At 46.0% G+C, this 136,658-nt stretch overlaps 37 protein-coding genes across 37 annotated transcripts in view; 17 read left to right on the top strand and 20 right to left on the bottom strand.

The window, feature by feature from the left end:
- Nucleotides 1-1,116: 1,116 nt before the first annotated feature.
- On the bottom strand, nucleotides 1,117-3,915 carry CCM_08914 (WW/Rsp5/WWP; the record flags this gene model as incomplete). The annotated part of the gene is made up of 7 exons (XM_006674050.1): nucleotides 1,117-1,178; nucleotides 1,253-1,475; nucleotides 1,525-2,014; nucleotides 2,099-2,282; nucleotides 2,735-2,876; nucleotides 2,943-3,752; nucleotides 3,817-3,915. 7 exons carry the CDS (start codon nucleotides 3,913-3,915, stop codon nucleotides 1,117-1,119), a joined length of 2,010 nt encoding a protein of 669 aa, XP_006674113.1.
- Nucleotides 3,916-5,944: 2,029 nt separating this feature from the next.
- Nucleotides 5,945-8,367, top strand: CCM_08913 (Cyclin-like F-box; the record flags this gene model as incomplete). The annotated part of the gene is made up of 5 exons (XM_006674049.1): nucleotides 5,945-8,017; nucleotides 8,056-8,114; nucleotides 8,140-8,154; nucleotides 8,182-8,201; nucleotides 8,282-8,367. 5 exons carry the CDS (start codon nucleotides 5,945-5,947, stop codon nucleotides 8,365-8,367), a joined length of 2,253 nt encoding a protein of 750 aa, XP_006674112.1.
- A 715-nt stretch (nucleotides 8,368-9,082) lies between these two features.
- On the bottom strand, nucleotides 9,083-11,455 carry CCM_08912 (ctl transporter, putative; the record flags this gene model as incomplete). Its single annotated transcript, XM_006674048.1, has 2 exons — nucleotides 9,083-11,379; nucleotides 11,443-11,455. 2 exons carry the CDS (start codon nucleotides 11,453-11,455, stop codon nucleotides 9,083-9,085), a joined length of 2,310 nt encoding a protein of 769 aa, XP_006674111.1.
- A 974-nt stretch (nucleotides 11,456-12,429) lies between these two features.
- Nucleotides 12,430-16,372, bottom strand: CCM_08911 (GARP complex component (Vps54), putative; the record flags this gene model as incomplete). The annotated part of the gene is made up of 7 exons (XM_006674047.1): nucleotides 12,430-12,461; nucleotides 12,509-12,804; nucleotides 12,900-12,967; nucleotides 13,043-13,142; nucleotides 13,191-15,981; nucleotides 16,103-16,183; nucleotides 16,234-16,372. The coding sequence occupies 7 exons, from the start codon at nucleotides 16,370-16,372 to the stop codon at nucleotides 12,430-12,432; spliced, it is 3,507 nt and encodes a 1,168-aa protein (XP_006674110.1).
- Nucleotides 16,373-19,485: 3,113 nt separating this feature from the next.
- CCM_08910 (Protein kinase-like domain) lies at nucleotides 19,486-21,084 on the top strand (the record flags this gene model as incomplete). Its single annotated transcript, XM_006674046.1, has 1 exon — nucleotides 19,486-21,084. The coding sequence occupies one exon, from the start codon at nucleotides 19,486-19,488 to the stop codon at nucleotides 21,082-21,084; it is 1,599 nt and encodes a 532-aa protein (XP_006674109.1).
- Nucleotides 21,085-22,205: 1,121 nt separating this feature from the next.
- On the bottom strand, nucleotides 22,206-23,546 carry CCM_08909 (Protein phosphatase 2C; the record flags this gene model as incomplete). The annotated part of the gene is made up of 1 exon (XM_006674045.1): nucleotides 22,206-23,546. The coding sequence occupies one exon, from the start codon at nucleotides 23,544-23,546 to the stop codon at nucleotides 22,206-22,208; it is 1,341 nt and encodes a 446-aa protein (XP_006674108.1).
- A 648-nt stretch (nucleotides 23,547-24,194) lies between these two features.
- CCM_08908 (uncharacterized protein) lies at nucleotides 24,195-24,751 on the top strand (the record flags this gene model as incomplete). Its single annotated transcript, XM_006674044.1, has 2 exons — nucleotides 24,195-24,302; nucleotides 24,368-24,751. The coding sequence occupies 2 exons, from the start codon at nucleotides 24,195-24,197 to the stop codon at nucleotides 24,749-24,751; spliced, it is 492 nt and encodes a 163-aa protein (XP_006674107.1).
- Nucleotides 24,752-24,991: 240 nt separating this feature from the next.
- CCM_08907 (uncharacterized protein) lies at nucleotides 24,992-25,450 on the bottom strand (the record flags this gene model as incomplete). The annotated part of the gene is made up of 1 exon (XM_006674043.1): nucleotides 24,992-25,450. One exon carries the CDS (start codon nucleotides 25,448-25,450, stop codon nucleotides 24,992-24,994), a length of 459 nt encoding a protein of 152 aa, XP_006674106.1.
- A 3,205-nt stretch (nucleotides 25,451-28,655) lies between these two features.
- CCM_08906 (Basic helix-loop-helix dimerization region bHLH) lies at nucleotides 28,656-29,535 on the top strand (the record flags this gene model as incomplete). Its single annotated transcript, XM_006674042.1, has 2 exons — nucleotides 28,656-28,793; nucleotides 28,873-29,535. The coding sequence occupies 2 exons, from the start codon at nucleotides 28,656-28,658 to the stop codon at nucleotides 29,533-29,535; spliced, it is 801 nt and encodes a 266-aa protein (XP_006674105.1).
- A 37-nt stretch (nucleotides 29,536-29,572) lies between these two features.
- On the bottom strand, nucleotides 29,573-30,818 carry CCM_08905 (transaldolase; the record flags this gene model as incomplete). Its single annotated transcript, XM_006674041.1, has 4 exons — nucleotides 29,573-30,093; nucleotides 30,149-30,458; nucleotides 30,538-30,725; nucleotides 30,779-30,818. 4 exons carry the CDS (start codon nucleotides 30,816-30,818, stop codon nucleotides 29,573-29,575), a joined length of 1,059 nt encoding a protein of 352 aa, XP_006674104.1.
- An 843-nt stretch (nucleotides 30,819-31,661) lies between these two features.
- On the top strand, nucleotides 31,662-32,441 carry CCM_08904 (secretion related GTPase SrgD; the record flags this gene model as incomplete). The annotated part of the gene is made up of 1 exon (XM_006674040.1): nucleotides 31,662-32,441. The coding sequence occupies one exon, from the start codon at nucleotides 31,662-31,664 to the stop codon at nucleotides 32,439-32,441; it is 780 nt and encodes a 259-aa protein (XP_006674103.1).
- A 1,277-nt stretch (nucleotides 32,442-33,718) lies between these two features.
- On the bottom strand, nucleotides 33,719-36,047 carry CCM_08903 (dolichyl-phosphate-mannose-protein mannosyltransferase 2; the record flags this gene model as incomplete). Its single annotated transcript, XM_006674039.1, has 3 exons — nucleotides 33,719-35,678; nucleotides 35,734-35,872; nucleotides 35,915-36,047. The coding sequence occupies 3 exons, from the start codon at nucleotides 36,045-36,047 to the stop codon at nucleotides 33,719-33,721; spliced, it is 2,232 nt and encodes a 743-aa protein (XP_006674102.1).
- A 1,969-nt stretch (nucleotides 36,048-38,016) lies between these two features.
- Nucleotides 38,017-39,894, top strand: CCM_08902 (CHY zinc finger domain protein; the record flags this gene model as incomplete). Its single annotated transcript, XM_006674038.1, has 1 exon — nucleotides 38,017-39,894. The coding sequence occupies one exon, from the start codon at nucleotides 38,017-38,019 to the stop codon at nucleotides 39,892-39,894; it is 1,878 nt and encodes a 625-aa protein (XP_006674101.1).
- A 417-nt stretch (nucleotides 39,895-40,311) lies between these two features.
- CCM_08901 (uncharacterized protein) lies at nucleotides 40,312-40,663 on the bottom strand (the record flags this gene model as incomplete). Its single annotated transcript, XM_006674037.1, has 3 exons — nucleotides 40,312-40,374; nucleotides 40,460-40,549; nucleotides 40,592-40,663. The coding sequence occupies 3 exons, from the start codon at nucleotides 40,661-40,663 to the stop codon at nucleotides 40,312-40,314; spliced, it is 225 nt and encodes a 74-aa protein (XP_006674100.1).
- Nucleotides 40,664-41,186: 523 nt separating this feature from the next.
- CCM_08900 (kinetochore protein spc25) lies at nucleotides 41,187-42,027 on the bottom strand (the record flags this gene model as incomplete). Its single annotated transcript, XM_006674036.1, has 2 exons — nucleotides 41,187-41,734; nucleotides 41,793-42,027. 2 exons carry the CDS (start codon nucleotides 42,025-42,027, stop codon nucleotides 41,187-41,189), a joined length of 783 nt encoding a protein of 260 aa, XP_006674099.1.
- A 32,551-nt stretch (nucleotides 42,028-74,578) lies between these two features.
- On the top strand, nucleotides 74,579-77,677 carry CCM_08899 (RNA polymerase I-specific transcription initiation factor RRN6-like protein; the record flags this gene model as incomplete). The annotated part of the gene is made up of 3 exons (XM_006674035.1): nucleotides 74,579-74,705; nucleotides 74,757-76,725; nucleotides 76,774-77,677. The coding sequence occupies 3 exons, from the start codon at nucleotides 74,579-74,581 to the stop codon at nucleotides 77,675-77,677; spliced, it is 3,000 nt and encodes a 999-aa protein (XP_006674098.1).
- Nucleotides 77,678-77,967: 290 nt separating this feature from the next.
- CCM_08898 (DUF1000 domain protein) lies at nucleotides 77,968-78,774 on the top strand (the record flags this gene model as incomplete). Its single annotated transcript, XM_006674034.1, has 2 exons — nucleotides 77,968-78,215; nucleotides 78,351-78,774. The coding sequence occupies 2 exons, from the start codon at nucleotides 77,968-77,970 to the stop codon at nucleotides 78,772-78,774; spliced, it is 672 nt and encodes a 223-aa protein (XP_006674097.1).
- A 660-nt stretch (nucleotides 78,775-79,434) lies between these two features.
- CCM_08897 (60S ribosomal protein L3) lies at nucleotides 79,435-80,442 on the top strand (the record flags this gene model as incomplete). The annotated part of the gene is made up of 1 exon (XM_006674033.1): nucleotides 79,435-80,442. One exon carries the CDS (start codon nucleotides 79,435-79,437, stop codon nucleotides 80,440-80,442), a length of 1,008 nt encoding a protein of 335 aa, XP_006674096.1.
- Nucleotides 80,443-80,675: 233 nt separating this feature from the next.
- On the bottom strand, nucleotides 80,676-81,398 carry CCM_08896 (uncharacterized protein; the record flags this gene model as incomplete). Its single annotated transcript, XM_006674032.1, has 2 exons — nucleotides 80,676-81,169; nucleotides 81,230-81,398. The coding sequence occupies 2 exons, from the start codon at nucleotides 81,396-81,398 to the stop codon at nucleotides 80,676-80,678; spliced, it is 663 nt and encodes a 220-aa protein (XP_006674095.1).
- A 1,040-nt stretch (nucleotides 81,399-82,438) lies between these two features.
- CCM_08895 (3-beta-hydroxysteroid-Delta(8),Delta(7)-isomerase) lies at nucleotides 82,439-83,333 on the bottom strand (the record flags this gene model as incomplete). Its single annotated transcript, XM_006674031.1, has 2 exons — nucleotides 82,439-82,917; nucleotides 82,994-83,333. The coding sequence occupies 2 exons, from the start codon at nucleotides 83,331-83,333 to the stop codon at nucleotides 82,439-82,441; spliced, it is 819 nt and encodes a 272-aa protein (XP_006674094.1).
- A 2,409-nt stretch (nucleotides 83,334-85,742) lies between these two features.
- Nucleotides 85,743-86,153, top strand: CCM_08894 (uncharacterized protein; the record flags this gene model as incomplete). The annotated part of the gene is made up of 1 exon (XM_006674030.1): nucleotides 85,743-86,153. One exon carries the CDS (start codon nucleotides 85,743-85,745, stop codon nucleotides 86,151-86,153), a length of 411 nt encoding a protein of 136 aa, XP_006674093.1.
- A 635-nt stretch (nucleotides 86,154-86,788) lies between these two features.
- CCM_08893 (Cystathionine gamma-synthase, converts cysteine into cystathionine) lies at nucleotides 86,789-88,734 on the bottom strand (the record flags this gene model as incomplete). The annotated part of the gene is made up of 3 exons (XM_006674029.1): nucleotides 86,789-88,246; nucleotides 88,314-88,553; nucleotides 88,666-88,734. 3 exons carry the CDS (start codon nucleotides 88,732-88,734, stop codon nucleotides 86,789-86,791), a joined length of 1,767 nt encoding a protein of 588 aa, XP_006674092.1.
- A 6,186-nt stretch (nucleotides 88,735-94,920) lies between these two features.
- CCM_08892 (uncharacterized protein) lies at nucleotides 94,921-96,222 on the bottom strand (the record flags this gene model as incomplete). The annotated part of the gene is made up of 1 exon (XM_006674028.1): nucleotides 94,921-96,222. The coding sequence occupies one exon, from the start codon at nucleotides 96,220-96,222 to the stop codon at nucleotides 94,921-94,923; it is 1,302 nt and encodes a 433-aa protein (XP_006674091.1).
- A 2,893-nt stretch (nucleotides 96,223-99,115) lies between these two features.
- CCM_08891 (O-acetylhomoserine-lyase) lies at nucleotides 99,116-100,849 on the bottom strand (the record flags this gene model as incomplete). The annotated part of the gene is made up of 6 exons (XM_006674027.1): nucleotides 99,116-99,202; nucleotides 99,262-99,325; nucleotides 99,399-99,997; nucleotides 100,091-100,450; nucleotides 100,527-100,610; nucleotides 100,667-100,849. 6 exons carry the CDS (start codon nucleotides 100,847-100,849, stop codon nucleotides 99,116-99,118), a joined length of 1,377 nt encoding a protein of 458 aa, XP_006674090.1.
- Nucleotides 100,850-101,947: 1,098 nt separating this feature from the next.
- Nucleotides 101,948-102,530, bottom strand: CCM_08890 (uncharacterized protein; the record flags this gene model as incomplete). The annotated part of the gene is made up of 2 exons (XM_006674026.1): nucleotides 101,948-102,390; nucleotides 102,452-102,530. The coding sequence occupies 2 exons, from the start codon at nucleotides 102,528-102,530 to the stop codon at nucleotides 101,948-101,950; spliced, it is 522 nt and encodes a 173-aa protein (XP_006674089.1).
- A 1,760-nt stretch (nucleotides 102,531-104,290) lies between these two features.
- CCM_08889 (long-chain-fatty-acid-CoA ligase 1) lies at nucleotides 104,291-106,889 on the top strand (the record flags this gene model as incomplete). The annotated part of the gene is made up of 4 exons (XM_006674025.1): nucleotides 104,291-104,407; nucleotides 104,622-105,078; nucleotides 105,137-106,724; nucleotides 106,784-106,889. 4 exons carry the CDS (start codon nucleotides 104,291-104,293, stop codon nucleotides 106,887-106,889), a joined length of 2,268 nt encoding a protein of 755 aa, XP_006674088.1.
- A 1,351-nt stretch (nucleotides 106,890-108,240) lies between these two features.
- On the top strand, nucleotides 108,241-109,796 carry CCM_08888 (Soluble quinoprotein glucose/sorbosone dehydrogenase; the record flags this gene model as incomplete). The annotated part of the gene is made up of 4 exons (XM_006674024.1): nucleotides 108,241-108,534; nucleotides 108,605-108,997; nucleotides 109,050-109,417; nucleotides 109,472-109,796. The coding sequence occupies 4 exons, from the start codon at nucleotides 108,241-108,243 to the stop codon at nucleotides 109,794-109,796; spliced, it is 1,380 nt and encodes a 459-aa protein (XP_006674087.1).
- Nucleotides 109,797-110,947: 1,151 nt separating this feature from the next.
- CCM_08887 (Rik1-associated factor 1) lies at nucleotides 110,948-114,307 on the top strand (the record flags this gene model as incomplete). Its single annotated transcript, XM_006674023.1, has 3 exons — nucleotides 110,948-111,256; nucleotides 111,325-111,438; nucleotides 111,497-114,307. The coding sequence occupies 3 exons, from the start codon at nucleotides 110,948-110,950 to the stop codon at nucleotides 114,305-114,307; spliced, it is 3,234 nt and encodes a 1,077-aa protein (XP_006674086.1).
- Nucleotides 114,308-114,884: 577 nt separating this feature from the next.
- Nucleotides 114,885-117,061, bottom strand: CCM_08886 (mitochondrial DNA replication protein; the record flags this gene model as incomplete). The annotated part of the gene is made up of 6 exons (XM_006674022.1): nucleotides 114,885-114,939; nucleotides 115,006-115,678; nucleotides 115,746-116,121; nucleotides 116,165-116,250; nucleotides 116,573-116,781; nucleotides 116,889-117,061. 6 exons carry the CDS (start codon nucleotides 117,059-117,061, stop codon nucleotides 114,885-114,887), a joined length of 1,572 nt encoding a protein of 523 aa, XP_006674085.1.
- Nucleotides 117,062-117,562: 501 nt separating this feature from the next.
- CCM_08885 (uncharacterized protein) lies at nucleotides 117,563-118,675 on the bottom strand (the record flags this gene model as incomplete). Its single annotated transcript, XM_006674021.1, has 4 exons — nucleotides 117,563-117,924; nucleotides 118,026-118,328; nucleotides 118,425-118,595; nucleotides 118,666-118,675. The coding sequence occupies 4 exons, from the start codon at nucleotides 118,673-118,675 to the stop codon at nucleotides 117,563-117,565; spliced, it is 846 nt and encodes a 281-aa protein (XP_006674084.1).
- A 347-nt stretch (nucleotides 118,676-119,022) lies between these two features.
- On the top strand, nucleotides 119,023-121,135 carry CCM_08884 (uncharacterized protein; the record flags this gene model as incomplete). Its single annotated transcript, XM_006674020.1, has 5 exons — nucleotides 119,023-119,487; nucleotides 119,613-119,897; nucleotides 119,939-119,998; nucleotides 120,073-120,311; nucleotides 120,412-121,135. 5 exons carry the CDS (start codon nucleotides 119,023-119,025, stop codon nucleotides 121,133-121,135), a joined length of 1,773 nt encoding a protein of 590 aa, XP_006674083.1.
- Nucleotides 121,136-122,307: 1,172 nt separating this feature from the next.
- CCM_08883 (cysteinyl-tRNA synthetase) lies at nucleotides 122,308-124,809 on the bottom strand (the record flags this gene model as incomplete). The annotated part of the gene is made up of 2 exons (XM_006674019.1): nucleotides 122,308-123,451; nucleotides 123,512-124,809. 2 exons carry the CDS (start codon nucleotides 124,807-124,809, stop codon nucleotides 122,308-122,310), a joined length of 2,442 nt encoding a protein of 813 aa, XP_006674082.1.
- Nucleotides 124,810-125,935: 1,126 nt separating this feature from the next.
- Nucleotides 125,936-128,735, bottom strand: CCM_08882 (subtilisin, putative; the record flags this gene model as incomplete). The annotated part of the gene is made up of 5 exons (XM_006674018.1): nucleotides 125,936-126,568; nucleotides 126,651-127,014; nucleotides 127,080-127,994; nucleotides 128,144-128,636; nucleotides 128,708-128,735. 5 exons carry the CDS (start codon nucleotides 128,733-128,735, stop codon nucleotides 125,936-125,938), a joined length of 2,433 nt encoding a protein of 810 aa, XP_006674081.1.
- A 347-nt stretch (nucleotides 128,736-129,082) lies between these two features.
- CCM_08881 (uncharacterized protein) lies at nucleotides 129,083-130,097 on the top strand (the record flags this gene model as incomplete). The annotated part of the gene is made up of 2 exons (XM_006674017.1): nucleotides 129,083-129,114; nucleotides 129,152-130,097. The coding sequence occupies 2 exons, from the start codon at nucleotides 129,083-129,085 to the stop codon at nucleotides 130,095-130,097; spliced, it is 978 nt and encodes a 325-aa protein (XP_006674080.1).
- Nucleotides 130,098-130,959: 862 nt separating this feature from the next.
- CCM_08880 (uncharacterized protein) lies at nucleotides 130,960-132,710 on the top strand (the record flags this gene model as incomplete). Its single annotated transcript, XM_006674016.1, has 3 exons — nucleotides 130,960-131,233; nucleotides 131,290-131,854; nucleotides 131,903-132,710. The coding sequence occupies 3 exons, from the start codon at nucleotides 130,960-130,962 to the stop codon at nucleotides 132,708-132,710; spliced, it is 1,647 nt and encodes a 548-aa protein (XP_006674079.1).
- Nucleotides 132,711-135,042: 2,332 nt separating this feature from the next.
- Nucleotides 135,043-135,712, top strand: CCM_08879 (uncharacterized protein; the record flags this gene model as incomplete). The annotated part of the gene is made up of 2 exons (XM_006674015.1): nucleotides 135,043-135,141; nucleotides 135,245-135,712. The coding sequence occupies 2 exons, from the start codon at nucleotides 135,043-135,045 to the stop codon at nucleotides 135,710-135,712; spliced, it is 567 nt and encodes a 188-aa protein (XP_006674078.1).
- A 542-nt stretch (nucleotides 135,713-136,254) lies between these two features.
- The window catches only part of CCM_08878 (uncharacterized protein), a gene marked incomplete at both ends in the record, with an annotated part of 1,823 nt that continues 1,419 nt past the window's right edge, over nucleotides 136,255-136,658 (bottom strand). Inside the window, one exon of the mRNA XM_006674014.1 lies at nucleotides 136,255-136,647. Within this exon, the coding sequence (XP_006674077.1) occupies nucleotides 136,255-136,647 (393 nt within the window). The remainder of the gene's footprint in view (nucleotides 136,648-136,658) is intronic.

The following is a 136,658-nucleotide window of genomic DNA, read 5'->3' as shown; positions in this document are numbered from 1 at the left end:
CGGCGCCCGGCCGGCGGCTGTCGGCGGCGCTCTCGGACGCGCACACGTTCGTCTTCCACAACGTCAGCGCGGGCTCCTACCTGGCCGACGTGCACTGCCCGAGCGACGGCTTCGCGCCGCTGCGGGTGGACGTCGGGGCGGCCGCCACGGCGCAGGCCTGGGAGACGTTTCGCGGCAACGACTGGGGGAACAAGGGCGAGGCGCTGGCGCTGCGCCCGGCGAGCGACGGGAGCCCGGGCTTCGAGGTCCGCGCGCTGGGACGCAAGGCGTATTTCATGGAGCGGCCTGCGTGTAAGTTTTTTTTTTGTTCCCTTCGCAGTTTGAGGGGAAACTTGTGTGCTAACGGCGGCGGGGTTTGGTTAGTCTCGGTCATGAGCATCCTCATGAACCCCATGATCCTGATGGGTCTCGTATCCATGGTCATCTTCATCGGCCTGCCCAAGCTCGTCGAGAACAGTACGTCCCTTTGATCACCACCCCAGTACAACCCTTGCGCCGGTTTTTGCGCAACGAAAAACATGAAAACTGACCGAAAACGCCAGTGGACCCTGAAACACGCGCCGAGTGGGAAGCCTCGCAAAAGGAAAACCCCATGAACTCGATCCTCGGCGGCGGCGGCGGCCAGCAGCAGGCCAACTCGCTCGGCAACTTTGACATGGCCGCGTACCTCGCCGGCTCGAACAAGAAGGAGGGCGGTGGTGGCGCGCCGGCGACGGCGAGCGGTGGGGAAAGCAAGACCAAGAATAAGGGCGTGAGACGATGAATAAAAGGAATAGAGGCCGGAGGAATGAGGTAGACATGGGTGCAGATTAGAGAGGTTGGGTAGAAGGGAGCTTCTGTATGTGGGTGTGACGGGAATAGACGGCATAATATAATTACATTGCGGTTCTTTTCGCATACACTATGCAAATTCCTTTTCTACATTTGAGTCACGCGGTCAAAGTATTCGTCGAGGGGTAATTGGCATAGAAATCGTTCGAGCATCTGAAAGAGCAACATGATAATACAAGGCTCATGTTCGGCGGTACATGGACTATCAAAAAGGCAAAGACGACCCCAACCCTCAGCCTCGCAAAAATTGAGAAACATTAGCCCATTATAAACCCCCTTGTAAGGTTAAAAGTCACCGCCGCCGCCGTCGTCAAAGTCGCCGCCGCCGCCATCATCACGACCGTCCTCTGCAAACGTGTTAGTTCACCATCCCGCGCTTTTGTCACGAATGGGCAAAAAAAGAAAGAAAAAAGTCACATACCGTAGCCGTCTCTGTACTCGTCCTCGTCATGGTGCGAAATAGCCTGGCTGATCAGGACACCACCGAGCAGACCGGCGCCCGCGCCCATGGCCATACCGCCCATGCCACCCATCATGCCGCCGCCGGTCCGTCTCTGCGGCTGCTGCTGCTGCTGCTGGTAGCCCCCTCCGTAGCCACCGCCGTACTGCTGCTGAGGATAGCCGCCCTGCTGGGGGTAACCACCCTGTTGGGGGTAGCCGCCGTACTGGGGTCCCTGGTTGTATCCGCCATACTGCTGCGGGTAGCCGCCCTGCTGAGGGTAGCCACCCTGCTGGGGGTAGCCGGCCTTGTTGGGGGTAACCGCCGCCGTATTGGCCGCCGCCATTGTTGTTGTAGCTGCCGCCGTATCCACCGACAGGAGTGCTGCTGCTGCTGCTGTTGTTGTTGTTCTTGCGGCCCAGAAGCTTGCCCAGAAGGCCGCGCTCGCCGGAAGCGCCCTCGCGCGCGGGCAGCTCTGACGGAAACGCGCCGCTGCCGCCAGGACGGCCGTTGCGGGCGTCTTCTTCGGCTTGCAGCCGGCGGGCCAGGGCCGCGTCGTCCTCACCGGAGGAGCCGCCGTAGGGCGCGGGCGGGTTGCTGCTGCTGTTATTGTCATCCCGCTTGGTGTCGCTGTTGTTGTGCTTGGCGTCCTGCGGGCCAGCGTCATACGGAGGAGGGCCGTCCTCGCCGCCAGCGGTTGGGCGCTCCCACTGCGATTGTTTTGTGGCGAGGTTGACGTAGAACCTGAAGGGTGTGGTTAGTTCTGTGATGGTCGAGATGGATCGGCGTGCGGGAGTTGCGGGGGGCCCGGGGGGGGGCAGGTCTTACCATTCCTTGTATTCGGCGTTCCAGCGAGCTAACCAGCCAGGAGGCACGTCGGGTGCCTTGGGCGGCGGAGGACCGGAAGGAGGAGTGAAATCGGCCATGGTGAGTGTGTTGGAGGACGCGGGGGAGGGGAGCTCGAGGTCGAGGAGATGCAATGCAGGCAAGGTCGATGCCAAGAAAGCCAACCCTGCACGTAATCACTCCCCCTCTTGGTTGGTGGGGAGGAGTTGACGATGTGGGGGTAGGTTAGCGATGGATAGACAGGAGGTAGCGAGCAAACTTGACAGGGTCAATGGTGATGGATGGAGAAAAAGGAACGAGAGAGAGAGTGAGATGGCAGTTTGAGAGAGAAAATAAATTCTCGTGCGATTCGCGTCGGGATTAAATTATAAATGGGCTGGCCTTTGCAGATAGGACGTCATAAAACACGCATACGTAGGCGGGCCTCTCGGTGTCAAATCGCCCCCGCCGGGAGGGAACCTGTTGTAGGCTGTATCCGTACCTATCCGTACAAAGTACTGGTCATATGTAAGCACAGCTTGCTTTGCACCTAGCTAGGAAATCATTACGCTGGCCAGGGTTCAGTTCAGACGGGGGGCGTAATGTTCTTTCAGCAGCTCTCGGGTCCGGTTTGCTTGCACAGCCTCGCTATGTGGCTTGTGTCCCGGATGCCGCGCTTCCGATCAGGTGTGACAAAGTGAGGCTGTACGAGCAGACGAGCAGGGCAGGTGCCTATCTGCACTGTCACGCCGTTTGATTTGAACCACGTTGCATTTGGGGGCTGTACACACTACACAACCTCCATTTCCAGACGATTCCATAAGTGTCGATTCCTACTTTACAATGCCGCCGTCCCATGCTCGTCTTTTTTTGTCGACTGCACATTTCCCATGCCCGTCCACAGACCCGTCCTCTGATCCACCGCAGCAGCCATGTCGACGGGCTCGTAAAAATGCGCCGCCGCGTAGAAGCGCGGCATCAGCGCCCCAACCGCCACCTTGAACCAGCCTGGATACCGCAGATCCCGATTCGTCGCCAGCCGGGCGTCGACGGCCTTGACAAACGGCACCGTCCCCTCGTCCTCATGCACCATCGACCGCAGACACTCTTCGTCCACCATCAGACACATGGGCATGCGCAGGCCGGGGTCCAGACTCGCCAAATGACCGCCCTCGTCTTCCTCTTCCGCCCCCTCCTCGTCATCGCTGTCGTCGCTGTCCAGGTTGCTCACGCTGTCCCGGTAAATCTGCGCGATGCCTCCCGGGCCTAGATCGACGAGCGCATAGTCGGACACCAGCGGCAGCTTGACGCGGCTGCTGATGCGCGCGAGGTCGGTTCCGGGCGCCGCGGCGAGGATGCCGCCGTCGACAAAGGTGCTGAAAAGCTGCTGGAACGACGCCCAGAGCGGCTCGTCGGCGTAGAAGGTGCGGAAGACGAGGAAGCCCATCTCGGCCCACTGCGCCGCCTCGACGCGGCGCACGAGACGCTGCGTCAGGTCCGTGTCCGCTGGACCAGGGGCGGCAGACGGCCCGGCGGCCCCGTCGACGGCGAGAGCCGCGATGCCGTGCGCGGCTCGCCAAGTCCTGGCCTCGTACAGGATCAGGGCGGCTTCCTGCCGCGCTTCCTGCACCTTGCGCTCCATGAGACTTTCTAGTTGCTATGTCCGGGGGTGACTTTGTCAGTGGGCTGTTCTAGGCGGCCCGGGTATATGGCGCCGTTACCTCTTCCGGCAGAGCATTGTACTCTGCGGTGGTTGCATTCTGGTACGTCGCTTCCGTCCATCCGGGCGGTAGGTAGGTGAGCAAAGGTAGGCCGGCCATAAATTTCTTTTTTCTCCAAATCCGATTGAATAAGGGATGATGAAGCGTCGAGGTCGGCGCCGCGTGGCTACGTCTCCTGAGGGTTGCAGCGAACCCTGGCCAGGGAGATTAGCAGCCGCCGGGCAATTTATCAAATTCCACCAAACTATGAGCAGACTAAAAGAGTGGCTATGCTACTTCTTGATTAATGAAGGGCTGCGGATAAGTTCATCCGAGTACTGAATCGGTCATGTACTAGGCACAGCACCTAGGTACCTACCTACGCGCGTGAGGCCTGTTTTCTGACAGGGCACTGGACACGTTTTCCGCTTAACATATAATTTTCCCCTGTCACAACGCTGTTGACGTCTCTGACACGGCTTATATAAAATATAAATGTTTTTTAATACGTAGTGGCAACCTGACAGCGTTGTGACAGGGGAAAATTATCTGTCAAAAAAGCGACCTGTCTAGTACCCTGTCTAAAAACAGGCCTCACTCGCGTATGTAGGTAACTAACTACCTAGGTAGGTACCAAGGTAAATCGATGTGCAGTGGCAATTTGAAGCTCACTGTGTAACAAAGCCGTAGCGCTTGTGATTGCACCACCATGCTATGCTGTAAGTCGAGCGCCAAGGCAAAATCAGGATGTGTCAAACTCTCGTGATGAACAGATGCCGATGAAAGTATTTTTCTCTAAACCAGATATTTCTCTACGTTCTTTTTTATCAATTTGAATATTGAGATTGTACTAATTCCCTGCCCATTTGTGACTTGTTCCAGGCTCTGGCTGCACCCAACGTGTGTACACCTTTGGTTGGCCAAAACCAATATAGACCCACTTTTATACAATCCTTGACCTCCTTGACAGTAAGCAGCCAGAGATAACCTCAAAACTTGCAACCATACCCCCTCCTCATATACGGAAACCAGAGCCTTTGTGCGTACCAGCATTACCCTTGTCATCGGCACGGCACTTGATAACCCGACACTGTGACTATTCATGCCTGGGTACAACTGCGAAAGGGCCCTTGCACTGAGCAATACTGCATGTACTCTTAACTTGACCATGGTCGCGGTTGCGGATATATCCCCCCCCCCCCTCTTCACCAACGCATGTGCCCTTTTATCGAAGTCATTGCCTTGAAGCTCACACCACTGAGCCTCTTTACTCGGAACAATCATGCAAGAGGTTGCGCACGGCCCAGGCGCTCTGTGCTTCTGCGGCGACCAAGACTCTCCGTCACGGCTTATGGCAATGCTTACGTTGGGATCATCAGCTCCACAAGTGTCAGTCTTGTTGATCAAGTACACTTGTAGTGCTAGCCCTTTCTTTTTGACGGCCTGGAGGGAATACAGGCCAAGAAAACCCTGTACGGATGTCAGGTGGCAACCTAGACGGACCACCCAAGGCGCTCTTTGTTGACCTTGATGCGCTGGGGGCCTAACGTCCTCGCGTCACACCTTTGGGGCCGCCGTCATTGGGTCGCATCTTGTGGTCGGGGAGGAAACGGTAGCCTTTTCTCTGCGTTCCTGTCGATTTCTATTGGCAGTTTAGGCATCCGGTCCTCGCCCGTGGAGCCGTTGTCTTTTGTCGCCGCGTTGTTGTACGACCATGGCCATAAGACGCACTCAACACCAACAACATGTAGCAAGGGGCGATTGACTGCCTAAAAATCTCGGCTCCTGGTCCGTTTGAGGCAGCTTTCTCGTCGTGCAACTCGACGCGGAGCTGTCACCTGGAGCGGAGATTTCCCTTCCTTTTGACTGGTCATTTGCAACAATACAGAACAGTACTTTGACTACTTGCAGCACCTGAAAGCAGTGAGGCTATGCCTATACTATCGGAAAGGACCGGTCGTGCACCAGTTGAAGGCTGCCTAGGTAGCTGCCTACCATGCCTGTTGGCCTTTGTGAGGAAACACAGGGCGACTGTGAAAATAGACCGTCAAAAAGTATAAAGGATCATGGTTCCTGACCAACAGCTTTTGCCATACAGTCTTCCAATCAAACCCCCGCCTGCTCCATTGCACGAAAGAGTGCAACAAAAATGCCAACAAGCAAGAAATTGAAACGGGACTTGTCCGCCTCACCGGAGACAAATGGGACCGATGCATCTCAGAACCCTTTGTCAAAACATCCTCCAGAATTATTGAATCTCAAATGCGCACCAAAAAGCAAGAAGTTGAAAACCCAGGACTCCTCCGCCTCACCGGAGACGAATGGGTCCGATCTACTTCTGCAACTTCCTCGAGAATTACGGGATCCCATCTTTGCAGAACTTCCCTTAAAAGACATCAAGAATCTCCGACAATCAAGCAAAACGGCGAACGAGATGACGAGCTTTCGGATATTCCGGCGCGTGTTTCTTTCTCGAAATCCACGCAACATCGAGGTCTTCCTCCAAATCGCCAATCATAAGCACTACAGGTTACAAGTTGAGGAGATTGTATTGGACGAGGCATTTCTCACTGAATACTCTGACCAGACGCGAGACCGCTTTCAACGAGGAAGAGAGGTCAATATCAGGGCAAGACGCCGCCGCGCAGACGAAATCCCCCCCACTCGAGATTCAGGCAAAGAAGCCACTGCCGTGTGTGAGGCACAGCGTCTTTTGATTCAGGATAAAAAACAGGACACGGAGAAAAACAAGGGAAACGAAGAAAAGGAAGAAGGCCAGAAAAGCGCGGCTGAAAAGCAAAGGGCTTGGGTGGCTCTGGTCAAAGAAGCCACTGCCGTGTGTGAGGCACAGCGTCTTTTGTTTCAGGATAAAAAACAGGACACGGAGAAAAACAAGGGAAACGAAGAAGGCCAGGAAAGCGCGGCTGATATAGAGCAAAGGGATTGGGCGTTCTATCAAGGTCTGCTCAAAGAGCAGACTTCGATCTATTACGAGCATGGTGAAGAGTTTGACCAAGATTATGTCGCGCTACGTCATGGCTTGGCTCATTTCACAAATCTCAAAGCAATTATCATCACGTCAAACGCCCATGGTCAGCTCTTCATGCCAGAGTACCAGACACCCATCATGCGGAAATTCCCACCCGACTTCAACTACCCTTTGCCAGCATCCAACATGTGCGGGAAGGCGCACAAGAAGAACCAGCATTGGCCCACGGCCGCACGAGTCGATGCATCGCCGGGCGAGGTCGCGCCCCTGCCATTCGCATACCCCCCCAAGTCGCAGTGGAATGGGCTTTGCAAGGTCATAGAAGCGCTGGACGCATTACCCGAAAACCACAAACTGACGAAACTTGTGGTGGGGATATCTCAGGTGGAAATGGGAGTGGAGCCCAAATGGATTGCCCGCAGATCCCCATTCTACGAAAAGTTTATCAAGCTGATATCTAGACCCCAATTCCGGGAGTTAGGTCTCATGCTTGAGATAACCCAAACCGAGTATGAAAGGCTGCAGCAGCTTTTGACAAGGTATGAAGAAGCTACACAGATGGGGGAGGTACCGCGCGAGCTCATGGCTTGGGAAGTCATAGCAGCAGTGCCGCATATCGAGTCATTGAGCCTGCGGCAGATGCCATGCACAGCAGAAGCTTCAAGCTTGTGCCTCCCGTTACAGCTCATTTTCCCTCGCTTTACTCATCTAAAGTACTTGAGGCTATGGTCTTTCACGGCCACAACGCTCGATCTTATTGACTTCTTGTCCGGGATGCCGAAATCGTTGAAGCGCGTCGACCTTGTGGACACGCTTCCGGCCTACGCCCACTCCGCGTCGGAGAACCTTGACCCCCAGGAGCTACTCAGAGGCATGCTTGAAGTAATGAAGGCCAAATCCTTGTGGAAAACTTGGCCGGCAAACGCACGCCCCAACCTGCGCATTGCTCGGTGCTTGGGCTTCGCCCCGTACTACCAGCATTGTTTCAAAACCGAGGTCGACGCCTTCTTACACGGCGACGGCCCAAATCCTTTCAGGGGATCGGAAGATGGCGACCCTTTGTCTCCTCGCACCGATGAAGTGAAAGGCGTGATAAGGGGGACTCGTTATCCTTCGTTTGAGATACTAGCATCCTGTATCCGCCCCGAGTGGCTGGCCCGGCTTTGGGCCGGTCAAGATTTGAGAGGTCTGAACGGATCATCGGATGATGATTTGAGCGAAACAACGGATGCGGTTTGACTGTGGATAGAATTCGCTGACGATTAAGCCAGACGGTGAGCAAGTCGGTCAAGTATCCGGTCACAGACGGACAAGGAAACGGGGAGCGATGGTGAGATGATGCATGAGGCCTGCAGCGTCGGCGCGCCGAGGTAAGTGCATGTCACGAATTTCGGCAGGTGGTCGAGGGCAGGGAGCCGTGCGTATTTATTTTTTGCTGACTAGCAATGAAGAATAATCTTGAATCGAAAAATAGAATATGACTGTCAAATCCTTGAGCGCGTGCTGACTCCGACCGTGAGGCGCCGTCGAAAAGCCTCGTTGCCACCAGCAGATTCCAAATGCCCGTGACCGCGAGTTCCTGATGGACCAGTAGCGACTGTCTAGAAGGACCAGAAGAAAATAAAAATACAGAAAAGTGTAATTCTTTCAAACATCTTTGAAAGCGATATACTAACCATGTACTGTCCTGCGGGTGCAGTGCTTCTAGGGTACTGGCACTTGCGGAAACCAACAAGCAGCCCCAGCAAGCCTCAAACTCTCGAACCAACTCCATCACTGACATTCCAAGCACAGGAAAACACAGAAAAGGGCAACTATTTTAAATGCCTTTGATTGCGATACACGAATCATGTACAAGCACTGCTGCAGTGCTTGTAGTGTACCGGTAGCCACCACCTCAACAGGCTTGCCTCACAGCACTTGGGCATATACAATGCACGGTGACCAACCAACAGCCCGGACAAGCCTCGAACCTCGAGCTAACTCCATTCCATCACTGACATCCCAGGCATAGGAACCAAGTTACTGGTCTTCTCACGGACCACCATCGTAGCATCAATAATGCGCCTTTCAGTCGCACTCTCTTTGCCTTCTGGCCCACTACTGCGGTGCAATACACCAGAAAATGAATCCGATGTTGGTGCACGCTCGCTCTAATAACCGTAATTGAATGAAGATGACGCTAGGGTATTCCTGAATCTAATCTACTCCCTACTTGCAATCTCGTTTTCCCACACGGGCACACGTCCCAACCCTCCTCTTTCAGCTATACATTACATGACTGTAGACACGGGGCTCTTACACCCGATCATCCCCCAAGCCGCCGGCGCGCCTCTCGCCAAATAGGTACGCCGCCTCGAGGCAGAAGCGGCCGTGGCCCATTTCCATGCGGCGCTCGCTGCCGTAGCAGATGAGGACGGCGTCGACAATGCCGCTGAGCACGCCCTCCATGGCGCCCATGACGGAATAGCCGATGAAGCTGGCCATGAGGCCGACGACGTAAGCGTACGCGGAGCCGCGCACGCCCATGCCGTCGGGCAGCGTGAGCCGCAGCTGCTTGGCAGTAATCACCCAGCCGGCAAAGCCGAGCGCCGTGGCCATGAGCAGCCGCGTAGCGACGAGTAGTAGCTTGGCGAGGCGGTAGGGCAGGAGACCATGCTGCTGGCCACGCACGCGCAGGGCGCGAGGCGTGAGTGTGGTGGTGGGCATGGCTGGCGTGACAAACTCCATCTGGTCGAGGCCGCGCGCCGCTGTGGCGAGGCTCTGCGAGTGGATGGCGGCGTAGGTCACGGTTAGGGGGTTGGTGAGGGCGACGACGGGAGTGGGGATCCAAAACGAGGCAATGTTGGTGACGATGCCACCGAGACGCCGCGGCAGGAAGAGCAGCGGCGCGCGCACGAGCAGCGAGAGGAGCGTCGACTGGCAGATGCTTCCAAAGAGGGTGGTGGCGGCATGACCGAGGGCGGCGAGCACAATATCGCGCGACGGAGCGGCGGGACCAGCGTTGCGGTGAAAGTACCACTGGGAGACGGTGGCGGCCGTCGTGGCGCGGTGCACGGCGTTGACGACGGCCATGGTCCACATGTACATGAAGACAAAGGCGGCGCCGAGCCACCAGCTCGAGAGCTGAATGACGAAGCGCACGAGCGACTTGGAAAAGTAGCCGCCCATGAAGACGCGTGTAAACATGACGAGCCACGCCCACGTCCAGACGACGATGAGCGCGAGGCAGCCAAAGCCCATGACGAGCAGCGCCGGGTTCTGCGCGAGGATGCGTGAGGAAAACTGCAGAATCTCGATAGCCTGCTGGATCGCACGGCGGCTTTTCACCACCATCCAGAGCCAAAGCATACAGGCGGCGCCGGGGATGACCGCCGCCCAGCGCATCACCGTGTCTTGCAGGCTGGCGCCGTGTGTGCGGCCCTGAAAGGAGGAGATGAAGGCGTAGAGGGAAAAGGAAAAGAGGACGACGGGCACGGCGACGAGGATGACGCTGACAAGCGGCCGGACAAAGGAACGCAGTGCGGCCAGCCAGATGAAGGAGACGACGATGGCGACGAGGGTGTCGACGGCGAGCATGTGAAAGGACCGCTGAAGGGTGGTGTAGATGGTGTCGCCGACGGGGCTGCTGCGAGGCGCCGTGTGCAGCCAGACCAGCACAAAGGTGGACAGCATGGCGGCAAAGCTGATGAGGAAGATCCAAGCGAAAAACGGATCATGTCGAAAGATTTCGCCTTCGATGTAGATGGGGGCGGCTTCCGTCGGCTCCTCTTGGGCGGGATCTTGTCGTTGTAGACTGCTCACGTCGGACTGGTCTGTCGATGACCGTCGTAATAAAAAGGGCGTCCGTTCGGCGGATTGCTGCTTGAAGCGCTGAAACGGTGGGGGACTCGAATCGGTATGGGTGTCGCCGAGGAGCGACTCGGGCGGCTCGTCGTCGTCTTCTTCCTGCGACTCGAGCCCTACGTCCACCATGGCGGCCTTGCCACTGCGATCGTGCCCCGCGGCGGTTGACGACGGCACCTCTTCAGCCTCTTCGTGCAGGGTGTCGCGTGCTATATTACGCTGGAAGCCGCTCCGCGTGCCGCCGTTCCAGCTGCTCTTGATGCCGCCGCGGCCGCGGTACGGGCCTTCATCGTCGTCCGGGTCGGCGCTCTCCTCGAGCGACGCCCTGCTGTGGTAGTCGGACTCGGTGCTCTCCGCGAGCTTGCTGGCAGCGGCCACGCGGCGGGAGCGCTGCAGCGCAAACAGGTCGGCGGCCTCGCGGTCGCGCTCCGCCTCGTCGTCTTCCTCGCGGAACTCATCCAGCGTGTTGTGGAAGAGGGGGGCGTCTTGGGCGGCCGAGATGCGGGACGCAAAGGCGAGGTTGCCGAAGCGGGAGCCGGTGCCGCCATTTTGTTGGTATGGGTTGCTGCCGCCGTAGCCGCGGGAGAGAAAGGATCGCGTGCCTGGGGCGGCTCGGTTTCGTCCGGGGCGGGATGAGGGCCAGTCCGAAGGGTGGTGCCGGTGATGGACGGCGGCGTCATCGGGGTCGGCGGCCTGGCCGGCAAAGTTGGAGAGGCGAGATTGTGACTGGGCGAGGAATCGGGAGGCGTCTGCATCATAGGTTACGGTTAGAGTTGTCATCGAGGTAGGGCAAGCTGGGGGGGGGAACGCACATTCGGAAAACATGATGGGCGGGAGTCGTCAAGGCACCAGACCGCCACCTCGCCTGGAGCATGGGGTGGTTTGTGTTTATCGACGGCGGAAACGTTGGCGGGAAACTGATCGAGCAGAGCAAGAAGAGAGGTTGTTGGGGGGGAGGCCGGATCCGGGGCCGTCGTTGGCTGGGATTACGTGAATGGCGGTTCCGATTACGCACTAGAGGATAGGTGCCTGGGGGACGTTTGTATCGGTCGCACAGGCGATGCTGGGCGCGGTTGTTTCGTGGGACGCGAATGTTGGGGGGCAACGCAGAGGAAGACGATGCAGGGCTGTGTTTTGGAAAATGCAGATGAACGGAAACGGATCGAGTCGGGATGAAGAAAATATGGTCGATGGCATGGAGGCGGTCATGGGACGTTGGACTTGGGGAGCGTGGGGTTTCGAGGTGACTCTGCTAGCAGCTGACTGGCCGCGGGTAGATGGGCGGCGATAAGGCAAATAAATGCCTGCGTGCTAATACTACTTGGGCTAGGCGAACAATACCTATTAATACTCGGATTATTTGAACATTATTCCACTGCATGTGACAAGCTCGAATAACTAGTGTGTATTCTGTATTTTCTTTTCCAACATCGCTGTGTCGTCACTGCGTCACTAGCAAGCTCCGCTCCTCATTGGCCTTCACGCTCTACCTTATCGAGCAGGTGGTCACGCCTTAGTCATGACCACAGCCATGAGGCACGATATCTGCGTCAACTCTCTAATTCAAGCCATCTGCTTGTCTTCCAGATTGCCGTAACAAAAAAATATACTCGATCGGATATCTTGCAAAATGCATCAAAAATGAATATACAGGCGTCATCCAAGGTCACAAACATCGGCCAAAATAACCCGCCGGTTAGGAACAACTAACCTCTTCCTTATTCTTACTATTTTCTTCCTATTTATTCTTTCTCGTTCTAATTTTCCTCATTATTACTATCCCTCTTATTTTACTTATCTTACTTTTGCTTATACTTATTATGTGTGCGGCCTTTTTTTTGTCACCCGCATGGTAAGTGAATGCCGTCAAACAATAACTAGAAATCTCGACATTCTTCATCGTCACATTCTTCTCCGCGTCCGCGATGCTGCCCGATGCGCGACGACCAGCATCCTTCACCCCCGGAAATAGCTCCTCAACATGCTGCACAGTCTCATCACACCATCGATCTACGCTGCCCGTCGCCTCGTACACCAACACCTTTCTGCCACCGTGCACGCATCGACGGACGAGGGCACGGGCAATGCACAGCAGCTGCATCGCGCTGCGCGAGAAGCTCGCCCCGTCCAGGCGCTGCCTGTCGAGGGGAAATCTGGTGGTCCAGCGACGGGCGCTGCTCCAGGGTGTCGCGCAGGATCGTATCGTGAGCGGATCGCGTATCCTTTTCGCGGAACAGGTCTTGTCTTCAGCCAACAACCAGGCTGCCACGTATCAGCTGCCACGCGCTTCAGGATGCCATAGTTCACCGTCTGCTCCTTCACTGCCCCAAAGCTTCTCTTGGAAATTATTAGCTTTTAACGAGTTCTGCGCCAACGCTTCGCCATGTCAAGTCAATCTTTTGCGCTCTAGACTTGTTTGGAGTTTATAATCGAAGTGAGATACTCTCCAGTATCGCCGTAGCCATCGATACTGCCGAGCTTGGACTCAAAATACTCAATGTCATGTAGCATGCTGCACCAGATTAGCACATGTCTGTTGCTTGGGATTCCGTGAACATACCTGGCCCGACCCAATTCGGATTTGGGATGTAGCTCTTCAAAGACTTGGCCCAAGCGGTCTTTATAATTTATAAAGACTAGTCTCATGACCATATGGACAGTTGCTTCTGGTAAATTCTTCGTCAAGATGCGGGACAGCGACGTTGTGTCTTTTGTCAGTGTACCCATGTAGGAATGTACATTCGCCTGACTATTGTCCCAGTCGATATTCCTCATGGTTTTTACGTGTGAGTTGACCAGGCCACTCATGATGTCCACTAGTTTGTTGTAAATCTTGTGTTGTTGCTCTCGGTAGAGGTGTTTGACAAGGTCAAGCTCTTCAACACTCGGATCCGCAGCACCACCTCCTGCAGAGTATCTGACAAACTCGCAGACACGGCTGATAATGGTTGCGACGAATGCGAGGGCCTGCGATGCGAGAACCAGGTGCTTTGAGGTGATGTTCCTCAAGCCTGCAGATTGTCTAGCCCCTGCACCGAGAATGAGCTGTTCGCAGCTTGAGCTAAACAGCCGGAGATATGACACTAGTGAAGCCCCGATATCTGAGGTCATTGATGGGATGCCAGTCATGAGTCGCAAGAAGTCGGATAAACCGTACATGCAAACAATCGCGGAGTAGGGAAGGACAAATATTTCCTCGTCAATGGACGCATTCCTGACCCTAGCTTTGCCATCACCGCTGGGTTGCGTTTCATCATGGCCAATAGATCCAGGATCGTCAACTGAATGCGGAATCCAAATTTGCAAACCATCTGGCCCTTCAGCAGGTCCGCTCGCACTGCAGGATAGAATCCTATTGAGCTCGGATGTGTCTTTCTCCGCGAAATCCTTTGCATCCCATTTGTCAGATTCCATGACCCGAGTAAGCCACTGCTTTGCTGCGTTGGCATGCTGCTGTATGAAGTCTTTAATTTGCCCATTAACGACTGTCTTGAGGATGGCACCACTTCGCCCAGAGATAAGCTCGCACTCATGAGCGAAGTCGAGGTTTAAAGCAAAGTAGCGGAGGAACCGTGTTGCCGATAGGTGTGCATTCTGCTCTGAACGAACCAGGAGGAGTTTCACAACGTTATCCTGCGCGAGGTCCACGGCTTCACCTAGGAGGTTGGGTTGGTCTATCACTTTGTGGATTTCCTGCAGCTCGATTGCGGTAATGAAAGATCTCGTAGCCGTAGGGCTAGCTAGGGGCGGCTCCATCTGCAGAGATCCTGGCCCAGAAGGACCATAGTCATCACGTAACGAAGTAGCAACATCTAGCAGCAGCTTGACTTGCGTTTTTAATCTTCTGAGCATCTCGATGACACTGATATATATCTTGACTAGTATTTCTTCAGCATCTTGTGGCTGAAGACCTCGCAGGTTACGAGCAAGGATAGATGATTTCTGTTGCCGGGACAACTGTCTGCTTCCTGTCGTGGATGAAGACATCGCTGAATCATCATCGTCATCATTTGAACTAGGCAAAGGCTGCCGAACTAGACTGCGGATTGCTTTTAGTGAGGCCTCTCTATATGCAGCGGCAGCAGCAGTGAGGTGCTTTGCTCGGTGCAAGCCTGTCAAGATCGCTAGGAGCGTGGACCGAAGGTCGCTGGTCGAGTTCATGTTGGATGGAAAAAGCGAAGAGTCCGGTACATGACCACCTCGAGACCTTGCTGCAGCAGTGCTCCAACGTGTGAGTACCTCGTGCGCAGAGAAACCGTCAGAATGGCACCGAAGGTCGCCTAGAAGAAGGTCAAGAAATCTTGTTTCGTAAACTCTGCCGGTTCGGAATCGTAGAGTTGTCACACTGTCACTGAAGCCTTGTAGCGCTGTTAAATCTCTGAGATCCCTTAGCTGGAGGTCTCGGCCGTGTATCCTTATTGATGAATTTGAAGGATCTGGCTTGCCAGCAATGAGCCTCTCGAGAGCTTCAATGCTCTCCAAAGCCTTCTCGACTTCTCCATTACCAACGAAGGATTCGCAGGTAGCAGTGCCCTCAATAATATGTTCTAGCTGCAGCACTGCGTCGTGTAGTTGTTGGATATTCTGCCGCCGTTGGCGCTTCCGGATGATGTCTAGCCCAGCGCTTGCGAACGTCTCATCCAGAGTCTGGAGCTCTTTCCTAAGACCTTTCATTCTCTCCACGGAGTCAATGGTTTCTGCATGGAGCTCCAGTAGCGAACTCAGCGCGGTAAAAAAGGTTATGGAAGCTTCTGAAATAAAAGCCGCGAGGCCCAGCTCGATTGTATCCATATACCAGGATATCTTTTCTTGTAATACCGCATTTGTTGCGAGGGCTTTTCGTGGTGGTCCTGCATTGCCGTCCGCAGCAGCCGTTGTATCTAATTTCGAGCGCAGCGGTCGGACAACCTCTGACCTTTCACTGACCACGTCAAAAGTTCGAGGATTCTCCAAGTGGAAGTTGTCTTCGAAATAAACGGGCGGTATTGTTGACAACCGCGACGACCGTTGCGCAGCTCTGCTTCCGCCACCTGAACTGGGTCTTCTGGCCGATGCAGATGTTCCTACCTGCGATAATGTAAAGACGGACGAGGTAGAGTATTCCCTTGACGTTGATGACTGCTGTTCCGGCCGCAGGTAGCCGTTGTGGGAGCTGGCGCCAAATTCCTCCGTTTCACCACTCCTTCTGTGGAGAATATCTGCCGCCTCCTCCCTTCTTCTTCGCAATTCTTCGAGTAGTGTGCCAACCCGAGTTAGGTAGGGGTTGAATTCGGCAACTTCAATGTTCGCGATGTTTGCCAGTGCCACCGGAGGGATCGTACCTGCCGTTGGAGGCTTATGGGCGTTCAATGCTGGAGCGGAAGCCAGTGGTAGCCGTTGCGGCTGCAATATCGGCGGTTCTAGTAATGTGGATATTGCTATTCAAAATATTAGCTAAAGACTTCAGGACAACTAGAGAGGAGTCCAATGTACCATTCTGTCCGGGTTCCCACGTCCAACCTGCCGAGCTGCTTGACGGCGTATGCAACGCTCGTCCGACTGAGCGTATGGAGCCTACCGTCGAGCCTTCTTCTCTAGGAGAATACGCCCTTGTAGTACCATACCTGAGAAGGGGTTATCCTCTGTATTCTGTGAAACGTCTCGGTCGCAATACTTTTGAATGGGGAACCCCGTCCTGTGTGCATTTCGAGATGCAGCTGGCGATGTGGTATCGGATTTGCCTGCCACGGAATTCCAAATCATTTTGGCAAATGCAGGTTGTCAAGCCAAGTATAACCTTTACCGAGCATGAGGCCGCAGGATAGAATAGGGAGGCCAGGTGGGATGTTGAAAAGAGGACAGAAGCAGGTCTAGCAAGATCGCCGCTTCGATCTATGGTTTTGAGTGGTATAGGGTGAGATAGACAAGTCAGTTGCAACGACGAGTTAGAAAATTAGATGCTTTAATCGATGCGCTTTACGTTTGTCAGGACGATTGGTCTTGCTGATAGGTACGTTGCAATAGGAGGGTACAGATAAAGCTAGGTTAATAAGGAGGTTACCTCATCCGAGTACGAGTTCACCACAGTTGGACCCACACTCAGGACGGTTTTTCCAGCCCTTATAAATTTATAGAGGTACTATAGACTAATAGGCTTAATTAGTATAAATAAATGATAACATATAAAGATAATAATACATAATATAATACTAACGCTCATTTATTAAGTGATTTTAACTATAAGAATAGCCTTGCTCTGGTGAATCTCTGTGTTTTTGTTTGAAACGATTCTCTGTAACTAACACGCCTGTGGGCAGGCATGGTACAAGCAGGCTGTAGGCCCCTGTTGGCAACAGATTCAGCTTCACCTCGTCATTTCGAAAGACGTCTGCCATGTGAGCTCAAAAAACCAGTTACTGCCGCTATCATCTGTGCGGCGTGTTCAACACTTGACAGCTGAAATACACAATCAAGGGCGTCCCAAGAACACGTTACCAGCATTGTTGCTCGTCTCCGCCAGACAGACGACGTTATCAACCAAATCCGCGTCATAGCTGGTAACGCGGGGATAGCACTTGGCGTGTTACATCATGACCAAGTCATCTACCAGGCGAACTACGGGTACAGTACAGGACGTGGCAGGAGTACAGGACGTGGCAGGCGGCGTCCCACCCGACTCTGACACTGTCTTCCCCGTTGGGTCCTTGACAAAAGCCATGATCTCGGTCAGGTCAACTCCGCGGAGTTGGAACAGGTTATGCCTGCCCTCGATCGGGGCGGTCTCAGACTTGTCGACAAGGACTTGCTGCCCCTTTTGAGACCAAAAATTATTACCTGCTGTAAGGCCGAGACGGTGTGCCAAGAGGTCAGCGAGGTTGGCTTCAGTCGCAAGCTCCTTGAGCTTCAGACTGTTGTTTTCAGGGTGGTACTCGGGTACGAGTTCGGATAGCTTCGTCTCCATGCTGACTTTGCCGTCTTCGACCAGGCTCGCAAGCTGCACCGAGTTGAGGTTCTACCGGTATTTTCCCAAGTAGGGCTTGTACCGTGACATGGTTAGGTTAGCGGTTAGGTTAGTGGTTAGGTTAGTGGTTAGGTTAGCGGTTAGGTCTTTAGGTTAGTGGTTACTTAGGGTTAATGGTATATGATTATGGTTAGTTGTTAGGTTTAGATTAGTGGTTTGCTTGTTTTGTGGTTGTTCTGGTTATTCTGGTTAGTGGTGGTGGCATGTACTGGTACAAGCCTTATCCGGGAAAAGCGCGGTAAAACCTCAACTCGGTCAGGTCAACTCCGTGGAGTTGGAACAGGTTATGTGTAACCACCCCATACATCATTACTAGTTAGGCTGAAATGTCGAAAGATGACCCCCCCGATCGCCTCTCCCAGGAGCTAAGGAGTGAAGATATATCCTTTGCCGCAGCGGAAGTAAGCGTCGAGCGCCGTCGAAAAGCGAAAGCAGCGAAGCTACTGACTGTCGAACCGAAATTACCACAAGCCTATCAGGTATGTTTTGACGACGGGCCACAAGACGCCCATTCTAATGATGCTAGCAATCTATCGGGTCAGATAACCATGGGCTAGTTAGCCCGGAGCAAGAGTTGACGACTCGAGACCTATCTTTCGCCGCTGCTGTGGCTAGCAACGAGCGACATCGAAAAGCGAAAGAAGCGAAGCTACACGCTGTCGATCCGGCATTACCACAAGCCGATCAGGTAGGCTCTAACTGCGGAAAATAATTTTCCATGCTAATGTTACTACCAGTCTATCGGGTCAGATGAGCATGGGCTGGTCGGCCGGGAGCAAGATTTGACGAGTCGAGACCTATCTTTCGCCGCCGCTGTGGCTAGCACCGAGCGACGTCGAAAGGCGAAAGAAGCAAAGGATGCAGAAGCAAAGGCGGAAATTGAGAAGAGGCGGTACGAATTGGGCGTGGCATCTTTCAACGCAGGGCATAGTAGTCGGGAAAGGCGTAAGAGAAAGTAAACACGATGATCTTCTGGCAAGGTTCTACCTATTTAACTCCCTACCCGCAATAATACCTTGGTTCCCTACGTAGGTACCTAGAGGCAGCATGGTTAACTCGTAGCACTCTACGGATACTTCCGGAGTGCCTATGCCGTGAGGCCTACCTACAAGGGTGGGGGGTGTTTTCAGACATAGGCTAAGTCCATATGATAAAATCAAAATCTTAGGTATGTAGATGCCATTTTAGAATCACCATATGTTAGGGGAAAATACTTTAAAAATAACAACCGAGGCAGGAAGACCAGCCAACGAGGCAGCACGAGTAGAGGCGGCACTAATAATAAGACTAGTTAGCGAGATCAATCCCATGTCTCTCACTGCTACCTACCACCTACCTGCCAAGCTATTTAACTACCTAGGTAGGTAGCTAATTAACGACCCAGCGTACCTATCTAGGCATCTATCTATTAGGCTAGGTAGTTTGCTACCGAGGTAGCTACTAGTCTTATTATTTAGGAAGGGAGGAGTATGTAGAAAGAGAGAGATGTTTCCTATGACTCTAGAAGTAGATTTTCTAGAATATTATTAAAGATCCTCAACATATGCTGGTGCAGCCTGACAGCGTCGCCACAGGGGAAACTAACATGGAATTCAGCCACAATACCCACTTTTATTGCAAACCCCTCGATAATGAAGCTTCGGCGTACCCCTTCCCCTTTACACATTCTGACCACCGAAACCGACATATATTATTCGCGTCCGCTGAACACCTATCTAGAGACGCTAACTCCAGACATACGGTGCAGGTTATAGCTCAATTGGTAGACTGTGTGCGTACGCAGTGACAGCTGTTGAGATACAACTCGCTTCCTCGGGCGGCCTCTATTCCGTTTTCCGGCAACCTCGCTTCAGACATGAATGACCGAGCAGATTACGATGACCTCGCCTGGGACCGAAATGATGAGGAGAGGGGTCAACTGGAAACCCCCTTTCTCTGTCTTTCCACGCTAAAGACTCTCGAAGCTGTCGTGGGGGCAGCTTTTGCTGGAGAGGCAAGATGGGTGCGTCCTGTAAACATTGGCGGATGGAATATCGTGTTTGTCTTAGAGCTTGTGGCATCAAAATCACGGGTAGTGATCCGTGTGCCGAGACCTCACGTGGCGCTTTTTGCCAGAGAAAAAACCTCTCTGGAAACTGCGACGATGAAGTTCCTGTCACAGCACACCAAGGTTTCGATGCCGAAGCTGTTATCTAGTGGCCAGCATGCCGACGTTGGCTACTACATGATCCTTGAATTTGTTGAAAACACCGGTTTGCTATCGCGCGCTTTAGCGAAGCCCAACGAAGATGATGAGGAAGCTCCCACCCTGAACATGGCAATGCTTGACTATGAGCTTGAGGCTCACCTCTATGACGTGGCGGTCCATGTACGGCATTTCTTCCAGCCTAGCTTTTCAGCTGTCGGATCGTTGAATCACACTCCGGATGGTCTTTTTGTGGTGGGCGGCAGGCCGCTCACTCAAAACATGTACAACATGGTATATCTCGCCAACATACCTCCCAGTGTGCTGCCGGCAGAAGACAAAATTTATCACACAGCGGATGACTGGTACACTGCGTTGGCGGAAATGCACATGCTGCAGCTGACCTTTCAGCACAATGACCTGGTCAAAGATGAAGATGACTGCCGGGACAAGTATATCGCCCGCCACCTATTTTTAAAGCTTGCTCGCGCTGGCAAGCTATCGACGTTTGGCTTCACAGATGATACATGGTCCGCCCAGTCAAAGGGCAATCTGCGGGGCCGCTGCAAAGCTCCAAGAAATACGGGACCGTTCTCTATTTGGTGTGATGATTTTCGGCCCGCCAATATACTGTTACACGAAGGACGCGGCAACGGCAGCACAGTCATCGACTGGGAATTCACATATGTTGCTCCCACGCAATTCGCCTTGGACCCGCCTTGGTGGCTGTTACTAGATGTACCAGAGATGTGGCACTCGGGCATGGAGGATTGGGCGCAACAATATGGCCGGTGTCTGAATGTCTGGCTTCAGGCCATGAAAAGGGCAGAGCAGAACTCAGACGAAACACCAAGTGGCTATTTACTTTCAATGTACATGCAGGAAAGCTGGACAACTGGTCGATTCTGGCTAAACTATGCTGCACGGAAAAGCTGGGCGTTTGACAGCATTTTCTGGAGGTACTTAGATGAATGTTTCTTTGGCAAGCGGCCGCATGACCCTGATGGCCAGAAACCGCTGTGGAGAAGAAGGATAGGACTGCTAAATCGTACGGAAAGGATAAATATGGAGGCGTTTGTGGAGAGGAAAATGAAAGAGTCTCAAGTCAAGGGCCTCCGGACTTGGAGTGAGCAAGAAGCTCTAGAACGCAAAGCTGAGGTCTTGTTCAACCATGACCAGGGACCGCTTCGCCAGTTCTGTGCCACCGTCGTCAGACTGATGGGCCATGTGCAGGTTATGGTCGGTAATCTTCGTGGTAATGGCCCGTAACTATTTGACCGGGCACAACATCCGTTGGAGACAATGGGACTCACTCAAAGGGCTGGTGCGGCAAATTATCCATAGATTCGGCTTCGTCACTATGATTGCTCTGTTTCAGCAAGGTAGTCAGCTAAGCCAAATTAGATTCTAAAATTATAGATTGAATTAAGACAACTTCTTCGTAACGGCAATGGCCAACCGCCTGTGTAGCGGACGTGTCGGTGAAGACGCCAAAGTCGGGCCTAAGCCCTGCAAGAAGCCTAGGCGCGGCGGGCCCAGGATCCCCGGAGTGTATGTACTCAATCGTCGGAGGGGAAGAGTTCCGTCGGCACGGGGTCGTTTTGCGCGGCGGCGGCCGTCATCGGCTGTAGGTCACGCAGTATCTCGTTGAAGCTACGGCCGAATACGCGGTGCGCTTCATGTTGTATGGTGTTGCTGGCGTTGAGGATGGGTCAGAGGACGGTCCTGTTTTCTGCTTGATATGTTTGCAGGCTCTGTGGGAAGAGCGCCGCGTCCCGCGGCCCGATGCGCGCGTCGTCGGGCGGTAGCGACTCCGGGCGTACAGCGGCGTCGGCAACGGGTACTATTAGTACGTATTCAGGGCTTGTTTTAGAGTGTAGCTGGTAAAGATAAGAATGAAGAACAAGCTCTCACTATCCGAGACTACTGGCGTTGCACTCGGCGAAGAGCCGCCAGCGTCATCGGTCCGTTGAACCTTGGGAGCGAGGGGCATTCGTCGCATGATGCGTGTGTTTTAGTTTATTCTTGTGACTCTTTTGCGTATGTGAGCCCATAATAAATATTTTGTTGAGCTTTCCGATCTTGTGGCGAGGTAAGGCTGTGAGATGAAGGAAGCCTTCGAGTCTTATCACTCTTTTTTTTGCATTTTGAGTTTCATGATAGGAAGACAGTGCTGCTATTCACAATTGTGAGAATTGGGACTGCTTGTATTGTGGAAAATATCAAGACAAGAGCTGAAATGTCCGCCAAAGAATCTGGGTTTCACTGATGAACAGGCCTGGAAAGCTGCAGAGGGGGTATAACCTTGATCGCTTTTAGCTTTTTATTTTTCAGTTTATTTTCATATGGATTTAAGAACTCTTTAGTCTAGCCACTTTTGGTTTGCGGTCTCAGAACAAAAGAACTTGAACAGTCATGTCGTCTCTGATATTTCTCGAAAAAGGTGCCTGGTAGGCGAGTGAACCCTCCAAGAACTCTCGATGGTTGCCGCCGCAGGCATTGCGCAGCAGATGCACCGCGACATTGTCCAGGTCCTTCAATATCGTCCTGGTGTAGTTATACCTCATATCAAATCTACATTCCATGATCTCGTGGAACCTGCTAGAAAAATCAAATCCAGGAGCGTATTCGATTTGCCCCAAAGTCTTGCTCCTCCACCACGAAGTAGGTGGTGCCATCCTCAACTTCATCTTCATCTCCTCCATACTGCTCTCCAGCTGGGCCTCCAGCCACATCACCACAAGGTCCACCCCCTCGCCGTTGTCGACAGAATCCCAAAACCCGTCAGTCGCCAGGATGACGATGGACGGCTTGTCGCCTAGTTTCCTGACCGTCACAACAGGTTCGGCTATCAGGTACGGCGGCGAAGGAATCTCCTTTTCCTCCATCCCCTTGCTCGTCGTAAAAATACGGCCGAGTTTGTGCTGTGCATCATGCGATGCCTTCCACCGAAAGTTTCCGAAGGCGCGGGCAACTCGCAGCCCCAGAACAGCTCCGTCCTTTACAACGTCCGGCTCCTCTTTGTGTGCAGCTCTAATTCTCGCCACCTCGGCTTCATTGTCGAGTGATTGGTCCTCAGAGAGTGCTTGTGGCAGCCAATTGCCGTCCGATTCCTGCTGACCGAGAACAGCTCTAGAGTCACCCGTACATGCCGTGTACAAGGTCTTTGTAACGGGGTCGTATAGTATCAGCAGGGCACACGACCCAGAATTCGCAATCTGGGCGTATGTTACTTTGTCCTTGAAAGCCATTTTCTCGTTATGCGCGCAGGCTATAAAATCGTTGATGATGGAGCCGTCAAGTTCTGTGAAGGACTGTTTGATGGCCTCCTGAATCTTTTCGTCGTCTCGGGACTCCTTGTCCCTCTTCTCCTTTTGTAAGTCCTCCTGGGTCTTTTTATTGTCTTGCTGTTCATTATGAATCTCTTCATCGCGTGGCTCAAGCTGTAGTTTGTTCAGCTTCCTTTTCACCACTTTCAAAAGCTCCTTCTCGAGATGGTCGGCTGCCTGCCATCCAGAGTGTCCGTCAAAAACAGTAGCGGCAACCCACGTCTCACTTTCCCACAGGGGAAGTGGCTGAACACGATTGAACCGGTCTTCGGATGGGAAATTGGAGGGTAGTCGTGCACCATCGGCCCTTTTAACACCAGTAGCATCAAGGAAAACAGAGTAGGCATCTTGTGAGAGCATTCGCGCCACGTCGTCTCCGAAGTCTTGCAGGTCGGAACTCATCGTGATATTTACCTAGATGATCTAGTTGTTGGGAAGTAATTCTAGGTGCAAATGTTTCCTGAATGTAAGTAAATGTGGGAAAATATTGTTGTCGTTTTCGCTAAAAAGAGCGGTGTGAAGGTGGTGGTGAAACCTGTCGTGAGGGTGATGCTTGGGTGGTTGTGTAACCTTGAGACTTGATGTGGTTGTGTAACCCTGAGTCTTGATGTGGTTGCGTAACCCCGAGACTTGATATGGTCGAGTAACGCTGACAATGGCGGAATTATCACCATCAATGAGATCCTCCATTTACAATATTGAGGCTCTGGATGCGGCTGTGGCTGTATGACGCTGAAAACAGAGGAGTTGTCCTTGTGACTGAGGCCCCTATTTAGGAGATTGAGGCTCTTGATGTCATTGCACAGCGCTGAAAGATAGAATTGTCCTTGTGACGGAGGCCCTCAGTTAGTCAATTGAGGCTCGTCAGCCTTGGGCACAACTCTGTTATAAATACTGCTTGCTGACCTCGGCGATGTCCTCATTGTCCGTGTTCCTACACTTCAAAGACTGGTCTTCTCTAGTCTATCTACTTTGAGATATTTACTTTCTGAAAATACATAAAACACCTATACGCCCTTTTCCATAAGTCTTTTCAGCCAGCCAGGAACCATGTCTACTGAGCCTCGACCAGTAACACCACCAAGTGGACCTCCCCCGGATAATCCTAACCCAGGTAATCCTCCCCCGATACCAAGGAAGCCGCCCGGCAAGCCTATAGTATTTGGTAAGAACTAAACAGTGCTAGCACTTCATTTACAATTGCTGATATAAATTTAACGTAGTGCACTCCCACCGGGTGTCATCCCATTGGAGAAAAATTCTCCAAGGAGTGGGAATTACCTGGTGCGGGTAGACTTGCCCCAGACGGACGGGCACCGGATGATTGTGGCAACTATAGAATCGAGTGGCCCCCGCACGGGATGCCTAGCCGGATCGTGAAAGCTGCAGATCCTCCAAGATTTCACTTTATTTCCACAGAAGAGCAAGGGAACGCGGCCATTGCGGGGTTACTTCCCAACCGCCGGACTGCTACTCCAGGGAACATTCCTAGCCTTACGAAGCTGCAACATGATGCAGAGCCTCGGCCAGCACTTCAGATTTCTGCTGGAATTTCGGCTCTTCTTTTCTTCTCAATTTGTGTCAAAAGGCACCGATGGTCCGCATGATCACTGTCTGCGCTACTCGGCAGCGTCCACGGGCGGATGCACTTGGAGTGTGCGCACAACATTAGTACCGATCATTCACGTCACAGGGCAAAGAATATGGCTGATAATAATTGATTGGGATACTACAGTCCAGAACGCGGACACAAGCACTACAACGAAGTGTTTAATGTGCGAACAACACGGGCTAGAGAAGCCACTTGCAAAAAAAATTGTCGACTATGCTAGAGAGCTCGCGCCATGTCAGGAAATCAAAACCCGTTTCGCCCCTAGCACAACAGCTAGATATCGCCTTTTGCCGTTGAACCAGACAAGATTACTGAAGAATTCATCCACCTCGACTTTCCGTTTCATTATGTTTAGCATCGTCAGCGTAACAGCGCACACTTGTAATAGCACTGTCGTGTCTGTCACTGGCGGCTCGTTCATCGCGGCTCGGCCGTCCACGTCCACGTGCTGGACTGTGATGAGCTCGGGCGGCTCTGAAAGCCCCGCCAAGGCCTGGATCTGCTCTGGGAGCGAGACGATGCCTCGCGTGCTGCTAATGAGCACGGGAATCCGCGGTTCCGGTGGCGGCGAGGGGGACCGTCCGAGCCTGGCGCGGGTGGCGGCGTAGTCGGCCATCTTGGCCGCAAAGCCCCTCAGCGGGGGACGGGTGGCCTTGTAGCGTTGCACCCGTGCTAATTCTTCGTCGTCTGACATTGCGGTCGGATCGATACGGGCGCCTAGCCACCGTATGTGAAATGTGAAATGTTCGGGTGGCCAGGAAGCTAGGTGTGATGGAAGTTGGTTGCCGATGTCGGGACGGGGCACTTGTTGGAAAGAATTGCTTAGGAGGGGGCAGCGTTGAAAAAGTGCTGTCGTACATCCTATCATGACACCAAGTATATATTGACGCAAGGTAGCACTGACATAGTCACTTTTGTAGAGGATTACAAAAAAGAACAGAACATGAAAAGACAAACCCGTATTACAATACTCTATATGTATTATCGTATACGGTAGCAAACTTGCTTATCATGCCTTGTATGTGTTGGTCGGGCCATACAACTCTGCACCTAACCTCATCACACGTCGAATCTGTCTCAACCCGCTCGTGCTCATCGCATCGGAAAACATGGTCAAAAACATCAGGATCCTGCGGATCTTTCGGGCTGTTACTTGGATACTCCTGTGACACGAATTCGACGACTACTCGTGACTGCGCGATGAGGCGCGCCCCCAAAGCCTGGCTTTCTTCACAATAGGCCGGCTCCTGCATGGTGTCCCAGTGGACGCGGAACCGAAGGCAGTGCAAGTCATGACGACAAGCGCGTTCTTGCACCAAATCGTAGAGCTGTCCCATGCGGAGCACCGGTGATGGCGTGCCGTCATTCTTTGGCGGGATGGTTGTGGAGTTGATCCGCGCGACATATTCGCTGGTGAAGAATGGGCCCTCGACAGTTTCGGTGCTCCAGATGTACCCCAGCTGACGGACAGAAGGCTGGGTAACGAGCATGCGCCGCCAGCTGGCGCCGCTGCGGTGGAACTGCTGCCGAAAGGGCTGCACGTAGGCGTCCTCGGGAGGATCGACGTGGATGCTTCTCATGATGCCGTCCTCGTCCAGCTCCTCCCGGCGCGGGTTCGGTGTCCAGGGCAGCGCCATGAACGCGTTGGCTTGGCGAAAGTAGGCCTTGTCATGTATCTCAAAGAAGCATGGCGAAAAGTACTTGACGAGCAGCGGGTTTCGTGTAGGCCATGGCAGTGCATCGTCGGTTGCCTTGCCCTTGCACCAGTCGGTGGTATCCGCGACCAAGTCGTCCACACTCTGCTGGCCGGCGACAGCCGTAGGAGGCGCATCGCCGGGAATTGGTTGAAAAAACAGCTTCTGCTGCAGTGCTGGCGATGTAGTGATCAGAGCGCGCCAGGCTTTGCTCACGCGCTGTGCCGAGACGAGCACCGTCAGCATGTCTGTGTGCCAGAGGATGGCCTCGTGCAGCTCAGGCACGGCGAAAACCACGGCAACGGCCATGGCGCCCGTTTGTGGGTCGTTGGGCATGGATATTGAAGAAACGGGATTGCTAATACTGGATGGCGGCAGTCTCCGGCAGGATGACCACGCTGGTGCCTTTTATGTTTGGGGATGTTTTTGAGCTGGTGCCTGGTGGAAGTGCGCGCCAGCAAAAGTGGTGGGCACCCACAGAGGTCAAACAGGTTATGTGTAACCCAAACAAGCGTGTGGTTACTTAACCTATACTGCCCTATCTCATACATTCATCAGTGGTCTCTGTATTTTTAGTAATCATGAGTGATGGACGGCTACGCGAGAAGGGCTCACCCTACTAACGATGCGGAAAAGCTCTGGACTTGGCAGCTCAACATGTAACAAGGGAAATAAATTGACAGAGTGAAGAGTTGAACAGCTCGTGTAAAGACATTTCTATCAATACCGAACACATGATATTGACCAGAACCTGGTGCATCACATGGTTGCCTTACCGCCGCCATCCTGGGCAGGTACCCAGACCGGATCTTGGTGTACGTGACGACGTCCTCGCCTCTTTCTCAGCCTAGACGACTTGTCTCCTCATCCCAAAGGCGAACTTCAACGCTCGTATCCTCTGCTCCAAACCATTCGGTACGGTCTCGTCCAATTGTCGTAACAGCGTCTCCGCCTGGTCGTCTGTTGCACACGCACTGTCAGTACCTCCAATTGCATTCCGATTTGACAAGAACAAAAAGCTCCGAGACTCACTATCGAGCGCTTCCAAGTCTGCTAGCTTCGCAGGGCAGTGTGGGATTTCCTGCCCAGTCTCCAAGTTGTATAAAGGCGCCAAATCCATACCGCTCCATACTACAAAGCTGTTGGATAGGCGTGCACTGGAGTTCCGAATCCTACCCACGTTCTTTGGGTCAGTCGTCTCCAAGATAGGTAATACTTCCCGCCGGTATTCTTACGAAGTATCCACCTTGCGGTTCAGTGCATCGATCTTCTCATTCAAGCTGTTGACGAGGTCTTGTAGCCCAGCCAGCATATGAATGACGCTGTCCCCTCCATCTATGGCGGGCATGGTTGGATGATCGCCGGCCGCGGCCGTAGGATCCGGTTGTCGTGTCTCTTTCGCTTCCATCTTGTTAGACAGAGAAATTTATTATAGATAATATGTGTGGTATAGATACAATACGTATCGCGGTGGATAAGAAGTGGTCTTGTTGTTCCGTTCTGATGTTGTTTGTCATTAAATACTATTTTTATTTTTATTAATTCTAAAAATTTGTCGCCCCGCAGAACTCTGCCACAAACACCACTATGTTTGGATAGACTGGATTGGATTGGATTGCTATCTAACGTCGGTGAAATCCCTAACGAGGGCAAAGGACGCCGAGCAGCTCCGTACCATGCCCACTCGGCGGCCAGCGAGCTCTTCGTCGAGAGCACCGCCGCGTTGGCCGCGTTGTAGCGCACCTGCGGCTGCGGGTAGTTGATCACTGCTGTCCATTTTGACTTCTTCATCGAAAAAGAAGGCAACGAGCCTTTCACTTACACGCAAACCCATCGGCGCGTTCGCCGATGATCACCTTGCCCGATATGGCACAAGCGTAGTGTACTGGACAGTACACTCATCCACCGGACTAGAATGGTGGGGGTTCCGCATAGCCGTCGCCACTTGATTCGCGGTCTATGAATACGGTGGACAGACTCCCGCTTCTATTTGGAGACCGCTCCGGTGGCCGGAGCCTCTGGCGGCTCACCATGGAGCCGGGTGGTGTGGGGAGAACTGGACAGCGACCAGCAAGGCTGCGATCAATGGCGAAGAATCAATTTTGAGCACCGTTCTTTTTGTAAGGTTGGTTTCGAAGCGAAGATACCGGCAGTGTTTCTTCATACGGCCCGCGCAAATCGTGTCGTCGCTGCAGAATACAAGCAATGTCACCACCACCAGCTTCCCATCGACCCGACACCACCCCGCGGCGCAAGAAGCGGCCGCGCCCTCTCCCCCACGTCAACGCCCGCAACCTCGCCATTGAAAAGAAGCGGCGGGAGCAGATGAATGATAATTTCGTGGTAACTACTACGCCCCCGACCCGTACAGCACCAAAGAAGAAAAAAATCATCAGCTTTCCCAACACTTTTCTCTTCACAGGACCTGGCCCATCTCGTCCCCTCGCTGGCTCACACCCAGCGACTCACCAAGGTGCACATTGTCCGCGAAACCATTGCGCACCTGCGCAACCACCAGGCGCTGTGCGCCGCGACCGCGCACGAGATTCTGGGGCTGCGCGCGGACCTGGAGCGTCTGCGGCGGCCCGGGGCGGCGGCGCTGGCGGCGTCCCCGACCGTGGCCCGGCTGCTGGCGGTGAGTCGGTTGAGGAGCGGCGACGGGACGGCGACGTTGAGGGATGCACACGAGGGGCCGGAGCCCAAGGGTGGCAGCACGGCACTCGATGGGTCGGGGGACGGTGACGGCGCGAGGCAGCAGGTATCTGTACTCTGGGAGGCAGGGCACGGTAATGAGGTGTCGGCGCAGGATGCCCAGAGCTTGTGGGATACTGGATATGATTTTACGGGAATATTCGAGTCGGGTCAGGAGCCGTTATTATGGCCTCTTGCTCCAGATGCATCGGCTTCGAGTTCTAACCTGTTGGGTGCGAATGGCGTGCCTACACCTCCCCGCCATAGCTTCGACCTCGATGTCATGACCAATCTTGTCTATCCTACCACTTTTCTCCCCGAGGACATGATATACAATGCAAGCTTGAAAGACTCTCATTTGGGCGATGCATGGTCCGGACTAGGTCTAGGATAGAAACCGTTCAATTCCACGCTTCTTACATCTGCAACAGCTAGACCTGCTTCATCGCCTGCTCAATCGCTTCCCGGCTCTGCTTCTCACACTCGCGAAACATGTCCAGCGCCTCCGCCAGTCCCCTCTTTGTCATGGGGTCCGCCTCAATCGCCTTGTGCAGCGCCTCGCCCCCATTCGCCAGATAATCCACGTCGACGTCGCCGTCCCAGGCGGCACCCAGCGGATCCGTCGCCGCTAGGTGCGTCAGGCGCGCCGCCGGCAGGCCGGGCGCCGCGCTCTGGTACGGCGGCGGCGGGGTGCTCTCCACGTCCCGCGCGGCGAGCTCGGCGAGGATGTTCTCGGGGATGGTGGCGTGCGCGCAGCCGAGCTCCGCCATGGCCATGGCCTCCATCGGGGACAGGAAGCTGGCCATTTTGAGCATGGGCTGCGGCTGGCCGGTCGCGTCTGCGAGCTTCTTGTAGGCGTGCAAGATCTGCACGAGGCGCGGCGCCATGGGGTGCTCGAGGGCCGGATCGGCGACGTCCGGCCACTGGGTGCGGTCCGCGTGGTACCAGGAGACTTGCGTGTCCAGATTAGCCCAAGGCTCACCAGTTGATCATGCCGGGGCACGTACAGTTGAGATACGGGCTGATGGAGAGGCAGCCCGCTTGGCTGGCGGCCACGGCCTGCGGGACGCCAAACAGCGACGTGCCGAGCGTGCGGATGCCCTCGTCCAAGAGCATGCGGCCGGCGCGCAGCGCAGGTCCGGTGGAGGGGATCTTGATGCAGAAGCGGTCGCGCGGGATGCCGGCGGCGGCAAACTCGCGGGCGTAGGAGCGGGCGTGGGCGAGCGTCTGGGCCTCGTCGTAGGCGGCCGACGGCGAGGTCTGGAGGTGGAAGCGGCCGCGGATCTTGTCCTTGTTGAGGGCGCAGAGACGGACACTCTATACAGGTTTTTTCTTTTTTAGTATTTTGTGTAGAGCTCGTTTTTTTTTTACTTATATTTCGGGTAAATATGCTCACCATGCAGTCGAGGATTGCCTGCCAGCCGTCGTCCTTGCGGTCCCGGACCGTTTGCAGGAAGAGGTCGTGGTTCGAGGGGGCCACCATCTGTAGGTACACCAGCCGCTGGTTGCTCGTCTGATCGTACGGCACGAACGGCAGAAGAGCGACGGTCTCGGCCGGGTCTAGACAATCAATGTCGATTTTGACTGCATTCCCCCGTTAGCTGGTTATCGCCTCGTGGTGTAAGCGCGCGACGTACTGTGCTGCTGAAGCACGTCGAACCAAGTCGTTTTTGCCATTTTGGACGATTTCAACAAAGTCTCTCTGAAAGCTGTTACTTTCTGAAGCCTTCAAAAATCCAGGGCAACTCATGATTTATATATGCATGTCTGTTTGCTGCATACTGCTTTTGACCACCTCCGCACTTGGTCTGGAACCCCTCGCTCAAGGCAGAAGCGCTAGGCATGCAGGTACTGTACAGCAACCAGGCGCTGATCGGGGGAGCGACGGACAGGATGCCGCCGGTGTTGCCTTTTTACTGGTGAGGGGTGGAACTTTGTCATTCAATTTTGTGACGAAAAAAAGCCACATACCATTGCGGTGCATGTACGGATCCGTACTGTGCAGTGAAGAACCTCTGTTCTCCCCCTCACCCGTAGTGAGGCCTCCCTACAGCTACGGCGGCCTTGTGACGAGGTGCGGCTGCCCAACCAAGCCTCGCCCACCATCGACAATCCGTTCAGCCCCCAAAGCCACCCTCCTATCCGCACCCTGAACACCCGAGAAGCCTCTGCCCGTCTGTTATCCGAAACCTCAAGCCCTACACCGAATTGTCCTCCGTCCAGCGTTTCCCAGCAATCAGAACCAAAAGGCGTGCCTGCTACTTGACCACTCTTCCCGGTCTAGTCCCTGGCTGGCCGGCCGGTCTCGCCATCGTCCGATATCAGCTACACCAATCGACGCACGTGCGACCACTCCGAGAAGGGGTCTGCCTGCAGCTTCTCTCCACCTCCTGATTGACCAACGACTCGAAACCCCTTCGAATCTCCTCCCGCCGTCCACCGTCATCAGTCTTTCTCCTCGTCCCCCCTAGAGCCTGCACATCCATACCGCTCCACCGTCCCAACCACCAACCGCCCGCCATGTCGGCGCCGTGGGACTACATCGCCAAGCTCGTCTGCATCGGCGACTCGGGCTGCGGCAAGTCGAGCCTCACCATCCGCCTGTGCGAGGGCCGCTTCTCCCCGCACCACGACGTCACAATCGGCGTCGAGTTCGGCTCCCGCATGGTCCCTGTCGGGCCTCCTCACAGCAAGACCCTCGTGGCGCCGCCGCTTCCGTCCTCCTCCTCAATAGCCGCCGCCGATGCCGCCTCCGACACGGCACCCTCCGCCGGCCTGCCCGAGCCGCCCCGCGACAACAGCAAGACGCCCCAAAAACACATGAAGCTTTCACTCTGGGACACAGCCGGCCAGGAGACGTACAAGTCGGTCACGCGCTCCTACTTTCGCGGCGCCTCGGGCGCCCTCCTCGTCTTTGACCTCTCCCGCAAGCAGACGTTTGAGCACGTCACCGACTGGCTCAACGACCTGCGCCAGATTGCCGAGCCTGACATTGTCGTTGTGCTCGTCGGCAACAAGGCTGACCTTGTCCTGGACGAGAGCAAACGGCAGGTGACGCAGCACGAGGCGCGCGAGTGGGCGCGCAGAAACGGCGTGCTGGAATACGTCGAGACGAGCGCCAAGAGCGGCGAAAACGTAGAAAACGCCTTTATGCGCGTCGCTGAGCGTATATACCAGAATATTCAGGCCGGCAAGTACGACCTCAACGATCGCCGGTCCGGCGTCAAGGGTCCCAGCGCCGGCGGCAGTAGACAGGTCAAGCTGGGCGTCAACGGGGGCAAGTCAGGAGGCTGCTGCTGAAACGACCACACCTTGGCCACATACGATACTAATATCCAACGGAGAAGCATAATTATTAGCATACGGAGAATGGAAAGAGGTCGCTGCTTTACAAATGATACCACAAAGCTCCCGATTTTTGTATAATATGGTCTGCTTGCGCATGGCGAATGGCTTCAGCTTTAATGATACTTGGAAATCAACAGCCCAAGTTTTTTCCTTCCACTACTATGAGAGCAACACATGGAAGTATATGTATGTGTCGTCCAAACCCAGGAATTGCCAAAACCCTTATCGCACTGTCTAGCATCCCATAACCACCAAGCTGTTGAGCGAGAAAATCGCTCTCATGGGCTTGCATGCTGCAGCCTCACGTGGACATGCATCTGAACCCTGCAGCCGGGTGGCTGCGTAGTTGGAAGATGCTTCATCTTTGCCATGACGGCGTCATCAACAGGCATTAATCAGGCACAACTTTGTCAGAGGCTTGAGAAGGAGCAAAAGAGCTGGGGAGTCGCCTGTGCTGCGAAAGTCCTCCGTGACGCCGACGGTCGGCGAACGGCGCCAGGGCGCACTACGGTGCCTCCTGCCTCTGGCTCCCTAAGTCCAGTGACGGGAAGCGAGAGTATCTATACCGGGAGCCCGAGCTCGTTCGTGACTACGAAAGCCACTGCGACAACTCGCCGATCTGAATATGGCTCCTCGGCAGACGGGCAAGCGCCTCTTTAGCATCCACGGTTTGTGAGAGGAGCATGGAGAAGGCGGCCTTGTAAGAGGACCAGGATGCTCTTGTGGTAGCCTCGCTTGCTTAACGAATCCAAATATATTTGGACCTGTGGTCTATGAGGCCACGACGGCGCCGACGTTTGCCAGAGGGGCAATACGTTTGCCATGATGGTCCGGTCAGTGAGTAGCTACCAGAACGCGCACCAAAAGAGGATGGGTTGTGCGGCAGATTTGGTGAGTGATGCGAGGACCAGTGGGAGAAGCATTGAGAAGCGTATCATCCAAAATTGCAAGTTCCATTCAAAAAAAATCATATTGCATTAGACACGGAATATTCCTTTTCAAGTGCTACCCATTTTTATGTAAAAAACAAGAAAGACCAGTGAGATTTTGATGTTGTACATGACATGGCAGCTGCTCATGAATAATTTTCATCGTCCTCTTCTCCAACGCCCCCTCATTTTCCGTATACTTAATTAGCGCAACCTGTACCAAACAACATCCAGCAGATTACGAGGCCTATTGATAGATTTGCAAGTTCAGGTACGCACAAGGCCAGCACAAGAGACCACTTAGTCGCTCATGCGCCACGTCTCGAACCACCTCATGTACGAGTACTGGCGGTTGTTACCAGTCATGCCCCAGCAGATGGGGATAAAGGTAATGTAAAGGCCAACAATGACAGAGTACAGGACACCGTAGACGGCGCCCTGGATCGCCTGACTGCGGTTTCTCAGCAGCCAGTCGACGAAGAAGCCGAGAGCGAGAATGGCAAAGTACAGCGCCGGGTAGTAGTGGTGCACGTAGGTGACGCGGGCCATGATGACAAAGGGCAGGTAGTGCAGGAACCAGCCGAGCACTGGGTAGATGCCGGCGTAGTGAATCTGGTCAACTTCCTCGCTGTCGAGGTCCTTGAAGCCGCGCTGCCAGCGCAGAATGTACCACACCACAACGAGGCCGACGAGGCCGAGCGACGCTGTCGAGGCCCAGTACACAAAGGGGTTTCCGAGGAGGAAGTACTTGACAATGTTGTCGTCCCAGCCGCACATGCGGAGGCCGACGTGCAAAATGGGCCACTGCCACCACTGGGAGGCGAGATCATCCTGCTTATCGGGGTCGGGAACCAGGGCATTGTTCGAGGTCATCATGGCGACGTTGAGGTGGATGAAGTCGTGGAAGAAGGGAGACTTGTACGAGCCAGGGTCACCGGGCGGCAGCTTCTCGTTCCAGTGCGATTCAACGTTCCAGTGCGTGTACGAGTCTCTCGGGTTGTTCTTGGGAGTGCACGTCACTTCAATCTGCTTGAAACCCCACTGAGGAAGGTTGGTGTTGCCAGCGCGGAGGTAGCAGCCGAGTGTAGGATGCTTGAGACGGAACCCAGTAGTCAAAGTGCGAATTCGGCTGCGGTCGCGCGAGGCGGCATCGCGGATGACCTCAATCTGCCAGTGATCCTTATCGTCACCAATGGTCAGGTTGCCATACGAGGAAACCTCGCGGTCAGACTTGGTCATGGGAGCAGCAATCTCGTGCGAGTGCAGATTGCGGCCAGTAGAAGCGTGGATCAGACGGATGACGGAACCATCAGCAATGTAGCGAATGTCGGTCGAGTTGGCATCGTAGTCGGCTTCGCCGCGGTTGGGGTAGATGAACCAGTCGTTGTTGGCGTCCTTGTGGTGGTAGCAAGTGACTTGCTGCTGCTGAGAGCCCTCGGGATAGGTCTGGACGTGGGAGTGAAGAAGGCCGCCGCCGTAGCCCATATTCTTGAGCGTGGCACGAGAGCCAATGGCAATTTCAAGGGGGCTGTCCCTGCCGACGTCGGTGCCCTGGAGGTTGGCTTGGAAAAGGGAGCTCATCTGGGCATCACCAGGTCCACTCTTGCTGAGGATAGCAAAGTGCAGGGCAAAAGAGAGCATGTAGATGAGGAAGGGCACAATGATGAGGCCAACAACGCGGGTGACGACGTGGGCGCCGAGGGTGGTGACGGGCATCTTGGTGTTGCCAAACTTGTTCCAGAGATCCTCCGCAGTGTAGATACCGACGAGGGCAGTGACAAAGAGACCAACGAGCTTGACACTGCAGACACAGCCAATGCTAATACCGGTGAGGAAAAGCCAGAGGAACCACTCGGGCTCGAAGCTGCTGTGGCGTTGGTTATGAAACTTGGCCCAGCAAAAGACGGTGGCGACGGTACCGCAGAGCAGCATGGAGTCGAGGAGGATGAATCGGCTGATGGTGGTGTACGAGTTCTCGCAGAGGACCATGAGAGTGACGAACCAGACGGCGGGGCGGCGAAGTTTGAGCTCCTTGGCCGTGTAGTAGGCCAGGGGGATGCAGACGATACCAAAGAAGGCGTTGAAGGCGCGCATAAAGGTGTAGTCAACGTCTTCGGGGTACTTGTCGCCGGACTTGAATTCGAACGAGCCATTGTAACCAGCCAAGACACCAGAGAGACCGACGAGCATCTTGCCGAGCGGGGGGTGAACATCGAAGTAGTATTCGTGCTTGATGTAGTAGGAACCGAATTTGCCAAAGCTGCGTGTGTTAGTGACGTGACGATGGCAGCTTTCGAAGTAAACGAGGAGCTTACTGGGCTTCATCCCAAGTGACAATGTCGCTGATGCCAATCTTCCAGAGACGGGTGAAGAAGGCTAAGGCCGTGAAAATCAGCGGGGCAAAGACGGGCTCCCACTGGTTGAAGACATCGAGGGTGGTAGGGACCTGAATGGCTGTTAGGGATTGTCATGGACGGATCATAATCTCGGCCGAACCAACCTTTTTGGTCAGCTTCTTGTCGTCGACGGGCTGCGGCGCGGCAGGGATAGCCGGCGACGAGCCAGCAGTGCGCTTGCGAAGGCCCTCTCCGGCGTCAATGCCGGAGGCGGGGGCGCGATCGGCTGCCATTGTGCGCGTTTCTCGTAGCTGGAATCAATTCTGACTATAGAAAGGCGGTCGATGCGTATCGAATGGTACAAACAAGGGCCACACGGCGGCGTGTGGGCTCGGGCGTACGAAAGAAAGGAGGACAGAAGTGCAGCTGGAGGGCCTCGCGATGGCTGGTATAACGAAGGGACGAGCGTTGTCTCAGGACTCAAATAAGTAATAAATTGGGGAGAAAGAAGAAGAAAGAATTAAAACACCCCAGCATCAGACGGCGACCATAGCAGTCGCGGGTGAAGGGGAGGATGGAAGAGGTATGGGAATAGGGAGAAGAAGTGAGGAGGGCGAGGCGACGCGAAGCAGGCTGGCATGGAGATTTGGATCGAAAGGGGATGTCTAACCTTCCGATTTGTTAGCTGTGGCCCCCTAGCATTGGCAGGCGGCGACGGAGTAAATGGTTAGCAGAACCACTTCAAGGCCACAGACAGCCGCCAGTCAAAGCTTAGGAAGAGCTTAGGCGGAGGCCCTTTTGGCCAGATTGCATCCACGAGACGCTATAATTAGTGCGTTCTGGTCGTTTTAGTGGGACACGACGCGCTGTGGACTTGGTGATAGAATTGACAGCGGTGCTGCCCCTGCGTTGCCTTTTGGCTTCAGCTCTTCTTTGTGTCAACCTCGTTGGAGGAGGTCACATTGGGACGGGGAAGCACAGGCAACTTCAGCTCTGTTCCTTGTCGCGATTTTCAAACCTAATTCTGACCCGGTCCGCCCCAGCTGCATAATGATTCAGCCAAGGCATCCGTTGTTAGGTACCAAACACGCCGCCGGCTTCAGAGGACTGTGCTGTAGGGTACATGAGACCTCTCTAGAGCCCACACAACCTCCACAATACATCATCATCATCCCACATACCACAATAGCATAACAATTGGTAGTAATACCTGCGAACCTTTTTTGATGATGATCATAATGAATTAGGCTTCGGCCGCACCATAATTTTTTTTTTTTTTTCGGTTCTCAGCTTCGGCAGAAACCACCATTCCCCCCCGGGTAGTCAGGCTTCAGTAGACACCACCACCAGGAAGCACTCTTCCTTCATCAATTCATCAAAACCACCATCGAAACCACCATCGAAACCACCATCGCCATCACCTCTATCTACCTTCTATCAATAAAAACCAAGCCAGAATCGCCATCGCCATCGCCTGCGAGTATCGCCATCGCTATCGCCATCGCCATCGCCATCGAGGAAGGCTTTTTCGCGATAGCGGCAAGAAGAGGGGCATATCTTAGAGGTCACACACATCTTGGAGGTTATATCTTAGAAGGGCACATCTTGGAAGGGCATATCTTGGAAGGTCACATCGTGGAGGTTATATTTTGGAACGTTAAGGGATAATTGGTAGCGAGGACGCCACCGTCTTCGATAGCGGCATATTGTAGGGTACATGAGACCTCTCTAGAGCCCACACAACCTCCACAATACATCATCATCATCCCACATACCACAATGGCATAACATGTGCGCTAATATCTAATACTTTGTCCAGCCTACGTGGCACCGAAACACAGCTCGGTTTAGGGGAGCTTCACAAGCAACATCACACAGCCACACCACCCTACCACATCTCTCCCCCGCCACACTCGCCGCCACACTTCACCAACGCTTCTTCCCGACACTGTTTGCCTCTTCGGAGTCCCCGTTTTGTCCCGTCACATGCTTAACTGGTTAGTTCTCTCTGTTGCCTTACCTCAGCCAATTATCGACCTATTGCACGTATCCTATGAGCCTCTCTCTCTCTCTCTTTCCTAGAACCTAGAACCACATGCGAGAACATGTAGCATTTCACACCATTCGTACACCAGCTCATTCCCCGAGGACAACGTGATAGTGCCAGCTCATTACGCGGCAACCCCGTCGTCTATGTGCCCTCTCCCCCATCCACCAACATCCTCCACAGCAGCCGCCACCACGACGCCATAGGCTAATGTCATGTCGTCTCTCGTCTCCGATTTCCTCATCAACCCTGTCCTACGCCAGGCCCGCCGATTCTCTGAAATTTCCCGCTCGACCTTTGGAGGCGACGATAATGCCGCTGCCGCTGCCGCTGCCGCTGCGCTTCCCGAGGCCATAAGTGACGCCTCCGAGCCGGAGCACGACGCCCACGACGACGATGCCGCCGCCGTCCTGCCCTCCAGCCCCATCGCCGAGCCCTCGAGTCCCGTTACTGGGCCGCCGCGCTCCGAGACTGCTGCTGCCACCCCGTCAACACCTCGCACATCGACTAGCTCCCCACCACGAGACCACCTGGGCCTCCCTGTGTCCGCGCGCAAGCTGGGCGGGCCCATCCCCGAAGACGATGGCATGAGCGCGCTGCGGACGCGGATACACCAGATCAATGCGCTCGACATCGGACAGGCTGAAAAGGCAAAGTTTATCCATGATATTCTGTTGGAGGGCTACCGGGCCGCGCGGCCGCATCTGGCGCCCACCACCAGCCCTGGTCGGGATGCAATAGCCGGCGGGATATCGCGCGAGTATCGGGTGCCCGTGCCCATGACGCTTGAGTCGTTAAAATTTTGGCAAAATCAGGTCGGCGAGACGGCCGCCGCGGAAAAGTTTCTGCTCACCGGCGCCGACCTGGCGCCGACCTACGCCCCTATCCGACTGCCCAAGAACGCAGACGGCTCTAGGGATCCGGTCACGCCGCCCGACATGCTCCCGCCCCTGGGCTGTGCCCACTATGAGCGCAACGTCAAGCTGCAGTGCTCGACCTGTAATAGATGGTACACCTGCCGCTTCTGCCATGACGCAGCCGAGGACCACAGTCTCGTTAGACACGAGACGAAGCACATGCTGTGCATGTTCTGTGGCACGCCTCAAAAGGCATCTGAAGCCTGCGTCAACTGTGGTGAAACCACGGCGCAGTACTACTGCAACATTTGCAAGCTCTGGGAGAACCGCAAGAGCAAACCCATCTACCACTGTGACGACTGTGGTATCTGCCGCCGTGGCCACGGCCTTGGTAAGGACTTCTTCCACTGCAAGACGTGTCGTGCTTGCATCACCACCTCCATCGAGAGCTCCCACAAATGCATCGAGCGCTCCACCGACTGCGACTGTCCCATCTGCGGCGAATACATGTTTACGTCGCCCAAGCCCGTCGTCTTCATGCCATGCGGTCACAGTATCCATAAGAAGTGCTACGACCAGCACATGAGGGTGTCCTATAAATGTCCCATCTGCAACAAAAGCCTGGCCAACATGGAAACGCAGTTTCGCAACCTGGATCTGTCGATTCAGGCGCAGCCAATGCCTGCCGAATTCCGCGACACCAAGGCTGTTGTGCTCTGCAACGACTGTTCTGGAAGATGTACAGTGCCATATCATTGGCTCGGGCTAAAGTGCCTTATTTGTCGTTCTTTCAATACTGTGGAGTTGCAAATTATAGGCCGCAACAGTGAGATTCTCCAAGCGGCCAACGAACGACAAGAAGACCCCCCTGTGGCCCTCGAGGCAACCTCTGCCGCGCAGCCAGTCAACATCTCTACAGAACGTCCAACAGGCGTGAACCGACGCAGACACTCTTCTAGTCTTCATGTCGATTCACAGTATCCCGTGCCAGACAGGACTGCCAGGTCTCTCTCACCACAAAACATGATGCCGGAGCACCACACCCTACCCACTATCATGGCTACTGAAGATGACTCGGACAATGACATCCTCGGCATATGGGGACGGTCCGGGGGGGAGTCCAGTAGCGAAGAAGGGGAGGAATACGAGAGCGACAGTGATGACCTTCCGGAGATGGATGACGACGAAGAAGAAGAGGAGGACCCGAACGAGATTGTCCTCATCGGCCATCGATGAAAAGCTGGCTCCCCTCCATTTTCACTTTACTTTTTTGCATACAGGTACGACGACATTATGATACAGAAACGCACATTGGGAGGTGCCAGGAGACGGAACTACATTAATTGGCGTTTGCATTTTTTTTTTGATACTGGGAGTCTTGGGCACGCATGTTTCAGGAGTAACTGATATTAGAGTAAAGCATAGTATAAAATAACACACACGAGGAAAATTGTATGTCGCGGTGTTTCAATACAAACATGAATATATGAAGTCGACGTGGAAATCCAACTCCGTGGAGGGAGCAGGCACGAACGTTCTAGATACACCAAATATTCCGCCATTGCCGAAAGAAGTACAAACAAATTCGCAGTCGTTATTCGTATCATTTCATTTATGTACAGGTGAAAGAGGCCGCACATGCCGCTCGGCGTGTTATTGCCTCTCCATGTCCTGCTCGACGAGCTGTGCTTCCTGGCGGAGTTCCCGAATGACTTGCTGCAGCGCCAAGAATCTATTAGCAATTTACCCCTCCGTAAAAGAGCCTTTTCCTTCCTGGTAAGGAGAAGAAACAAAGACATACCGCCAAGGCCTCTGGATTTACCCCGCGCTCAATCAGCGCGATGCATATTGACAGTGTCTTGCGATCGAGGTGGCAGTTCTGCACGTGTGCCTGTCAGTTTTGCGTGTGGAAAGGGGCAGAGGCAGGGCGTACGAGAATGGTGGATATCTCGTGCAGAATATCGACGGCCTGCTGTGCGGCGGCGCGCTTGTCGGGTTCCGGCATCGTCGGATTGGACCTTTTTTTCTTCGAAATAGACGTCGAGAGTTTGATGTGTTGGGAGACGCGACCGTGACCGTGGTGAGTGTTGCACCACCCCCACCAACAAGCCGCGCCCCGGTTTATGTGCGACGAGATCGCCTCAAGTTTACGGCGAGAGCGAACCCTCTTTGACATTTTTCTTTGGTGTTTTACGCCGGATTGAATCTCTATCGCACTAGTATATAATTTGCACCTTTAAATCAATTTCTCAGCCTCTCGCGCAGGTCATCTTGGGGATGCTTCTGAACGTTTCTGAACGCTAGTATACCAAGCAGCGAGGTTGCACTTTGCCGGTCGCCTGCTGGACTCTCAGTTTTCTTAAAGTTGTCAGGCAAGCCAAAGACGGAAAGATAGTACGCGCTTCGCATGAATATCTGCTGGAAATCTAAAAGCCCGTACACCAACACCAAAATACCCATGACGACCAATACCAAAACACGCTCAAAAATGACATAGATATATACAGACGCCATTTCTCGCCAGCCGCTCACGACTTCATGGCCTCGACAAACAGCTCTCTCATGCCCTTGAGCAGCACCACGAGCTCTCTGGACTCGTTGACCTTCTCCAGGACCCTATCGACCGCGTCGCGCTCCAGCTTGGGCCGGCAGTGCCGCACGTCATAGTCTCGCGCGCCCGTCGCGAGCTCGAACCACGCCTCCCGCTCCCAGTTGCGCTCGTCAATGTGCGTGTAGACAAACTTGAGGCGGTCGTCGCGGCCCGCGCCCTCGATACGCAGGCACAGGTTGGTGATCCAAAAGTCGAGCTCGGGCACGTTGAACCGCGACTGCGCCTCCTGCCGCGCCGCATGCGTGCGCTGCGCGGCCAGCTTGGCGTCAATGTCGCGCTGCGCCTGCGTCATCTGCGCCCGGAGGTTGTCGCGCGTCGCCAGGTGGTGGTCGCGCTGCGCCGCCAGCGACGCCACGGCCGCCTCCATCTCGTGCTTTTCGGATTCTTCCTTTTCGGCGCTCTGCTGGTACGTCGTCGTCTTGACCTGGGCGATTTCAATGTCCTTCTTCTTCATGCGCTGGTCCTCTTTGCGGGGGGACGGCAGGTCAGCAAAGTTGTCACCGTAGCGTGGCGAGGCCCTTACCTTGTAGCTCCGCGACGTCCATGCGAAATTGGTTGCGCTCTTCGAGCACTTTTTTGCGCCCCTGCTCGATGTAGGCATCGAATCTGGTGGTGAATTTCGCCATGCGCTCGCGCAACTCGTCGAACCCAAAGTTGATGCTTGGTAGCTGGTCCACCATCGACGGCCCGGTCGGCGCCATTGTTGGCCGACTGACGCTGCCAGAGAATGTAGTTGTATGCTCGTATGTTGTCGCCATTTTGAAAGTAATTTTCTCGACGTCTGAGATCGTCGGTCCCTGAAATCAGCACACTCTCAATTTGAGCGTTTGACGCGATAAATGGTGGGACGTGTTGACACACACGATGACGTTGCTCGGCCGACCGCGCTCCAGTGTGTTATGATTTAAGTAGAGATCATAGTACGCACAATTAGCTAGAGACCTACTTATAGTAGAAAGCTAGAAAGGGATAGTAGTATATAGATAAAGGAGTTAAGTTTAGAGAAACTAATCCTAATTACTAATAAAATTAGGTAATAAAAAGATATACTAAAGGAGTATAATTAGGCTAATTAGCTAGACTAGAAAATAGGTATAAAAAGAAAGGAATTTCCCCTCTTAGTTAAAAAAGAATAAAATAAAAATAGTTATAAGTTTTAATATATATTATTCTTTAACTTTACTATATAAAATTATTCTTAATTATAATTATATAAGGGTTAGGTTAGATTAGGTAGAAAAGTAAGGAAGGAAAAAGGTAGGTTATATTACTTATTAAGATTAAAGCTTATCCCCTTTTTTCTTTTAAGAAATATCCTCTTTATTTTATAATAACTAAAAGGAGAATAACCTATTCTTTTAATTAGAGTTTAAATACTATTTAAATACTAATTAAAACTTATATAAGTTAGTCTTATTCTTATAGGTCTACTTAAGGTCTTAATTTAGGCTTAACTTATATATAAGTCTTACTAATCTTATAACTAATTCTTCTTTAGGCTAACTCTAGGCACCTCTTTACTTTATAGCTAATTAGTTATCTTATATAATTTATACTTACTATAGATCTTTAGCTACTATATATTTAATACTAGTAGTATTAACTTTACTAGTAGTATATAGTTCCCTAATTACTAGGGTTTCTTATAATTATAAGTACTAAATTAGGTTTAATTTAGATTATACCTATTAAGGTATTATAATTACCTCCCTTTTTAAGAGGTATTTCTCTAGGTATTATATTTTAGCCTTTATATTATTCTTTATTATTATAAATAGGATATATACTTAAGTAATAGGTTATTTTATAAATATAATATAGTTAATTTATATAGGTATTATAGTTATTAGCTAATAACTACTAGCTAATAAATAATTAGTAAAATAATATAAAAGTTTTTTAATTTACCTTTAAAATAGGTTCTTTTATATTATCCTTTTATAACTTTCTATTTATACCTTTTCTTAGTCTTATATTCTTTAGATTATTATATTAACTCCTTATAATAAATAAACTTATAATAAAGTATTTTTAAATTAAACTATCTTTTTAGTTATTATTATTAAATAGTAATAGTATTTACTTATCCCTTTTAATCTCTTAATAAGCCTTTATTAAACCTTATAAAGCCTTTATACTAGAACTATAACTATACTAACTACTTTATCTAACTAAATAGTATATTAACCTATATTCCCTTTACCTCTAGGTTATATTAATACTATAGTTACTCCTTTAGTATAGGTATTTTCTTTACTACTTAGTCTTATATTACTTTAATTTAAAGATCTTATAAACTACTTTAGTTAGTTAGATACTAATTAATAAAGCCTATATTTCTAGTTTTATACCTAGATTATAGTTTAGTCTTTATTTAACTTAACTTTATAAATCTTATTAATACCTTATTTTTTTAACTTAATAACTCTATTAATATACTATAAGTATATTTTATATAAGAATATCCTAGCTTTTAGTCTATACTACTAACCCTAAGCCTAGCCTTTAGAATAAGTATAGTTTAAATAGTAGCTTACTAGTTTAAATAGGATAGAAAAGTACTTTAATTTTAAAATAAAGCTATATATATTAAAGAATAAAATAATATTACTAAATCCTCTACCTTCTTTATATATACTTTTAAAATAGGCTATATTTTATATTCTAATATCTAAGGAGGCTATTATTACTAGGGTACTTAAGGCTTTATCTTAACTTATAGTTAAGTTATTAGTTATTCTAGCTTAAATATCTTTTTATAGGCCTTAGTACTTAAGCCTTTATTAACTTATCTTATTATTCTTTTTAATAAGGAAGATCTTATAGTTACTAAATTATATTAAATCTTTTTTAATAATTATAACTTTATTTAATACTTATAGCTACTATATCCTATTACTCTTATTACTTTTATTATTAAGATTAAGGATTTAAATATAAATATTAAATAAGATATTACTAAAGATAATAATAATAATAATAGTAATTATATTAATACTTATAACTAATCTTTTAAAAAAGAATAAATAAATAATATAGATAAAAAGGGTAATACTCTTAATTTCCTTAATAAGATAATTAATATTATTTACTATACTTATATAACTAATACTTTCTATATATATTATATTCTTTACTCCTTTATAACTTATTAATATAAACTTAAGTTAGAATCCCTTCCTATATAATACTTTTTTATAAGATACTTTTAGTCTTTAGTAGAAATATCTTAGTATATATACTATTATAAGATATATATTAGTTATTAACCTATATATTAATAGTTTAATACTTAAATCTATTTTATAGCTAATATTTTCTTTTTCTAATAGAATCCCTATAGTATACTAGCTAATTATACCTAGTTTATCTATTTTTTAAACCTTAGTTAGTCTTAATATAAAGTAAGAAATAATAATAATAAATATATTTTTTATTAAGAAGTATATTAAAATCTAGCTTAATTTAGCTTTAATTTAGCCTTAACTTTTAATATAATTAAGAATTAGTATAATTCTACTTATAATTTAATTATAACTAAGAAGTTCTTATAAGTATATATTCTTTTCTTATTTATAGTCTTTTTAAACTTATAACTAACTTCTTTTTTTCTTTAGATAAGATTCCTATATTAAATATAATAATCTAATAAATATATATAATATAATTATAGTTTAGATTAATAGTAAGATCCCTTTACTAGGATTAACCCTAATAGATAATAGCTATAATCCTTAGCTTAATACTAAGGTATCTTTTTAAACTTAATACTTATATATCTTATTTTATTCTTTTCCCTTATAAGCTATAGAATTTAAGGTAAGTATACCTAGTATTTATAATATTCTTTTATAATAAATAAGATATAATTTAAGACTTCTATTTATTCTTTTTTTTTTTTTATTATTTTATTATATAACTAATACTATTTTATAAGAGTTCTTTATCCCTTTAGTAGTTATTAATATAACCTTTTCTTTAGATATCCTCTTCCTTTAGGTATATTCTTAAGACTATTTTAAGTCTTATATTCTTTAATACTTACCTATATATTAGCTATATTTTCTTCTTATACTTATTTATTATATTTAGTAGGCTATCTTTTTTATTTAACTAAGAATAATTAAATCTTTTTTTATTTATAGCTATTTATAATATTCTTTACTTTTTACTTATCTTTAAAATCTTTAAGGTCTAGTATTAATAGTAATTTAGTATTACCCCCTTTTTAAGGCTTTAATAAGCTAATATAGAATATATTATATAGATATTTATATTATCTAGGTATTATAAGCTAGTATACTTATAAACCTATTTTATTTATTATATATAGTAATTTAATTTAGTATAAGGCTAACTTTCTTTAAATAGCCTTAACCTAAAAGTTCTTTATAAAGAATATAATTAAATCTCTTTTCTTAAGTTCTAGTAGTTAGTACTTTATATTATAATATTAGTTTTAATATACTATTATTACTTCTTAATATTAAGTTATTTTATTTTATACTTCTTATAGTTTTTAGATCTAGATTCTAGGTTCTAATAGTCTCTCCCTAGATAAGTTAACCTTAACTTATATATATATCTTAAGATAGAAACCTATAAGTAGAAAAGCTAAACTATTCCTAGTTATAGTATTTACTATATTATTATATATATATTAAATTATATATAGTAGCCTTAGCTAATTATATTATACCTTTATTAAGAAGTAATATAAGTAATACTTTAATATTTAATTTATTTATTTTATTTATTTATCTATTTAAGAATAGAAAGTAGTAAATAATTATTAATAAATATATATTATATAGTATAGTTCTACCTAGAAGTTACTAGTAAATAGTATACTATAATCTAAAATAATACTATTTAAAGTACTAAATATTAATTCTACCTATATATAGAATAAATCTATTAGGTTAATAGCCTTTATTATATAAAAGACTATAAAGAAGAGTAAATACTTTATATAATAATTAATAATAATAAGAATAAAGTCCTTCTCCTTATTCTTAAAATAAACTAGTAATAAGCTAATAATAAAATCTATACTTAGCTTTACCTATAATTAACTTAGTATTAGTAATAATATAAGTATACTATATAGCTTATATTACTTTATTACTACTAGCTAATAAGTAGTATATATAGTAATATAGTTTCTTATATTATAATTTATATATTCCTAATAAAAGTTTTATTAAAGAATATTATTTATTCTATTTATACTAAAATATCCTATAAATAGATTATTATAATATAATTATAATAGCCTATTAATAAGTTCTATATTCTTAAAAATATAGATCCTACTTTTATAATATAGTAGTAAATTACTTTTAACTTACTAGCCTTTTCTTTACTAAGTTCTTTAGAAATATTATTAGTATATTTAGTTTACCTTTTAGGCTTTAAGAATAGATACTTTTAAATCTATTTCCTTTATTTTATAGTAATATATATCTATAACTATAGTAAGTACTTTTATACCTAGCCTACTAAATTTCTATTAAGTTAGGTTTAAGTCTTATAAGGCTATACCTTATATTTAACTTATAGGTATATTATTTATTATTAATATACTATTTAGGTCTTTTATATTCTCTTTATTTCTAAGTTAGACTAGTTCTATTTAGCCTTTTATAGCTTAAATACTAATTATAGTAATAAATATTATCTTCTTTTTAAGATTATCTATTAGACTTATATTTAGGCTATCTTTTAAAATATAATTAGGTTAGTAACTTAGGGTATTAACTAGATTACCTTTCTTTATATAATACTTTATTATAAAGCTAAATAGTATTAAAAATATATACTATTTAACTTATTTACTATTAAGTTATAAAGTATTTATAAATATTTAGAGATTTAAATAGTCTATTAAGACTTTTATTAGTATATTAATCTTATTAAGGTATTATTACTAATACTTAAAACTCTTTATAATTACTAGTATTTTTTAATCTTTAATAGTATAATTTTATTCTATATTTATTAGTTTTTAAAACTAGAAAGTAAAAGAATAGTATTTCCCTTCTTTATTTATCTAAGATATTATCTTTAATACTATATCTTTAGATATATTAGTCTTAAGTTAAACTAGTTTTTTAACCTTATAGTTCTTTAATAGTAGTATATATTAAAATACTTCTTTAAGCTATTAAAATACCTTTTAGCTAGCTTTACCTATATCTACTTTTCTAGGTTTTTTCCTATTTATTATACCTTTTAAATAACTTATAAGTAAAAGGACTATAGCTAAATATTAATTAATAAACTATTAATAGAAATTATAAAATCCTAGAAATACTTAAATTTCTTAAAATATCTTTATTTTAAGCTACTTTTAGATTATCTTTACTTTTATAAAATCTATTTAAATTCCCTATTCTAAAAGTAAAAATCCTAAGAATTTAACTTTTAACTAATAGAATTTATATTTTAAAAGCTTAATATATAGTTTTATAGTATATAGTTTCCTTAAAACTAATTTTAAATATTTAGTATATTCTTTTTTAATTCTTAAGAAAATTAAGATATTATTAAGGTAGATAATATAAATATAGTCTAATAGTTTACCTACTACTTAGTAAATATAGCTTTAGAATATTATTAATATATTAGTTAATCTAAATAGTATTATTAAGAACTTATAATACTTATAATAACTATTAAATATAGTTTTCTATTTATTACCTTTTTTAATATAGATATAATAGTATATATCTTTAATATTAATTTTTAAAAAGTACTTAGCTTTAAAGATTTAGTCTAGAATCTTAGTAATTAAAGGTAATAAATATTAATTCTTTTAAATAACCTTATTTAAACCTTAATAATTAATATAGAATTAAAGGCTTTTATCTTTTTTAAAGATAAATAATATAGAAGATCTAGTAAGGCTTACTAAAAGGTAAATTTACCCTTTTTTTAAAGCTTTATTAATAAACTCCTATAGGGTTTTAAGTTCCTTTAAAAAAAGGAGGTAGATAAGACTATAAGGTAATATCTATCCTTTTATTATATTAATAGTATAGTTAGAATCTTTAAACTTAAGGATAATTTTAGCCTTAAAGTTATTAAATATATTAAGATAATTCTATAGTTTTAAAGGGATTATATAAAGTATTAACTTTAGTTTTTCTTTATCTTTTAAAAGTAGTAATAGTTTAGGTAAGTTAATTACTATAAAAACTATTATAGTAGTTTATAGTTATTTCTTAAACTATTAAGGCTTATTTAATATAATTTATATACTTTAGGTTTTAAAGAACTATAGCTATTAGACTAGATTAATAAAGATATTATAGTTTTTTAAACCTAGTATCTTAATTAAGAGCTAGTAGTCTTTTTAATCTAAATCTTAAAATAAGGAATACTAGACTATAATAGTTCTTATAATATTTCTAGAATCTATTAAAGTAATTAGTACTTTATAAAGTTTACTTACTTAGAGTTAAGCCCTTTCTATTATCTTAATTCTTAATAGTTTTACTTTTAATTTTTAAATATTAAGTTATAAAGCTAACTTAATACTAATTAGACTTATAACTACCCCTATATTTAGAATAACCTAGATAGTATTTATCTAATTAGCTAAAGTACCTATTATATAAAAAGGTTTAGCTATTATTTCCTTTTATATAAGTTCTCTTTATATTAAGCCTATTTTAGACTTTAATTATAGCTCTTTTTTTAAGCTTTATATTTTTAGTTTTAAAAGGTTAATATAGACTAAAGTAATAAAAGAACTAATTATACTATTTAGTTTCTTTTTCTTAAGTCTAGCTTATTAGTATTTTTATACTTAGGGTATTTAGGTATTATATACTTAGGTTTATTATACTTATAATAGATAATTTCTTTCTTTTTTTAAAATAAGGGAAACTTTCTCTTTTAGTAAGGTATAGGTAGTCTTTCTTAATAATCTAGCTTTAATCTATCTTAATCCTATTAATTATTCTTATAGCTTAGTTTATACCTCTTATTAATACCTTCTTTTAATCTTTAGTCTAAAGGTTTTTATTTTAATATATTACTTTTTTAGTATTAGGTTATAATTAATACTACTTCTTTCCTAGTTTTTAAGTTCTTATTTATATAGTTAATAATTTTTTTTTATAACTATTCTTATAGTTTTATAAGATACTATTAAACTCTTTTAACTTTTAAAAGTATTAATATTTTCTTTTCTAGTAAATCTAAGTATAAATAAAAATCTATAAGGTATTAGCTTAGCCCCTATCTAGTAGATTTAAAGGTAATAGCTATATTTATTTCTAGGTTAGTAAAGTCTTTTAATAGGACTTTACTTTATTTTATAAAGTAATCTTAGTTATTATTATATTCTTTTTACTTAATTAATAATAGCTTATCTAGGTATTAGTCCTATCTAGCCTAGTAGGCTAAGTCTATATATTCCTAGGTATAGATAATTTTTAAAGATTCCTTATAAAACTTCTTTAAATTAGCTATAAAGGCTTTTTATAAGTCTTTCTTTTATTAATTATAGATTTAAAAGTTATATTAGTTTAGTAATTTAGTAATATTTTAAATCTAAATACCTTAAAAAAGGTAATTATCTTTATTACTTTTATTTTATAATAAATAACTTCCCTTACTTAGTTTAGTCTTAAGAAGTTAAAGTTCCTTTTTTAAAGTATTCTTTTACCTAGCCTTATAAATCTACTATTAAATTTCTTTTTCTTCTTTATTTAATAAAGAGAATATACTATTTCTAGCCTCTTTAAAGAAATTATTAATTTCTTAAATTATATCTTCCTTTATTAGTATAGTAAAGGGATATCTTAGAAGAGGTTAAGGAGATAGAGAAGTTAAGATACCTTTTTTTCTTTATAATTTAACTTTATTTCTAGTAATAGCTTTTATTCTCTTTCTAAGTAATCCTTTAATAAAAGCTTTAGAATTATAAAGGTTAGGTTAGATTAAGTAGAAAAGTAAGGAAGGAAAAAGGTAGGTTATATTACTTATTAAGATTAAAGTTTATCCCCTTTTTTCTTCTAAGAAATATCTTCTTTATTTTATAATAACTAAAAGGAAAATAACCTATCTTTTTAATTAGAGTTTAAATACTATTTAAATACTAATTAAAACTTATATAAGTTAGTTTTATTCCTATAAGTCTACTTAAGGTCTTAATTTAGGCTTAATTTATATATAGGTCTTACTAATCTTATAACTAATTCTTCCTTAGGCTAACTCTAAGTGCCCTTTTACCTTATAACTAATTAGTTATCTTATATAATTTATATTTACTATAGATCCTTAGCTACTATATATCTAATACTAGTAGTACTAACTTTACTAGTAGTGTATAGTCCCCTAATTACTAGGGTTCTTTATAATTATAGGTACTAAATTAGGTTCGATTTAGATTATACCTATTAGGGTGTTATAAATTAGTTATTTAATATTTATATTAACTTACTTATATAATTTATAAGAGTTATAAGCTTAAAAGGTAAATAATAAAAAATACTTTTTATTATTTAAAACTTCTATTTTACTTATAAACTTATTTAAAATATATAAAAATATTCTTAATCTCTTTTTCTTTTTTTTTTAATATATTAACTTAAAAAATAATAACTACTTTAGCCTATTCTAGCTTTAAGCTTAAGGAATTAAAGTAATAGTATAAGTAAGAACTTTACTTTAAAGCCTATATATCTTTAAAGTAAGTTTAAGGTTATATAAACTTAAACTAGCCTTACTTTAATAGTAATTTATACCTAAAGCCTTATAGGTTTACTTAGCTTTAGTATAAAGATAAATACTTAAATATTAACTATACTAACTTAAAAATTACTTATAAAGAGGTAATAGATTTCTAAAAAGAAATAGTAATTATAGCTAAAAAGAGGTAAGAAAATATTAGTCTAGTCTAGGTCTAGGTTAGTATTACTATAAACTTTAAACTCTTTCTAAAAGCTTAAAAAACTATTAAAATAAAAGTAGTAGAATTAAGAGCTATTTATAATTAATATACTCTTAAGGATATTCTTAAGGAATTAAAGGTTATTATTACTTTAAATCTTAAAAAAGTAAGGTAGAAGGTAAGAAGAGAGTATAAGTAAATTATAACTATTAGAAAGATAGTATTAAATAGACTAAGTTAAATCTAAATATAGGAAAAAGTATACTAAATAGTATTACTTTACTAAATTCTTAATATAGAAGGATTAATAGCTATTATTAATTTTCTAGATATAATTAAAAAGAAAATAATACTTAAATAGGCTATATCTTTAAAAAGGGATTTTATTAATATAGGTACTCTATTAAGGAATAATTTAATATTAAATTAGACCTTATAAACTACTATAAATATATTTAAAGAAAATATAGAGGAATTAAAGTATAAGAAGTTAACTAAGAATACTTTCCTTATATTAAATAATAAATAAGGGAAGAAATCTAAAAAGTAAGGATATAACTACCTTTATTAAAAGAAAGATTAGACTTACTTATAGAAGCTAAAGAAATACTATATTATTTAAAAGGTATATCTAGGTTCTTCTAAACTAGATATAATTATAAATAAATTCTAAGCTAAGAAAATTAAAGAAATTATAAATAAACCTAAATAGGCTACCTTTAAAGTATTTATAAGTAAAAGAAAATAGCTATAAAAGGAATATAATATATATATTCTATTTAAAAGTACTTTTAAACCTATAAAGAATATATTCTCTACTATCTATAGAAACTACTACCTATACTATAAAAGTATACTTTTAGATAATTATAGCTTATACTATATTATAAATAATAAAAGCCTTCTTAAGCTAGATTCTTATAAGGAGTTATAAAATATCTTAATTAAGGCTAAAGATTACTAATCTACTATTATTAGTATAAGAATAAGAATTATAAAATATATCTTAACTACTCCTAATAGGCTAGGAATTAACCTTTATTTAATAAATATCTATTATATTCCTAGCTTTTATATAAATTTAATCTTAGCTAGTATCCTAAAAGCTAAAACTAGGCTCTAGATTAATAGCTATAATAATACTCTAAAAGAAGGTATACCTAAGAATAATTACTATATAGTTTAACTATATAAGAAAGATAATATTCTATTCTTTAAATATAAACTAATTTAATAACTAGAGAAGCTAATATCTTAGAAAATAGTCTTAAATACCTTTAGATATAGTCCTAATTATATATTAAAAAGAATATCCTTTTTTAAAAAGGGGGATAGTTATTTATAATATTTATAATTAAAATACCTTAAAAAAGAATTATTTAAAGCCTTAATTTAAAAATTAACTAATAACTAAATTACTAAAATATAATATCTAGATTATAAGGTATATAGTACTACTTTAATAGAAAATATTATTAATAGGGAAACTAGTAATATATTTACTACTTAACCTTTTAAGAGAATTAAGTAAGATTTATAGGAATACCCTTTAAGTTATAATAAAATAAGTTTTCTTTTTATAATATAGGATAAATATACTAGTTTAATCTATTCTATTCTAACTACTTTTAAAAATACTAAAACCTTTTTCCTTATAATTAAAAACTTTATAATATAGATTAAAAGGTAATTTAACCTTAAGGTCCTTATTATAAGATATAATAATAAAAAGGCTATAATCTATAAAGATACTCCTATAAAGTATTAAAAATAAGTAAAGGAATTAAGAATTAAGATTAAAGCTATATTAGTATATATTTATAAGCTAAATAGGTTAAATAAAAAGTCTAAAAGGATAGTTATTAAAAAAATACTTATTTTAATAATATCTTTAGAACTACCTATAGCCTTATAGTCTAAAGTAGTAAAAATAGCTACCTTCCTACTTAAAAATAGCCTAAAGAAAGTATATAGATATAAATTACTATTATAAAAGATAAATTTATAATTTAAAAAAAGTAAATAAGGTACTAAGTATATAATTAGTAAAAGGATTAGTATAAAAGGATAGTATATATATAGATACTAAGTATACCCTCTTAATTAAGAATAAAAAAAAGGAGTTAATAAAAAGAACTTTAAAATATACCTTAAAGAATATATTAGTTATCTAATTAGTTATATAGTATTAAACCTATACTAAATATAGATACCTTAACTTAACTATATTATTATAATAAAGAATATTAAATTTAATAAAAATATATTCTATTCTTTAAAAATAAAGAATAAGGATAGGATTACTAAGTTAGAATTAGAAGAGGAGATAGAGTCTTTAATAGAAGTAGAAAGTTAAAATCTAACTATAGAATTTAAACTTAAATATTTTCTCTTAATAACTTTATAAAATACTATTCTTAATCTAAATCCTTAAAATAAGTTATAAGATTTAAATAGATTTAAATAAAGTAGTTATAAAATATAAAATACTATAATATTTAATAGATATACTATATAAACTTAAAAAGTAAACCTAAGTAATATTAGAACTTTAGAAAGTAATATACTATTTTTAATATTAAGAGTAGAAACTAAAAATAATAATAATATAGAAATAGTAATAAGTAATAGGATAGATAATATACTCTTACTTAAGGATATATTAGAACTATTTAAGAATATAAGCTAAGAAAAAGATATTAATAATTTAGCCTTAAAGGTAAAAAAAGATAACTAAAAGTATATATATTTATTTAGCCTTTAAATAAGACTAGAATTATAAGATTTATATATAGAAGATATCTAGAAAATAAGAATTTAACCTTTTATTATTTAAGATAAGAAGATAAGTCTATACTTACTTAATAAAGATAAGCTAGTAACTTAAGAAGAGCCTATTAAGAAGGATTATAATCTATATTTATAAGATATAGTTATAAAAGACTTTAAATTATAACTAGAAATTTAAGAAGTAACTATAGAAAGCCTAATCTTTATTCTTAAAGAAACTATTTATAAAAGTAAAAGGATTAAAAGGAAGATTAAAGATAGCTAAAAGTTAATATAGAAAAAGATAAAATTAGCTTTTATTATACTCTAATTACTAAAGACTATTACTAAAAAGAAAGAATATATAGCTAATCCTTATTATACTAATTTAAAAAAATATAGTAATAAAGAATTATAGATATTATTTATAGTATTAAAATATATATTTTAAAATAAATAATTAGATAATAATTAGACTTAGAATATTAAAAAAGATAAGTAGCTATACTATACTAATAATTTACTACCTTTACCTTAGGGGTAGAATAAGATTAAAGGGTATACTTTTAAGACCTAATTTAAAGAAGTAAGTCTTAATAAAATATAGGCTTTTAATAAAATAAAGACCTAGACCTATATATATAGAAATATTAAAAAGGGATATACTCTACCTTTTAAATAGGTATTTATATATAAATTTAATACTAATAGAGTCCTAATTAAGTATAAAGTATAAATCTATATATAAGGGGATTTATAGTTAATTAATAGTTAAGAAGAAATATATATAGCTATATTAGTAATATAAACCTTCTAAATAATAATAGTACTTATAGTAAAATATAACTTTAATACTTAATAGTTTAATATTAAAAATACCTTTTTATATACTAGTAAATAGAACTTATTAAATAAAGTCCTATATAGGCTACTACTAAGATTCTAAGAAATAATAAATTTACTAGTAGATTTTAAAGAAGTAGACTATAATATCCTATTAAATTAAACACTTTATAGGTTATAAAACTTACTACTCCTCTAGTATTTAGAATTTACTAATATATTAATAAAGCTAGGGCTTATATAATATAAAGAAGAATTATACCTCTTTTTTAATAAAAAGAGGTTAATATATATTATTTTCTTTATTAATAATATTATTATTTTAAGTAAAAAAGAAGCTATAAAGGAAAGGAATAAATTTACTTATAAGCTACTTTAAAAATATAGAATATATAATTAAGAAAAGATATTATAATTCTTAGGAGTTAAGATTATTTATAACTAAAAGAAGAAAATAGTATAGCTTTCTTATAAAGTATATATAAAGAAGATTATAGTTAAGTTTAAAGTAATTAGTCTTAATTAAGTCTAAACTCCTTTACTATAGTAGTAATTTACTAAAAGAATAGGATAAATAATACTAAAAAAGGTAAAGAGATACTAAAAGATTATTAAGTTAATCCTATATATATTAATTATAATAAAAGTAGATATTATATTTATAATATTAATACTATCTTATTATTTAATAAACCTATCTTAAATATATTTTAATATAGCTATTTATATTATTTAGTATTTTCTTAATACTAAAGATTACTATATTATATATAATAAGAATAAAAAGGCAATTATTTTATAAATAGTAAATAATACCTTATATACTAATAATTTAGATATAAGGAGATCTAGTTAGGGATTTATTATAATTCTTTTTAAAGGAATTATAGCCTAGAAAGTATTATATTAAAGTATAATAATAACTTCTACTATAGAAGCTAAGTTATTAGCTTTCTAGAATATTATAAAAGAAATAGTTATATTTAAATATCTTTTCTAGGAAATAGATATTATTCCTAGACTACCCTATAAAATTTTCTATAATAATTAATAAATAATTTATCTAGTTATAACTAGAAATTAAAAAATTAATATTAAATTATAATATATTAATATTTATTATTTATAGCTTTAATAAAAATATTAATATAGATTATTTAAGGTATTATATCTTCTAATAAAAAATATACTAGTAGATAGATTTATAAAGAACTTATTACTATAGTTATTTATTTATTTTTAAGATTTAATTAGGATTATAAAGTTTAAAAGTAATAAGAGTTTAATTTAGACTAAAACCTAGTAATAATATCTTTAAATACTAATAGAAAAAAAAAGAATAAAAGATATAAGAAAGGTATAAAATAATCTTATTATTTATTAGTAAGATTTTTTATTAAATAATCTATAATAGCTTTATACTATTCTAATTTAGCTAAATAAATATTAAATATAATTTTATATTTATAAAATAAGCTAAAAGACTTATACTTACTTATAGTTACTATTATCTTAAAAAAGGTTTAGTATAACACTCTAAGTATATAATTCGAATTAAAGCCAATTTAGTACCTATAAAGGCAAATAGTCTAAACACTTAGAGAGCTATATATAGTATACTATAAGCACTAGATATATAGTAGCTAAGAATTTATAGTAAGTATAAATTATATAGGATAACTAATCTACTATAAGGTAGGAGGGGCTAGAGTTACCTTAAAGAAGAATTAGTTATAAGATTAGTAAGACTTATAGGTAAGTTAAGCCTAAATTAAGACCCTAAGTAGACCTATAGGAATAAGACTAGTTTATATAAGTTTTAACTAGTATTTAAATAGTATTTAAACTTTAATTAAAAGGATAGGTTATCCTCCTTTTAATTATTATAAAATAGAAGGGATATTTCTTAAAAGGAAAAAGGGATAAGCTTTAGTTTTAATAAGTAATATAACCTACCTTTTTCTTTTCTTACTTTTCTACCTAATCTAACCTAACTATTATAATTCTAAAGCTTTTATAAAAGAATTACCTAAAAAGAAAATAAAAAGCCTTATTAGAAATAAAACTAAATTATAAAAAGAAAGAGGTATCTTAACTCCTCTATCTTTTTAACCTTTTTTAAGATATCCCCTTACTATATTAATAAGGGATAATATAATTTAGGAAATTAATAATTTTCTTAAAAAGGTTAAAAATAATATATCTCCTTTACTAGATAAAGAAGAGAAAGAGATCTAATAATAGATCTATAAAGCTAGGTAAAAGAATACTTTAAAAGAAAAGCTTTAACTCTTAAAGACTAAGTTAAGTAAAGGAAGTTATTTATTATAAGAAGAAAGTAATAAAGATAGTTACCTTTCTTAAGGTATTTAAATTTAAAATATTATTAAACTACTAAATTAATATAACTTTTAAATCTATAATTAATAAAAAAAGGATTTATAAAAAGCCTTTATAGCTAATTTAAGAAAGTTCTATAAGGAATCTTTAAAAATTATCTATACCTAAGAATATATAGACTTAGCCTACTAGGCTAAATAGGATTAATACCTAAATAAGCTATTATTAAGTAAGTAAAAAGAATATAGTAAAGATTAAGATTACTTTATAAAATAGAGTAAAATCCTACTAAAAAACTTAGCTAACCTAGAGATAAATATAGCTATTACCTTTAAGTCTATTAGATAGAGGCTAAGCTAGTACCTTATAGATTTCTATCTCTACCTAGATTTATTAGAAAAGAAGGTATTAATACTTTTAAAAGTTAAGAGAGTTTAATAATACCTTATAAAACTATAAGAGTAGCTATAGAAAAAGATTATTAACTATATAAATAAGAACCTAAAGATAAAAGAAAAGGTAGTCTTAGCTATAACCTAATACTAGGAAAGTAATACTTTAAAATAAAGACCTTTAGACTAAGGACTATAGAAAGGTATAAATAAGAAGTATAAACTAAACTATAAGAATAACTATTAGGATTAAGATAGACTAAAACTAGATTATTAAGAAAGACTATATATACCTTACTAAAAGAATAAATATTCTTTATCTTAAAGAAAGAAAGAAATTATCTACTATAAATATAATAAACCTAGGCATATTATACTAAAATATCCTAAGAATAAAAATACTAATAAACTAGACTTAGGAAAAGGAAGCTAGATAGTATAATTAATTCTCTTACTACTCTAGTTTATACTAACCTTCTAGAACTAAAAATATAGAACTTAGAAAAAGAGTTATAAATAGAGTCTAAAATAGGCTTAATATAAAGGGAACCTATATAAAAAGAAATAATAGCTAAACCTTTCTATATAATAGGTATTCTAGCTAATTAGATAAATACTACCTAAGTTATTCTAAATATAGGGGCTATTATAAGTCTAATTAGTATTAGGTTAGCCTTCTAACTTAATATTTAAAAATTAAAGGTAAAACTACTAAGAATTAAGATAATAGGAGGGGCCTAACTATAAGTAGGTAATCTTTATAAAGTACTAATTACTTTAATAGATTCTAGAAATAATATAAAAACTATTATAATCTAGTATTCCTTATCTTAAGATTTAGATTAAAGAAACTACTAGCTTCTAATTAGGATACTAGGTTTAAAGAACTATAATATCTTTATTAATCTAGGTTAATAGCTATAGTTCTTTAAAACCTAAAATATATAAATTATATTAAATAAGCCTTAGTAGTTTAAGAAATAACTATAAATTATAGTAATAGTTTTTATAGTAATTAACTTATTAAAACTATTACTACTTTTAGAAGATAAAGAGGAACTAAAGCTAATACTTCTTATAATCCCTTCTAAACTATAGGATTATCTTAATATATTTAATAACTTTAAAGCTAGAATTATTCCTAATTTTAAGGATTCTAACTATACTATTAATATAGTAAAGGGATAGATACTACCTTATAGTCCTATCTACCCTTTCTCCTTAAAGGAACTTAAAACCCTATAAGAGTTTATTAATAGAGCTTTAAAGAAAAGGTAGATTTACCCTTTAGTAAGCCTTACTAGATCTTCTATACTATTTATTCTTAAAAAAGATAAGAGCCTTTAACTCTATATTAACTATTAGGGTTTAAATAAGGTTACTTAAAAGAACTAATACCTATTACCCTTAATTACTAAGATTTTAAACTAAATCTCTAAAGCTAAGTACTTCTTAAAAATTAATATTAAAGATATATACTATTAAATCTATATTAAGAAAGATAATAAGTAGAAAATAGTATTTAATAGTTATTATAAACACTATAAGTTCTTAATAATACTATTTAGGTTAACTAATATACTAGTAATATTCTAAAGCTATATTTACTAAGTAGTAAGTAAACTATTAAACTATATTTATATTATTTACCTTAATAATATCTTAATTTTTTTATAAATTAAAAAGGAATATATTAAATATTTAAAATTAGTTTTAAGAAAACTATATACTATAGAACTATATATTAAACTCTTAAAATATAAGTTCTACTAGTTAGAAGTTAAGTTCCTAGGGTTCTTACTTTTAGAATAAGGAATCTAAATAAATCCTATAAGAGTAAAGATAATATAAGAATAACTTAAAATAAAGATATTTTAGGAAATCTAAGTATTCTTAGGATTTTATAATTTCTATTAATAATTTATTAACTAATACTTAGCTATAGTTTTCCTACTTATAAGTTACCTAAAGGGTATAGTAAATAAGAAAAAGCCTAAAAAGGTAAATATAGGTAAAGCTAGTTAGAAGGTATTCTAATAGCTTAAAAAAGTATTTTAAAGTATATTACTATTAAAGAACTATAAGGTTAGAAAACTAGTTTAACTTAAGATTAATATATTTAAAGATATAGTATTAGGAATAGTATCTTAAATAGATAAAGAAGGGAAATACTATTCTTTTACTTTCTAGTTTTAGAAACTAATAAATATAGAATAAAATTATACTATTAAAGACTAAGAAATACTAGTAATTATAGAGAGTTTTAAGTATTAGTAATAATACCTTAATAAAACTAATATACTAGTAAAAGTCTTAATAAACTATTTAAATCTCTAAATATTTATAAATACTTTATAACTTAATAGTAAATAGGCTAGATAGTATATATTTTTAATACTATTTAGCTTTATAATAAAGTATTATATAGGGAAAGGTAATCTAGCTAATACCTTAAGTTACTAACCTAACTATATTTCTAAAGATAGCCTAGATATAAGTCTAATAGATAATCTTAAAAAGAAGATAGTATTTATTACTATAATTAGTATTTAAGCTATAAAGAGCTAAATAAAACTAGTCTAACTTAGAAATAAGGAAGATATAGAAGACCTAGGTAGTATACTAATACTAAGTAATATACCTATAGGTTAAATATAGGGTATAACCTTATAAGACTTAAACCTAATTTAATAGAAATTTAGTAGGCTAGGTATAGAAGTACTTACTATAGTTATAAATATATATTACTATAAAATAAAGGAAATAGATTTAAAAGTATCTATTCTTAAAGCTTAAAAAGTAGACTAAATATACTAGTAATATTTCTAAGAGACTTAGTAAGTAAAAGGCTAGTAAGTTAAGACTAATTTATTACTATACTATAAAGGTAGAATCTATATTCTTAGAAATATAAAGCTTATTAATAGGCTTTTATAATTATACTATAATAATCTATTTATAGGATATTTTAGTATAGATAGAATAAGTAATATTCTCTAATAAAACTTTTATTAAAAGTATATAAATTATAATATAAAAGACTATATTACTATATATACTACTTATTAGCTAGTAGTAATAAAGTAATATAAACTATATAGTATACTTATATTATTATTAATATTAAGTTAACTATAAGTAAAGTTAAGTATAGATTTTATTACTAGCTTACTACTAGTCTATTTTAAGAATAAGGAGAAAGACTTTATTCTTATTATTATTAACTATTATATAAAGTATTTACTTTTCTTTATAGTTTCTTATATAATAAAGGCTATTAACCTAGTAGATTTATTCTATATATAAATAGAATTAATATTTAATACTCTAGATAGTATTATTTTAGATTATAGTATACTATTTACTAGTAATTTCTAGATAGAACTATACTATATAATATATATTTATTAATAATTATCTACTACTTTCTATCCTTAAATAGATAAGTAGATAGAATAAATAAATTAGATATTAAAATACTACTTATACTACTTCTTAATAAAGGTATAATATAATTAACTAAGGCTACTATATATAGTTTAATATATATATAATAATACTATAAATACTATAACTAGGAATAGCCTAGCTTTTTTATTTATAGGTTTCTATTTTAAGATATATATATAAGTTAAGGTTAACTTACCTAGGGAGGGACTACTAGAACTTAGAACCTAGGTCTAGAAACTATAAGAAGTATAAGATAAAATAACTTAATATTAGGAAGTAGTAATAGTATATTAGAACTAATATTATAATATAAAGTACTAGCTATTAGAACTTAAAAAGGGAGATCTAGTTATACTCTTTATAAAGAATTTTTAAGTTAAGGTAACCTAAAAAAAGCTAGCCTTATACTAGATTAGACTATTATATATACTAGATAAGATAGGTCTATAAGCTTACTAGCTTATAATACCTAGATAATATAAATATCTATATAATATATTCTATATTAGCTTATTAAAGCCCTAGAAAGGGGGTAATACTAAATTATTACTAATATTAGACCTTAAAGATCTTAAAGATAAATAGGAAGTAGAGAATATTATAAATAGCTATAGGTAAGGAAAGATCTAATTATTCCTAGTTAAGTAGAAAGGCTAGCCTACTAAATATAATAAATAGGTATAAGAAGAAAATATAGCTAATATATAGGTAAGTATTAAAGAATATAAGACCTAAAATAGTCTTAAAAATATATCTAGAGGGAGAGGATATCTAAAGAAAAGGTTATATTAATAACTACTAAAAGGATAAAAAACTCTTATAAAATAGTATTAGTTATATAATAAAATAGAAAATAAAAAATAGATAGAGGTCTTAAATTATATCCTACTTATTATAGGGGAATATTATAAATACTAAGCGTATTCTCCTTAAACTCCTAGGCTTACTTAGGAAAAGAGAGTAATAAAATATATAAGTAGTAACTTTAAAAAGCAACCTTTATACTTAGCTAGGGGTTATAACTATTATTAGTTAAGGTTAACCCTAATAAGGAGAGCTTACTATTAACTTAAACTATAACTATATTATATATATTTATTAGATTATTATACTTAATATAGGAATTTTACTAATAAAAAGGATAGTTAGCTATAAGCCTAAAAAGGTTATAAAAGGAAATATATACCTATAAAAACTTCTTTATTACTATTAAATTATATACTAAGTTATACTAATTTTTAACTATATTAAAAGTATATACTAAATTAAAACTAAGCTAGGCTAAAGCCTAATATACCTTAAGGGATAGAAGATACTTATTATTATTATTTACTGCTTTATACTAGTATTAGCCTAGGTCTAAGAAATAGATAAACTAGGCGTAATCTACTAATATCTTATAGGGATTCTAAGAAGAAGAAAAGATATTAGTATTAAGATAGATTTAAATACTAAACTACTAATATATAGGTTAATAACTAATATATATAATACTATAGTATATATATTAGGATATTTTAGCTATAGACTAGTAGTATTTTATAAAAAAATATTATTTAGGAAGATAGCCTAAAATAAGCTTATATTAATACTCTATTAAAGAATAAAGAATATAATATATATAGAAAGTATTAGTTATATAAGTATTAGGTATAGTATTAATTATTTTATTAAGTAAATTAAGTATACCTCTTTTACTATCTATATTATCTACCTACTTTTCCTTAAAAGACTAGTTATAAGTATTAATATAGTCTATATTATTATTATTATTATTAATAATAGTATCCTTAATATTTATATCTAATTTATTAAGATTAATAATAGGGATAGTTAGGGTAATTAGTTAGAGGAGTTATAAATAAAGTATAAAGTTATAATTATTAGGAAAGATATAATATAACTCTATAACTATAAGGTTTACTACCCTAGATAATATAATAGGATAAGTTAAAGAAGATATAAATATAGGAGCTTATAGAATATAGCTAGGAGTAGGAGCTTAAGGAATAATACTAGGGGTAATATAGCTAGAGCCTTAACTATAAGTTAAAACTAAACCTTAGATAGGCTAAGTATAATATCCTTCTTAAATACTAGAGTATAGAATATAGCCTATTCTAAGAGTATATATAGGAGAAGTAGAAGAGTTAGTATTATTACTCTATCCTATAATATATATAGCCTTATTATAAAGCTAAAGTACCTCTTTATCTTATTTAAGTTAGTAGGCTACTACCTAAGCTATACTTACTCTAAGAGCTAGACTTAGGGTAGGTAGTACTAACTAAGAGCTTAGAAAATTATCTATAAAACGAACTTATAGTATAGTCTTAAAGTTTTTAGGCTAAAGAAAAGAAGGATAGGTTAGTAATATCTATTAAGATAGGAAAATAAATAGAGATTAAACTATTATAGTAGTATAAAGCTATACCTATATACTTTAGTATATAGTATTATTCTAAGTTATATAGTTTATAAGGTTTTTAAATTAACTATATAATAAGCTTAGCTAGGGTAGGATTAGGAATATCTAGTTTAGTAAAGTAGTTACTATATTAACTTAACTTAGTAGTAATAAGAATACTAGCTAATATACTATCTAAGCTAGAGTAGTTAGCCTAGCTATAGTAACTTATTATAGGCTTTATAATGCTTAATAAGGACTTACTAATAACTTAAGAGGAATAGGAGACTAGCACTACTACCTAATTATAACTATAAGAGACGCTATATAATCTAGGAATACCTTATCCTAAGTATATTTATTTTAAGGAGAAGATATAATAAGCTAAGAGGAATATAAGAATAAAGATAGTATAAGTAAAGGATATAGAAGATAATAAGAAGAGAACCTATTTTAAAAACAACTTAGGGAATATTTATATTATTCTACTAATTATTTACTAGCTAGTAGTTACTAGCTAATAACTATAATACCTATATAAATTAAATATACTATATTTATAAAATAAATCTATTACTAGGGTATAAGTATAATTTATAATAATTAGAAAAATAATATAGGGGCTAAGAGGATAGTGCCTAGAGAAGCACCTCTTAGAAAGGGAGGTAATTATAACACTCTAAGTATATAATTTAAATTAAAGCCGATTTAGTACCTATAAAGGCAAATAGTCTAAATACTTAAAAAGCTATATATAGTATACTATAAGCACTAAACACATAGTAGCTAAGAATTTATAGTAAGCACGAATTATATAGGATAACTAATCTACTATAAGGTAGGAAGGGCTAGAGTTACCCTAGAGAAGAATTAGTTATAAGATTAGTAAGACCTATAGGTAAGTTAAGCCTAAATTAAGACCCTAAGTAAACCTATAGGAATAGGACTAGTTTATATAAGTTTTAACTAGTATTTAAATAGTATTTAAACTCTAATTAAAAGGATAGGTTATCCTCCTTTTAGTTATTATAAAATAGGAGGGATATTTCTTAGAAGGAAAAAGGGATAAGCTTTAGTCTTAATAAGTAATACAACCTACCTTTTTCTCTTCCTACTTTTCTACCTAATCTAACCTAACTATTATATTTAGGTAGAATTCTATTCCTTTTTATAAGCCTTAAGATTTACTAAAGTCTAATATTATTTAGTAAGAAGAGCCTTAATTATAAGCTTTTTTATAATTTTTAATAATATAGAAGTAAAGGAATTTATTTTATTAATAATTAAAAAACTAGTAGCCTTAAGATTATCTAGAAAGTCGATTTTTATAGCTAGAAGTTAAGGTAGAATATATAAAAAGAAAAGATTCTTAAAAGACTTAATTAGAATATAATTAAGAATAAAAGGATAAAAAAGAAGTATAAACTTAATAGCCTAATACTAAGTTCCTTTTATATAATATTTAAAGTAATAACTTATTAGCTTACTATAATAAGGAGAAGTAGTATTAATTAGGGTTATAATATAATAATACCTATAACTTTAAGGGTTTCTTATAAGGGAATATATATATATTATATATAAGACCTTATAAAGACTATTAAAAGTATATATAGTAATTTAAGTTATAGCTATAAACTTTCTTTAGGTTTTTAAGGATACTTAAATATCCTTCTTAACTAAACTAGGGGTAGGGGAATAGTTATTAATATTATTTAAGCTTAAAGAGGTAAGGGATAATATAATAATATTATTTAAGTCTATATATAATACCCCAATAGGTATAATCTAAATCGAACCTAATTTAGTACCTATAATTATAAGGAACCCTAGTAATTAGGGGACTATATATTACTAACAAAGTTAATACTACTAGTATTAAATATATAGTAGCTAAGAATCTATAGTAAGTATAAATTATATAAGATAACTAATTAGCTATAAGGTAAAGGGGTATCTAGAGTTAGCCTAAGAAAGAATTAATTATAAGATTAGTAAGACCTATATATAAGTTAAGCTTAAATTAAGACCCTAAGTAGACCTATAGGAATAAGACTAACTTATATAAGTTTTAATTAGTATTTAAATAGTATTTAAACTTTAATTAAAAGGATAGGTTATCCTCCTTTTAGTTATTATAAAATAAAGGGGATATTTCTTAAAAGAAAAAAGGGAATAAACTTTAGTCTTAATAAGTAATATAACCTACCTTTTTCTTTCTTTACTTTTCTACTTAATCTAACCTAACCCTTATAATTCTAAAACTTCTACTAAAGGATTACTTAAAAAGAGAATAGAAGCTATTACTAAAAATAAGGCTAAATTATAAAGAAAAAGAGGTATTTTAACTCTTTTATCTTCTTAATCTCTTCTAAGATATCCCTTTATTATATTAATAAAGGAAGATATAATCTAGGAAATTAATAATTTCTTTAAGGAGGCTAAAGATAGTATATCCCCTTTACTAGATAAAAAAGAAAAAGAGATTTAGTAGTAGATTTATAAGGCTAGGTAGAAGAATACTTTAAAGAAAGAACTTTAACTTCTTAAGACTAAGCTAAGTAAGGAAAGTTATTTATTATAAAATAAAAGTAATAAAAATAATTACCCTTTTTAAAGTATTTAGATTTAAAATATTACTAAACTACTAAATTAATATAACTTTTAAATCTATAATTAATAAAAAAGAGACTTATAAAGAGCCTTTATAGCTAATTTAAAGAAGTTTTATAAGGAATCTTTAAAAATTATCTATACCTAGGAATATATAGACTTAGCCTACTAAGCTAGATAGGATTAATACCTAAATAAGCTATTATTAATTAAGTAAGAAGAATATAATAATAACTAAGACTACTTTATAAAATAAAGTAAAGTCTTATTAAAAGACTTTATTAACCTAGAAATAAATATAGTTATTACCTTTAAATCTACTAAATAGGGGCTAAGCTAATACCTTATAGATTTTTATCTATACTTAGATTTACTAAAGAAGAAAGTATTAATACTTTTAAAAGTTAAGAGAGTTTAATAGTATCTTATAAAACTATAAGAATAGTTATAAAAAAAAATTATTAACTATATAAGTAAAAACCTAAAAACTAAAGAAAAAGTAATATTAGCTATAACCTAATACTAGGAAAGTAATATATTAAAATAAAGACCTTTAGACTAAGGATTAAAAGAAGGTATTAATAAGAGGTATAAACTAAGCTATAAAAATAACTAATAAGATTAAGATAGATTAAAGCTAGATTACTAAGGAAGACTATTTATACCTTATTAAAAGAGAAAGTTTCTTTTATTTTAAAGAAAAAAAGAAATTATTTACTATAAGTATAATAAACCTAGGTATATAGTACCTAAATACCCTAAATATAAAAATACTAATAAGCTAGACTTAAGAAAAGGAAACTAGATAGTATAATTAGTTCTTTTACTACTTTAGTCTATATTAACCTTTTAAAACTAAAAATATAAAGCTTAGAAAAAAAGCTATAATTAGAGTCTAAAATAAGCTTAATATAAAAAGAACCTATATAAAAGGAAATAATAACTAAACCTTTCTATATAATAAATACTCTAGCTAATTAGATAAATACTACCTAGGTTATCCTAAATATAAAGGTAATTATAAGTCTAATTAGTATTAAATTAGCTTTATAACTTAATATTTAAAAATTAAAAGTAAAACTACTAAGAATTAAGATAATAAGAAGGGCTTAACTTTAAGTAAATAAACTTTATAAAGTACTAATTACTCTAATAGATTCTAGAAATATTATAAGAACTATTATAATCTAATATTCCTTATCTTAAGATTTAGATTAAAGAGATTATTAGCTTCTAATTAAGATACTAGGTTTAAAAAACTATAATATCTTTATTAATCTAGTCTAATAGCTATAGTTTTTTAAAACCTAAAGTATATAAATTATATTAAATAAGCCTTAATAGTTTAAAAAATAACTATAAACTACTATAGTAGTTTTTATAGTAATTAACTTACTTAAACTACTACTACTTTTAGAAGATAAAGAAGAACTAAAGCTAGTACTTTATATAATCTTTTTAGAACTATAGAATTATCTTAATATATTTAATAACTTTAAGGCTAGAATTATTCCTAAGTTTAAAGGTTCTAACTATACTATTAATATAGTAGAAGAATAGATACTACCTTATAGTCCTATTTACCCCTTCTCTTTAAGGGAATTTAAGACCTTATAGGAGTTTATTAATAAAGCTTTAAAGAAAGGGTAGATTTACCTTTTAGTAAGCCTTACTAGATTTCCTATATTATTTATTCTTAAAAAAGATAAAAGCCTTTAACTTTATATTAATTATTAAGGTCTAAATAAGGTTATTTAAAAGAATTAATACTTATTACCTTTAATTACTAAGATTCTAAACTAAATCTTTAAAGCTAAGTACTTTTTAAAAATTAATATTAAAGATATATACTATTATATCTATATTAAGAAAGGTAATAAATAAAAAACTATATTTAATAGTTATTATAAGTATTATAAATTCTTAATAATACTATTTAGATTAATTAATATACTAGTAATATTCTAAAGCTATATTTATTAAATAATAGGTAAACTACTAGACTATATTTATATTATCTACCTTAATAATATTTTAATTTTCTTAAAAACTAAAAAAGAATATATTAAATATTTAAAATTAGTTTTAAAGAAACTATATACTATAGAACTATATATTAAGCTCTTAAAATATAAATTCTACTAGTTAGAAGTTAAATTCCTAGGATTCTTACTTTTAGAATAGGGAATCTAAATAGATCCTATAAGAGTAAAGATAATCTAAAAGTAGCTTAAAATAAAGATATTTTAAGAAATTTAAGTATTTCTAGGATTTTATAATTTCTATTAATAGTTTATTAACTAATATTTAGCTATAATCCTTTTACTTATAAGTTACTTAAAAGGTATAATAAATAAGAAAAAACCTAGAAAAGTAAATATAGGTAAAGCTAGCTAAAAAGTATTCTAATAGCTTAAAGAAGTATTTTAATATATACTATTATTAAAGAATTATAAGGTTAAAAAACTAGTTTAACTTAAGACTAATATATCTAAAGATATAGTATTAAGAATAGTATTTTAAATAAATAAAAAAAGGAAATACTATTCTTTTATTTTCTAGTCTTAGAAATTAATAAATATAAAATAAAATTATATTATTAGAAACTAAGAAATATTAGTAATTATAAAGAGTTTTAAGTATTAGTAATAATACCTTAATAGAACTAATATACTAATAAAAGTCTTAATAGACTATTTAAATCTTTAAATATTTATAAATACTTTATAACTTAATAGTAAATAGGCTAAATAGTATATATTTTTAATACTATTTAGCTTTATAGTAAAGTATTATATAAAGAAAGGTAATTTAGCTAATACCTTAAGTTATTAACCTAACTATATTTTAAAAGATAGCCTAAATATAAGTCTAATAAATAATCTTAAAAAGAAGATAGTATTTATTATTATAATTAGTATTTAAGCTATAAAAGGCTAAATAGAACTAGTCTAACTTAGAAATAAAGAGAATATAGAAGACCTAGGTAGTATATTAATAATAAGTAATATACCTATAGGTTAAATATAGAGTATAGCCTTATAAGACTTAAACCTAACTTAATAGAAATTTAATAAGCTAAGTATAGAAGTATTTACTATAGTTATAAATATATATTATTATAAAATAAAGGAAATAGATTTAAAAGTATTTATTCTTAAAGCCTAAAAGGTAGACTAAATATACTAATAATATTTCTAAAGAACTTAGTAAAGAAAAGGCTAGTAAGTTAAAAGTAATTTACTACTATACTATAAAAGTAGGATCTATATTCTTAAGAATATAGAACTTATTAATAGGCTATTATAATTATACTATAATAATCTATTTATAGGATATTTTAGTATAAATAAAATAAGTAATATTCTTTAATAAAACTTTTATTAAAAGTATATAAATTATAATATAGAAGACTATATTATTATATATACTACTTATTAGCTAGTAGTAATAAAGTAATATAAGCTATATAGTATACTTATATTATTATTAATACTAAGTTAACTATAAGTAAAGCTAAGTATAGATTTTATTATTAACTTACTATTAGTCTATTTTAAGAATAAAGAGAAGGACTTTATTTTTATTATTATTAACTATTATATAAAGTATTTACTCTTCTTTATAATTTCTTATATAATAAAGGCTATTAACCTAGTAGATTTATTCTATATATAGGTAGAATTAATATTTAGTACTTTAGATAGTATTATCTTAAATTATAATATACTATTTATTAGTAACTTCTAGGTAGAACTATACTATATAATATATATTTATTAATAATTATTTACTACTTTCTATCCTTAAATAGATAGATAAATAGAATAAATAAATTAAATATTAAAGTACTACTTATACTACTTCTTAATAAAGGTATAATATAATTAGCTAAGGCTACTATATATAACTTAGTATATATATAATAATATAGTAAATATTATAACTAAGAATAGTCTAGCTTTTTTATTTATAGGTTTTTATTTTAAGATATATATATAAGTTAAGGTTAACTTACCTAGAGAGGGATTACTAGAACCTAGAACCTAGATCTAAAAACTATAAGAAGTATAAAATAAAATAACTTAATATTAAGAAGTAGTAATAGTATATTAGAATTAATATTATAATATAAAGTACTAACTACTAGAACTTAAAAAAGGAGATCTAGTTATACTTTTTATAAAGAACTTTTAGGTTAAAACTACTTAAAAAAAACTAGCCTTATATTAAATTAAACTACTATATATACTAAATAAAATAGGTTTATAAGTATATTAGCTTATAATATCTAGATAATATAAATATCTATATAATATATTTTATATTAGCTTATTAAAGCTTTAAAAAGGGAGTAATATTAAATTACTATTAATATTAAACCTTAAAGATTTTAAAGATAAGTAAGAAGTAGAGAATATTATAAATAACTATAAGTAAAGAAAGATCTAATTATTCCTAGTTAAATAGAAAGGATAGCTTACTAAATATAATAAATAGGTATAAGAAGAAAATATAGCTAATATATAGGTAAGTATTAAAGAATATAAGACTTAAAATAGTCTTAAGAATATACTTAAAAAAAGAGAATATTTAAAGAAAAGGTTATATTAATAACTATTAAAGGGATAAAAAACTCTTATAAAATAGTATTAATTATATAATAAAATAATAAAAAAAAAAAAAAGAATAAATAGAAGTCTTAAATTATATCTTACTTATTATAAAGAAATATTATAAATACTAAGTATATTTACCTTAAATTCTATAGCTTATAAAGGAAAAGAATAAGATAAGATATATAAGTATTAGGTTTAAAAAGATACCTTAGTATTAAGCTAAGGATTATAGCTATTATCTATTAAGGTTAATCTTAATAAAGGGATCTTACTATTAATCTAAACTATAATTATATTATATATATCTATTAGATTATTATATTTAATATAGGAATCCTACCTAAAGAAAAAAAGAAGTTAGTTATAAGTTTAAAAAGACTATAAATAAGAAAAGAATATATATTTATAAGAACTTCTTAGTTATAATTAAATTATAAGTAGAATTATACTAATTCTTAACTATATTAAAAGTTAAGGCTAAATTAAAGCTAAGTTAAGCTAGATTTTAATATACTTCTTAATAAAGAATATACTTATTATTATTATTTCTTACTTTATATTAAGACTAGCTAAGGTCTAAAAAATAGATAAACTAGGTATAATTAGCTAGTATATTATAAGGATTTTATTAGAAAAAGAAAATATTAGCTATAAAATAGATTTAAGTATTAAATTATTAATATATAGGTTAATAACTAATATATATCTTATAATAGTATATATACTAAGATATTTTTACTAAAAACTAAAAATATCTTATAAAAAAGTATTATATAGAAAGGGATTCTAACTTAAGCTTATATTAATAAGCTATAAAAGAATAAAGAATATAATATATATAGAAAGTATTAGTTATATAAGTATAGTAAGTAATATTAATTATCTTATTAAGGAAATTAAGGGTATTACCCTTTTTATCTATATTATTTACTTATTCTTCTTTAAAAGATTAATTATAGGTATTAATATAATTACTATTATTATTATTATTATCTTTAATAATATCTTATTTAGTATTTATATCTAAATCCTTAATCTTAATAATAAGAGTAATAAAAGTAATAAAATATAGTAGTTATAAATACTAAATAAAGTTATAATTATTAAAGAAGATTTAATATAGTTTAATAATTATAGGATTTTCTTTATTAAAAGGAATAATAAGATAAGTTAATAAAGGCTTAAGTACTAAGGCCTATAAAAAGATATTTAGGCTAAAATAACTAGTAGCTTAACTATAAGTTAAAGTAAAGCCTTAAATACCCTAATAATAATAGCCTTCTTAAATACTAGAATATAAAATATAGCCTATTCTAAAGATATATATAAGGAAGGTAGAGGATTTAGTAATATTATTTTACTTTTTAATATATATAGCCTTATTTTAAAGCTAGAGTACCTTTTTATCCTATTTAAGCTAGTAGGCTACTACCTAAACTATACTTATTCTAAAGGCTAGGCTTAAGGTTAGTAGTATAGACTAAAAGCTAGGATATTCTTATATAAAATATACCTATAGTATATTAATAAAGTTATTAAGCTAAAAAAATAAGGTATTAATAAGATTTATAAAGCTAAGCTAAATAAAGACTAAACTATAATCTAGGTATAAAACTAAGGATATAGGCTTTATTAATTAGTATTTAACTAATTAAGGTAGTTTATAAGATTTTTAAATTAAAGTAGTATAAAACTAGGTAGTAGAAAAAATACCTATATTAAAGAAGTAACTATAGTATTAATATAACCTAAAGGTAAAGGGAATATAGGTTAATATACTATTTAGCTAAATAAAGTAGTTAGTATAGTTATAGTTTTAGTATAAAGGCTTTATAAGGTTTAATAAAGGTTTATTAAGAGATTAAGAAGGATAAGTAAATACTATTACTATTTAATAATAATAACTAAGGAGGTAGCCTAATTTAAGAATACTTTATTATAAGTCTACTTACTATAAAGAGTTAATATAATAATTTAAGGAATATAAGGCTAAGAAAAGGTATAAATAGAAAGTTATAAAAAGATAATATAAAAAAACCTATTTTAAAGGTAAATTAAAGGACTTTTATATTATTCTATTAATTATTTACTAGCTAATAGTTATTAGCTAATAACTATAATATCTATATAAATTAATTATACTATATTTATAAAATAACCTATTACCTAAGTATATATCTTATTTATAATAATAAAGAATAATATAAAGGCTAAAATATAGTACTTAGAGAAATACCTTTTAAAAAGGAAGGTAATTATAATACCTTAATAGGTATAATCTAAATTAAACCTAATTTAGTATCTATAATTATAAAGAACCTTAGTAATTAAGAAACTATATACTACTAGTAAAGTTAGTATTACTAGTATTAAATATATAGTAGCTAAAGATCTATAGTAAGTATAAATTATATAAAATAACTAATTAACTATAAAGTAAAGAAGTACCTAGAGTTAGCCTAAAGAAGAATTAGTTATAAGATTAGTAAGACCTATATATAAGTTAAGCCTAAATTAAGACCTTAAGTAGACCTATAGGAATAGGACTAACTTATATAAGTTTTAATTAGTATTTAAATAGTATTTAAACTTTAATTAAAAAGATAAGTTATCCTCCTTTTAGTTATTATAAAATAAAGGGGATATTTCTTAGAAGAAAAAAGGGGATAAGCTTTAGTCTTAATAAGTAATATAACCTACCTTTTTCCTTCCTTACTTTTCTACCTAATCTAACCTAACCCTTATACTATATTATTAAGATTAAAAGTTAATAAAAAATAAAATAATTAAAAAGAATAGTATATACTTTTAAAATTAAATATAATAAATATACTATTTACCTCTTAAACCTTTATAGGAGTTAAAAGCTAAGACTACTTTACTAGATTTAAGTTATTAATACCTTATAAATACTTTAAAATAAAGATAGTATATTTAAAATTAAGAATATTATTAAGATTAGAGGTTTCCTTATAAGTAAAAAAAGAATAAAAATAAAGTATATTAAAGATAATAAATAAAGGAAAAGAAACTAGCCTTCTAGAGAATTAAAAGTAGTTTAAATACTTTTATATAATTATTAAAAGTACCTTACTTTATATATTATAATAAGATTATATTATTAAAAAGTAATATACTATTAAAGCTATTATTATTTTATTTTTAAATAATTAAAGAAAATAATATAAATAAATTAGTAAATATAGAAAGAAAAAGAGAATAAAGTAATTATAATAGAATTAAAAAGAATTATATATATAAAAAACTTAAATATTCTTTAATTTAATAAAAGTAGTTATAAAAGATTAATTTATTAAAGAATACTATTCTTAATTAAATTCTAAAATACTTCTTTAAAGTAATATAGGTAAAAGAAAAAAGAATTTACTTAAAAGGTATATTATAATTTAAGTAAAGATTATAATATATATAATTAATTAGAGACCTACTTATAATAAAAAGCTAGAAAGGAATAGTAGTATATAAATAAAGGAGTTAGGTTTAAAGAAACTAATCTTAATTACTAATAGAATTAAGTAATAAAAAGATATACTAAAGGAGTATAATTAAACTAATTAACTAGGCTAGAAAATAGGTATAAGAAGAGAGGAATTTCCCCTCTTAGTTAAGAAAGAATAAGGTAAAAATAGCTATAAGTTCTAATATATATTATTCTTTAACTCTACTATATAAAATTACTCTTAGTTATAACTAGTTATCTAATGTCTATATTAGCCTGCTTATATAATTTATAAGATAGTGTAGTGGCACGTGATTCAAACGGAGTTCACTTCACTTTTTGACTAACTGATTTTAGGTGAACGCTTGTCGTCACTGTAGTTTCAAATGTTCTTCCTTTTGATTAAGCTGCCAAATTTTCTCTTCAGCGCTATTTTTTGCTTATTTTGCTCAGGATGAATACAACAACAACTAAGCTACTCACAACGGACCGAAAATCTCTACTAGGCCCAAATGGCTGAAGCGCATGGCTTTGCAGGCCACACATATGGCGATGCTGGCATTCTATCATACCGCCTGGCTGACCAGTACCGGGGAGACCAAGTTGGCAGCTTGGAGTCTTCCCGACACACTGAAAAAGGTCAGGAACGTTGCATGTCCAGCGTATTCGCCTACTAACCTTTTCTCACAGAGCCTCGATTTTCAGTGGTAGGTGCAATCGCTGAGCTCTACCCACCGTCCAAGGCTGCCCAACCCAGCGCAAGCTCCATCGCATGGCGCGCTCGCTTAGAACAGCAGAGATGGCTCAGCAAGTCTCACCCCGAAGCGTTCATGGGCAATTTCGCCTTTCAAGAGCCGCTTCGTGAGGACTTGACCAAGTTCAAGGCAGTCGAGACGTCTACCAATGACCGACCATTGCTTGCCACAGGATCTATGCCAACCGTGTCGTACCGCCAAGACGTTATTAGAGGACCCGTTCCGTTTTTAGCCTCCGCAGTGGGTGTATCTGGCGAGCTCCTGCGCTTGAGTGTCGCGGACCAGACCGACTTGCAGTGGGACGACAGCAGGGATGCCTCTTTGCAATTCTCTGTAATCGATCCTCTGCAGGGTGAAAAGGAAGTAACCTGGGCCACTGATGGTCTTCCAATCACTCAGGTCAAATATGTACAAGGTCTTTCGAACCAGTTCAACGTTCAATGGCTACTAGTCCAAAAAGAAACCTCGACGACAGTGCTTCAACCAGAATATCATCATGTTCCGATCACAGATGCGCAAATCATGGATGGCTCCATAATAGCCACCTCAGCAACCTCGGTCAAGCCTAATCCGATCTTGACAATATCCCATAGCGATACAGGCGGGAATGCCCATTCTGATATAGTATTTATCCCTGCAGATTTTGACCAAAGATCCAGTCTTGCTTTGATTGACGAATGCGGCTTCTGGAGCATATGGCGTCTCATGGGAACACATCGAATCGATTTGAACACCGTCAGGGTCTTTCTGCAAGCGTGTGGACATATCAACACTGGCCCTCTTGCCGAATTCCCTTCGCAGCATGATCATCCCGCCGAAAAGCACGGGTTGCTTGTTGTTTGTAAGTCGAGTATTGCCGAGCTAGATCCGTTGGAAACAGACGCACGCACACGTTTTGCTAGCTCGAAACCGATTCTTCTCATGTGGAAAGCCGACCGGCTTCAGGCAGTGAATATTCATTCGGCCACGATGGTATCGCCTTTGAAGGGGTTATGGACACCAGAAGGCAAGAACAATCGGATTATTACTGTCCAACGCTGTCCTGCTACGGAGAGCCGGGTTTTCATACTGACAGAAAAGAACCTTGTCTGGGCCGAAATACGGAATGACCAGGACAAGCTCACGACTCTTCTCACCGTACCTCACATTGGAGACATTGGAGAAGGGCCCTCGATTCCAACGATGACGACTTGTGCCCTGGAGGACGGCACCGCCATGGTTTTAACCTTTTCGATCAAGACTAACCAACTGTCTGTGTATTGGTTCAAAGCTGAAGACAATGGTCATGTGCGCTGGCATAGGCATGTGACATCTCTTTCTAGCACAATGGATCCTGCTCAGTCCTCCCATATTTCTCAACTCACCGTCACTCCCCTGCGTCTTACTGTCTCGGACGACAGATCTTCGTCCGGTTTGGGAGCTGAGTACAAAAGTGCTGGCGTGGAGTTCTTTCAGGTCAATATGTTGTTCGATGATTTGAGTTTACGACATGGTATCTACACTACCGTCTACACTCCCGACCAAGAGGTTGTGCTGCCTAAAAAGCGGCTAGATTGGTCGATGACGAAACAGCAACGACAGTGGAAGAAAAGGCGAGACAAATTTCTCGAACGTTTTGCAACCACATTCGTGCTCCCGGATGGTATGACTGAAAAGGACTTGATTTCGTTGATGCAGCGAAATAACGCCGACGAATCTGAACTGGCTGGGCGGCAGAAAGAGTCAGAGGTCAAGGTCCCTCAGCCAGTCAGGCTGAATATGGAGAGGATATGTCGGTCCATCGGCCGCAACTTGGCAGAAGCGCAGCGAAGAGGTCCTAAAGGCCTTCCTATAAATTTATTTATCGCTGTTCAGGACATTCTTGACACTACCGAGCCAGGGAGCAGGGCTCCATTGACGACTTGGTATGTACCTCTCACTCATCAGCACAAACGACAACTAACATGACGAAGGCATCAGCTTCCAGAGTTTGTAGGAGATGATGCCGAGCTCGACGACGTTGAGAACGGTATGGAAGCAGAAATACAAAATCTTTTTGATGCGGCCGACGAAAACAAAGTCATTCCGCAAGTTCGACGATTCAACGACAAGGAGCCGACTGATTCATTGGTCAGCTTTGCAGACTTGTTTACCGAGTACTGCAATCTCTGGCTCGATGGTCCAGGTTTCCGCATAACGGATACTGTTCAAGAGCAACGAAGGGTTTGGGTAGCTGAAGTGGCACGGAGCATGCTCTTGTCAAGCTATGGTGTTTTGGTGCAAGATGTTACGGTGTTTGGTCCTCAAAGGCTAGAGGTATCACGGGCGCAGAGCAGGGAACCAGCTAGCTCGGCCATGCTCACGTCTTCGCCGCATAACTCCCAGCTCCCCCAAGCGCCGCCCGATTTAACCAACAGCAACGATGATGCCTTGGCAAGACTGTCCCTGTTGGCACCGTCACTATCCACAACGCAGCCACCTACGTCGAGATCTCACAACTTACTCTCCTACTGGCCTGCCGAGCGCGGCCATGATCCCGAGCGCTACGTTTCGACGGTAGCCGTCGCCTCGGACGACAAGTTCAGAGAGGCGCGAGAGAGACTACAGAGAAAGGAAGCGAAGCGCAGATCGCACATCGACAAATTCAGGCTACAGTCGATGACGCGCCGGAGCAGCGTGCGCGGTCGCGAAGACGAAGTGATAGGCTCGTCGCCAGGTCCTACGCACGTGCAAGCCATGTCGAGCCAGGCCCAGCCGAGTTCGTCGCAGACACAAGCGCCGTCGATAACGCAAGTGACCATGAGCCAGCCTGTCTCGGGCGCATTTGGCGCTAGAAAGAAGAAGTCCAAGCCCAAGCGGAAGAGTGGTTTTAGATAGATGCTATGAAATGTTGTAGAACGATGTGCAATGTTCCTGATATATCTCACTTGCTCCTTAATCTACTTTGAATACGCGATTCTTCAGGTGTGCATATCATATCGTCTGTTTGTCAAGTTGACTGTGGTGGGGCTCGCTGTTGCCAACATTACTTCATCCTCCGTTGGCGGACCGGCACCTTGACCATACATCTCATCATACAACTTGGCAAAACATTGTTGGCGTAAGTGGAATAAAAAATCAGTTCTATACCACTGAGAGAAAAGAGGCGGTAACAGAACCCACCCAGTATGTCACACTCACATTCACACTCGCACTGCCACGACGAGCATGGTGGCGAGCACGACCACTCAGACGACATCACGCCGGCACTGCAGTCGTCGCTGTACGAGCAAATCGACTTTGACCAGATTGTAACTCTCAACGAGTCGCGTCGAGATGCCGGCAAGGCTATTGTCAAGAAGACTTGGGCGGAGCGGCTCGAGCTGGACCCGGAGCTGGAGAGCGCTGCCGACGAGCAGCTCCTCATGACGGTCCCGTAAGCACTGTCCCACGACGCCGCCATTTCCTACCCAAACACCTTTTCATACTTTTTTTCTCTTTTTCTCCCTTGTCTTCTTTTGCAATTCTCACCATTCTCAATGTACTGATGTGATAATAAAAAAAACTACAGCTTCACAGCGCAAGTCAAGCTGCACTCGATTCTGCTCCGCACCTCCCCCTCCGCATGCGCCCCCAAGACGCTGAACCTCTTTGTCAACCGAGACGACCTCGACTTTGAGGCCGCATCGGAGGATGAGCCGGTGCAGCGATTCGAGCTCGCGCAAACGTCCGAGCTACAAGACATCCCCGTCAAGCGGGCGCTGTTTGGCAAGGTGCAGCGGCTGAGCCTCTTCTTCGCTGACAACTTTGGCGACGGCGATGAGGACGTGACACGCTTGAGCTATGTGGGCTTCAAGGGCGAGTGGACGCGGCTGGGCAGGGCGCCGACGAACATCGTTTACGAGGCGGCGGCGCAGCCGGGGGACCACAAGATCAAGGGCACAAACGTGAATGCCATGGGCAGTGGTATTGGAGGACGGGGACCGGGTGTCTAGCGGTGGCTACAGAGCGGACAAGACAAACGATGATATGAGCTATAATGACAGGTAGAGATGGAAGCTGGAAAGTACGCGGCTGTGTTTGGCGGAGGATGGCTTTCGAGTGGCGCGTGAATCTGGCTGTGCTGAGGATGTGCTGAATCGCGGCGGTGTGCTGGCGATGTATAAACACAAGCCTTGTCGAATAGAATTATATCGTGTTGAAGCCGTGACTCCAGTAAATCGTGTCAGCTTAATACATATATATATCTTCCTTTTATCAAGCAAAATGGAGACGTCGTGTAGAGACGTTCGCTTCAACAATTCTAGTAATAAACTAGCGTACATAGCTGCTGGGCTCTTAGCGGATGCATGTTAGTCAAGTGTGGTGTACTCTGAATGAGCCGACAGAAACCAGATTTTGGTCAGGAAGATATCAGAAAAATATATTATATTTATCTATATCCCTCTAAAATCGAAAAATCACTTTTTCCCTTTGCCTTCTTATCTTTCAGACCTGGTTTGGCTACGAGTTCTAATCTTCCTGGCGGTGGGTCGGCGAAGCCAGGGGTGCACGTGACGGAAAAAGATGGATTTCTCAGGGCAACATTTCAGCATCTTGAACAGAAGCTCATCCAACCCCCCATCCATTGACACCCAGCCGACACCTCACAGACGATGCAGCTTCGTCTACCGATACGGGTGGCCCTCCCGCGGGTCACGGCCGCCCGCCCCGACACCGGACGGCGACTGCTGCTGCCCCTGACGCCCTCTCGCGGCATCAAGTACGGCTGGGCTACGGCACCGCCACGCTCCAAGCCCCGACGATTCAACCAGCCCAACACGGGCCTCCCAGTGCTGACGACGGGCCCGGCGGCGGCGCTCAAGCGGCGCGAGAACACGACACCCTACCGCGCGGGCGTGCTGGCGACCAAGAAGGGCATGACGAGCATGTTTGTGGGCAAGGTGCGCACGCCGTGCACGGTGCTGCAGCTCGACCAGGTGCAGGTCGTGGCCAACAAGACGCGCGCGCGCCACGGCTACTGGGCCGTGCAGGTCGGGCACGGGTCCAAGAACCCGCGCGGCCTCACGAGCCAGCTGCTCGGCTACTACGAGGCCAAGGGCATCGCGCCCAAGGCGGACCTGCACGAGTTCCACGTCCGCGACGCCGACGGCCTGCTGCCGGTCGGCGTGCAGCTGCAGCCCGACTGGTTCCGCGTCGGCCAGTACGTCGACGCGCGCGCGCGCTCCCGCGGCATGGGCTTCGCCGGCGGCATGAAGCGCCACGGCTTCGCCGGCCAGGAGGCGTCGCACGGCAACTCGCTCAACCACCGCACGATTGGCACCACCGGCCCCTCGCAGGGCGGCGGCAGCAGGGTGCTGCCCGGCAAGAAGATGCCGGGCCGCATGGGCTTTGAGCACGTCACGGTGCAGAACCTCAAGGTGCTCAAGGTCGACAACGAGCTCGGCGTCGTGCTCGTCAGCGGCCCCGTGCCCGGCCCCAAGGGCCGCGTCATCCAGCTGCAGGACGCAAAGAAGCGCAAGGCCCCCGGCAAGCCGTTCCGCAAGAGCGCGCTGGTCTTGCTCAAGAAGAGGCATCCCGACGCCGCGGCCAAGCTGCGGGAGGCCAGGGAGACGCACATGAGGCTCAAGGAGGAGCGCCAGGCACAGAACGCGGAATTATAAAGCAAAGCAAGATGCGATTTCGTTTGGGACGAACGATGGAGTGCGGGACTGGGACTGATGTACAACAAGACTCGTCATTTGTGAAGCGGACTTCTTTTATTAGCTTTTCACTTGTATTTATAGATGTACACATGAATCAAGAACTATTGTACAGTTGTGGTGGACACGTCCACAGAATGTCCGACGCTAAGCAGAGATGTGTTGTTGTTTGGTCGATACTACTTTTCTTCTCTTCATTTATTCAGCGCACCCTGCTGCCGGAAGCCTCTCCGGGCAGCCTCGTCGTCGAGCGGCGGGGGCAGCGTCGTGTCGTCGGGTGCGGCGAGCAGGCTCCTAAACGGGTCGCCCTCCTCGAGCAGGTCGATCCAGGCGCCGTCCTCTGTGCGGAGGCTCCACTCAGACGTCTCGAACAGGCCGCGGCTGCTGGGGCGCCGACTGGTGAAGCGCATGACGGCGGTGCCCTTGGAGCCGCGGACGGAAAAGGAAATGTCGATGCGGCCCTGCATCTGGTTCATCTCGCCGCCGATCCACGGGATCTGGTGCTTGAAGTAGATTTCGTCGCCGAGCGCGGCGCGCGCCGTCGGCGACGTGCGCAGCGCGTACAGCGTCGACGCGATGACGGGCGACGACGACTTTTGGTAGTTGAAAATGGCGAGCGACGACGCTGCCACGAGTGCGGCGAACAGCGGCAGCGTCCGGCCCCAGCGGAAACCGACTTGGGAAATGTCTGCGAGGACAACGGTTAGAAAGCGGGAGAGAGAGGGCAAGAAGGGGGGGGGCACGGAACCGGGTAGCTCGCGGTCGGCGCGCCGAGCCATCAGAGGCCCGTCGCCGGCTTTGGGCGCTGGCGTGTTCCAGCGCTTCTGCTGGGCGTGTCGGTTGCGCAGGCACGGGCGGCTCGTGGCGGACGCCTGCTCGGCGCGGAGCAGAGTTGACGCGATGCGCTGCCGTAGCATTGATGCGGCTCGGGGGGTCATTATGTGGTGGTGGTGGATTGTGGGCTGATGGAGGAAGAAGAGAGAGACGGAATGGTGTGATGCTTGCACAGAAATTCGAAGGGGTCCCGCGAAATTGACCCACTGTTGCGGCTGTTTGCCGCCGGCCGGCGAGCAATGGTCGCTCCCATTGTCCACTAGGGGAAAAAACAAAAAATTTAAACTTGAGTTTTCAACTGAATTGTGCAGGCCGACACGCTTGTCTTTTTTTTTTGAATTCTCGTTGGTCAAGTGTTGAACACACCAGTTGCAAGTGGCTGTAACCATGCATGTAGACACCAGCCGCTCTACGAACAAAGTGCTGGTTCACCGCAGATGTGCCTCAATTTGGGCCTAACTAGCACCACAGTGATTTTTGGAGGTTTTTTTTGGAGGTTTGTGAGAGGCCGAGTTGCGAAGCGCTGGCCACCCACGAGATCCCACACCGCCATGGGGATTTTTTCCCCTTCCTTTCCACCGCCCCTGGCAGATTTCTCCAGGAATATATTACAGTGCCTCGTTCATGTGAGCTCTCGACGCTTGGAAGGATGGTGGATGACGGACGGTTGGCTGGACCACAAGCGACACTGTTGGAATCAAGGTATATTCGAATATAATAACAAAGCAATAAATAACGTCAATTTGGTTCCTGATGATTGATTATTATTAACTGTCAACCGCTGCCTTCCTCGATGGCTGGAATCAAGGAAGACCCACAAAGTGGGTCTTCCACCCAGCACTGGCCAATCAGAGGCCAGCGTCGAGTTGGCTGCTTGCGCAGGTTCAACAGACACAGTCAAAGGAGATGATGTAGCAGTCCAAAATAGATTTGATTGCTTGCCTATTTACGCTATGCCTATAGCTTTTATAAACTGGCGCAACTGACCAATCACTGTCGTTGCATTTCCGCATCACCACAGCCAAGCGCTCGTCCGTTGTCATCTCGAGTGTCCATCTATTATAATCTAATGTGTCCATCTCTCTCTCTCTCTCTCTCTCCTCTCTCACTGTAGCTGCGTGTTCTATAGTGTTGCAGCCTCCTTCCTCATCTGTTGACGAGCGACGGCATTGAATTGCGCCTTGTACGCAAACGCTGCCTGAACCTCGCCGAGACTTTGATAAATAAGCCAGCCGGGTATGAAGAGCCAGAAGGCGTTGCATGTGATGTAATATGCCCAGAAGTAGATTGGTGCGGGGTGACTCAGGACCACGCCGTGAACCAGCTCTTCAAAAGTGCACGTCGCGAAGTAGAGGATCAGTCCGTAGAGCTGCCCAAAGCTCACGGTCAACTGAACGGAATGTCGCGCGGTGTGGTCTGTGACAATCATGTAGGCGCACAAGAAGGAGAGCGGGCCCCATAGGACAGCAGTGACAGTCTCCATGCAGACGACAAAGGAATCCTGGGTCATGTAGCGCGAGTCGGATAGCGAGTACTCTTTCCAAAGCTGGCCAAACAGGTCTGTGCGACCGCCCATCTGAAGAGAATGCCACGAAAAGTAGCCTTGGGGAAGAAAAAAAAACATGTTAGATTTTGATAGATATGGGTCGTCGTAAAAGTAGAAAGGTGGTATACAGACCTTCAAGCAAGCTGTGGATGAAGCCGCAGATGACGAACCATGTTGCCGTCCAAGTATCGCCGTTGGAAAGCTGGGGCTTCAGGCCGCGCAAGAAATACCGCGTCGTTGTTATAAGCATCAGAAGCCCCCCAAAAAAGATTGTAAGCAAAACAGCAGTCGGGGTGGATGTCGCAATGTATCCAGGCACCCTCAAATCTACCGGATAGAAAGGGTGGGAACGATTGGCGGGCACAACCAAGGTTGCGGCGACTGTGCCAGATTGCTCCATGAATGTATTCATTCCGGCTTGATCGAAGGGTGAGGACTGGTCGAAGGGGAAGGACTGGAGATGATGGCGCATGGGGAGGATTTTGTTGAGATCAGGAGACGGATTGGATTAAATAGTTATTACGGCACGGACCTGCCATCGCTTGTTATTATTAGCAAACAGCTGGGCGTGCTGGGGGTGACGTTGCTGCGCCATTTCAGTGACGTACTAAAAAGGGTAGTTACGACGCGCCTCGTCCAATCTGAGCCAAAGTTGTGATTGGATCGTCCTTTGCCAGGTACAAGAGAGCAGATGTTCCTTTCGGTGACACTGTCACTTCCAAGGAAATTCACGTTTGAACATGCATCAGGCCTTGATCAGGTCGCTTCTAGGAGGGTTTGCCAGTGAGAAATCTCACCGGGTCTCACGCATCCCACACATGTAGATCAGGAAGCAGAGGAGACTCTACATAGGTAGTTGTTATTCTTAGCAATTCGATCCAGATCACAACAAAAGAGAGTTTTGTGATGCAAGTGGGCCAAGCGTTTGTTGAGGTTCAATTGGCTCGCTGTTCGCTACACGCTCTAGTGACTTGCACTAACTGGGCCTTGGTACTCTCACAAGGTTCGAGATTTCACACTGGCTGAGCTGAAAACCAGTGGGAAAGGGTAGGCGGGAAGTGGGACGTACCAGACCAAGAAATTGAAAGTAGCAATTAATTCTTCAGTTTGCAGTGGCCGAATCCAGGAGGATTTACGCAGCACTGTAGGCTCCGCCATGAGAATACAGGGCGTGAGCTAAGGGGTATCCAGAGCCTGCAGTGCCCTCTGTATCTGTCGACCAACAGGACTTCACTCTAACCGTTGAACAATAATTTAGGCAGGGCAGGATCTGTCATCTGAAAATTTATCTGAAAATGTAGTATAACGCTAACGAAGTTTACAGACATATAATGCCTTCCTACCATCCGATAGGAGAGTGGCAGGCAACACTGGACATGCTGCAAAGGCTGCGACAAAGTAAGTACCTTATTGGACAACCTCTCGTTCACCACCAAGGAAGATAAGGCCTTTTCTAATTGTCAACCACAAGATCAAGAGGTGTCAACCAATTTGTGGCTTAGGTGTGGCTGGGTAGCGGTTGGACGCCGGCTTCGGCCCCCCTATAGTAATTTACACCCAATAGACGCGTTGCGTGTCTACCCACTACCTGTCCCAACCTAATTTGAAAACCGCTCCTGTGCACGCATTTTTGAAGCTATCACAACGCACGCACGCCTCCAAAAAGCCACGGCCGAACGAACGCACAGAGGGCCAGCCAGAGGGCCAGCCAGAGGGCCAGCCAGAGGGCCAGCCAGAGGGCCAGCCAGAGGGCCAGCCAGAGGGCCAGCCAGAGGGCCAGCATCACGCACAGGCACTGGCCAGGGCCGAGACGGCGGCGGCGGTGGCTCCGGACTCGATTGACCTCACGGCGGAAGATTCGGATGACCCGTATGTGCCGGGAATAGCTCGGCCCCGGGCCTATCAGCGTTACACGGGCCTCATCAGCGCCGAAGATACGGGCCTTGACGTCGGCGAGGAAGCCGGCGAGGTGGCGGAGGCCGGGGAGGAAGCTAGCGCTGCAGCCAGCGCTATAGCCACTTAAGACGGCTCGCAAGACGCCGAATTCGATAATAATTAGGACACACAAGAGATACAGGAGGCGTGGGTGCGAATAATACAGCAATTGATAGATAGAGAATTAGCTAGAGAGTGCAATAGTGCAATTTTTATATTTTTATAATTTTTACTTAATTAATAATATAAAGTTCTATTCACAGTGTTATTCTATATCGTAATTATGGTGTTACTTCGTCTCCTATACAAATTTTAGTAGTCGGCGTAGGATCGGGGCTTAGCCACAGTACGACCCCACTTTTAGTTAATAACTCTTAATCTTGTGGTTAACAATTAGAAAAGGCCGGAAGATAATAACACCGTCATGTGTTTGCCCAGAGCAAGCACTCGTAATATTCCATGAAATAGAACCACACATGATAGGGACAATAGCATAGCATTTTGCAAGAATTCGATCCAAACATGTATCCAAATGTACTATACAAGAAAAAGCGGCACCTGCGCATCAGTCGACCAGAATAGCTATCAGTCATGTTCATGACGTGGCAATAGTAACCCCGCACCAATACATCTTAAATTGTTTCATACGCCTAGTACAAAAAATTACAGAGGGTACGTCATATTCGACCCTAAAATACTGTGACGGGACGATGATGGAACGCGTCCAGTGCAGCATGCGCATAGTGACGTAGGGAGGTCGCTAGGCACTGTGCCTGGTCTTGTACCCGAGTATAAAACGAAAGTAGCTGGAACGAGCTGCCCTCGAGTAAGGACTACGCAGACACGTCTAGCAATTAATCAGTCCAATGTCAGTTCGCAGCTTCCCACCATTTATAATAGTAATACAAGTTAATCGTTGACTATATCATCACAGCTGCAAGTCAACATGTCCTGCATCTCTCGTCAAGCGCTTCGCGCTATAGTGCCTACCAGGCCAACGATTAGCCTCGTCTCTAGCCGCTTTCTCACCACAACACGCTCCAACGCCAACACCAACACACGTGGCAGCAAACAAAGCGACTCTGATCGCGCTGTCCATGCGAATACCACTGGCAGCCGCGCGAGCCCCAAGGGTGCCACCGGAGGAGGAGCGCCCTTGGCCAGCACAGCTCCCGGCGCGCCAAACAGGCCAAAGGTCTTCAGTTCGGATATGCCGAGTGATGGGGGGCCCAACAAGCTGAGCAAGGAGCAAATCAAAGAGGTGGACGATCACAACGCTGCGTTTGAGAAGACGAGCGAGGAGCCCGCGCAGAAGGCGGACGACGGCGCGGAAAAGACGACAAAACAGCGGCGGTAGGCGAGTTTTACGCGGTGCCGAGTTTATTCTGAGCAGTTGGACTCGTGCCGAGTTTGTTCTGAACAGTTGGACTCGTGCCTTTTCAAGCTCGGTCGTTGCTGATGAATGATATTTTCCGTCTCGCGAGCTTGGCAGGATTTCGAGCCGAAACTATCGGTGCGCTGTTACAGCAGCAGACGCTGCATCATCATTGTGACGTTTGCTGACGTCTGGTGTGGTGATTGCCTCGTGGCGTCTTGCATCTATTTGGCGTGTGCTCCTCAACTCAGTGACACGCATTCTCACATGCTCATTGGTTTCGCTAGACAGTCGAGCATTTTCTACAATCGTCCTCAATAATAGATACTCTAAATTGCAACCACAATAGCGAGTACGACTCGGTATTCTAAGCATTTCAACCACACTATCCACATACCTTTATACCGTATTATACCATCACCGCCAGGACAAAACTTATATGCCACTCTCCCCGCAATTGCCGCAACTACCCTAATTTCTGGCGAGTTTCTACAACGGTTATATTCATTTTGCCATCTTTCATAGGTGTACCAGCGCATACAAGGCTATTCAATGGTCCTGTATACAGGTCCTTGGCAAAGCAAGCCTTATCCTTCTGCGCCCTGGTTATAACCCCATCACTGACTTGATCCTGTACTCTTGGCCTGATCCGCTGCTTCCACCGCTACTCGAAAATCCTCCAACAGGGCATCCGTGTCTTCGAGCCCGATCGCGATGCGAATCTGCGTCTGTTTCAAGCCGAACCGCGCCGCCCACTCCTCCTTCTTCAAGTACACGCACACGGCATACGCAATCGCCAACGTAAACGGCGCGCCAAAGTGCACGCCCTTGTGCACGTCGAGGTTGTTGTAAAAGGCCCGCGCCGCGTCCAGGTCCGCCATCTCGACGCTCAGCAGGCATCCGTAGCCGGGCGCAAAGTCGGCCGTCGCGGGGCGCATAAACGCCCGGTACGTGTCGCTCACGGATGGGTAGTGCACCCGACGCACGCTGCTGTCCGGGTCCTGGGCGCGGGCGCGCAGGTACGCGACGACGGCGCTGGCGTTGGCGTTGAGCCGTGCAGAGCGTGGCAGGTAGTCGCGGCTGTTTCGCTCAAACGTCTCGGCGTCGAGAACGTGCATCTCGGGCACGTACTGTGCGTCGAACAGCGCCTTGAGCGCCGCGTACTTGGCCGAGGCCGGGTTGAGGATCGCGGCGCCGCCAATTGCGTCGGCGTACCCATTGAACGACTTGGTTAGGGACGTGACCGTCATGTCCGCCATGGCGAGCACGTCCGTGTTGGCCCACGACCCGATCGTGTCATCGATGACGAGGACGGCGTCGTGCGCCGTCGCCAGCCTGCGAAGCTCGGCAATGTCGGGGCTCCGAAGCAGCGGGTTGGCCGGAAATTCGACCCAGATCGCCTGCACCTTTTGCCCCCCGGACCGGCTGGTGCCGAGATGAGACTCGAGCTCGACCAGGTCTTGCTCCGAACCGCAGCCGAAAAACGTGCTCCCGGGGCCGAACTGCTCGAGCGTCAGAATGGTATCCATAAAGGACATGCCAAAGAGCACGGAAGCACCCTGGTACTGGTTCAGCATGTAGGTGTGAGGCTTGTAAATAGACGCCATGCCCGACTGGTAGAGGTAAATGTCGCCCGTCGTCACCCTGGACGACACGTCGGGGCGCAGCGCCGCGCGCTGGACGAGAGACAGGATTCGCCGTCGCAGCGTCTCGTGTGCCGCGCATTCAAAGCCGTCTCTGTTGCTCGCGGCGTCCTCCAGAGCGACTTGCCGGAGCTCGTCCAGGTGAGCGCAGTTGGCCTCGGCGAAGCGGGACGTGATGCCGGCGCCGACCATCTTCCAGAACCCGACAACCACGTGATACTGCACTGCGGGGAAGATGACGGCGAAGAATGCTTCCTTGGCTACGAATGCACGAATTGTCACGTCTTCTACCGCGACCGGGCAATTGTCGATACCGTCGTTGCGCCTGCTGGAGGTGGCATAATCCCCACACTCTCTGGCAGACTGCAGTGACGGAAACAGCAGGCAAGCCTTGTCCAGGGAGCCCAGATGCTTCATTACCGCATCCGACAGCTAGTTTCTCAATTTAGTTCTGTTGGCGCCCTTGAGTTCTGGGCTGCAGAGACCAGTCTTGACGTACCTGGACAATATCGCGATGTGGCTTCATGCGAGGATATGCATCGTAAAATCGGGCAATTACTGAAGCGGCGTCCGTCCCGTACTCAACACCCGATTCCCAATCAGAGCCCATGTACACCGTGACAGCATGGCGCGGTGCTGGGGGCCCAGCTCGGCCGAACTTGGTCGTGATCTTGGCCGACATGACGCAGATTCTTGGGAGCGACGGGTTGTGGTGGGGGGTTGTGGTGGCAAATTCGGACTCGGGTCAAAGTGTCAAAGACTAGGAGGGAGTAAAGGGGACACATGGTGTAAAATGGGAGGAAGAGGGGGTTATACCTGTCTCGGTGCGCTTGTGCAACTCGACGCCATACGACGAGCTTTGCTGCCATGTGACACGCGAGGAATAACTCGGTGACGATAGCTTTGCGAGCCAGAAACATTTTTCCTCTCCGGTTGACGGGCTCGCAGGCGGCGCAGGTCTTGCCAACTACTGGGCTGTCTTTGCTTGGTGGCCATCATCTATGCATAACAGACTCCTCAATATTAATCTTATGCACCTCTGGCTCGACATGGAAGTCACGAGCTAAGCTTTGCTTCCTGCAGGTTGGTCTTTTACGCCTATTATCGGCGAGTAAATCAGCAGTCCATGTGACTGGTACTACCTAGCTTCATGGAAATGGGGGCGGAGTGCTGTGGAAGCAATCGCGTCTTTTGAGCGTGAGAGGTGCTGCCCGTCATGTATCGACGAAATCAGCATGATAAATATGGTGAGGTGTCCTGCCCGTGGCAAATAGGTGACTGATATGAAGCGTATAACGTGATAAGTAAAGTACCGCGTCTAATCTTCCAAGTGAAATCTAATTTCCCTAGATGGAACATTTCCAGTAAGCCTCGACTCGAAAGCATCGTTGTGCAATGCTGCAAGTATCAACCTCCTCAAGGCTAGGCTCCAGCGTTCATTTTGCTTCTTCGTATTGCTATCATTTCATCAACAAGGGCAAAAATTCGAGCTGAATTCTCCAGTGACTTTAATGGCAGAGATCATCATTGCCTGGTTTCATTCACCACGATACCGGCACCACTCGGCCAGGCCAATTCTCCCTCGTATCGGTAATATTCCGCAGCTGCATCTTTCCAAGGCCATTTTCCAACACTTCGAGACCGCTATCGATTGTGTCCGTGGTACTCATGAGGGCCTCGGCAAAGGCAGCCATGATGACGCTCGACCAGATGCCTTCAGCACGGGGCCACCTACGGAGGATCGAAATCGCGCGGCGGCGGAGGCCAAAGTCAACGCAGTCAATGGCGACAATAAACAATCCCTCGATAACGACAGACCCTAAACAGTAGGGAAGCGCCTTGGTGATGCGCGGCGCGATAGATAGTGGCGGCGAATTTGGCGTAGGGATGGTCGACCATTCTGACGCACAGTGCTTCGAAGCTCGTAACGCAGCCTCGGGGCTTTCGCTGGCTATTTCCCAGCCAAACTGATTGTCAAATGTTGTCGATGAAGTCAGCGCTTGTAGGATTTTCTCTGCAGTGCCAACCATGTGGTGATGTAGTGGGAGCAGCGGCCCGTAGTCCTCTGTCAAAAAGAGAGCATGTTCGACTGTGGCCTTGAGCAAGTCTAGAATCATTGATTCCAGCATATTTTCTGCGTCAGATAGCTGTGTGTCACGTAGGTGGTTGTATTTGGCCCTCCATGCCGTGAAGGCGTAACGGAAAGCGAGACAGGTTTCGGGCGCGGGAAGCATGAGGTCAGTATGTGGTCTCAGGTGGTGCTCTTTTGCAACTATGGTCAGCCCAGCAAGAAGAGGTTGAAGCTCGCGGTATGCCTCTGTCATGGTCGAAAATGGAGTCGCAGATGGGAGTTTGGTATATTGGTCAAAGTCGCAAAGTAGCCAGTCGGGCCGCTCAAGGCGATCCATAGTTTCTTGGCTTTGAAGGCGGTACATAAGCGCTGTGAGAGAAGACACAGAGAGCATGGCCCGTTGCGAAGACGTCTTCCAGTCATCTTGCCGTTGCCAGAAGCGCCAGGCGTTGAAAAGACTGAGACTGTGGCGCGAGAACACGGCAGCATCGCGCTGGTTGCCCTGCATGCTGGCGAGACCGAGCAGCAGCACATTGGTCATGAGCAGGACCTGCTGGTTCTCAAAAGTAGGCTCGTCGCCACTAGGCTTGCTCAAGGGGATGAGCTCGCGAATAGCAGCATGGTAGTGTTTCATGACGAAAGATGTGAGGCCGTCTACTCCGGTGTCGGGAAGGACAGGCATTGGGTCGTTTAATGCGTTGCGAGAAGTGGCTAGGGCAGCAAGGGCAACGGAGGCGTGCCAGATAGATCGATGGGCCTGAGCGGCTTGGGGGACGTCTATGAGCCAGAACGGCATGTCGAGGACGCACCCGACTTCAAAGACTGTCTGTGTGCGAAAGAGGTAAAACATTTGTCGCTCGAGGCTACTTGCGTCGTGGTGAATGGGACCTAGGCCACTACTTGGGTATGGTGAGATTCCCACGCTGGATGTAGGTGAGGAGCAGCAGGAACCAGTGGTGGAGGAGTATTGCGGTGTAGCCTGGTCCATGTAGCCACCACATTGGCGCTTGGAGAAGACGCATCGACGGCAAACGGGCTTGCCCTCGTCGCACTTGATCCGCCGAGCACTGTATACACAAAAACGGTCAGACAACATATTCAGGTAAAAACGGTCCGGGATGCTACCGAGCTACCTCAACTTACCGGCAAGTAGCGCAGCCCGTCTTTACTTTGGTGGTCCATCGTTTTTTCCGATCAGGGCGCTCCTCGGCCTTGACGCGCCGTCGGCTGCGCGGTTCCTCGAGGAGCGAGTCCGGGCTAAAGTGGCATTGAGGTGAGTAGAGGCTCATCATAGTAGCTGCAGATTCCATGATATGGTATATTAGGAGAAACAGACGCCAAGACGCAGGAACCCGAGTAGTGCAACTCTCGTCATGCGTTTGTAGCGGGAATGCGTTTGTTGGACGAGGGAGGAGAGAGGACAGCTGAGGAACAAGGCTTCTTGAATTGGGGCGGACAGAAACGTTGGGCAATGAAGATGCCCTGGGATGGAGCGGGAGACGTACCGGTGGCGTCTTTATGTATGTTTGGAGTAGTTTGGACTCTGGACCAGAGGCTATCGGCGTACATAGAAGCGGACCTGATCCTTGGGGACCATATTAAAAAGTCCTTGGCCATGCGGAGTGGATGAGGTCTCTAGAAAGACCCCTCCCTGGCAGGTAAGTGGGTCAGAGTGCAAGGCCGGACGAGAGAGGCATCAACAAATCCAGTAGACGAGTCTGTAGGGGTAAAATAGGAGGGGTGCTTGATGACGAACCTCGAGCGGCTCGCCTGGATCAAAAAGTCTGGCGCATCGAGAGTAGTCACTGGAGACGTCTGAGTTGCTGGATGGCGGCACGGTAGGGGGTGTAATTCGGCTATGGGGGTGTACACAGGCAGCGTGTCCATTAAACATACTCTTGTTCCAGATGGCTATTGAACTGGCTTTAGTATACTTTCTTGATATAGAGAACCAGCGCAGTATTCCATAACCTCTTCGCCTGAACAAATTACAAATGCACATGCCATCTTTGTGTAAGTGACAAGCCATGTTTCTGTAGCCCTATCAGTATTACCCACACCACAGACCCCGTCGTCGTCGACGACTTTCCAGACCCTTCTCATGATCGGCATCCATGCGGTTCGCCTTACAACAAGTCTCTAGTGCCCCGATTTGCGTGAGCCCATCTCGCTCGCCGGACACTTTTGTTACCGCCGGCGGAAGCGGGGCATCGCCGACATAAACGAGCGGGCCCGCTGTAGCCGAGCGAAGGCGCTAACTAGGCTTATTCCTGTCTGGCGCGTACGTTGCAAGGCAGATGTAGAATCGACACTCGTGAATACTAGACTGTCTCTCGTTTTACTATCCGCTTTGAGCCCATGTAGAAACGTCTGATGCCGTCAATAATAACTGGAAATCGTGTCGGCACCTGGCGATATTGGCGATAGGCTGGTCAGCCCTGGCTACCAGTCTCTTGATCTCTTGATCGACAGCGGCAGAGTCTCTTGACTGACAGTCGCTGAATCCGTCTTCCATATTTGGTCAGCCTCCTCTTCCCTGTCTTGTTTTTTATTCTACTTTGTCATCACTGTTTCTCGTGACTCCACAGTCTCGTCTGTAGACTATCCCCTGCTCCCTGCACCACCGGCGCAAGCCCGATTCGCTCCATTACCCCACAATGAACGAAGCTTAGCGCAACCTGCTTGGAGATCCCTGCAGGACCCCTTCAGCGCCATCATCATTTCCGCCTGGTGTCCTTTGCCGACTCTCACCAGCGGCCAACCACATGCCTTGATCGGCCAACCGTAGTAGCAGAGTTGCATCTCCCAGCGCGTGCTTCCCTGCTACGAGTGGCCAGAAGAACACGAAGGAATCATAGACTCGGGCTCATTTTATCTCATAGTTACCCAATCGTAACCCAGCAGCGGAAAGTGCGATGATAAACCGTGACAACAAGCCACACCCACCCCGACTCGGCTGTGATGGGCGGCACGCCTCAGCCCCATCACCAGTAACCTTTCTCGGTCCACCAGCTGAAGCCCAACAAGGCTAACCTAACCTGTCGAGATGGCCACAGATGTGCCCAGAAATGGTAAAATTGCCCGCAGCATCCAGGCAGAGCCAAATGCTTGGTGGTGCTCTCGTTCTTCGGGTGGTGGCAGGTGGCTACGGATGCCACGGCGGCTGGCCACGTTGGTCGTTCTTCTATTTCAAGGGTTTTTTGTCCCTATTTACTCATCGATTTTGCTCATTATTACCAGATATCATGTCCTAGTCACAAGTGAAGCATACCTCTACGAATGTGCACTGCACAGGTCATCAGAGATGAATATAAGCAAGTATATACGATAGTGGTCTATTATAGACTCATTCTCAATTAGACAAGTGAACTACTTCTCAGGTCGTTTCATTGAAGCAGTTGGAGCACCCGACTTCTTTTGACAAATTCGCCTAGAATGCGAGATCGTGCGCCAGATCGCGCCCTACTGACCACATGGTGGATCATGCAGACAGGCAGGCTCGTATAGCTTCGTAGGGTATAGCGCTCTTTTCTTCCCTGCCGCTCTGTTGGCGCCGCCGTGTCCCTAGGGCTGCATGATAGCCCGCCTGCTGGGGCGGCGTCCTCTGTCCATGAAGTCTTGGCTGGCCAACCACGGTAAGTTGTTCTTGTCCGTGCCAGTAGCTTCTATGGAGCTTTGCTGCTTTGAGAAGCCAGATCCTATGTGTGTTCGTTCCATTTTCAGATAGCTGACGCGGCGGTCTGATTACTCAAGCACCTCCAGCCGCGGGCTGCTTTGAGACTGGGCGGAACCCTCAGGGGCCTCGCTACCATGGGTCACTTTCTCGAGGGTCTTGCTCTTGCTCAGTTGTTCATCGCGCAAGCTCTATAAAACTATGAAGACCCTGAGTATTTGTTCTACAAAGAGAGCTGGAAACGGCATTCTAAACAGCGGCAAACTTTTGATACTGCTGCAACATTTACTACCAACAGCCGCCAATCCCGAAATCCGATGCAGCAATTGGCACGGGATTGAATGCCTTCGTCTATTCATCAGGCCGCGCTAAGATCAAAACAGCACCTTCGCGTTCGGGCCACCCCCCCCCTCCCCTCCAGTCCGTGGCCCTGATCTTCGTATAGACATGGGGTAGTTACCGACACTTCTCTTCGGCTGTTTCCCTCTTCGGCTTGCGATGACCCGGACGCGCCGATGACTATCTCTCGTTATTCCATGCTAGGCATTTGTTGGAGGATGGTTGATCCGCCTCGCGCTGGCAGTTTGGCGGCCTCAACTGCGTCCTCGGAGCAAGGACAGGAGTGCATCATTCACGCGTAAAAACACGCCAGGCCAAAATGTACGTTCCTGGCCGGGCTAAAAATTGACGATTAAATTGTACACTCAAGCTAAATACTTTCAAGTCATGAATTTGCCAATGATTTTACAAGAAAGTAGACCTGGAAAAGGGAGTTAGTTGTCTTAGTTTTTCTCATAGCTCGGGTAGGGGGTCTCTAGCGCAGACCACCACTATTAATACCGGGAATAATACGCTCCAGCTAAAAATAAGCCCCGAGGCGAGTTTCGGAATGTTTCTCCCTCCTCCATTTTGTTTTTCAGGGACACATCGGCAGATTTCACCACTGTTCAGGTTCAAGGATTCGCAGACACTGTTGAATGAGCTCAGACCATACTTCTCACAGCACCGTGCATCAGTCAACACTGCCCCTGGCATGGGAATTCCCCCCTTTTTCCATCATCATGATTGCTCAATTATGTATTCTATCATACTATGGTTTATTAATAATGAATATTCAGAGATGCAGCAAGTCATTCCCTGCAAGCCATCTAAGTAGGGCAAGACAGGGTTACCCAACGCCAGACGTAGTAAATGCGCCTCCCCCATACTCAAAGAAATGGGTATTGAAAGGACTTTGTGAAAATGCAACAAAGCAATACCGCCAAATATCAAAAAAAAAAAAAAAAACAATGAAACTGCGTTAAATAAAGGGGAAAGCCCATTGAGCTTTGGATATATCATTCTCGTCGAAACCGCCAGAGGTTAGCGCTGCCTCTGGTTGAACCTCGACGTCAGCGGGTGCCGCTTTCTCCTCGACTTGCTCCTCGTTGTCGAGACGGACTTTTGCCTCTCCGGTATGGGCGGCACAGGTTCCTCGTTGATCCAGTCGTCGTACGCGCCAGCCCGCAGGCGGCTCTTGTGGCTGCGGACGCTGCCGGCGACGCTCTTGACCGGCTGCTTGTTCTTGTCCTCCGACACGACCGTCGTCGTCACCGTCTTGATGATGCTCGTCTCGGGCACCGGCTCGAGGTAGCCCTCGTCGCCGGCCACCTCGTAGCGGCCCTCAATGTCGGTGTGGTACGACAGCGTGGCGCTGCGGACCGACTGCGCGTCAAACTTGGAGGCCGGCGGCGCGAAGCTGGCGCCCTCAAAGATGCTCTTGTCGCCAAAGATGCTCTTGGTGCTGCCGTACTTGTCGGCGTGGCCCATGGGCAGCGGCGGCTGGAAGGACGGGTACCCGGAGATGCTGGCGACCTGGCCGGGCGCTCCCTCGCTGCTCACCACCTTGGCGATGAGGGAGGTCATGACGAGTTCAATGTAAAGCTTGATAGTGTAAGCGAGTGGTGCAAACTGCACGTATCTGTAAGGAGAATCAGCATTGCCAATGGCCATGTTACGGGACGCCAATGCCACATACACATAAGGGTCGGATAGACTTAGCATCCCTAGTAAGGCGGCATCCATGGCTGTCGAAACCACAATGAGGACCAGGTTCATCTTGAACAGAGCCCAGTACTTTGGCAGGCCGCCGGCGATTAAGCGGAATCGGACCAGGTACAGGAAAAAGGCATTGAGGCCGAGATCGACGACCAAAAAGAAGCTCTTTTCAAACTTTTCAAAAATGTCATTGAGCCGCTTCCGGGCTGGTCCGGCGTTGGGCAGGTAGGCCGGGATCCATATTACGTAGACACCAACGTTGACGCCGAGGATGAGGGCGAAGAGCCCCCAGCGCATCCATGTGGCGCGCTGGCGGCTGACCATGATGAGGCAGACGCGGTTGGCAATGATTTGCGAGAGGACCTGCGTCTGCAGCGCCCACATGGTGACGGTGCCAAAGTAAAAGGCGAGGGTGCCGGGTATGCGGTCGTTGAAGTGCAGGATGGTGATGACGGCGAGGACGAGGTTGACGAGGCCCTCGGACCAAATCATGTAGAGGTAGCCATTCGCCCAGCCCCAGGCGCGGGCGCGCTGCACGATGCGCCGCGTCTGGGCGCAAATCTCGACGAGGGTAAAGGCGAAGACGCCGACAAAGGCGCCAAAGTAGAGCGAGGGCAGGTCGAGCATGGTGTTATGTTGCTGTGCTGCGGGGTGGTGGTGCCTTGGTCGAATTCATATATGGCATTCCATGTCTCGAGAAAGCCCTCTTGTCTCTTCTTTTCGTCTGTTGTTGGTTGGTTGGGAGAGTGAGAGAGAGAGTGAGAGAGAGGGGAGTGAGAGAGAAGGGCTAGAGAAAAGAGAGAGACGAGACGGATCGGAAAAGAGCAAGAGGAGACGAAACGTGACAGGGTGGTACCCGAACGGGCTTGACAGGATTGGATGGTGACACGGAAAAGGACAATAAATCAAGCAAGACAAAAAAAAGGACCATACAAATCAAGGCGGGAGGCGACGAGGCTGAAGAGCAACAACAGAGCAACAGGCAGCAGAGTAACAGAGAGTAGCGGGAAGGAGGCGCCAGGGAAAACGGGTACACGAATAGCAAAAAGAGGCGACAAAGTTGGTTTTCTTGCATAACTAGCCTGGGAGGGGAAAACGGAACCTTTCCATGACGGGTGGCAAGCTCCATAACGAATGGATGGAGCTTGGCGCAGAGAGAGAGAGACAGAGAGAGACAGATGTGTTGTTGGAGCCGAGGTTGGTGATTTGCCCGATTAAGCGGTCGCATATCACAATCACACAAGCCAGCACAGATGCTACATCAATCTGCAACCAGGGCCCCCCCCTGGTTCAATATGTATGTTATTTCCCCGAAGAAGAGAAGAGCATTTGCGTATGTATAATCACAACATCATTTACGCAAAACACTCTAACACTTGTTGTTGTGCGTCTGCAGTGGTTGTTCTTTTTTAATTCTCTGCTTCTTTTTTTACGCCAATGGAGTTTTTCTGTTTCTATTTGCGTCTAGCGAACCCAGCTAGCCATCATGGCGCAAACAAAGGTGCGCGCGTCTCCCGTGTGTCCTGTTGGATGGGAAGGGGGGACTCGGGTGTGCCCAGGTTTTGGTGGGCACTAACTAGTCAAACTATATTCGGGCAACAAGAACAAGCAGAAGATGCCGATTACGCGCGCAAAGGCCCTTGCTCTTTTGCCCCCCTCTTCTTGGATTGTTTGCTCAACGGCTTCGCTTGGTGGGGGGTTGTTGTTGGACGCAATTGCCACCTAACACCTGAGGAGAGAATATCTGGCTTGTAGTTATGGGATACTGAGAAAAATCAGACCAACCGACAAGCAGACAAGAGCTGAAAAGATCCCGGGCAGCCTGCTGGGATGATTCATGCGAGCTCTTCGTCAAGCATCATGCTTGCAAAGGGGATCACCGGCGATCAGACCGCCGGGCAGGGCAAGCAGCCGACCACATATTGTTCCGCTTCGGTGTTGGCACCCCTCGGTTTCAGTGGTAGCAGTGCTAGCGGGGCATTTGGGCGAAAATCTCATTTTACATTTTCGTGACAACGAAAGCATCTCTTTTTTTTCTGCCTTTGCGTCGCTCTTTGTTCATCCCGCTCCGTCGACGGGTTCCATGTGCCACTATGGGCCTTTGCCGTGGGCGGGAAGACTTATTATTAAAAAGAAAATAGAAAAAAAAAGATGCCGTGGGCGACTCGCTCTGTGTGGCCTCTGCTGTGTAACCTGGAGACGGGCGTTCCGGAGGTTTTTAGATTCAACACTGCAGGCACTTATTTACGTCTTTGAGGGGGAAGAGTTTGGTCAACAAGGCAAGGCAGCAGTTCATGCAAGCTGGATTTCTTTCCGAGCTCGCAACACCACATCTCCCCCCTCCGGAGCTCATTCTTCCTTTTGCAAATTGGAACAATCACAAAGTGTCTTGCTGTCGTCACATCGCTCGTATCCACACCGACGACGGGTTGTTGCCAAGCTGTTGTTGTAACTACGGACCCCCATGGATCAATGGGCATGTCAATTTTCTTTTCTTTTTTTTCCTTCGCGGTCACTTGTCGATGGTGCAACTCGAGCTTCTGCATCCCTTCTTCAGCATCAGCCAACGCACGCGGTCAGACAACTTCTTCTCCACAACCCGGAGGGGGGGTCTCCCCCGTCATCCCTGCATGCCATGCGGCATTTCACGAACAAAGCGGCGCTCATTGTTTGTTCATGCCAGGCTGCCAAGGCGCACAACAGCTTGTAACTAAAAGTTGCGTCTGCAATCTGGCGTTTCCAGCTTTGGTTGGGTCGTTGCGTTTGCGTTTGCGTGTACGTTGCTCTTGTTGTTTCGTTTCTTCTAAGCTGCCAACACGCTCGTTGATCAAATCGCGCAGTGAACAAGTGCTTGGAACAGAAACAAGGGGCAGGAGGGGTACGTACTTTTCCCACGATAAATTCATCGTCAGCAATGCCGAGATTGGCGAAAACTTGCGACCGGAAACAGCCATGTGATGACGACCGCTGCCAGTTTCCGATTGATCCGCATGGGGCGCTGCCCCTTGAGCACATGGCTAATTTCATCAGTCCACAAGTGCATAACTATGATATGCAAAAGTGCAGTGCTCACAGATAATAAATGAGGTCATGTACGTCTGATCGTCTGATCGTCTGCTCGTATTCAATATTAGAGCCCCAACGTTTGCTCCTCAAGGTGTCAGGACCACTGCGTCCCACTCCCTGGTGCCCAGTTTGATTGTATATCAGTCAGGACAATGGACCGTGTGCTATTTTTTTGATTTGTTTCTCCATTGTTGGAAGCCTTTCCCCTGTCCCTGTGCGGCCAGCCGACATAGGGCTGCAGCAGACAACGCAGGCAACATGGTCATGTGAGGGCAGCCTTCTCGGGTAGCGGCAGCTCGCTCTAGGCAGCCATCTGGTGTCGTTATCAAACAAAGCAACTCGAGTCCAAAAGTGTGAGTGAAATTAATAATGCTAACTGCTATCATAATCTGGCCTTATAGCTGGCCCGGTCGCAGATTCTCGCCTTTCTTGCTTTCAACCCTCGCTGGTTTCCCTAGATACCAGCAGCGGTGAAGGACTGTTCAAAGTCTGCAATGATGTCATCAATGTGCTCGATGCCCACCGAGATACGAATAAGATCCTATATCAAGTCAGTCAGCGGTTTGTTCCTTCTTCTCACGACTATGCCACTGCACTCACCTCGGTGACGCCAGAGTTGGCCTTGGCCTCGTCAGAGAGCTGTTCATGAGTGGTCGACCACGGGCTATTCAATTGTCAGCAACTTTTATCCTTTCCACGACAACCTCCTCCGAGCCAAAAAGAAAAAAACAACATACTGAATCGCCAGGGTCTTGGCGTCGCCCACGTTGGCCAGGTTGGAGATGAGCTTAAAGTTGTCGACGACCTTGGCGCCCTCGGCGACGCCGCCCTTGACGCCGAAGCTCAAGACGCCGCCGAAGCCGCGCTTGAGGTAGCGCTTGGCCGTCTCGTGCGAGGCGTGGCTGGGCAGGCCCGGGTACGAGACCCAGCTGACCTTGGGGCTGGCCTCGAGGTAGCGGGCGAGGGCGAGGGCGTTTTGGGCGTGGCGCTCGGCGCGCAGCGACAGCGTCTCGGTGCCGAGCAGCAGCTGCTGGGCGGCAAAGGGGTTCATGTACGCGCCCAGGTCGCGCACAATCTCGACGCGCGCCCGCACGATAAACGACACGGGCCCAAACGTCTCCCAGAACTTGAGCCCGTGGTAGCCCTCGGACGGCTCGACAAACTGCGGGAACCGCGCCGCGTTGGCGCCCCAGTCAAACTTGCCGCTGTCGACAATGACGCCGCCCACCGTCGTGCCGTGACCGCCGATCCACTTGGTCGCCGAGTGCACCACAATGTCGGCGCCGTGGTCGATGGGCCGGACGAAGTAGCCGCCGGCGCCGAACGTGTTGTCAACCTTGTGGCAACACCCAAGATTAGCCATGCTTTGCCAGCAAAGTCCGGGTCGTGTTTGTAAAAGAGAAGAAAAAAAAACAGAAAAAAAACTCACAACAAGAGGGACGCCCTTGGCGTGCGCCACCTTGGCAATCGCCTCGAGGTCCGGCACGTTGTAGCGCGGGTTGCCGATGCTCTCGACGTAGACGGCCTTGGTCTTGTCGTCAATCAGGGCGGCAATCTCGTCCGGGCTGTCGCCGTTGACAAACTTGGTCGTGATGCCGAGGCGCGGCAAAAACACCTTGAACTGGTTGTAGGTGCCGCCGTAGAGGTTCGACGTGGAGATGATGTTGTCGCCGGCGTGGGCCAGCGTGTTGATGGTGATGAACTGCGCGCTCTGGCCGGACGAGGCGGCGAGACCGGCGACGCCGCCTTCCAGGGCAGCGATGCGCTTCTCGAACACGTCGACGGTAGGCTGTGCAAAATTGTCAGCAAAGTCTTTGCCCCTCGCGATGCTCTTCCTTTTTGCTGGGGGGCGGTAGTTGACGTACGTTCATGATGCGCGAGTAAATGTTGCCAGGCTCCTTGAGGCCAAAGAGCCTCGCGCCATGGGCCGAATCATTGAATGTGAAGCTCTATAATCTGCGTCAATGGTGGCCCTCCGCGGCAAGATCTACCCCGCGATTCTCACAGTTGTGGCGTAAATGGGCACGGCGCGCGACTTGGTGGTCGGATCAGGCTCCTGGCTGTTTGAATTGATGTAAGCTAGTGAACCAGATAGTTGCCCCCAAGATTTTCCTGTCCAAGGGTAAAAATGCACATACCCAGCATGGAGCTGAAGTGTCTCAAAGTTTTTGCTGATTTGGTCGGCCATGATGCGTGATGTCACACGTACTCGAAGTTGCTTGAGGAACCGGGTGGTAAATCGTTATCCCAGAGTATTTATAGCTAGCAATCTATGCCAAACTTGGTGCTACCACGGGTATACGGGAAAGAAGAAGGAAGATGCGGCAGCACAAAAACGGGTGGTGCACAGCGTTATAAGTAAAAAAGGATGCAACCTTTGCCCGTCCGTTACTACCCCTCATCTGGCACCCTCAATTGCAAATCCCCCCCAGTTTGTTACTACCCCTCCCCGATTTTCGCCCACCTTTGGGCCTTCCATCACACGGCGCAGCGCCTCGAAGCTGCATCGAGGCTTGCAGAAAGGGTCCGGGGTGGAGTCCGGCGGCCGGTCCTTGACACCAAAAAGCACGCCATCGCCACAGTGGCCGCCTGCGTAACCGGATGCCCAGGTCGCGTCATTTCCTAGTTGGGAGAGCAGCTGCAGATGCGCAATTGGATCTTGCTCACCGGCAAAGCTGGCGAGAGGAGCGGAAGCCCTTGACCCGAGACCGGCTGCAGTTGCATTGCGATGGGCGGAAAGGATACGATGACCCAAGGCACGGGGAAGAGACCGTAGACAGTGATTGCCTCCTAAGGATGTTTGGTGTACCGGGTATCCATAACTACAACACAACGACTTCACTGACTTGGCGGAAATGATGCCATCAATGGTCGGCCAGGCGCGCGTTGACGAAGGTGGGGGGTGTTGTCACTAGGTAGTTAACAGTGTGGCGCGCCAGCTTCCGATGACCTTGGTCAAACAAGCTTCAGTCTTTTATGCTTACAAGCTTCGATCCCAAAACGGCCATGAATATCAGCTATAGAGGTCGAAATATCAATCTCAAGTACTTGTATGCAATCTGCACGCAGCACAAGGCTACCAGATCAAGGCCAGATAGATGAATATTAGATACCTTAATAAACCACCGATATGCATATGCACGATGGCTATTCCACGCTGCGTTGCTTTGGCTGGTAAATATATACACGAAAAACCGGATGAATCCCATCGTCAGCAGGACCCGACCATAAGCGCGCCAATCCAAGCCGCCCGCCACCTTGTCCCTGGACCTCTTACCACCCATTTCTACAATCGCGCATTCGCTTCGGCCATTTGACGGCGCGCGGCCGTAATCTTGTTCATGTGCGCCTCGGTGCGGAACCACTCCTGCGCGGCGACAAACGCCGACGCGATCCAGGCGCTAAACTCGGCGGCGGCGAGCACGGCGACGGCCCGGCTGAGCGTGCAGCTGCTGCGGCCGGCGCACGCCGTGGCCGACGCGTCGCTCAGCGTCAGCGCAAACGCGACGAAGCCGCCCAGGTACAGGATCGCGTTGAGCCCCTCGACGCCCATCGACGTCAGCCGGTGCGCCATGATCATGCGCCGCTGCCGCACGGCGACCTCCAGGTACGCAATCGACGCGAGCGACACGCACGGCGCGAAAACGAGGAACTGCAGCGCCCCGGGGCTCGCCTGGTGCGCGACGCTGGCGTACCAGTGGTAGACTGCGCCCGTTTCGTCAGGAACAGCTGCGGTGACATTTTTTTGCATGGGTTCGTGTTTTTGGTGGGAAAAGGGCAAAGCACGTACCGTACGCGGCTAATGTTAGATTGACCACGGCCAACAGGCCCTGCAGAACGCGGAGGAAGATGACGCTGTGGCGACCCATGATGGTTTGACGAACGAGAGCAGAGCAGGCGAGGGAGCAAAAGTAGGAGTAGCGTAGGGTCAAGATGGAGGCTCCCTTTGTAGTAGAGGGTCCTTTGTTTTTTCTCCTCGTGGTTTTCCGGATCATTGATTCGCGATTTCGCTCCTTGTTGACACTGCAAGTCGTCTGGTATGTGGATCGACTGTTCTTACACAATGAGGGCCACAGCGAGCATGCACGAGATGGAATCTACGCAGCAATATGACGAGAGATTGAAGGAGTCCTGTTATTGAGTATTTTGAGTACTTAAATGTTTTCATGCTTTGAATCAAAAGATTCTGCAGTCGGCCCTTTGAGCGGTGGTGGGTGAGCAAAGTCTCACGCGTGTGAGACGGAGGGGGCTGTCCAGGCATGCAGAGTTATGAGGGGCAAGAAACTTCAAATCGATATGCAGTGGGGAATATGAAAGTCATTCAATCGCTGGTATCCTGACGGTTGGTTTTGGAGACGAAAAAGATAGCAAGTGCCGGGCAGCATTCTCAGTGTAGGTCATTGGGTCGACAAAAAGATCAAGGCCAAACTTCACCCAAAAAGAATGCGTGATCTGGGAATCGAACCCAGGGCTCCCCGACGTTGCGGATGGCAACGGAGAATTTTACCACTAAACCAATCACGCTGGTTGTCCTTGTGGAACGTTGAGATTTCTCTGCCTTATTGGAGCCTAGAAACTAAGCGAAGCTGAGCCACCGATTGTCATGTGGGAATGACTTCTAGGGTAAGTGCAGATTTCCAGTTGCGTACATGGCGTGCTTCTGGCTGTTCACTAATAATATCCTGCGATGCGATGTGTTTTTAAGGGAGTATTTGGCTTGTTGTGGATTTATGCTGATCATTCATGCCTTTATTGACTGTGCATGAATAATTCTGGTGGTACTGTATCACGTAATTGTACCTACGGTTGATCTGGAAGTGCATGTGAAGAGCGAGGCTGAACTTCATACCGCGAGGTTTTCTTGGCAGCTGGCAGACTCTGTTTGACAAGAAATTGTTGAGGCAAAACAAACGTGAAAATTCTGCGACCTGCATTGTTAGCCGCCAATTCAGCATCAGAACCTGCACCAGCATTACACAGTCCGTCACATCCGTCGGGGAAAGTCTACGATCCGAATCTTGACTACTGGTGTCTCGGCTGAGAGCCGCCGACGTGGACGCGCCAATCTAGTTAGCCAGCTGTGAGCTTCTTCCCCTCACCCCCCCTCGATGATAACGCGTGGGGAAAGGAATAGCTTCGAAAACCAACTTCGCAAAAGAGGTACGGATGAAAACGACGGACTTTCGGGCCGCGCATTTGGTCCGGGGCGGCCTCATCAGCCACCGAGCCCAACATGCTGGCCCCCAGAGTAGCGCGACCGAGAGACATGTGGGCGGGTATGCACGAGTTCGACATCGAAGTTGCCAGCACCAGACGATGATCCGAAACTACTGCGAGCGAGCCACCGGGGGGGGCTGATGAGTGGCAGGCGGCACAGCTCTCACCTCCGCCCTCTCGTCTGCCGCTCCTCTCCAGTCCGCACCACAACTGCGCGCCCAGGAAAGCCCATTTATTACTCCGTCCTGCGATTCAATACTACCATGTCGTGGCATCTGCAGCAACGCCTCGTTTCGCCGCTGACATTACCACAGGTAGCGGCCCCATTGCGTGGTGCTGCTGCTGCCGAGGCACCCCCATAAACATCCCCATAACCTCGGCCAGTGCTAGTGTGGGTAGTGCCCCGGACTTCATGACCATTTTCGGTGTCAACCACCTGGCTTGCGTCTATGCCAAAAGAGCCAATCGCCGGCCCCTTCTTTCTTCCTCTCTGTTTCTATTCCCCAAGTTGTCCAAAGACGACGTGCGAGTTTGTCATCCTTTTCGAGTTCAACAAGACCGCCGCGTGTAACGTCTGGATCGACGAAAGAAAGCTCGCGTTCCCTTTTTTTTCCCACCTCCACGTACGTTTGCTCTTGGTTCGCCGCGCGCGCCCGCAAACGCCTCGGCTTGCTGGGCATTTCTCGCCGCCTCGAATGAAGACCCGCGCATGGCTAATCCGACCTCTTCTTCACTTGTATTAGATTCCCCGACCACGACACGACACCATCGCAGCCATGGCTCCTCAGACCGCCGAGCAAATCATTGCCGATATCAGCGCGCCGCCGCCGGTCGGCGCCCCTCATGCTGTCCCGATCCCCGGCTCCGAGCGTGCCAACCGCACGCCCGTCTTCCGCCACTGGCGCTTCCGCGACCAGCCGCTCCTGACCAAGCTGGAGCCCGAGGTCGAGTCCGTCCACGACCTCCTCGAGCTCGCCATCCAGAAATACGGCCCCCGCAAGGCGCTGGGTGTGCGCAAGTGGAACCCCGCCACGCAGGCGCACGAGAACAAGTTCGAATGGATGACATATGCGGAGATGGGCGAGCGCCGCAAAAACCTCGGTGCTGGCATCGTCGACGTCGTGCAGCAGGCCGGCTACACCAACAGCAAATACGGTGTTGGTATCTGGTCCCCCAATACCCCGGAGTGGCACCTGGTCGGTATGTATTCGCCCACATCCCCTACGATGACGCCGCAGCATCCTAATACCTCGCGCAGACATGGCCTGTACCTCGCAGAGCCTGTTTAGTGTATCGCTCTACGAGACGCTCGGCCCCGACACCACCGAATATATCATCAATCACGCCGAACTGCCCGTCGTTGCATGCACGGCGAGCCACATCCCGGTCCTCCTCAAGCTTGCGTCGCGCGTGCCGACCCTCAAGGTCATCATCTCCCTGGACCCTCTGGACAAGGGCGAGCACAAGGACAAGAACCCTGGCAACATCCTGCGCGAAATTGCCGCTCAAAGCGGCCTCAAGCTCTACGAGATCCAGCAGCTCGAGGAGATTGGTCTCAAGACCGGTCGCGGCTTCCGCCCCCCCACCTGGGACGACCTTACCACGATCAACTATACGTCCGGCACCACCGGGCCCCCCAAGGGCGTCGTGATGAAGCAAGGAAATGCTGTCGCGGCCATCAACGGTGCTCGCTCCATGGGTAACGTCCAGGCCAACGACATCCACATGTCGTATCTGCCGCTCGCCCACATCTACGGCCGCATGATTGACCAGCTGGCCCTCGTGTCCGGTGCGGCCGTTGGCTTCTTCCGTGGTGACGTTCTCGGACTCGTAGACGACTTGAAGCTTCTGAAGCCCACGTCGTTCCCCTCTGTTCCGCGTCTCTTCAACCGCTTCAACTCGGCCATCAAGGCGGCCACGGTGGAGGCGCCCGGCTTCAAGGGTGCTCTCTCCCGACACGTCATCGATGTGAAGAAGGGCTACATGCGCCAGCCGCCCGGAAGCACCACCAACACGCACTTCTTCTACGACAGACTATGGACTAAGAAGGTGCGCGCCGCTGTCGGTCTGGACAATGCCCGCTCCATGATTAGTGGCAGCGCGCAGCTCGACCCCGACGTGCAAGAGTTCCTCGGTGCTGCTTTCGGCAACGAGTTTCGCCAGGGATACGGCATGACGGAGACGTATGCCGGTGCTACCGTCCAGCTCGCCCGTGATTACTCGGCGGGTAACCTGGGACCTCCCCTCCCTTGCATCGAGCTCTGCCTCGAGTCTGTTCCCGACTACAACTACAGTGTTGACGATAAGCCCAACCCCCGCGGCGAGGTGCTCATGCGCGGGCCCACCTTGTTCCAGGGATACCACAAGAACGACGAAGAGAACCAAAAGGTGCTCGAGGCGGACGGTTGGTTCCACTCTGGTGACATTGGCGAGATTGATAGCCTCGGCCGTCTCCGCATCATTGACCGCAAGAAGAACGTCCTCAAGCTGGCCCAGGGCGAGTACATTTCTCCCGAGCGCATCGAGAACGTCTACCTCGGCAACACCAACATTCTTGCCACGGCGTATGTGCACGGTGACTCGAAGGAATCCAGCCTCGTTGCCATCTTTGGCATTGACCCGGAGAACTTCCCCCCCTTTGCCAGCAAGGCGCTCGGACGAGCCGTTGCTGTCGGCGACACTGCCGCGATCAAGGCTGCTGCCAACGAGCCCAAGGTCAAGGCCGCTGTGCTCAAGGTCCTGGACAAGATTGGCCGCAGCCACAAGTTCAATAACTGGGAGCGTGTGCGCAATGTCCACCTCGTCATCGACCCGTTCACCCCCGACAATGGCCTGTTGACTCCTACGTAAGTTGCAACATTGTTCGCGACATCGCTACTCACTGTACTAACATGGAATGCTGCAGGCTCAAGCTCAAGCGCCCGCAAGCCGGCAAGGCTTTCCGCGCTGACATCGACCGCATGTATGAGGAGGTCAAGGCCACGGAGGAGCCGAGCAAGTTCAAGCTGTAAATATGATGGCACGACGGGAAGGGAAAAAAAGATGCGAGGGGATAGAGAGGATGCCTGTCGCACAGTCTCGATTGGCGGCTCGGTCATTCATTGTATGCTTAGCGAATATCTAGATGGGTGGGGAAGTTTTATATGTTCTGTGATAACTAGAAGGGCTCTACAAGTTTGATACTACAATACCATTTTGATGACTTGGTTATTGATATTGCGGGGGTTCAGCAGGTTATGGCACTAGCGCACAGCCCCCCGAAGCTAATCTAGACGTGTGTTTTCGGGGAGTATTTCGAGTATGGATCGACTGGAAACACGGCCGGCGGCCATCCCACGTTTGGGAAAAGATGACGAGTTGACGTGGGCTCATTCCGGTGCTTGATGATCCATCCCATATGCAATCGTGGCACGGAACTACGGTCATGCACTCGAACGGTATGGCGCCTCCAGATGCTGCCAACTATCCTGTAACGAATTCTGCCATAGGGTTTGCGGAATAGCGTGGGTGTCGTGGATAACCCGACAAACGGGCACTCGTTATAGTTGCGCTGTTTGCTACATTCTTGCAGAGAGGGGTAAACACTCATCAATCCATGTAGACTGTTGAAAACTTCCCCGGCAGCATAAAGTGAGAACAGCCCAGCACTTGGCAGTTTAAAGCAACGTGATGCAACCTCTCTAGGTACTTCATTCCAGGCCGTCGCCAGCTTCTGTGTAAAACGGGTCTTGTGCTAAACGACTGCGCCCCCAATCGCCGGTGGAGCGAGCATTAAGCTTAACACAAGCCGACTTGTTGCTGTGCATGCCATTACAGAGCCCCTTGACATTGGAAATCATGGAGCGACTTGCTATATGGTGACTATACATCGTGGGCCATGCATTGCTTGGCTCCCAAGCTTGCTTCCGTCATGGTGCTGCTAGCACCATGCGGGCTTATGCCTCTGCTACCCTACTCCATACCGAAGGCGAATCTGGCGGGAGCCTAAAATATCAAAATATATGAGACTTGATCTTTCCGTGTCGCAGACTCGCACTTCCTCCGGAACCTTGCTCGCCCGTGTCCCCGCCACCCACTGGTACCGCTACCCCAGCGTCTTGGCTCCGGAGCAAGACGCCACCACCCTCAATAGCGGCCCTGTACGGAATAGGTAGGTACGACGAGGGCATGATGGAAGCGACGGATGGACGGACGGATAAGGGGCCGTTGGTGTGTCAAACAGCAGGAATGAAGTTTAGTGTTAAACCCAGGCCTTGGCGATTTTTTAAAGGACGTCCGCTCCCCCTCTTCTTTGTTCCTCTCTTCCACTCTGTCATACACCGACTTTAGCACCCTCCAAGCTTCAAAGAGAATCGGCTTGCGATGACGTTATTACAGAACCTCGTCGTCGCCCTGGCCGCCCTCGCGCAGACGGCCGCCGCCGCCTCTGCCTGTCCCGGCCCAGCGCCGGCCTCGAACCCGCAGTCGGCCGACGGCGTTGCCTTTAAAGTGCTGCAAAACGGGCTGGCCCGGCCGCGCGGGGTCGTCATGGATGCCGAGGGCAACCTGCTCGTCGTCGAGGCCCAGGGCAAGGGCGTGACGCGCGTGGTGCTCGACGACGCCGCGGGTCTCGACGTCTGCGTGTCGTCTAGCGCGCAGCTGATTGATGATGACACGGTACGTTGCCTTTTGTTGATTTTGTTTGGGGTCGAAAGAGAGAGGGAGGCAGAAACTGACGTCATCGCAGCTCAACCACGGCATCGCCCTCTCCGGGGACGGCAAGACGCTCTTCGTCTCGTCCGAGACGGACACGTACGCGTACCCGTACGACGCCGGCAAAGGTACTGTCGGCACCGCCCGGCACATCATCCAGGGCATGGCGCAGACGGACCACGTCTCGCGCACGCTGCTCGTGCCGCGCCATAACCCGGATCTGCTGCTCGTGTCGCGCGGCTCCAACGACAACGTGGACAAGGAAACGGCCGACATCGCGTCGGGGCGCAGCCAGCTGCGCAGCTTCAAAATCGCCGACCTGGTCAAGGACGGCGCCGAGGCTGTCGACTACACGGCGGGCGAGGTGCTGGGATGGGGTCTGCGGAATAGTGTGGGTGTCGCGGACGACCCGACAAACGGGCACATTGTACGTGTTTTTTTTTTTTTGCGGATGGATGGATGGCTGACCCAATGAAAAGTGGACGGTCGAAAACTCCCTCGACAACATGAAGCGCAAGGGCGACGACATTCACAACTCCAACCCAGGCGAGGAGCTCAACTTTCACGGCCTGCCCAACGACACAGCCAGCGCGCAGTACGGCCGCAACTACGGCTACCCCGGCTGCGTCGCCATCTACGACCCCAGCATCGTCAGGGACTTTACCGCACAGGGCGGGCCCAAGGTCGGTCTGCAGATGACGGGCGACCACATCTCCGGCTACACCGACGACTGGTGCCGCGCCAATGCGACCGCGCCGCGTCTCACCTTTGGCTCTCACCTCGCGCCTCTTGATATCAAATTCCTCAGCGACGGCAGCGCCGCGCTTATTTCGTTTCACGGAAGCTGGTAAGTCTTTTATACATATTTCTTTTTAAAATATGTACTGACAGCAACTGGTAGGAACCGCCAACCGCCCAATGGATACAGACTCAGCCGCGTGAGCTTTGCCGACGGTCAGCCCGTCGCCAAGGCGGACAGCGACGACGCCGAGGAGAAGCTGCTGTGGAATGCGGACAATGCGGCCTGTCCTGGGTCGTGCTTCCGCCCGACCGGCCTCTGGCTCGATGACAAGGGGCGTACCTTTATGACGAGCGACAGCTCGGGCGAGCTCTTTGTCGTCACGGGCGCCAGCAGCAACGGCCCCAAGGCCAAGGTGAATGGCGGGGACAAGACGTCGGGAGCGGAGCGGAGAATGCGCAAACAGTTTGGGGGCTTTTTATGGTAGATACTGTGGCTATGTAGGCTATACTTTTGATATGATTTGGACAAAGTTATGTGATATACGGATTTTATTCTGGTGATTTGACAAAGCTTAGTAGGGTGGTCCAACTATGTAGATCAATACAGAGGCTTGCCTTATTGCTTAGACTTTAATAAACCCACCTAATAAATCAATAAAATACTCCCAAGGTTTCCTATAACTAATTAGTTTTCTAAGAAAAAAGAGACAGGCAAACGTGTAGTCTCTCTATAGTATTCCCTAAAAAGCCGCCACTGCCACTTATAGCGGTCAATTGCTCGAATAGAGGCTATAGTGCGCTATAACCCTTAATACCGATTTTAAAGCCTCTAACACGGTATTAACTCGATTTTATCACCCTAAACCCCACCGTGAATTCTTAGCTGTAGTTGTTTGTTTACCCTTTAGGCCGCCCGTTTGTATGCCATTTGAAGCTGCATCGGATGTCTGCGCGCAATTGCGCAAACACGCACCAGCGCATTCGCTAATTTTTGCGCATTTGCTCCTTTTCAATTGGAACGCTTTCAATTACGCATAAAAATGCGCTTCTGGAAATTTAAACCCTATCCGCAATCTTTTTCGATTTATCGCGATTCCATGGAATTAAGATTTCTAAGCTATTTAGGAGTAGTTATAAAGCACGTAACACTACTAACTAAGTATAATTCTGTATATAAGCTAATAAAACTTCTAGCTACTATCTACTTTCTAAAGGGAATAGTATCTTTAAGAAATATTCTTCCTTTATACTGCCTTATAACTTTTATAAAGATATCAAGCTTAAAAGTGGGGCTCTAGCTCTAGCTCGAGGTTACCCTGGACTCACTCTAGCTGACTAAGCTTATCTCTCTAGTTTTCGCTTTACTTGCACCCCGCACCTCCTTAAGGAGCATACGATCATCACCAACGACGAACAAGACGCGTCTTAAGTATTAAGAACACGCGATTGGAGCTCCTATTTAGCGTGTTACTCACTTGGGATTGTTTCGTGGGGCATTAGTTGCCCCCTTTACGACGTTCGGATGCAGGTCGCACCAGACTTGACGCGCACCTGACCTCGTTGATCTAGCGCCCCTATAAACGCGAGCTCTGGAGGCCCAGGCCTGCTATTGGGGAATAGCCATATCGGCAGAGGCATGCTCAGTTTGATGGGAGCACAGGACGCCGGAGGAGCGGCTCCTGGCCATGGCCATGGTAGCAGCAGCGGCCACGGCTATGGCGGCAGCGAGAAGCGCGAGTTCAGGCTAGAGTCGACGGAGGAACCAGCAACCAAGAAGCTGCGGACCTCGTTTCAGGCGAGCAGTAGCAGCAGTCCGGCCACGGCAAGCTCGCAAGCCCGTAGGGACGCCTTGCGAGAAAAGGTGCGCACAACGCTGCTGCCGCATATTATACGCGCTATCCAGCCCTTGTCACACGAGTTTGATCGCGATGGCATTGCAGTCGAAGTATGTGTCATGACCCTTTATAACCCTTTGTTTTTTCTATTGTAGTTCTTCAACTGACTCTATCCAAGACGGCCTCGATTATGGCTAAGGACATGCTGATTCGTTCTGCTCTGACCCCGACTGGCGACACACTGTTGGCGCAGCGAGCTGTAGACTTGGTTCGCCAGCTCTGCTTATCCCCTGTAAGGATCATCCGTCTTGGTTAATTCCCAAAACAAGGGTTTCTAACAGTTTGAGCAGAAATACCAGCGCGGGAAGAAATCTCCTGTTGATGTGCCAGTGGTTATTAAAGAAGAGCAGCTGACGTTGCCTGTCATGGATGCTGTCCCGCAAGCTATGGTCACCCCTACGACATCCAAGATGTCGAAAGGCTCTATAGCCACTGCAGTTACCAGGGCCCCCGCTGTACCTACAACAATTGTGCGCCATGTACTTCCTGCCCTCACTGTTGCTGCGCCTGCACTCTTGCCGAATCGGCTCAACCGAGCTTTGTGCAAGTCGTACAAGCCACGCATCAAAAGGGAGACGTCGTCGCGGGCGACGCCCCAATGGACAAGGTTACGGGCCCGGCCATATCTCTCCTCGTCGGACCGCGAGGCTATCCGAAAAGGAAGCCGGCTGGCGTTTGCAAAGACCAAGTCCCTGCGCAATGGACCGGCCATCTACCATGTGGATTTCTCGGCCGCCGAGATTGCAAAAATCGTGGACGAACTCAAACCCTTTTTCCCGGGTGCCATTCCCCGCACGTCCGCTGCGCTGCAACAGCTGTGTGTAGAATATCCGATACCGTCGTACCTGAACGGAAAGCTGCCTGGCCGTGCCGAGCACGATATCCGGAACTTTTGCTCCGATTTATTGGCTGAAAAGGCTGCCGACGCCGGGAGCGCAAAGATCTTGTCTCTGTATAAACAGACGCCGCAGCGCGTAGAGCATCAGCGGGAAGTAACGGTATCATCCCTCCTCTTTGCCCGAGAGCTCGAGGGCCATGCTGGTATGGGCCGAACGAGGCGCTACGTGAACTTTCAGTCGACGTTCAAGCAAACACGCGAGGATGCCATGAGCTTGGCTGCCGAGTTCACCAACTGCGCTGGAGACATTTCAACCATGACTTGGGTCCCACACCAGAACATTCTCTGCGGCACGACAGCGCACTCGGACGCGCACAACCAGCAGTACAACAAGCCGGGCAATCTGCTACTCTGCTCGATATCAAAGGGTGTTTTGCGTGCTTTTCCCGACCATAGAATTCCGCGACCGCTTGTTGCCAAAGGCGAAAATTCGTCGCTCGCGATGCGGCGAAGCCAAGATCCGTGGATCTACTCGTCGGTGGTGTCGTCAGACTATGATAAGATACATGGTCTTGCGTATACCTCGAGTTTTGACAAGACGATCAAGGCATGGAAGGTGGACGAGGATGGTGGCTCTATGGAAGCCCGTGCGACATTTAAACAGAATGGCAATGTCAATTTTGTCGCAGTGGCCAACGATGGCTCGGGGCGCGTCGCCGTAGCTTCTGACACGACAACCGAAGCCGTCCGCATTTACACCATGGATCCCGACAACATTGCCGAGAGCCCTTACTATACCATATCTTGCCCCCGCTCTGATGCTGATGACTCGGATAAATGGGCGTACTGTCCAGCAACGGTTCAATGGGGCCGGGCGCGCGGCACGCGACACCTCCTCGTCGTCGGCTACTCGCCCCGCAGCTTCAGCGGCGACGAGCAGGACATTCCCGAAGACAAGCTGCAGACTGGTGGGATCATGCTGTGGGATGCGCAAGAGCGCCGCCAGGTGCCCGTCATGACGGCAACGACGGCCAACGTCTTTGAAGTGGCATGGCATCCCACCGTCTGCGGCTTCGTGGTCGGCACGTCGCCGGTCGGCCTCCACGTCGACCACGGCGTGCGCACCCAGCTGCACGTCTTTGGGCAGGACTGGGCGCAACATCCCGACGGCGCGTACGCCGAGCTGCAGAAGCTCGACTGCTTCGCGTCGGACATCAACGAGCTCACCATTATGCCCAACTCGATGCAGAGCTCCTACATCACCGCCGCCTGCACCGACGGCAAGGTGTACGTGTGGGACATGGCGCAGGGCGACAAGCCCATCCACGTCCTCGAGCACGGCAGCCCGCTCGAGGAGGTGCGGCCCGAGGACAGGGAGCGCGAGGACACGGGCGTCAAGTTCACCGCCTGGGGCAGCGACCTCACCAGGCTGTACACGGGCGCCAGCGACGGCGTCGTCAAGGTGTGGAACATTCGCAACAGGCACAAGCCGTTTGTGCGCGACCTGCTGTGCGCCCCCGGCCCCATCTCCTGCGGCAGCTTCTCGCCCGACTACAGCAAGCTCGCCATTGGCGACGCCACCGGCCGCCTCTTTCTCTTCTCCGTCACCAAGGACGAGAAGCTCGAGGAGCAGTTCACCATGGTCCTGCCCGGCACGGACCGGTGCATCCAGCGACCGAAGCCCTTTACGCCGCACCCAGAGCCGCCCCCGCCACCACCCGCGCACGCCGACCCTGACGCAATGCAGCTCGACGACCCGCAAGACGCGGAATCGGACGTGGACGCCGCGACGCTTGCGCGCCGCGCGTACCTCGACACGCAGCAGCTGACGATCCACAGCAACCCCGTCATCGGCGCCGTGCAGGGGCCGCAGTACGCCGCTTCGGGGCTCTTCCTGCGCGACGCCCACCTCGACGACGACCCGGCCGCGCCGCTCGTCACAGGGTACGAGCGCCTACAGCTGGAGAGCCGTCACAGCGTGCTCGGCGGCGCGGGGAGCAGCAGCGCCCGGCGGCGGCGCTCCCTGCGCCGGCTCGTGCCCGCGCCCGCGACGCCCGACGAGGCCTCGGAGCGGCGGCACCGCGACAACGTCGCGCAGGAGTTTGACGCGGCGGCGCTCGAGGACGCCGACATGCAGGCGCTGGTGCGCGCGGGGGCTCTGCTCGACCTAGGTGACGAGGGCGAGGACTGGGGCTTCACGTACGAGGACGGACCGACGACGGAGGATGATTCGGATGCGTACGATACGGAAACAGAGTCCTGATCTGTTTTTTTTTTTGTTTTTTTTTGCTTGACCCTTTTATGTTCATGTTTCTTCGGATAAGAGGCATACATGGCTTTGAGGCGTTTTCTTTTTTGTCATTTACAAGACGGGGGGAAGGTGGGACGCCTTTTTTTGCATTTGCATTTTGCATTTTGCATATCGAGAATTTTGGGCGTGTAGTGAGTGTACTGTGTTGGATGACGGCAAGACAAAGGGAAGAACGGATGAACACATGTGCACATTATGTAGAAAAGAATTGAATTTACAGCATTTACAACTTGTCTAACGAGTACATGCATGCCCATCATCTTCAGTAAAAAGGTCTCAGTATACATTCTTCTCAGCATAACCAAACACATGTAGACAGCAACTAGATTTCCAACAGGATAGTGGTTCTTTCAAGTATTCTTCTATACCATCGTCATTAATAATCGATACATGGCTCTATAATTTGACATTTTTTCAAGCAGAATAGAAAGACATTGTTGTCGTCGGTCCAACGTGAGCTGTCATGGGCGGCCAATTTCACCTGGCTTCCCATACTCGAAAAGAAAAAAGAAATCGAGTTCAACGCCGATTAATGCTTAGCGGTAGCCTTCTCGCCGGTGAGCTGCTCGACATACGTCTTGGCACTAGATGAGAGAACACAAGGTTAGCAATGTGGGGGACTACACGTGTGGGCAGCTGGGGATTCTCACATATCACCAAAGGCAACCATGCAGACTGTCTGCCAGATGGAGAGACCGATGCGAGGAGTGACGCCACGGTAGAGGCCCTTCAGGCCGCTGGTGCCGTAAATATAGCGAAAGGTGTTGCCAACCGTCATCTTCTTGGGGCGGTTGGGGTCCTCGGTCCTCGACTGCATCTCGACGCGAATGACCTCGATGGGCTGGTTCCAGGCCGAGAGGCCACCACCAATGGCCGAGGCGCCAACCTTTTCAAGCGCTGAAAGCTTCTCGGAGTCGCCCTTGCCGGTAGCGCGGCGGATGCCACCCTCGGCGAGGCGGCTGAGACCGAAGCGGGAGCCCCAGTTGGTCATCTGGCGAATCGCGACGGCGTTGACGCCCTTGTTGATGCCCTTGATGCCCTCCTTGCGGTAAATGTCCATGAAGGTGGCAAAGGTGGACTGGGGCGCGATGCCGGCGGCGGCCTGCTTGTGCTTGGTAATTTCGACCGTCTTCATGCAGGTGCAGAAGCCCATGGTGGCGTAGGCCTGGGCGACGCCGCCTGTCATGCCGCCGATGATGCCGCCTCCAAACTCGGACGCGCCAAAGGAGCGGGCATAATACTCGGCCTCGGAGGCGACAAAGAGGAGGACGGCGCCCTTGGTGGAGGCTTCGATCCAGGCCCAGGGAATGAGACCCTGGTAGACTGTAAGGGGGAATGCGTTAGTTATGCGAACAAATCGGGCGCGACCGGTGGAAATGAAGGGACATACAGCCGAGAACACCACCTCGGGACCAGATGCGTCCCAAGGCCGTAGCAAAGCCGTCGCCACGGTTGGCGGCCATGGTGGTCTTGGTGACCTCGAGGGGCTGGCCGAGGGTGGTGACTTCAAACATGTTGAGACCGGCGCCGAGGAGCAGGTTGGAGAACTTGACGGGCTGCTTCTCCAACTTGCCGCTTCCAGCGGCGGACGGGACGGCGGCGACCATATTTTTTCGATTGGGCGCGCTTTTGCTGCGAAAGGGGATATCCCTGACCAAGGGGATAGGGTGCTTCTTTGCGAAAGGGGAAGAGAGGAGAGCGTTAGTAGCTGCGATGAAGTGTGTAAAGTTGGAGAAGGGAAAGGGAGGACGGGGGGGGGGAGGAGGCTAAGAAGAAGAAGTAGGGGCAGCCGGGTGAGCAGCCACACACGTTGTTGCGCCAGTGGACAACGGTTGGGATTAGGAGGGAGCTCCAGCCACTAAAAGCCGCTGTGGCTGCCAACACGGCAGAGATTGCTGAGTCAGAGCTCAACGCCTTGCTAGGCTCTCTGGGGGCAAGGGTTGTCGGGTAGATTTGGGTGAAAAGACATACTTGGGGGGAAAAGTCGGACGCGAAAATCAAAACGCTGCCAATTGGAAACGTGGTGGATGCGTACAGGGACAAAGGCGAGGATGAAGGACGGATAGATGCAGGAAGTCGGAGAGTGAGAGAGCTACGGGGTATCGGCTACAACACATGTCAGATAGTCGCGCAACTTTCTGGGGAACAAAAACCCGTAGCTACTAAGTCAATCCAATCAGAAAATCGACCGGCCGGGCCGCCGTAGCAGTGTCGCACCACACGGCGTCTGACCACCGGGGTTGCGCTGTTTGGGAAGCTCTTCTGGCCCGAGGCTATTCGGTGGGCGCTGGCCGTGAATGTCCGGGCAGTGGAGGCCCCTGTATTTCTCGGGAAAGCTTGTGCCTGAAACAATCACGTGCGAAAATTGGCGGACGAGCAGTGCTGCAAGCACTGTAAGGACCCGTGGCTTTTCAGGGTCGCGGGCGCTAAAAGTTACAGTGGTTGTCTACGGTAGTATGTACATAAGAGGACACGGAAAGAAAAACAAAAGATGGGAAGAGAATAGTCGCAAATGTAGGATTGGAACAAGCACGGTGTGAAGCTGCAGATGGGCATTCTCTTTGCATTGACGGCCCTTTCCTCGCCAATTGAGGTCGTCGAGCAGGACTGCGGCAGGTTGCTCGTATCTACGCCCGTATCTCCAGATACAGGCGACATCGGCGTGGCGTAGAGCTGGCTCAGATCGACAATCTCGGGGCACTCCATAACGATGTGAAAGTTTGAGGAGCTTTCCGCATGTCCGTAACTAGCTTTCTTACTAATTATAAGCAAGGAGCCTGATATATCTTTTTCTAAGCACTAAATCGTCGTTGAGGACAATAACGGGATGGCAGTAATAACAGTGGACGTGGAAGCGGAAAAGAGACATTTGCCAGTGCAAAGACGAAAAAGAAAACGAAAAAGACCGGCTTATTACTATTATTATGTACCTGTAAGCTGACGATAGCGATGCGGTGGGGCTCATCTCAATCGTTGTCTCAACACGGCCAACTGTTGAGTTTCCACTTCCCATTCACTGCCAACCAACCAGCCTCCGGTTACCGGCCGGCGTCTCCCGCTAGCGCTATTTTTGGCGCCCACAGTTCACCACTTCACACGTTGACGTTTCAGCATCGTTTTTAGGCAGTCTCAAGGCTATCACGACTTTATTCAAACTTCGTCTGTACTCTCCCACGAAATGTCTTGTACCGAATCACGACAACGACACTATCCATACTCAGGCTTCAGATATCCCAGCTGAATCAGCCGATCGCGCAGCGCCGCCCTGCCTCGCGAGTTGGGCATGGCCCGCCAGTGCCGTTGCACGTGCCAGGCCGGCGTCGACGGCCAGAGCTCCCCCTCCCCGTCCGCCAGCGGCGGCTGGTCCTCCGACGCCACCGTCTCCAGCTGAAAGAGCGGATAGACGGTGTGGTCCCCTGGTGCGGGATGGACCATGTTGGCGTACGCCTCTTCCGCGAGCTGCGTGGCGAGCGGCGCCGCCAGGCACCGCTTGACGGCGGCCGCGTTCTTCATCGTGTCGAGGCTGCGCCAGATGAATGCCTGCAGCCGGGGGCTCTTTTCTGCGATGCCTGCTTTCTGTAGGAGTAGATGCCCCTTTCCGGGTTAGCTGAGATCAACGACGCTGTCATGGGTTGGGGGGCTGCGGGCATATCTTCGAGGGACGTCTCGCCCGCCCCTTCAAAGGCAATCATGGCGTGCACGAGGTAGTCGTCGATGCGAAGCACCGACGCGTACACTGCAAGATGCGCCGGCAAAGGGGTGTTGGTGGTCAGGCATCGGCCAATCTCCTCCGACATGCTGTCGCTGAGTCGACGAAAGAACTCGTACCGGCACGCACGCCTGCATCGCTCACTCGGTCCCGGCTCGGCCTCCTTCACAAACCCATGTAGCGGCAGTCCCATGCTGTCTTTGGTCTTTGAGATAACGGGTCTTTGGTCCTGGGGGAGACGGAAAAGGTGTTCGCGCCGGGTGCCTAAATAATTTTGCGAGCGGTTCGTGGTTTGGATGCGTCGCAGCTGGCTTCCATGAGGCGTGACGATGTTTTATTTATTACTCGACATATGCTGACTATTCGCTGTCTGCGGTGGTCTCATGACGAGCTTGTTTGCGTGAATAGCATGCCTTTGTTCTGCATCTGGGGTTACGTCGGGGGCGGCTGGAGCCGGAGCAGGTACGACCAACACCCCTTTTTGGCCTCCTTGGGGGGTGGCGGCCCGGCGCGTGTCGCCCTGCATTTGGACTGCTCATGGCCTGCCTAACATTGTACGAAGGACGGGGGGCCTTGAAATGTGGATGCCTGCCTGTCACACCGCGCCTCATGTTAAGATGTTGCTGTCTCGGTGATGCTGTCGAGAAACGTTTTGAAGCTCATCGTGTTTGCTACTCATGCCGCCGAATACAATAAACAAAAAAGCAACAAATCTTGGGCCTTTTCGGCGTTTACGTCTGTGTTCTTTGGAACCCCCTCTACGTAGCACTTTTGACTTGTCGCTCGAATACTTAAGGCGCAGCGCAGCCCATGTAGTAATGGCATCCTCAAACAGCCATCACTATACCACTGTCACTATTACTACACCTTCCTTGGTCCTCAGCAAATCCCTGCTCGCTGTGACAAAGCGCCGCATCATTTGCAAGTCCTCGACCATCTCGACCCAATTCAAAAAAGAATGAATATGGACCGCTACCACTGCCTCAAAGTTCCCCGCAAAAAAGGCGAGATACAAATCGGCAGCATCATTGGCCGCCTCGATGACATGAACGTACTTAACACAGGCAAAGTCCATACCTTTGCGAGATGCCGACGCCGTTCCCGAGCATCCCCCAACATCTCCGGCCATGTCGAGACCCTTGCGCCTGACCACGTTCGCACGCATTGCTACAAGGTCTGCGCGGAGCTCACGATCGAGCTGCTTGACATCACGGCGGACGAATGCCTCGCCCTGATCGACGCCTCCCCGCGAGCCGAAGCCTACCTGTGGGAGCACGAGTACCACCAGCCCGTCTACATTGTCACTGGGCTGCAACTGGCCTGCGCCTCGGAATCCGAGCACAGCACGCACACTGTGGTGGAACTCGTCGATGGAAAGGAGACAGGCCGAGCGGAGACGGATATAGACGGCAAGGTGTATGCTGTACGGCTCATCAAGATCTCGTATAGACGGTTGCTCATGGGACGCATTTCAAGGATTCGTCGTACAAGGTCCAACGGCCAACGGCAAAGACGCAGGCAGGGACATAATAAAAGTCAGCGTGACAGACAAGCCGCGTCAGCGTGACCCAAAATGGGAGGGCGGGGGGGGGGGGGCTCTTTGGTGAGCCGGGCTTGTGTCAGATGTTGGGGCGACGACTCAATTCTAGGCTACAGAGTGACGTGGAAAGTGGCTGCTGGTGCCTGCGTGTCTTGTCATTCGAACCGGTGCGGCTGTACAATCTTGTTGCAAGGCACTGCGTCCTTCCCTTCCTGTGGCACGGCAGCCCGGACGCTTTCCTCAGGTGTATAGAAGATGAAGAACCGGTCGTGGTCGTTACCGGAATCTCCTCCGTCAGAGAACTCCTTGAACCTAAGATGGATATAATTTCTAGCTAGTCAACATTATCAGTCCGTTCGCATTATATGGATTCAGAACTGTGTCTACCAATCTGGTATTGCCAGATGTGAAATGTAAACCTCCACCGTGTCGTCCACAAAGTAGCAGGTGTAAGAAGGCCAGAGTCAGGGGAGCTGGAAAGCTACCAGTTCAACACTGTACCTCTGCCTCATCGAGGCGGACATGTTGAACGAGAAATGGGGAGAGCTGCTTGATAGTGTGAGACTGGGCGAGAAACGGTTGTTGCCTGCTTTCTGTAGGCCTCCTCTTCGCTCAATAACTGGCGAACTCAGGGGCGCTGAGCCTGCTACACAGTCCGTGTCTGTGTCGGACGGCGAAGGCAGCAGTCAACGCTTCACCGGAAGATTGTATCATAGTGGCAGGTGATGCCTCAGTACAGAGATGCCAGACAGCCTAATCTTTTTACTGTCTTCTCACATCCATTTAATATCCCACCCGCTTCCCCAGTCTGTCATCCATCCTGCCCACTCCTCACCCAAACGCTCCCCTCACTTTTCGCATCATGAGCGACAGCAACGAGAAATCCAGCCCACCCAGCTATTCAGAGCTGGAGAACATTGCCTGGCCCGGTACCAGCCGCAGCATCGCCAACTGCGCCTCCCCGCCCAGCTACTCTGAGGCGCAGACCCTCACCCAGACACCACCACCCGAGCAAGGCCGCCAAACCGGGAAATGCAACTGCCCCCCGAGCGACTCGCGGCGCCCCTATCCCGCCAATACACCAGCGAAGCAATTCCATGCCATCGAGCCCATGTCTCCGGACAAGATCTGGATTGGCGCCGTCATCGGTGGTAGGCAAGGTCTCAAAGTGCTGAACAAGAAACAGATTGTGCAGGCTGTCACTGGACTCGAGATGCTCGCGAGCGGCTTGAGCACGCTCGAGTCGACCACGCACCGCCAGGTGAATCAGGGCGGGCGGTGGAAGGGCCGTTGGGACTGGTTTTGGTCCTCGCGACGGGAGACGCGGATGGCGTCGACTGCGCCGGTCGAATTCGTTGTTTGCAATCAAAACTCGGGAAATGGTATACCGATAAGATGGGGGCTGGCTGGACTATGGGCGGAAAAAAGCGAGGGGGAGTGCAGCAGCCCGTCGCGGAAAGGCGGCAGCGGACGGCAGAGTGAGTTTCCCTTCGGGTGCGATGCTGAGACGTGGTTTTTGTTCCGTCGATGACTGAGTAGACCTAGAGAAGCTTTTAGATGCCAGACCAAGCAAGGATTAACTGCGCTGTTTTTTTTTTTTTTTTTGGCACGACGTGACCGTGTTGTTGAACAGAACATGTCAGTCACAGTGTTAGATCACTCACGAGGTCGGTGTCAACATCACTGTTCCTATTTTCAGACCGTGCTATGAATCGCATATTTTAGGCATCGAAAAGGGCCAAACTCAGCAGCCATCTAAAAGAGCCTTTAAGCTCGGGTGTGTGTGACCGCTGCCGAGCGCCGCTGTTTATTCGCAGCCAAATAATCTCACGGAAACTTGAATGTCACGGGAATTTGCGCGCTTTGCAGCTCTTTTTTTTTTTTCAAACATGGAGATGGATTTTTCTTCTGCTATTGAGCATTGACTCTGTCCAGCGTCGTTGGCTTCAGTGTCAATGTCGGGGGGACTTGCACCAACATCAGAGCGTATGTGGTAACCTTGCGAATAGACATTTGCACACAAAGGGCGGGAGCCGTGGCGAATGCGCGACCGTCCTCTGCGTTCTGGTGATGCGTCGCTGTCGATCTGGATGTAACTATTTGTGAGGCTGAGTGACAGCACAGACAAACAGTACTGTTCACGTACATGGCGACGGCCACTTGCACACAACACGAGGGCGCATCCGTTTCCCTGCATCCGGTCCATTGCCTTCAGGCTGTTTCTGGTAATTAGGCAGACAGCCTGCTTGAATCGCGGTCATCGGCATGACAGCGAACATTGGGCGAAGGGGGGGTGCAAGGTTGCTTCTTGTGCTCGTTCTGCTGCAGCCTCCAACAACTGGCACGGCCACATGACGGCCCGCCAGGCAGCATGTGGATTTGATGTTTTCTATGTTCTTTTTCCCTTTACTGATGCGGCATACAAGGCTCATCCCGGAATGGTAACCCGGTGTGGCTGCCTGGTTGACGCTTTCTGTACTGGGTAACCTCACCACCGTCTGACAAACTCCGGGTGACAATGACCTCCTATTCCCCTTCAATACTAAACATGCTCGAGCCAGAAAGTGTGACGCTGCCTAGGTGAATCTGCGATTGCAGCAAAAATTTCCACGAAACTCAACAACTTGAGACTAATCGAGACTGTTGAGAGCACACATCCATCGAGAGAGTATCGCTGTCTGGGTAGTCTTGTCCTCAGGCTGGCTACTGCCTTGCGAGCCATTCTTCATGTAACTTACTTTGTTTCTCCCAATCCTTGACCAATTTCTTACGTCTATTTTTGGAGATTACAGTCCCTGTAGAATCCACGGTCGGGATACCGCTTTCGTCCCACTCCAGGTATTCGCCCGAGGTCCTGAACATCGACGAGGGATCAATTTTGGCACGTTCGTGCAACTCCTGTTCCTTCTCAGCCTCCCGGGCCTCCTGCTGCAGTTTGGCTGCTGCCTTCGCACCGGCAGCTTCTTCCTGCGCTGCCCGTGCCTCTACCAGTAGCTTATCCAGGGGTCGAACAAGAGCGGGTTGCAAGGCGCGGTCTTCAAGATATATGCCTAAATTCCATAGATGCACATCGCGCAGCTGGTCGCAGAGCGCGAGAAGGTCTTTTGCTGCGGCTTGCTGGTGTGCGAGAGCCTTAATACTAGAGCCAAATTGCTGCAGCACCTGGTTGTATGGCTTGGAGGATTCAGACGTCGAGTCTGGCACCATGAGTGTAACGTCGTCAGCAAGTGTGGCTATAGCTGTGTAATCCACAGAGCCGGAACGCGCCAAGGTTCGAACCTTGTCGCGCAATTGGGACGCAGGATAGATGTACGGCTTTGCTGACGTAGGGATCTCGAGACCCGACCAACCTACGCGGTCTTTTATACTGAGATCTCCTTCGCGATCAAGGCCAAATATTGTGACCATGCGTGTCAGCCACTGGGCGAGCAGAATAATCGTTTGGTCTGACACTGCCTCCGTCGAGTTGAACTCGGTGACGAGATCCGCAATGACCCGCATAACAGTTGAGGTATTGAAAGAATCCAGCAGAGCTGCGTCGACGCTAGCTTTCGCCTTTTCCAGTGCATCTAGCAAAGGTTGGTCCGAGGCGCGAGGCGATTGGTTTGTCGAGGGTCGAGCATTGTACTGTTTCCATATGTCCAAACTCTTCAAAAAGAAGTTGTTGAGCTTATCTTCCCAACTGAAGACGGCCTTCATCAGCTCTTCGGTCACTTCAATGGCGTCTTGCCAAGGCATAAGGAGAAAGCAAATGCGGAGGGATCGTGCGCTCCATTCCTTTTCAGAGAGAACGCTTCGGATGGTGGTGTAGTTCTTGAGGCTTTTACTCATCTTGAGACCTCGAATTCTAGAAAATGTCAGTACCACTATACGACTCACTCTATGCGTTTTGCGAGGCCGCATTTACCTCAGTGGTCCCATGTGGATGAAGTAGTTTGTCCATTGCACTTGGCAGCCAGGGGTCGACCAGTAGGCTTCTGATTGTGCCAGCTCATTGTCATGGTGAGGAAAGCGAAGGTCAACTCCTCCGGAATGTATATCTATCGTCTTCCCAAGCACATCAGAAGCCATTGCAGAGCATTCAATATGCCATCCCGGCCGTCCATGACCCCAAACACTCGGCCATGCTGGTTCGCCCGGCTTGCTCGCTTTCCACAGCGCAAAGTCATTCGGGCTTCGCTTCATGGATCCACCCTTGGACAGGGAACCTTCGCCATCAGCTTGAAGGGCGCGATCGTTCTTATTCCATGGCTCCAATCTTGAGTAGCTATGCCCAGCCTTCTCGAATGAGTCAATGTCGAAATAGACAGAGCCATCGGACGTTGCATAAGCGAAGCCGTTTGCCACAATCTTGTCAACAAATTGGGCAATCTGGGGGACGTACTCAGTCACACGAGTGAGCTGATGCGGCGGCAGGACATTGAGCGCATCCATGTCCTCGAAGAATCGGCGCTCGAATTTCTGAGTCCGTTGGAGATATATTTTGTGATTGTTTGAGTCAACGTCTGCACCATGTAAAGCATCGAGGTATGGGAGCAAGATATCATTCGTCTTGGCGAGAAACTCGGGCAGTTTGGGCGGGCTGTGAAGAGCCTCGATAGCTGACTGTGCCGTCCCAAGATGCGCCTTCAAAAGTAGATCGTCGACGGTAACAGCTTGACTATGCCTTGCAGCTGCGGGATTGGCAACGGCGGTTGGAGCAACCTTTTCTCCGTATACTTTGTCGACAGCCTTGGAAATTGTATCCAGATCCGTATCAGAGGGCAATGATGGGAGGTTCTTGGCGATGTACTGTCGAAGCGCTGCTTTGGCAACAGTCAAGACTGTGTCGCTCACCAAGCCATCCTCAGCGGCATGTTCTTTCTCAAAGAGGGCCAGCAGGTGCTGCTGGCGAGCGGCGAGGATGATCTTGTCATCAATATCAGTTGTATTCATGACAAACTTGACATGAAAGCCAAAGTAGTCTGTCATGATGCGGCGGATAATATCGGTTGAGACATAATTCTTGGCATGACCAAGATGAGCATCTTCGTAAACTGTTGGCCCACACGCGTACCACGTTACCAGTTTTCCAGTTGGGTCAGCTGGGACAAAATCGTCATTGTTTCTCGTCAAGCTGTTGTAGATCTTCAAACGGGGCAGCTGAGCATCGGGACGGGGTTGAGGGGGGGTCCACGGCGGTTGTTTGCGGCCGTCAGAAGCCATGATTCGGACGTGAAGTGAAGATGACTGAGAAGGAGGCTGTCGGTGCCAACGAAGATGCAAGAGAGAAGAGAAGTCGCACGTTTGGTGGAGGAATGGAAGTAGCGCGACGCAGCAGAGTCATCGTGTGGTGTTACTAGGACGCCCACTCCAATCTTCCTTCAGCTTTTTGCGTTGCACAGATAGGTGTGACTCACCGAAGTAGTCCCCACACCAGAAATGCCGAACAAAGGACTGTTTGAACGATTCCTCAAAGCCATCGCTAACTTGTTTGCTTGTCCATATAAGAAAGATGGAGGCTCAACGGATGGTGTGCTGGCCGCTCGAGTCGGTTGGGGATATCCATGGGGTGGTATGTAGTGATTACCTGGATGACCTGGTATGGTGTTTGGGATAGTTATCACCTACGGAGCAGCACTTTATTAAACAGTACCTACCTGGGTTCCCCACCTACCCTGGTAGGTACCTCCAGGTATGTAGGCCTAACGCGGGAGGCGGGGTTTTCTGACCAGAACATGTTTTCTCCGTCTGACATATTTCCTAACAATGTTGCCATAAATCTGGGCATTTCTGACATAATATTTGAGCTTCTAAAATACGGTTTACATCGTGCCCTAATAGTCTATGATGTAGAAATCCCCCAGAGGCCATGTTAGAAACACCTCCGCGTAACTACAGTAGTGTAGGTAGGTACCTACCTGTACCTAAGTAGATACCTAGCCCCTGACGCGTTACTCGGGTTACTCGGGCCGCACCTAGCGTGAATCGTGTAACTATACTAACTAGTTATTAGCGAATTCTAATAATATATCAACGAACTACTTAGATTATATTATACACCTATGTAGCCGTCTACTACAAGTAGTTTTGTTCATCTGACTGTCTGCGCAATTGCGCCCAGTCACGAACCATGGCCGGGCACCGACTCACCCGCTCAGCTTCTGAGCTCTTTCTTGTCCAGAGAAAAGAAAATTTACCCCTTTATTTATTCAAAAATGCGCAGTTACTGTACGCATGGAAAAATTGACACACATGGCGATATTTTATTGCACAGTTTCATACCCTATCTTCGAGCCGATTCTAGTCCGTCTACTATCGTCATTTCAAGTCCTCCATCATTGCTTTTCCCTCAAACCGCCAACAGCTCCAACACTTTGATGATATTCTTCTCGTCGTTTGGCTTCAGTTCAATGTCACGAAACCTTGAGGAGTCGCTCATGGCCTCCCAAAATGTCCATGGCTGCACAAAACGGCACCCGTTGGTTTCCTGGGACATTTCTTCGAAGAGTGTTTTGATGTAGCGGCCATTGTAGAAATACGTCCTCACATCATCAAACCGTTCGGATGCCTCATGCCGGAGGATCTCCAGCACGTTGGCGGCAATCCCTGCCGCGATTGGTGTCGCGTACGACGCTCCCGTCGCATAGACATCTCGATGATTCTTCGTCTTGTAGAAGGCCTCTTTCACGGGGATCCCACTTCCCAACGTGGCAAAGTATTCCTCCTTGCCGACGCTTGCATTCGTTGGGAGAGGGTTCCCCAAGCCATCAGTGGAGTGAATCGCAATGACACCGGTTTTACTACCGGGCCAAGATGGGCGTTCGTTGCGGCCAACATTCTCGTGTGCCGCGGCGAAAATAATTTTCGATCCTGGAATCAAGGCATATGAGAGCGACTCATCGATATCATCCAACTTGAGCTTCATAGCGAGTGACAAGTTGATAATATCTACTTTCCAAACTTGAACCGCCCAATCAATTGCCTGGTCCCGACCCAAAGTATTAGCTCCAGACAGTAGTACAGCCAAGTTGGCCATCGCTTCACCGCAAGCTCAAGTTACTCACCTTGGCCACATTGAATAAATTGGCGTCCGAAATGTCCTGCGAGTTCACTACCTTTGCGATAAAGATGTCCGCCTGTGGGGCAACTTCCAAGGCTATTTTCGCAACCGTTGTTCCATGACCGTGGATGTCTTCCCAATCATGAACATCCAAGCTGGAGAAGTTGCGCACATCTGCAATTCTCTTGTTTTTCATATACAGCCGGATCTCCAAATCTCTGCTGCACACGCCGCTGTCGATTACAGCTATGCGGACCTTGTTGTTCCGATGGCCTGGCAATGTCTTGCTCGTCGGTCTGCTGCAGAGTTTATTCACATAGTTATTCGTGAAATCCCGCATTTTATGCATGAACAATCTCGCTCCGTCACTTTGCATTGTTGTTAGCTTCCGAAGCTCGACGATTTGATGGTTGCAATAGAAAAGAGAACAAACCTGTCCACTCCCCTGACCCTGCTATGGGGCAGCTCCTCCAGTTGCTTTCGCGGTTCCTCAGTGACAGCTAAAATGCGGTCATCAGAATCCTCGGCAGCGATATCGATCTCAGCCCATGCAGCGAGTGGCTGGATAATTTGGGAGAACATGTATTCTAGGAAGTCGCGGTCGCCAGGCGCTCCCGTGGCAAACTTGCCCGCCGAATCGAGACATGCTTTGACGATGTTGACGAAGGAAATTTCACAGCCATTCAACTCTTGGTCAATTATGAGCGACTCCAACTCCTGTCGGATCTTTTCCATGGACATGTCTTCACCGCCACCAATGTCTGGGGTTCTCCAGAACCTGACCTCAACCAAAAGCTTCCCCAGTTCTAGTAATCTCAGATCGCATTCCAGGTCTCGATCAGCTTCTGGCTCTGGTGAGCCAAGATCAATTGGATAGGAGAGATATGCTTGTGTTTGGTCTTGCAGGCAAGGAGGGCCTGGGTCTTGACAAAAGTATATGTTCGCATCAAGGTTGCTTCCCTGACACCATCGAACTTGTTTCCTTGACGAAACTTTGAGGAAGAAGGCAGAAAGAGCCAAATTGAAGCATAAGCGACGTCTATTGAAGCATAAACGACGTTTCTGTTTCACGGTAGCATGCGTCGAGCTATGAATCCCTGCATTTTCGGGAGCCGCTATAAGCTGGGCCAAGCTCTTCATTCGCATCGTTGCGGTAGACCCTCCGTACTCGACGACCAAATCGTGATTTTCTGGCCATTGCGGTGTATTTCGGTCTGCCCTGTCGCTATTGATATTCGGCTGTGTTCGACCTTGAGGATTGATGGAGATGTGAAGATATTTGTTGTCGTTCTCAGCTTTGTCGATTTGCTGGCAGAGCGTTTTTTCTGCCCTTGGGGTGGACGAATGCCTGCTGACCAGTTAGCCTCGATGTACTTGATGACATTATTCGCCCATCAGGTTTGTGCTGAGAGCACAATGCTTGTAAATCACGGGGACGGTGGCACAAATGCGAGCGTTCCATCTAAAGGGAGAGCCAAAGCAGCAGAGTGGACATACAACTGGAAATTCGCGGTGCATTTCACCCATGAGTATTGGTAGGTGGGACCACTGTGACGCGGATTGATGCAAAACTGGAAATTTGTCTTCGAGTCATTGTGATCTTTGTGGCGGAACCCAGTCAGTCGCAGGCGTAGGACATGGTGAGTTTTGCAGTTGCGCAGTTGCTCCTCTAACACGGAGTGAAGGATATCCAGGTTCTCACGGATGCCGCAGTTGAGGAGAGACTCCAACTCCGCCATTTCAGGACCGTCGTCGGTGAATCTGGCCGTGTCGGCGAGCTTCATGACTCTGTTTGCGATGTGCAACCTGGCCGACCTGTCTGGGAAATCGGTGACAGGCTCATCTTTCGGAGGCGGTGAATGGTTGGACCTGAAGCTTCTGAGGAGACCAAGCGTTTCCGCGTATGATTTTGAGAAAAAGTTCCGCAGCCTTGTGCGAAGACTCCGTCGTTCCGTCCGCTCCAGGGTTGGCAGCGCATCCAGCGATCGCACTTTAGCGGATTCGTTAGTCTGATGGTATTCGTGATGGGATATAATTTCTTCAGTAGTTTTGAGAACATACACTCTTCTATAAAGATAGCGCGATCCATCGCCCTAATCTAGCTCGACCAGCCGGGGAAACGTTTAGAAGCTGTATCGTTCTGCCGAGCACGAATGTTGCAGCTCTGTCCGATGGGGGAACAGCCTGTTACAAAACCAGCACAGAATGAAGACGGGGCTCAGCCTTTCAATCTCACTCCCACCCGGGAAGCTTTGCCTCCTCTTCCGTACGGCAAGGACTGTTATCACATCGTGGCGTACTCTGTACAGATGCATTGCATGGCAGTTTACACTGGAAAGTAGCTCATATCAGCCATGTTAGTGATCCGCCCCCCCTCCCTTCTCGACTTCGTAAATACTGGCTCAGCCGTATGTTGTGCTACCCCAAGCTGAAAAGATGTCAAGGGCCTGTTTTCGGGGAACTAGTCTGTAAGTAGAGTCAATCTATAACTATGGTTATCTTGAGTGTTTGTTGGAGGATATACCAGTATATGTTTGGCACCTCGCTCTTCGCCCTCCCAGTACAGCTGCCCCTCGAAATCGTCCTCGGCGATTTAAAAACTCTCAAAAAATATTCAATGGCGTCTGTCAGAGTCGATGAATACCACATTCTTCCTATTCTTTTCCATCAGGGTGAATTGTTGATTGGTCACATTATCAGCAACGTTGAAGACTTGATGATCATCAACGATGGCGACGGCGAAATTCTGACATATGACGAGCGTCGAGTCAAACCGTCTTGCATGTCCAACGTCTCTATCGGCGCAACAGATATAGGCACCAGCGGTAATGCCATGTTTACCGAGGCAGCGGCCTCTCAAGCTTTTGGTGGCAGAATACAGATTGGTCACAAGAGCAATGACGTGGAAAGCTTTTCCATCCCTAAATTGCGTGGGCTGCAGGTAACGTTTGGACTGTCGGACTACATCAGAGCCATTGAATGCTCCCCGAAGGTTCAGAGGCATTTGGACTGTTTTGGCGGTTACGTTTACATGATCACCGGGTTGAAGCTTTGCAGCGAAAAAGCTATCGAGATTTGTCGTGGCAAACGGCTCGAAACACATGGGAAGGTGGGATTGGATTGTGGCACGGTCAAACTCGGCCCGGAGGTGACATATACTCATGGCAGTGCCACCAGCCAGCGAATGACGGAAGAAGCAGAGGCCATTTTTGCAATCAAAGTCGTCAAGCTGAAGTATAAAAGGAAGCTCATCTTTACCGGGGAAAAGCGGCTGGTTGCAAAACCGTACAGGCATGGTGCAAAATTAGTGGGGGAGAGGGTTTCTGAACCTGTGTTGAACAGCGCAGATGATTTTGACGTGGAAACTGAAACAGACTCCGGTGGCGAAGGGGGAGAGGCATCGGGGGATGAGTCTACCTCTATCCGTTGGATTCTGCCGGGGGCGATGTAGGAGCGCTGCCTGCCAGTCATCCCGGAAAGCAAATCGGCGATCAAGGCCAGTTAGTGTTTGTACCTAAAGAATGAGTCACATTTTCAACGTGACCTACGCCGGCATGATAAATCCGCAGGTCTAACAAATTACAGCTGCCGCCGCAACAAGAATCAAGAGAGGAGGAATGAGGAATGGGGCGGTGCTGGGCGGTGCTGGGCCAGATTATGCAATATTTGTGCATATTAATACTGGGATGCATAAAGGAGGATGAGGGCGGGGCCAAATACATGTTGGGGGCCAGCTGACAGATTTGCAGATTTGTACTCCGTACTCGGTACAAATCTGTTGCTGCAACGCGATACCAGCTGCCCCACAGTGTCGATCCGGATGTACTCGGTACATTCGGGTGCATGCACCTCCCCCCACTGTATCTAGGTAGGGAACTATGTACCTATGTACCGAGTACCTTGGCGGAAAAGGCGGCCATCAGGCAAGCAGTGCAGGCAGCACAGACAAAAGGACCCATGCGACCAGGGCACGTCACGGTCGTATGTGCAGGCACATGTTGCATCCCGTCCCATCCGTCGATCCATTGCATTGCGCCCACTGTTTCGGGTAGGCGCCCGTTTGATTTGCTTGCGTCCGTCAGACCTCAGCTGCAGCCTACCTCTATTTGCCAGCTGGCTGACGGCGGCCAGACGTCCACCGTCCACTGGCTGACGCTTTGTGTAACCTCGCAGGGCGGCGACAAACAGTGCCTCAAACTCGGTGTGACAATGTCCCTCCTTCAACTTCCGGTTTCCTTTAAAATCTAAGCACATACACTTCAAGTTCAGACATCTTGCCCACGCCAACAAACCTACCTGCATCACTTTGCACCATGAGACTGAATCCGCACCGCGTCAAGCGCCCGCTCTACTCGAGGGCAGAATTTTGCGACGCTGTGCTGGATGAAATCGAGCGTCAGCCACTCAAGCAGAAAGACAGGCGCCGAATCGAAGCGACGCACTTGCGCTTCCTGGACTGGATCAAATCGCTTGGTGTCTGTGTAGAGGATGGGCCAAACCTCGACTCACAGTTGGACCCATCCAGGAATAAAATTCGCCTCCTAATAACGCTAGATCTGGCGGATCTGGAGGAGGATTTGTTGACTGGTAAGGAAGAAACTATCCTGCTTTTATACAATCGATCTAACCTGCAAGGTCAATAGTTCTCACGACGGTAAAGCGGCATACTGTGCCCAAACTACCCGATGGTCACTTTGACTCGCAGCTTGCGGATATGGAAGCAGCACTCACACGACTAGAAGATGTGGCCAGCATTATACTGTTTTACTCTCCTGCCGGATTCGGGTGGCGAGTTGCACTTTACCGCAAGCGCCATGAAAACCCCGACGTGAATGGCGCCATCATCAAACACATTCGGGCCACATATCCAGCTCTGCAGCCGAAATTCCATCACGAGCCACCTGGCTGGTGGAAATCCATGGGAGTGGGCTACTTCGAGTCTGGGTTGGAACGGCCCACGGCACCTGGCGACGAACCTGCCGGTCTCCTCAAGGCTTTGGCAGACGCTATTCTCTTTACTCACTACAAGACACTCTATCACAGACATGAGAGCGAACAAGAGCGCATTGGGCCCAAGGATCCCGACCCAGCGTTATGGCGGTTGCCTGTTGCAGAGACTCTCCAGACGCCAACAGATCCTCCACCGACGAATTGTCCAGTCTGTGGAGAGGTTTGTTCTGAAGACTCCTTGGCCTGGGATCAAGACATGTAAGTCTTCATACGCCTCTACCTAGAAGATGTTACTAAAAGAGCCAGGTGTCACTTTCTGCATACCGCCAAACCATACGTCTGCTTGGACGAGAAATGCAACCAAAGTAGCCCACCCTCATTCGAAACCGAGCGACAGTGGCAATCCCACATGCGAATCTACCATGGATCAGACTGGGTCCGGAAATTGCAAAGAAATCTTCATTGGAAGTGTCCAATGTGTCCAGGTGTCTCTCCAGCCGAGTTCGAGTCGACCGAGTTGATGGCCGCCGATTTGGTCAGTCATCTGCACAGCCATCACGCCCAGGAAAAGAATAAGAGGATTTTGAACTTGGCTCGCATCAGCCGTATGCCCTGCGATCGGCCTAGTGATACATGTCCAATCTGCGGAAAAGACTATTCAGCTGGCTCCGAGCCGCCTCGCCGCTCACTTGATAAGGGGACGCAGGCGGCTACAAGCACCAAACAAAATGGCGACAAAGCCAACTGCAACCCCTCGAAACATTCTGGTTCCGCTCTCACGGAAGCTGAAGTCGGCGCGCGTCGCAACGTATATGCATGCGTCGCAGAGCACATGCTGGAACTTTCCCTCAAGTTTACGTATCCCGCGCTACAGTTTTCAGCCGCCGCATCATACTTCTTGGCCGAATCCTCATCCTCATCGTCTCCGACATCCCTCGCCAGCGACAGCAGCGATATGTACACAGACACCAATCCTTCTCTCAGCACGCATAGCGAGCTCCCCCACAAGGCAACTTTTGCACCCTCGTTGCCTGCCATTCGAGGCGAGGATCTTCCACCGCCGATATACCGGGTCAGAAGCCCCGACCATCACCCTAACTCTGTCCGCTTTTAACCCGCCATGTACCGTCAACAACATCCAAGGACAGAACCAGGCGTGCCCGAATAGATTGAATCATCGGCGCTCCAACAGCTCCAAATCTTATGGACCCCGGAGTCGTTTGTATGTGTGTGTGTGTGTGTGTGTGTGTGTGTGTGTGTGTGTGTGATCCAGAAGAGATGGCAATAGAAGCTGAGGGGCCGACAGCTGTTACCTGTCGTTAATTCCCGCTCTTCTCATGATGGCACACTGATCTCGTCCGGAGCGGATGTATTTGTGAAGGATCTCGGCTCATGTAACCAATTTTGTATTTTTAGCTTCTTGATATGTTGTAATTCGACCCCCAAGTCTGTTGTCTTCTTGATATGTTATAATTCGACCCCCAAGTCTGTTGTGTCTCGGCGCGCCCAGCATGCATCGCGTTGTGCCAGCCACCAATGCTACATGGCAAAGCCACGCAATAACTATCTGTCGCATCAGTCTCCGTCACATGCCATTTAACTTCCTCCTTGGGCGGGAACATCTTGGCTGGATTTTGATGTCATCTATTGGCGCCAGCTGGTACGTTGGGAGGATGGAGCATTTTCTGCCTACCTGGCTATTTCTCCCCAACCTGCCGCACGAGATTGGGCTTTTCTCGTCACACAATTGTGCCACGGCAAAAGTGGTGGCGCCCACACAAGTGCGTGGTGCTACTTTTGCCCTTGTACGTATGTGCATATATCACAATTCTGCAACACGGCCGTTTCCCCACGGTTCAGGGCGTGTGGTACCATCATTAGGCACCTCACGCGCTCTCGACCAGGGAACGTGGCCAGGTGGCGCATTTCAGCATGTGGTCTTTTTTTTGGCCGTATTCATGTAAGGATAGGCAAGACACTGTCACTCCGCCTCTCTGCGCCAGTACGCCCTCTGAGCCTTGCTCACCGTTCTGCAGTGAATTGACGCCACGCTGCCAAGGCGGGTGGGCACTTTTGCACGCCGCTGATTCCCTACTCGCACAGAGAATTAAGCTACTCACTGCTCTATCTTAGTACTATTGATAGTATGCGACTATTTTTTTTTTTTTTAAATTCACCGCCTCACCATAAGGGATCCGCCCGATCAAGGCGACCACAGCACACACGCTCGATGGTTGTGCAAGGGTACCTTTCTCTTTTCTTTTTTCTTTGAAAGGTTCGTGTCACTTATCTAATACTGACTGTTTCTGAATTTGTGAAAGTGTCGAGTCACTGGGCAAGATAGATGAAGCGTGTTCGGCGGAGGGCAGGCAAGCTCGGATGCAAGAACCCGGCCTCTGGTCACCAGTCTCCGTCAGCAAGTCAGCATTCCTCCCGTGGTAGTTACTGGTACTGGAGGGAAGCCTAAAAGGCGGTACTACGTTGGATCAGTGGTACACTGCATATAATCCGTTACCCGTGTCACCCTTTTTGTTCCCTCTTTCATCTCGCGCGCTCTGACGAGCAGCAACAGGAAACGTAGCTTTGGAGCCAGTGAGGAGCATCTTCAGCCAAGGTCTGCTCCCTTCTTATGCCAACAAAAAACTTGCACGTCGACTCCTAATGATGTCGTGTAGTCGTCGAATCGCAACGGTATTGCGTGACTTGTTTATTCAATGTAGGAGAAAGTATAACTCGCGGAGCCGAGGCACGGGGTAACTCTTTTTCCCTTGGTGGGAGATTCAGCCGTTTTACCGGCGGATGTTGACTAGCTCAAAAGGAGCTCTGAGTCTCAGCTAGTGCCTTTTGAATTCCCGCTAACTGGTTTTTGGGTGTAGTACAAGACGCTGACCGCGGCGAAGAGCACCTGCACAGCCGCTTGGCGCCGCCAAAGACGGCGCTTATCACTAGTAAGAGAGCTAGCAATACCACGCAAACATTGCATCTATCTCTTGCTAAATTCATTTGGGATGGGGCATTTACCAAGATTTATCGCAGCAGCGTGGACGGTCCCGCGTACTTTGTTTGCGACTGTCCACGGACGGATGCCGTTCGTAGCTGCCTGCGACCCTAGGCTTCCACTACTTGGACAGAAACAAACACACCAGCAGCAAGAAGCACCCTACTTTTGTATCAAATGGGAAGAGTCTCCAGAAGTAGATGAATAACAATGGTGGAATACGCATAAACACAGATTGCAGCATGGCGCTAAAGAAACCTGCCTGCCCTGCGTGACGTAAGGATACTTGAAACAGGACACTTGTGTGCATGACTTTTGAACTGGCTCGATTGCTGATGGGCGCATCTGTGCGCCGGCAGAGAAAAAAAAATTCACAACTTATATAAGACTTGTCCGTGATCCCGTAGGCAGCCGAAAACCGAGACACGTACATCTGCACAGCTAAAATATGCCCGAGACGCTGCTGTCTATTCTTTGCAGCGAGCCCTGGCGCTGGGACGCGTTTGCTTCCAGCGAAATCGTCTTTCACCCAGACGGTACCGGAAAGGTATGGCTCTCCTTTTTTATTCTTGTTTTTATTTCATTCTTCCTACCTTGAATGCGCGGCGCTGCTAACCATGCCCGGAAACCTCCCCCTCCCCGGGAAGCAGCTTACATGCCGCGCGGAGCTCAACGTCTGGATCGCGGCCGAGACGGAGTGGAAGGCACGCGACGCCGCGTCTCTGCAGCAGCAGGTGAGCCTGGGCAGGGACGGCGACGACGACGCTTCCTCCCTGGCCGCCGGTCCGGTGGAAATCGAGCTGACGCTGACCAAACGCCGCCTGCGTTCCGCCCCCCATCCGGACCGCGCCGCCATCAACGAGGACGTGCTCGAAGAGGCCGCCTTTCGGCCCAAGACGTACACGCTGCGCCTGGACCGCGGCGCGTTCCACGCCCAGTCGCACGTGCCGGAACGGGGACAGCCGCCGCAGCACACGCCCCGGTTCCGGCTGCGTCTGACCCTGGATCCCTCGCCGTACCCCCCGCGGCAGGAATGGGCGCGGCCGGAGCGCGCGCCGGACGCCATGAGGTTCTGGGAGTGGACGCAGTTTTGTAGCAGGCGGATCGGCTACTATTAGAGGTAGACTTGGTCAAGTTCTTTGGTCATGATTGGCATTTTTTTATTATTTTCTTCTACCTGTGGTTGGCCGAGTGAAGCTTTGGACTTGCGGCAATCGTTGGAGGTTACAAGCACAGAGAGAGGAGAGGTCATCTGCATTGCACTGTCAAAGGAAATCCTAGTCAAGCAGAATATAGAAAAGGAATGCTCTGAATAATCGCGCTTTAATCCTGAGTGATTTCTTCATGGCAGAGAGAGGGAGAGATGCAATTCCCCAGCCTGGCGACTTTGAGGATTCTATACCCCCGCCAGCATGTACCAGATAAATTCTGCCAACAAGTACACTGCAATGTTTCCATCTTGAACTACCAGCAAGACAATGTTTTTCTGAAACAACGTTTTTTTAAAGAACTACTCAGTGCTATCAACTTCACTAGCTACAACCACTTGAATGGTTCTAGTGTCTCAAGCTCCCCCCGATGAATTCACACCCCCCCTCCCCGTATCTCTACCCTAACCAGTAGCCTGCTCCCACTTTGCTTGCCTCCTCCGCGCGCGCCTCTACTTCGTTCCCATATCCTGCTGCGCCTGCTTGACGGCCTCGGCGAGGGCGTCCTTGATGGCCTGCTGGGCGAGCAGGGCGACGGCGGCGACCCTCCAGCGCTTGAGCTCCGGCGTGTCGCCGCCCGCCTGCCTCTTGCGCGCGAGCACGGGAATCTTGGCCGGGCCGGTCGGCAGCGTCACGGGGCGCAGCGAGGGCGCCGCCTCGCCGATGGCGTCGGTGCAGACGTCGGGCAGGATCTCGGCCAGCACCGCGTCCACCTCGGCCGCCGACACCTCGGACGCGACCAGCCCGGAGGAGATGGTGTAGCCGCCGACGGCAAAGGAGCCGGTGAATGCGGCGCCGCCCCCGACAGCACCGCCCCGACGCGCCAGCCGCGCCGCCCGTGCCCACTGCCGCAAGG

The sequence above is a fragment of the Cordyceps militaris genome (genome assembly GCF_000225605.1).
Source record: "Cordyceps militaris CM01 unplaced genomic scaffold CCM_S00007, whole genome shotgun sequence".
Taxonomy (NCBI): Eukaryota; Fungi; Ascomycota; class Sordariomycetes; order Hypocreales; family Cordycipitaceae; genus Cordyceps; species Cordyceps militaris.
This window is presented reverse-complemented; position numbering and strand designations above follow the sequence as displayed.